The sequence below is a fragment of the Amphiura filiformis genome, chromosome 11, assembly GCF_039555335.1.
Source record: "Amphiura filiformis chromosome 11, Afil_fr2py, whole genome shotgun sequence".
Lineage (NCBI taxonomy): Eukaryota > Metazoa > Echinodermata > Ophiuroidea > Amphilepidida > Amphiuridae > Amphiura > Amphiura filiformis.
In genome coordinates this window covers 42,866,056-43,005,410 of record NC_092638.1, presented here as the reverse complement: position 1 = coordinate 43,005,410, position 139,355 = coordinate 42,866,056, and the positions used below count along the sequence as shown (strand labels likewise).

Sequence of the window (139,355 nt, the reverse complement as noted above, 5' to 3'; positions counted from 1 at the left end):
AAAAGCAGTCAATATTTGTATAATATTTAATGATTTTCAACCTGTTTTCTTATACACATCATAAAGGGGCATTTTGTGATCTACAACCTTACCTCCCTCCACTTGGCTCCAAAAACATTAAAATTTTATACCACCAGAAACCAGCAGATTCTGTCTTTGTCAAAGAAATTATTCAATTTGTATTTGGTCGACAGCAAGTAATTATAACACAATGACTTATGGAAATGTGAAATACATGTAATATGCATAGCTCGCAAATGCAAAATGAACTGAAATTTTGGAAATAAGGTTTTGTTGTTGCTATACATCGATTCATACTGATGAAAGAAAATGTTGAAGTCATGAAATGCACTTTTAACTGTCGTGTTAAGCAGTAAAATCTGGTAACGTATCATGTAATATATACCAAGTAATGTGCTTCCTTTGAGAAAAACTTAATTTGGGACAAAGAGTTATGATGGGGACAAAGAGTTATGATATTAAGGGGGTACTACAACCCTGGCCAATTTTGTGCCTATTTTTGCATTTTTCTCAAAAAATTATAGCACATTGGTGACAGGTAAGATATGTATATTATAGGGGCAAAGACTACACATCCAATTTCTCACTGGATGTACTCTGGAGCTACTCCGGATTACCCCCAGGGCTACTCTGTAGCGGTGTACCGTAACGCGAGTCAAAAATCCGTGGACTACTCCTATCCGGTTTTCCACGGTGTACCTCCCGTAGAGACAGACTATAGCGGAGTACCTCTAGAGGTACTCCATAAAAAAATGTGTGATGATCTGTTGCCAGATTTAATGCTATTTTCTCAATTTAGCTTTATTGTATGCGTTTATTAGGATATATTAGGGATTTTTGTTCTTTCTTTCTTTCTTTTATTATTTTTCAAATATATGTTAATAATATAATAATAGAAAATAATAAACAAGTAAATAGGCCTACATAAATACATAAACAAGTTCAGAAATAAGCAAGTAAAATTAATGATGTAAATAATTGACTAAATAAATTTATCAATGAATAAACAAGTAAATAAATAGGTAATTAAATTAACAAGTAAAAACTACACAAATAAGAAAGTAAATAAGTAAACATGTGCATTATTTAGGCCTAAATAAAAAAAAATTAATAGTACTCGTAGGCCTAGGCCTATGTAAAATAATCAATAATAGAATGATAATAATTGTCATTAACTTGGTTGTTATTTAGCTTTTTAATTTGATTACCTGTTTGCTTACTTGTTTTTCATTTGTTTGAGTAGGCCTGCATTTTGTATGTTTTTAAGCATTTTTCTTTGCATATTATACTTGAATGATTGGTCATTTTATAGCTAATATTTATTTTAGGACCCCACTTTTATTCAGTTATTTTTTACGCTTTTATTAAATTTATTATTAATTTTATATTTATTATTTCTTTATATGTATTATATTTTACTTATTTACTATTTAATTGTTTAGTAAGTTATTTAAATATTTACTTTTTAATAAGTGACCAATCATTCAAGTATAATAAGCAAAGAAAAAATGTTTAAAAAACAAACAAAATATGGCCTACTCAAACAAACGAAAAAACACATATCAAATAGGTAAGTCAAAGTAAAAGATGAATAACAACCAAGTAAAAAAAATATGAAAACTGCGAATAACATCAATGATAAATGAAAGACTAGTAGGGCCTAACCAAAACATGTAAAATATCAAAACTGTATTGCAAGTAGGCATATTATAGGCCTAGGCCTACGACTTGCAACAGTAAAGTAATGTGGTGCAAAATGTTAGGAAAACGGCGTGAAAACAAGAAATTCAAGAAGTATAAATTATGAATAAATTTTAACTGTGGGGTGGGCCTAATAATAAACTTGGGTAATAAACAAACAACATGGGAAAGTAGAACCGCGAACCGCAGTATGCACACTTTCTTTAAAATACAGAAAAACAACGTCACGCAAACATCTCAAGTTTAGCAAAACTAAAAACATAACAAGAAACACAAAATTAAATAATGATTAAAAATGATTTTAAAAACAAATTGAGAAGAAGTTGTACTGTCGTTAAACAAAAGAACAAGTTTCTACAAAGGAAACAACCACTAAAGAGAAACAAAATATCTCCGTGACATCGACAACGGTGATTCTCGCTCCGTGTGGCTGAAAACGATTCATGACGCCCTATGCAAACGTGCAAACATGGTCAATCAATTAATCAAAACAACAAATATTTGCTTTGCTAAAAATAGCTAGGTACGCGCACTAGTACGCGGCCGATTACGCGTTCGGCGACGTTGTTTACCGCTGCCGGTCAATGACCCGTTTGGCTGCGGTTGTACAGCGGAGCTGACTTTGGTGTTACTCCAGGGTTGGCTCGTGGCTGACAGCTATCAGATGTACTTCAGAGTAGCTTCTTAAGAGTACCTTTGGAGTAGCTCCGATATGTAGCCGCGAAGGTAATCTGCCGCGGGGGTAAACCGTGAATGAGAATCTGGATGTGTACAACTACTGCACTGAAAATTCAGCAACTCAAGGCAAGTAGTTATTGATTTATTGATCAAATTTCGGTTTTCCCTCATTTTTGACTGTAACTCCACAATTGTTGTCTGTGCTGAAATAAAATTTCCAGTGCAGTAGTTGTAATCCTTGCCCCTATAATATACATATCTTACTTAATGCGCTATAATTTTTGAGAAAAATGCAAAAATAGGCACAAAATTGGGCAGGGGTGTAGTACCCCCTTAAAGAAGTTCAGAACTCTAAAGAACGCCAAAGCAAAGTAATTCTCTGTAAATGTATAAACCAGAGGGACTAAAAATGTATTTGTGCATCTTTCAAACAACAGCTGAGAGCAAAGTGATTCAAAGATATGTTGATGGATTTAGAGCATAATGAAATTAATTTAGCATCGGTTGTCATCTTTTGTTCATATCAGTGCTGAGGTTTTAGATGAAAGATAATGTTATAGCACATATTATATAATAGAGACCTACAAGTAATAATGAACATGATTTATTTTACACAGGTTTAAAGAGTGAACTCTAAAATGTAGATGTTCTGGGCCATGGTACAAAGAGTTGCTTTCCCAACTTTGTACTGTAGCTGTTATTTATGCACATTCGATTATGCTTTTTACATCCAAGAAAGTTCAAATGTATAATTATGTAATACATCTCAATACTATGATTAATTTCCACAAACTAAAAGCTAGTATTAGTAATACCGGTACTCAAATAAAATAAGTTCTGACTTAAATGGTGATCATGTCATTTTTGCTAGGATATATCTATTATGTAATTATGTACATATTAAATATGACTATTGTATATATTGTTTATCATATTATATGTATAAATTGTTCAGTAACAAACACAATGCCAAACAACTCGGTTAGATTACGCAAAAACACACATCTTTAATAATGTAGCTCTGTAATGTTTGAGATGAATCGTTTTGTTAATGCCAGCCAAATGTGCTGCATTAGCTTAGGAGCAGACAGTCTCAGAATGCCCTACCATTTATTTGGTCTACACTTGTTCTTTAAAAGACTCGCATTGAAAACATACAGTGGTTAAAGGGATTCACATCTGACACATCTAACATACCAAGTGAGTGATTTGAGGAGGACAAAGATATGGAAGTATTGGAACCATTAGACAGGTTTAATTTATAGCTTTTGTTGCTTGATGATGGTGTATTAAATAATTATGTTTCAATAGGCATATGTACGTATTTCTGGCAAATTCATGCAAAAGCATGACATTTTTTATATACGGTCCACAACTTATATTTAAGTTCCCCCCTAATACTTTTTAGAATAAGTCAAAAAATCGTTTACAAAATGTAAAAATGTAAAAAGATATGTATAGCCCTATTTCTTTTACATATGTGGACCAATTTATAGTGTCACACGTCATTGCGCTCAGTCACAATGTTTAATTATGTAAGAAAAGAGACTGTTTTAAAAGTGGCACCTGAGTCCATAGCAGTCAAGTTTTCTTTTTACAAACACATGAATAAACCTGGCCTACTGTGTTGTTTGAGCGCTGACTCCTATGGACTCAGATGCAACTTTTAACACTGTTTAAAACGGTCTCTTTTTTTTACATAAAGAACCATTGTGACTGAACGCAATGACGTGTAACGCTATAATTTGGTCCATATGTGTAAAACAAATACGGCTACCCATACCTTTTTACACGTTTGCATTTTGTCAAATATTTTTCGATTTATTAAAAAAAAGTTGTGGACCCTATAGATGCCAACGTCACAATTTTAATGGTTGAAGTAGATGTGGCCACTAATCAGGTCAATCACTTAAGATTGCAGTCCTCTTTTTGTCTCACTAAAACTTTGTTCAGAAAGAGACTATGGGGGTGTACTAGTATGTGCTAATTTGGTTTAAAGTTTTGTAAAATGGATGCTCTTAAAGTATAACTACTACTAGAATCAAACCTGGTAGCATTGATCATTGGGTAGGGGACTTACAGTGATCTGAAAGATGTTGAGGTCGTAGGTCATCTTGGGGTCAATCTGTATGATAAAGAATGTGCAACCAAAACCATTGCTGTTCTATCAATTAGATATATTATGATTTAGTAGTATTTACAATACTTGCAACAACATTACATCGTTATGTAAAACTACAAAAATAAACCATATTGTACTGCAAACTTAACTTGCTCAAGCCTCTTTACTCGTAGCCTATGTACATGCCAAATTTTACTGTGCCCTGGAGACCACCCTAGAACACAATATCTTTGAACACTTTGCTTCAAACACTGGTCTTGTTTTAACAAGATATAACCAGTATATAATGTGACATGACAGCAGTGTGCTCTTGGGGATCGGGGTAGGGTAGGGGGTTGAGTATTGGGTAAAAATAGTGCAAATTGAAATTTGGGCTGGTACATGTAAATGCAAAATTTTAGCTTAATTTTGGGCTAATTTTTTTTTGCCTTTCACACACAATTTATCACAGTAACAAAGGATCAATATTATGTCCACCGCAAATTGTTTGTCTTTGAGGACCCTGATACGCCAAAAAAAAAAAAAACATGTTAAAATACTTAAGACTTAAAAAAGTATTTTTTCAAAGACCATACTCAGGCCACATCCACAAAATACTTATTTGAAAAATAGTCCTCATGTGTGTATTTTGCTATTGACAATTTTTTCCATGGGGGCTATTTTGGGGAAATTGGGGTGAATCGCCCTTTGCCCCCGTGGGTATTTTGATCCCTGACCATACTGCATGACCGCTTTGCCGGGGGTCACTCCCATTGTGGCCTGTACACCATCCGCGATAATGAAAACGCGTAAAAGGGTCGTTTTTTAGGTTGGGTAGGCACGATACTGCGCGTATCGCGTTTAGGGTGTCAAAAACGTGAAAAATTGGAAAAAAGGGTAGCAAAATTGCAATTTCTAAATACGCGGAAATGAAATTTAGGGTATGAAATTTGATGTTAGGAATGAAATCCCTGTTTAGGGTGTCGTTTTAGCTAAGGGTTAAATCCTTGTTTAGGGTGCTTTTCAAAAGTTGATTATCGCGGATGGTGTACAGGCCACAATGGGAGTGACCCCGGGCCGCTTTGATATAACAAAATGTGTTTTCACAGAATGGTTCTGGATTATTTATGATGTATTTGCAGCATTCAACTGCCATGTATTAAGTTATTGATATTTGTCAATTTACGAGTAGCATTGTTGTTTTCAAGTAAAGACTAAATAGTGACCACAATTAATAATAATATTGAACTTATTGAAGATTTATATCATTACCATTATCAGCATGAATTTTGATTGAAATTAAGATTTGAGGAGAGTGAATTTCTTGTTGAAGGCTATATATGAGCTTGTGATGCATTGACATAGCATGGCACAGTAAAGACGGATTCATCCCTTACAATTGCAGCAATTCCAGTGTAAATTATGGTAAATATAAAGAGTGGTGTGATACCAATCAGGAAGTAACATATAAACCTCTCCCTTCTTGGAACGGATCTGAAGGATAATAGAAGACAACGTTATTAATATTTCATACATGGTTTAATTTCAAATCTGAAAATGTACATTTTAAAAGCTTGGTCACCACCTTTGTACAGTATTTTTATGAGAGCACATCAGACACAATTTCAAATGGGGTTACCTGAATGGGTGACTTCTTTTGAAGTCTGCACCCCCCCTGTGTGGGAGATTAAGGTCATGCCTTCCATGGGGTGTATGGGTTTCGACTGGAATAGCGGCTATTTTTAGGTCTGTAGAGAAACTTTGTGTATATCTTCAATACGAAAGATCAAAGATGGTTGGCTTTCCTCCCAGCTACATACACTTAAAGTACATATCATTAGATTTATAAAGTTTATTTTGAGGACTGTTAAATGTCAAAAATTCAAAAATGTAAATTTTAATAATTTGCCGAAAAATTTTGTACTATATCGTGAATAAAAAAAACAAAAATATTTGATATCAGAAGGACATTTATACTGGTATTCAGGATGCAAATTTGGTGTATGTGATGCGCTATCAGGTCTCACAAGAAACTGCAAATGTGGGTGACCCCTTAATACTGCTCATCTCACGGAGTGTTGTATTTAACAGGAAAACAAGTCATATCTTGGGGTTATTTTAATAATCACTGGCAAAAACATGGCGGGCTTCTTTAAATCTATGCGCAATGTCTGCTTTTGTTTTGGTGATTTTTTAAATCAGTGGATGCCAAGATCGAGAGAAAAGTTGATTTAAGGGATGGGGCCATTTTGTCTCAAATAGCTCCGAAATGGGAGAAATCTGCCATGTTTGCTGTGAATTTTTGCCTAGCAATATGTATCTCAGGTGCAAAATTTATGGTGCACATGAAAGAATGAAGTCTTTAGATTAATATTTCAGCATCCTTAATATTATTAGCTTATAGGAAATTCTTCAAATATGCCTGTACATATAACGATGCAAAACAGCCCACGCACTTTTTTATACGCGAACTGTTTTCGAGTAGTCCGTGTTGGACGATGACCCTATCTTTCTGCTGAGGTATTTACAGGACCTTAAAATAAGAATTATGATAGATATTTGTGACTTCGGAATGCGACGAAGGCATGTTCGAAGCTCGTCAACACACAAACTTCTACCTGATTTTACAGTCTCGTCGACCACTGTCTGGCGCATGTTATTTTGTTACTCTAATTTCAACAAAATTCCATTTTTTTAGGCAAAAAGACTTCTGGAGATACCATCCTGCATGTCCGTGTTCGATTTATGGTAATACAATTAACCAATTTTGAAATATCAATATTTTCAGATTCACGGAAGCCATATTTTGTACATTTTCGACAGTAACGAGTTAACGCCAATTTTGGTACAAGTTTGTCAGTTTTGCCGAAGTTATTTATCCGGTTAACTAACGAATATCAGGGTTCATAGGCGAGCTAATAGCGCTATGTTATTATATTACTTTTACTTACGATCTTCATAATGATTCCATTTGAAAACGAATATGACTCCTTATAGGTCTTCAACTTTGTCTTCACACGACTAGCCATATTTTATGGAGTGTTGCCAGGCAAGTCAAAAGCAAATTGGGACAAATCGGCACTAAATATGGCCCGTAACTACATCAACATATCACCCAAATGTCCATGTTATTTAGGGTACAATGTTAATGTAAATACATTGTAATATAAAATTTTAAAACATTGTTGAAAATGTTCTAACATGCGTATGCGCGATTCTTTCTCCCGTTTGAGTTTTAATGTATACCTAGTATAAGATATTGACAGTCAATTCATAAGAAGCCCAAAGTTAATACTAACACTGCAGCGCTGGCAATACGACCAATTCTGTAAAACGATATGACAAGAATCGTTCCGCTTGATTTATCAGGTCTATAAAGGTGACAAAGGAACAGGTCTCTAGTTTGATTCCACAACCATTCAAACCGATCTCATGTTTTATTGTATTATCATGTATTAAAATGAGGATGGCTATGTCATAAATGGATCGGAACAATATAACCGTATACTACCACCTGTGTTGAAGGACAGTTCTAAGATACAGGGTGTTCCAGAATGATCTATACCGTTTTTGAAAAATTAATCAACAGTGTATTTAATTTTAGTACCGGTACATGGAATACAATGACATAAATGTCACCTACTTATTGTGTTACTTTCATTTCAAAAACTTGATTCGTTTTGGCGTGATATTGATATTCTTAAAACTGGACAAAAATTGCACGTGTGTAACTTACAGCACAGGCTTCATAAGCACCAGACATTGACCTGCTTTTATTTATCACTATCGGCCAGACGTAGACCTACTTTGCAATATAGTGTAGAAATCATTCAGTTGTCAAAGGAGATACACCAAATTTGGCACAAATGTAGAGCTTGAAACACTGAATAATTCTTAATATTGATTTAAGTGACCTTTTTCATGTGTTTTCAATATTAGTCCCGATATTTGTGCTGAATTTAAAAAAAACATTTTACGATAAATTTTACGCCAAAAATGTAATTCTTATAGAGGGTATAACTTGTTTAAGAAAAACTTGCTGCAAATGTAATCTTCACCTTTTCCTAGTTGTGTGTTTGCCAATAGGGACATAAATACATGCTGTGGCACAAGGACGAATCTCCTCAATAATATTTTTATAATAGGCCCCTAAATCAATCTCTGCCGGCATTTCAAATGATGAAACTCATACACCGCAATCATTATTTTCGAAACTGCCGCCAAAGACGACACATGCAGTATTAGGTCAATCAAGCTTAACAAATCCTTTATACCATGCATGCTAGTAATCGATAGATCATAACAAAATTAGCTGCAAAACTTTTTACAAATAACTTTGTGCTGAACGGTTATTCATTATTTTCATAATAGATTGTATTGTCAAAACTTAAACTTCACCATTGTACGCAATATTCTGTAATTTATTTTAGAAACATTCGATCTTTAAAATCTTAAATTACCAAGAAAGCTAAATATATGTAATATTTAGAACTCAAAACAATACGACTGATAACAATGCTACCTACAAAATTCAACTTTCCCGGTATGGATCTTTCTGGGACACCCATGCAGCTTAAGATGACAGCGAGACAGGTTTCTCTAGATCGATTACACGGCCATTCATACCTATTACCTGTTTTACGGAACAAACCAAAAATCGATAACGTCTTATAAACGAAACCAGTTTCGTTTAAGGGGAGGGGTAAAATACTCGATTACGTTTGTACAAAAACATCGGTCTGAAGAATGTGTCATTATTATTATTATGTCAAAATTTCCAACATTTCATTATTACGTTTCTGGCATGGAGGCTAGGGAGGGGGTCGGCTGAGAAACGAAACTAGTTACGTTTATTGGACGTCATCGATCTTTTGGTTTGTTCCTTATTGTAACCTTATAGAAGCCATACTTTTATTTAAATGATAATGGCTCTGTCACGCCGTACTGATTACCCTCTGTACGGAATGTTACATCACAATCTTGATCGACTTGACAACAGGCACACCCCGGTACAAATAATTGTAAATGGTGGAAAGTCGTATTTATGACAAAATGATTAAAAAGTGATACTTTTAGGTATTATTCTGTTAGTTTCTGTTTGGCAAATCATAAATACTCACGTGTTTTGGTCAAAATGGCAATAATCTTTTTTCTACCCCTACCCACCTGAAATAGCTAAACACAACCCTTAAAGCTCCTTGATTGTGCTATTCCAATTGAAATCCATATACCCTCCATGGAAGACAGGGAGAGGAGTCACAGAGAATGGAGTCGCCCATTTGAAATTCACACTCCATGCGTGGAAGATTAAGGTTATATCTTCCATAGAGGGTGTATGGATTTTAACTGGAATAACCCATGGTAGGTCAACGTCAGCACTTCACGGATAGGGGTACATTAACATGATTGGATCCAACCCTCCCTCCCAGCAATTAAATAAATGTAAATGTCATTCTTAATCATAGTACTAGGAATTGTGCCGTATTCGGGCCAAACATTTTAAACACAGAGAAGAAAAGTTAATTCTATTTGTATTATTTTTGTTAGATTTTCATTAATATTTTCTTGATCGTTTTCAGTGTATTACAGCAAACTAACAGTGCACTTACCTGGATTCCCATGTATATTTAAAGGCTTGTTTTGGATATAATCTAAGATAAAATACTGGTGGGCCTAGAAGACTCATCAGTGATAAAAGAGTTCCTCCAACAAATGGAATGAGGACACCAAAATGAGGCACGGTTTCTGCTATGAAAACTACACCGAACAGAAGAGATCCCCTTATGACACATCGCTGCCAACAAAATCCTGAAAAGAAACACATCGGAAAATGATGTTGCGTATTAATATCGGAAAGACAACGGTTTCATAAAAAACATGATCACATAGGTCTATTTGTAATTACAACTCAATAAAAATCCCTTTAAAAGGGATGTACCGGCAAAAGGATGAATTACAATGAGTAACATAAGATTTCGTTTTAAAATATAAATATACAGTAAAAATAATTTTTAAGTGTAAAGATTATGGTTGTATTTTGAGCCAAATTCCATTTGTTGCTATTCTCTCAAAATCAGTCTTAACGTTGTTAGATACATTTGAAATAAGATGAAATAAATTCCAAATATTTGGCACCAAATGTGATCATTTGGTACCAAATGTGATGTGATCCCTTCTACATCCTTACGAATTTCGGAAGCTAATTCATTAGCGATTTTCCCAATAGTTTATGTTACACCCTGTTTTGTATTCTTCTTTCACACTATACTTACGTCAAAACTGTCTATGAGTATAATTGTGATTGCACAAATGAAATTTGTAAAAGCAAACAACATTCGCATCTTTTAGTATAGATTAATTCATAACAATCTGGTTTTGAAAATTTAAACACACAGAATATTAAACACTATATCAAGAATAATTTTTTGGGACTATATAAACAACAAATATATTATAGGCCTACACATACTGAAACCCAAAGCTATATTGTATTAATTTTGTTAGCATGGTTAAAGACTAGTGATATACGTAGGAACATAATTCGTTACATCTGCACTAGAGCTACATTTTTCTGATTTATGTCATCATTATTATACCAAAATATATGAAGTTAATCAACTTATCCAAAAGAAGCTTTATACTCTAATAAGGTCAATGTGCATGGTAAGAGGACCAGCGAATTTGCCAAATTTTCAATTTAGAAAGAAAGTTCCTAAAATATTATACTGATTTTACCTTAATATTGCAAAATCAACACAAAACATCTGTTGTCTTCACACACCAATTTTGGTATTTCTATTTGCCTTGACAACTCGATCATTTTTTGACAATATTTTCTGTTTTGTTCATACACTATCTATAGAAAGTTAGAAACAACAACAAACTTGAGCCAATTAATAAGTACCGGCCAGTTCTTGGCCGGTACAAAAAGCTTTTCTATACTAGTGTCTAAAATTTTATACTAAATAAAATACATGTTATAAACATGTACACACGTATTGCATATGTAGATCCTTGTCATTTGATTGGATGATTGTAGGTCACATGTCATTCAATAAATAAATAAACTATTTTACGGCATATAATACGTTACTACCGTGAAACTTTGTTATGTGCCGCCGTGCATTTCAAGTTCAGGTAGGCCATTTTTGTTATATGCACCCCACACATTTCTTATGTAATGTTCCGTTTATGTTTTATTGCACGGCTAAATCAAAATGACAAGATCGACTTAGATGTTCAATATAAAACAAATAATGAAACAAATCATTAGTGCAATGGAATATATGCATCATTGCGGGCTTGCTTCAGCAAGGACTTGTTATCTGGTCGATCACTTGTTAGCTTCAACAAAATGAGTTTCAACTTATGAAAATAATACCATGCACATTCATTCTTGTCATTGTTTTACGTACCTATAGGGATATCCAACAACTCTTCCATTTGCTGGTTCAATGGATTAGCGAATACAACAATAGCGACGATGAAGTGTGGCATCATGGCCATGCTGCACAACAGACGTATGAGACCATCAGGCAATACTTGCATTAGACTCTCTACCTGCAAGGATGTCATGGCATCACCGTACACGATGTAAGTCGGAATGGTTATCACGATGAAGGTTAAACCAACGGCTGTAAACAAAGTAGCGTTTTTAAGATTAATAAGATATTATGTGAGATTAGTATAAGCAGCAAGAGATGGACTATGCCCAGGGGAACATCATCAATTTTTGTCTTTTGAGGTAGTGCAAGGGTCTTTGGGAGTTGACGGCGTACCCCATACGGTTAAAGTGGTCTTTCAGAGCTGCGAACAGTCAAAATCAAGGGTCTTTCTTGAGTTTTTGGTTGAAAATCGCCTGACATGATGCAGTCATGTCTACAGTAGAATTCATCTCGACCTTTGCAGGACTTAACCCCATTAAAAGCTATTAAACCAAGATAACACTCATTGAAACAGCTCAACTGATTAAATCGGATCTTCTCTGGTTGTGCACAAGTGACTGTTTTCATGTGCGATATCGCAATAAAGCTGGTATTCATAGCTTCAGTTGGGTAACCGATTATAAAGGAAACGAAAGGAAACAATGTTATGTGTGGCTTTGTTCACGAAATGAGACAATGGCGTGCTTTTTGTAAACCAGCATTCTTGAAAATGAGCAACATAATGATTTTTGACTTAACACGGTTTGGAAATAATTTCTTCATATTTTTGGTGTTATCTGTCGTTTACATGTCCTTCCTAAAACACAAAAGTACGACCCTCTCCAAACACCTAAATTAGCTAAAAATTTAGGACATGTTACAAAACTATATTGTCTAGAATTTTAGAAGAGTACTTTTAATATTGGCCGGTTATTTTTCACACAGCGACGTTAACTAGGCAATGTACTATTACCTATAACATTAACTAAAACACCAAAGTACGAATATTTCCAAACATCTAAATTAGCTAAAATTTAGGACATGTTAAAAACTATATTTTCTAGAACTTTAGAAGAGTACTTTTAATATTGGCCGGTTATTTTTCACACAGCGACGTTAACTAGTCATATCCCCATACTGTTAACGTAGGGCTATTTGTAAAGGTCACGCGTCAATGGGAAAGAGCACTGTGTATTGTGTATAGGAAAACGGACAGTAACTGCAGTATGAAAAGAAAACCCCGAAATGTGAAGAATGGCTTATTTAGGGGTCTAGTATAGTATTAGAGCTAATATGATCAAAATCAAGGGTCTTGTTTTGGTAACATCAGGGGTCTTACGGAGCTGCAGCGTCCAAAAACATGGGTCTTTCCGAGGGAGCATACCCCAGGGGCTATTTTAGGGGGAAAAGACACTGCACGTTGGCTTGTTAGTTACTTGCCTGCCCAAGCAAGCTGTGTACGTGACAATAAAGGGGCTCGAGGGATGTGTTCCCCCTCCAGTTTCTGAATTTTTGTGAGAATCACTAAATTTGTTGATACATTTTTTGACATGAGGGAATGGCAGTCGCCTCGATTTCGTTTTGCAATCCATCACCCAAGTGGTGGGGAGGCTCATCCGTACTGATTTATCAATGCGTCTAAACCATTCCCTGGAAAACTTTCCTTTTATCTTGTTACGTTTATATTCCGTTTCCTTTGGTATCAATAAATTGATCCCCATTATGCAGTCTGCCATTATGTTTGATGTTCTGGTTCAATATGCATAACTTTAATTACTTTAATTCTTATTTTAAAAATACTAATGATTTTCTTTTGTGAGTATAATATTGTTATGTAATCAGCAGAGAGAATAAATTGGAACACCCTTGTGTTTATTATCGTTTATGTATGACATAAATAATAGGGATCCGAGCGTATACCCTTGAGGTACACCACAATTTACATTCTAAAATTTAAGCTTTAGGCTGCCATCACTAAATAGCTACATAAAATGTATAATCTTTGAAAGTGCATACTTATGACCCGATTCTTGTTGTCATTTTTTAAACCTATAGCTAGAACTCGATGAAAGTACGCACCTGGTTCACTAATGCCAAGTTAACGATTAAAAAATGTTAATCAGAAATCAGAATGCAAAAACGGATAAAAACGCTGCAAAATTGCATTAAATGCACACAGGTGCCTACAATTTCATAAAATTACAATAAACTGGCATCAGAAAATAAAGTAGATTTTCATTTAAACCTTTTTGCATAGAATTTTTTGACTCGATCATTCTTGCTTCAAGGAGGACCCAGCAAACACAAATCTTTTTTTAAAACGTGTATAAACGCGTTTTGGTTTTTGGTAAAACTTTTTTACAACATTTAAATATCATAAAGGTCCTGAAGACATTTAATTTATACGTTTTTATACCCTCTATATAACCCAATATTTAAACGTTTTATGTAACTTCAATAGTATAGGAATATTTTAAGCACGGATTTGTAATTCTCACTGCATGGAATTTTATTCTTACTGCACGAACGCGAACGTGCTAGAAGGCACGTTAAAATAGCCCCTGACCCGCATGGTCATTTGTGTTAAGTGTCCACCCCCGGAAAAAAATCATGAGTAGTATTTCATCGTTTCATGTTTTTAAAATATGTTAGCAGGCTTTCAATGTGTGTTCTCTTTCAAAAAAACAAAACAAAACAACAACAAAAAAACACCCGAGGAACTGGTGCAGGCAGGGCCGCCGACAAGGGGGTGGTTAAGGGGTGCGTTACCCCTGTCCCAGGGTCCTAGGGGCCCGTAAAAAACATATCTTAATGAGCTCATAATAGCAAAGAAAAGAGACCTCAGGGGGCCCGTTAAAAATGGGGCCCTGACGTTCGTTTTACCCCCGGGCCCGTAATGGCTCTCGGCGCCATTGGGTGCAGGTGGATTCAATCTGACCTCAAGAAAGTATTTGAAAAACAGAAACTGGGACACATCACAAAAAAGACGTTTGAAAAGCAGATTTTTGTGAAGCCGTTTATACATGTGTGTACAAAATTTCATTAAACTTACCTATGTTACTGGCAGCTAACGTAGGTGAAAACCTTTTCTGATTCGCCATATCGTGTTGAATTGTAGGATAAATATTATGCGATTCGGCGGCGAAAAAGAACGTTCCGATAAAACTGAACAAGGCGGTGGTTGACATTGTTCTCCCTGAAGGAGGCCCACTTCCTGCTCCCCGATGAACATCAATGGTTGTTTGACAGAATACTAGAATGGTGGCCAAAATGGTGGTAAGAGTACCCAATATACCACCTAACCTGAAAACACAATAGGAATGCGATGTCCTAATCAAATGCTATTAAAGATGTTAAAGGAGTGTTTCGTGATCCTATCATCCTCTGACATTTTTCAGTACATATCCACGAAAAAGCCTATTCCCAAAATTTCAGTTGATTCCGATTTTGCGTTTGCGAGTTATGCATGATTATGTATTACACTGCTCCATAGACAATGCGTTGTAATTTCGTTCTGGTGCACCAGAACGAAATTCACATTTCACGATATCTTTGCAAAACAAATTAATCTGCAAGAAATATTTTGTACATAAACATTATGTAGCCAGAGGTTTCCAGTGATATAAAAATCTCAACTTTTTTGGAGAAAAATGGGGGATGAGGCTGTGGATCACGAAATGCCCCTTTAAGGGTAAACTATATATTAGAGACATTGCGATTTTCCAAACGCAGCACGTAGCACGTACGTTTTCGCGTACGTTAATACGGTGTTGAATATTGCTAGTCTCGGTTCCAGACTGGATTGTGCTCACTGATTCGTCACGAAGGAGAACAAATGAGCTGAAATAGAGACTATAATATTTGATCAAATCTCAACAGCTTCTAACCTAGGTCGATAGAGGGCATAGTGATTGAAAAACAACAGTGAGCTGAGTCTTTGCTTAAATTCAAAACAGACCGCTTTTGATTTTGATTAAAATTTTGACCTACATGCTCATTAAACCTAATTGTTTTTCGTGCTCCCCAAATATTACAGTTGCCCCAAAACATATATTTTGGTAGATTAAAGATCACTACATACATACATCATGACTTTACTTTCAAAATGAGACTTTTTCGTACTGAAAATTGGGCGCGTTGCGTGGACTTAGACATGGGGTAAAATCAGCATATTTCACGTAGCATCTGCGTTTTTATTCTACGTTGGAATCCAAAATGGGATATCGCAATGTAATTTTTTAACGCAAAGTGTCACACACATTTCAATGGGCAATCTCTGCGTGTGAATATTGCGTTTAAATTTAGGCCATTTTTAACACATCGCTGTACCTTTATTATAATGATTTGTTACAACAAAAAGGATCATAATAATAATTAGACTTTCCTTCATATGTTTATTATCTTTGACTGTCTTTAATATATTGTGAAATGGACAAATTTTGTGCATCTTCAACGATGATCTACGTCGATTTTGCACGTGGAATATCTTCAATAAAAATTCCTTTAAAAGGGAAAGCCAGCCTCAATGTATAAGAGGTTTTGTAATTAGTTTTGGTCAATGTGAAAGGCATTTTTAGGATCACGGCTTACTACATCCATGTTACATGACAGTCCACCAAACCATCAACGGTGAGAAGATGTACACTGAAACTGCAGAAAACATTAACTCCTAATCTCCTGTCAACTTTTTAATTCATTATTGTTCATTATTATTAATTCATTATTGTTCTCTAAATTGTTCTGTTCTGGTTTTATTTGTCTTTTCAGCTTTTTACCCACGATATTTCAATTTCCAATTTTTAATACCATAACTTACGAACTCAATTTCTTCGCTTAGGAATGTCCGATTTTATTGGGGAAAACGGCGTTGTGGAGCAAAATAGCTCTTTATGTGAAAGCCTTCAAATTTATAAGCTGTCCAAAAGATGTCTGTTTTTGACATGATACGCCACATTTCTTAAAGACCCATTCAGTGATCCCAGTGCAAGAGTAGAAAAATTAAAATTGTTTATATATTGCTTAAAAGAGAAGGATAGGCCTAAGTCATTCAAATTGTCATTTGGTATTTTTGAAATGCCAAATTTGGCAAAAAATGAAGAAAACAGCAGTACTAACGAAGTTCAAGCCCCGCCATTCAAATACTTGTAGCTAATTTTAGATACTGTCAGTATCTAAAAATACAGATTCGTGTAAAATGTCTTATTTTGTCTTAAATAGGCCTACACGGTTTTTGGCTGAACCATTCGCAGACTTAGCACATCCATGTAATAACAAAGGTACGGTACCAAAATTTTGATGATTTTTACGATCGTCCGGATGAGCAAATCACTGAATGGGCCTTTAATATTAATAATAGATAAGCTGCCTTTAAAAATATTATTGACAATGTTGAGAGTAGGAATTACCTTGAAAAATGTCTCAAAAATACAACATGCCAGTTATATTCCGGTCTGAAACGATCAGACAATATTTTAAACATTAATAACATCATAAACCCAAATCGTGAAAAAATCACCCCGGGTAGATTTTTGGCTATTTCTCCATTTACGATCCTGCCCAAAAGTGTCTGCTTTCGATATACCACGTCACAAATACTACACTGCACTGACTGCAGGTTTTAGTTAAAAGGGCATTTCGTGATCCACAGCATCATCCCCTAACTTTTCTCAAAAAAGTTGAGATTTTTATATCACTGGAAACCTCTGGCTACATAATGTTTATGTACAAAATATTTCTTGCAGATTAATTCGTTAGCAAAGTAATCGTGAAATTTGAATTTCGTTCTGGTATACCAGAACAAAATTGCAACACATTGTGTACACATAACCATGCATAACTCGTAAAGGCAAAATCGGAATCAACTGAAATATTTTAGAATAAGCTTTTTTGTGGATATCTACTGAAAAATGTCATAAAAAAGGATGCTAGGATCACGAAATACTCCTTAAATTCGCCATATAACATAATATAAACTCACCTTACATGTACATTTTTTATTTTAAAATAATTTGATATTAATTCGCAATGTATAGTTTACTATATGATAGATGGTGGCAAGAACATTTATAAAGGACTGATTACTCACTGCAATCTTCACTCTTGTGTGTTTTGACTGTAAGTTTATGAATCAAATAAAAAAGATAGAAAGTAGCTTCACTTACGTTATGTGTCATTTTATTTATAACATAGAAGTTATTAAATTAATAAAGTAAGACAATTTATTTATCTATAAGTGCATGTCAAATGGGTACATTGTTCAATACTATAGGCCTACATGCATAAATTATGCCCATATTATAGCTAGGCCCTAAAAACTTTATTTTGCATCGGATTTTTCCCGTTGAAAAGGCAAAACTGATGTTCATGATAGCAACTATTTCATCAATAGCATTTTGAGTCATTTTTATCCATAAAACGACACAGGATAGGATAGATAATTACTTTGACATCAATATGGTCCATATGATGAAGATTTTGATTCTTAGATCTGTTATCAACATGATATCACGCTGTTCAGTGGTCAAGGACCCCGGGTCAAAGACACTGAAATGACATACTTTTCTTCTGCTGACCATATGATGCTGTATATTAACTATTATTGTTACATTTTAGGCCTATACCTAAAACTTTTCAAGTCATATTAATTCAAACATAACTTTGGTAATACTCACTCGTTTTCATTCGTTGAAACGGCAAAACATACTTACTTTTCCTTACACATCGAATTAAAATATTTAAAAAAAAATTCAACCACAAAAAGTTTTAACAAAAAGTCATTCCAATACCAATAAAAATTAATCTCTTGAGCAAACTGACCCCATCCCAGAAACAGGTACCAGCCCGATGGGCTGGCGAAAATAGCTAAATACGTGACCTCGCTTCGATACAGGAGAGTGGTTTTGAATAGATCAACGTACGTCCGATGTCTACGTTTGGAAATCCCAATGTCTCTATTATTTGGTCGAAGCAGCCAAAAACAAAATATTTTCAATATATAAATCAATATAGGCCTATTATTGACAAATAACACTTTGATGGTTTGCAAAAGTTCATTCTACAAAATAATCATATACTAAGTACTTTGAAAACTTGCTTACAAAAGTGTTGTTGTTTCAGCCCTCTTTACAACATAACTCAAGAACCACACACTGGACGTACAAAAGTAGGCCTATATCTGTGATATTTGAATTCTTCTACACACTCGCTATGAAATGATCAATGCAATTTTTGCCAAAACTCCATTCGCAAGATGCTATGAACTACCAAATCACAACAGTTTAAAATAGTTGCTAACCTTAAATACTAATGTAAATGTATCAAAGTGTATTATGTAATGCGGTTCAATGGGAACTCATACGGTTTTTATCAAAATAAATTTATAAATCTTACCAGAAATCATTAGGCGTTCCAAGTAACATAAAGGGCATGATTATGGCTGCCATAATAGGGGGTACTGAGCAAAAACTTGTCTCCAAATTTGAGAACAGTTGCTCCATGACTGTGACGAATAAATCAGAGACGACCAAAAGTATTGCCGCCATGTTGGAAATTGTGAATACCGTAATGATCACGATATACAGCCATCTGCAATGATTAAAATCAAATATAATAATAATAACAACAATAAAATATCATAATAAAAATATCATACTATTTATTTACTAATGTCAATTAAGTGAAAGAAAACAAACCTGACAAACATTTGCCTGTGTTCTGAGATCTTTGACGATAAGCATGTGAGTTCATTTACGCGGTATTAACTTGATGTGCAAAATTAGCAAAAGTTTTTCTGCAGCCAAGATATTACTGATTTTCTGCATATCACATTCACGCCATGGCTCCTTTGATTTTTTTTAATGAAAAGCAAAAATGCAATTGCTAATCACGAAAGTCGATTTTACCAGGGACCCTGATTTTACGCAATGCAAGCTTGATTTTCGCGAAAATGTCAAAAGTGGCCGAACTCGTTTTAGTCTGTACGATAGCGTTTGAGCCCGAACTACATGAACAATCACTGCACATAATATTATTGCCACGATCTCTTGCAATTGTATAATTTTTTTGTTACCGTCTGTATAAACAAAACACACTTACTTGATCCAATATCCGAATGCTTCATAAGCTATTGCTGCGTATGGGTATCTAACATGACTTTCTCTGTAAAAGGGATTTCTCTCTTTGGTCATCACCCAACACCTGCCGAGAAGGACCCCGCAGTAATGGCTCTGACAGAGTAGTACGATGAATAAGAAGAAGGCCGCATACCCTGTTGGTTTGAAAGACATGCTCGTTCAATGATAATTTGCAATATTTGTTTTATAGTAAAAAGTTACACAAAATAATTAAGCCTAACGGTAAAAAAAACTTAGATTTCGGTCAGTAGATAGCAGGGACTTAGTAGAATAGATCGTAGTAGACTTTCCTAAGTGTTTATGAATATTGGCTTGAGGCGAGGGGTCTGCATGCTGGGTAAGGCCTCGTATCCATAGGCTGTTCCCTTGTGACGTGTGCCCTTGTTCCGTGATCACTTTTTCCCATGTGACCTGCCACACAGACAACGAACCGTAGCGGCCACTAAGCAAAACAAAGGTTCGTTGTCTGTGTGGCAGGTCACATGGGAAAACAAGGGAACAGCCTATTACGAGGCCTAAGGCCCTGTATCCATAGGCTGTTCCCTTGTGGCGTGTGCCCTTGTTCCGTGTTCACTTGTTCCCATGTGACCTGCCATACAGACAACCAACCTTTCGGCCACTAAGGGGCTGTGCAATAATTATGAGCCCCCCCCCCCCCTCGGTAAAATTTCCGAACGGCTCGCCAAAAATCGCTTGACCCCCCTCTCGGCCTGCCAAAACGCTTGCCCCCCCCCTCGGCCCGCCAAAAATTCTTTGCCCCCCCTTGAACATGCCAAATTTTTGGGATCCCAAATTCCAAACCATAAATGGTCTAGATGTATGTTGCGAAGCCTTTTTAGAGCGTTTTATTAAAAAGGCGCCCCGTGAATGCGTGCCAAAATTGCTTGCCCCCCCTCTCGGCTTGCCAAAATTGCTTGCCCCCCCCCTTTCGGCTCGCCAAAATTTCTTGCCCCCCAATTTTACCCTCCCCAGGGCTCATAATTATTGCACAGCCCCTATAAGCAAAACAAAGGTTCGTTGTCTGTGTGGCAGGTCACATGGGAACAAGTGAACACGGAACAAGGGCACCGTCGCCACAAGGGAACAGCCTATGGATACAGGGCCTAACTTTGCTACCTGCGGAGCAGATTGCCTTTGGTTATATAGTACAGGGTACTACATGTAGACTGGTTCTATTTTGGAAAAATCACACCCCAGCCGTCAAGTTTGTGTAAAAGTTTGCAACCAGCTTATTTTCTGCCAAGCAGTATTTTGAGTTGAGACCGTGAACCTCAAACTGACCCACAAATTACCCCATAGGATCGTATAGGGGGCAAAAATTGCAATAGTAGAGCAATTTATAGACCATGTGGAACTAAATTGTTTTTAAAGAAGAGAGCGAGGCGAGAAACACAGCCTGGCGCCTCGAACCAAGGCTAGATAAGAAGCAAAGGTGATATTAAAGCAATAATGTGTGATTTGCATAAAGAATAGATTCTTATTTAAATGTTTGTTTTCACTGATCACATTATCCCCTTTTAATTTCGAACCAATCAAATGAGGTATAACGAAGAAAATTACGATTCATTCCAACGCCTACAATGCGTGTATTACGCTCGCCGATCGTATTACATGTAACTGCACGGAGCATCGCGCTCGACGTGTGTACATACAAGCTGACATCCACGGTACATGTTAGCAAGTACTCGATCGTTGAACTCTGAATAAAACCGGATCGACCCGGTTTTAATACAAAAATTTAAATTTGACTGTTATTAAAGCAGTCTTTTACGTGGTATTTAAGTATACCACTGGGCATTATAATTATGCAAAAGTAGAAATCCGAGTAAAATTGAGGGCGTCGCTGTGAAGCAAATCACACATTATGGCTTTAAGTAACAAATATGTAATTTCGTCCGCAACTGATAGCCCAGGACCACAATGCTAAAACGTAAAGGCCGCAGGCTCGACAGTGTTCTGCCGCTGACTTCCATAGTAAAGACCTACCTGCTTTAGCAAAGCAAGGGGGTAAAACAAAAATCCCGGTACCAACGGTAGCACCAAATAAGAGGAATCCTGTCTGCCAATCATTTAGTCCCTGAAACGAGCAGAAAATAAAATGACAATAATAAGTGTGGGCCTATTATTACGCCCGAAACTGTTTGTCACATTTGGGAGTCTTGCCAACCGAACTTGAGTATTGTTGAGGCGTGATTTTTGATGCCTTTTTATTATCTTGATGATAGTATAGTACGCTGTGTGTTGGGGTCAGTGTTATTTGGCTAATAATTACCCCCCTTAAATAACGGTCATCATTCCTAAACGGTTAATCGTATGCTAAATTATTTGTGGGATGCAGTCGAAGGAGAATTTATTTCTGCGCACATGACACCTCATTTGTTGCAATGGTCCCAATATTGATGTCGCAGCTTACATTTAATTAAAGTAACTCAAGATTTGAAAGTTGCAGCAAAATCTTTTTACCTCGTGTTCAAAATTATTGAAGGAATTCTGTTCAGCTCTCATTGGATTTTTCTTTTTGTTTCATGCATTTGAAGGGGATCAAAACATGTGATATTCAATAACAAATAATCAGTGATCATTATTCACGTAAAACATTGGGCGAAGTTTAAAATGTTTACCCCAGATGACCCTTGACCTCGGCTGACCTCGATATAATTTTTTTCATGCTCCCCTCATACGAAGGATTCCACCCACCAAGTTGAAGCCCAATAGGGCAAAGTTTAAATTTAGCCCCTAGATGACCTTTGACCTCAGTTGACATCAATTTTGTTTTGCACATATATTCCCCTCATATCAAGGATTCCACCCACCAAGTTTGAGCCCGATAGGACAGAGTTTGAAATCCATGACCTTTGACCTTTGACCACGGATGACCTCCATATAATGTTTTTCATGCTCCCCTCATACGAAGGATTCCACCCACCAAGTTTGAGCCCAATCGGACAAAGTTTGAAATTTGACCCCTCCGTAATTACCTTTGACCTCGAGTTTATTTCGGGCATATATTCCCCTCGTATCAAGGATCCCACCCACCAAGTTTGGGCCCGATCGGACAAAGTTTGAAATTTTGACCTTTGACCGTGACCTCCGATGACCTTCAAACCCACACGGTCAGCATGCTTTTCTTGGCACCTACCCATGTCCCAAATATCGCATCGATGCGTCGAAGCGTGGCGAAACGCATAGCCGGACAGACAGACACCGCTTATTATTTTTATTAGTACTAGTGCACCTGCAGTTGTAATGGCCCTGTAGCTATTAGGGCACCAGGTGCATGGTAGAGATACTGCTTGACCCCTGATGACCCTTTTTGACTTTATGACATGTTCCTGACATATGAATGATTCTTTTTACCATGTTTAAACCCGATTGGGCATACTCTAACATTTGACCCTTGAGTGACCTCGGTTTTATTTTGTTCATGCTCCCGTGATATAAAGAATAGGCCTACTTTTAGCCAGTTTGGACCTCCGTTGACCTCAATTTTGTTTCGCACATATATTCCCCTCATATCAAGGATTGCACCCACCAAGCATAGGGCCTTCACTTTGTCTCGTTTTTTGCAGGTTTACATGGTCCAATAATCACAAGATGACTGACATGTGGTAACAAAGGAAGCAGTCACTGCAATTGAATACATGAATACAAAAGCCACCTAAGTCCATGCGAAGTTATTTTGAAAGAAAAACCTGTGTATCATTTTAATTCCTTCAGTTAGATTTACCTGGTCAATATGGTAAGTTTTACGTGCAAATGAGTGGATTAACCTGTATTAGGTATGACGATTAGCATTTCAGGGACTTCGTGGGGTTCATTTTAAATTTTGGACTTAGGTGGTTTTTTGAATCATATACAAAGACAACAATGTTAGAATGAGATTACCACTAGTAAGATAATACAAAATAAAGCACACAGGTATGTATAATGTTGATAAGCATTCTGCCATGTAATATAAACCACACACTTTCCTTTATTAAACCCATTTTTTGTTCAAAAGTCATTCTCCAGCAATGAATGTGTTACAAGTGGACTTTTATACATACTGGATTTCAATCAATGTGTTACAAGACTCAAATCATGGAATTGGGTGATTCTTTCATACATGCTATTTTTCACATGCCCAATAGACACAGAGGATGAATTTGAGTTGTTCTTTCATGCATATAACAGGCCTATGTATAGCAACAATTTCCCATGCTTAACTCAATTTGGCCAAAGTATGGACTTAGGTGGCTTTTGTATTCATATATTCAATTGAATACCTGAGTGGAAGAGGGCCCAACTCCATCAAAACTGTTTTTGAGATATTAAGAAAAAACTTAATATTTGGAAAAGTTTTATAGACAGAATGTTTTCATCTTCAGGGGACCTTTAATAAATGATGATACAATATTACATACATTCGAAATTATATATGATGTTTCCATGGAAACGGTACAGGTCTTAATACGAGCTGGAGTTGGGCCCTTCTTCTACTAATATACTGCAAGTGCCAGTTCTGCAAGCAGATGTGTTATAAATAGCTACAGAAATTTGGTAATTATTCATTAATTGCACAAGTAGAAGCATGTAATATGTTAGCAAAAAAGTTTATTGTAATGAAAAGCAGATTTCATGGATGAACAAAATTCCACTTCAACCCAATATTAGTAGAAGAAGGGCCCAACTCCATGGAGTTGGGCCTTTCTTCCATGAAAACCATGATTAAGTGTATGTGGAAGACTATTTTAGAGAGTGGATTTTGGCTCATCTTTCACATACAAGGAAGAACAGTCTGCTGGCAATAAAATGCTGGGTCTAACTCATTTTTGTAAAAAATTGGAGTTGGGTCCTTCTTCCACTCAGGTATTCAATTTGATTATGTCCCATATGATTGGCCATTCAAGACACTCCTGTGAATATACTATAGCGGCCTTTTCAAAATATAATACCTGTTTGCTTGACTGCATTGACAATACCCGGGAACAATACACACAGTATATGCATTGGACAAACTTTTTTACAATAAGCATGATAAGTGATGATGTGACCGCCAGATTTATACATCGTTCGTCTCGCACACTGCCTCATTTCAAATATATAGTTTTAGTTTTGGTTTTGGTTTTGGTCACGTGGTTTCCTATTGTCCTGCCTAACCACTTGAATCATAAGATATCGAACTCATTGTTTCTACCTTTTGTTTAAAACCGAACATTTGGTTTCAGTTTCTTATAAGTGGTGTGGATCGTAAAGTTATTTGATTTGAAGTTACCTACTCTAAGTATACAAAAGAAATGTTTAAATTTCGCAGTGCAATATTCACGAGCAGAGAAGTCGAACAAAGCAGTCTACATTTGAAAGCATTGATTTAGTTTGAAAGCATTGACTTGAGACTACGAATTAGCCTAAGCTGATTTCACTGTGAAAATATATAGACCATCGAAATATTTCCACAGACATTACAATAGGCACTTGACAGATTATGACTTCAGTGTTATAAACACTATTATACACAACTCTATTTATGTGCATGTCGCATGACGGAAGATCAATATCATAGAAAGCTGGTTTAAACTAACTTTTATTCAATTTATTTATTGGAGAATAGAGAGAGAGATAGAAGAGATCGCCAGGAAAAGAGGGTATGTGTGTGTGAGGGGGAGGGGGTAAGGGTAAGGGAGAAAGAGAAACAGGGGGGAGAGAGCATTGGAAGTGGGAAGGGAAGGAGGGGGAGAGGGGGACTCAAGAGTGGAGTGGAATAATAGGGAAGAGTCGATATCGAGTGTGGGGAGGGGGAAGGGAGGAGGTTATATATAGGTGGCGGAGGGAACATAGGTAAGAGGTATGGGTTGTGCTTTCCGGGAATAATCTAATTCATAATCAAATCATCTACATCATCATGCATCGTTTATATTTCAGACAAATAAACAAAACACCCCACCCCCACCCCTCAATATATGCACATGATGTCTATGCATAACTTATCAAACGAATCTCGGAACTAGGGTGTAATTTTATGGTGTCATGGAAGTGTGCCACATACGGCAGAGAGCATCAAAAGTCGTCCGCGTTGATAGATATCGATAATGAAAATGTTAGCACAATAGGCTATTATATACGTATGGTTATAGGCCATTATACTTTTGATTATATATACCCTCTTGTGTCCTCCCAGCACAATAGTGTTATGATTGCATACCAGTTCATCTCCACATTTTAATCCCTTGATTTTTGGTTTCTGAACAATAGAGAAACCAAAACTATATATTTGAAATGAGGGAGTGACAACATTTGATTGAATGGAATGTAGGCTACTGCGTCGTGATTACGGTGAAGGACACTGGTTCAAATCCTTTGTTTGCGGAGTCAATCGATAAAAGCATGCAGGGCCTCTACACCCTTATCCCTTACATAACCTATGTCTTGAATACGCTGGCAAAGTTATGTAATAATCGGATTAATACTATATAACAGTAGGTAAAAACAAGTTTGGAATAATTCGCGCTACAAAGTCCCATTCAGTGATCCCAGCGAAAGTGAAAAAAAAAAATCAAATTGGTACGTTTATAAATTTTTTTAATGAAAAACAAATGGCACATTTCGATTTGGATTTGGAAGATACCTTCTCTTAAATAACAGTATTGCGAACCACCAGCATCCATAATTCGATGTAGAGCAGGGATCGATACAAAGGGATGGGCATCCTAGTATTACGTAACAAACCGGAAGATGTAGCCTAAGTCTAGACAATAGGCGGATTAGCGGCCATTTTGTCTTCTTCATGATTTTATTCACGTGTCCTTATACTTTAGTACACAAGTATATAAGTTAACAGGTTTACAATTTTAAAATTATATTTTGTGTATACAATATATTCTGTAGTAAATCAATCAAATGACGGTGATTGTTCAGGTATTATATGCTTGATAGAATTAAATTGTCTGACCAGCTACCGTGTTGCGAAGGTGGAGGAGACTAAAGCTGTATTGACGAACACGCATGCGTTAAAAATGATGTAGCCTTAGTCGAACAATAGCGTGACGTAGTTTCCGGCATTGTTCCTATGCACTTTCACCCTCCTGTGTAGAGAGTCTTTCCTATTCAGAGGAAATATTGCAATTACACACCTTATTGCCTTTAACAATGAGCGTGTTTATAGTGGGAGCAGATGTGCGGTACATTGCGGTACAATTTCTACCCGGTTAGAGATTATCCGGATACTTGCCCACTATCTGTCTGTTCAATTAGCTTAGATTCTTGTATTTTTAAGATATTTGAAAAAATCAAACATTGTGGTCAAAGTCATCAAAGAAAAGTGTTAGCACAGCCTTAGACCCAACGTGATTTACACTTTTCAAATTCCAAAGTTCAATTTAAACCCCCATTTCTTTTCAATTTTGCCTCATTTTAGACAGTTTCTTGGGTCCACCAAAAGGGTTCGCGACCTTTTCACAAATCGAGTGGGACGGTCCATTCTCAACTTAGGGCATAGACCCTATCCAATTTAGCAACAACAAAAAATCTGTCCACCAATCTGTCCTGTCATTTCAATTGTTATACCGTTCCGGTTATTGAATAGGGTCTATAGGTGATGATGGTCCACCGGTTTTTGCAAGAAAATAGTTGAAGCTCCATGCGCGATTGCGTTTATGCATACCATTATTCCGAGCATTATTTTTTTCCTAAACAATGACATTAAAATTATTCATTTCGTTCTTATTTCAACTGGTTTCATCGATACAATGCCAAATTAAGTTTTGCTTAATACCATCATTCTTTCCAGGCTTGATTCTTTCCCAAGAATTTCAGCATTCGCTTTACATTTTCAGATATTAAAGTGACTTTACAAGAATTGTTTTCTGTAACCTAAGTCATTGTTTTAAATAATATTTTCTTGTACAAAATTTCTTTTGTTTCCAATAACAAAGAACAAATTGAAAATATATGTGTAGTTCTATAATAAAATAAATAAATAAATAAATAAATAAATAAATAAATAAATAAATAAATAAATAAATAAATAAATAAATAAATAAATAAATAAATAAATTCTGAAAACCTTAGTTCATCTTCATATTTTTATAATAACGTAATGTTTCAACACGAAATACTGGCAAATAGGCCTATAGCTATTTTACTGGACAATACTTCCTGATGCGGATGGTCGAATCTCAGCGCATCTAATTATTATGACAATCATCCCCATTGCACTAAATGGATTGATTCAAAAAAGTTTATGGTACCTGACGTTCTTCGGCTTGTTATAAAAATATCGCGGGAAAAGACCAAAATTGAAAAGAAATGGGGTTTCAAATTGAACTTTGGAATTTGAAAAGTATAGATCACGTTGGGTCTAAGGCTGTGCTAACACTTTTCTTTGATGACTTTGACCACAATTTTTTATTTTTTCAAATATCTTAACAATACAGGAATCTAAGCTAATTGAACAGACAGTAGCAGTATATGTATGTACGGTACATCGATATCCTTCTCAACCGAAGGATATTGTGGCGAGATATTCCCACTATAAACACACCAGTATAAATTGTGTGCGGTATTACCGGAAGTAGGAGCTTCTTCATGATGCGTAGGATGCGCGCAGGACATTCGGAACGATTCTCACCCCAAGAGTTATCAAAACAGAAGCTACATGTTCACCGCCATGATCATATTGTTGAATGAGCTGTTTATAGCTCGCGCCACAATATTTACACATTCCCCGTGTGACCTCGGGGTCATTGCAAATGTACGATAATGTTAGTTGGTATATAATTTGTGCGGTAACTGTGTCCCACTATAAAAAGCAAGAGTATCGGTACATATACAAGGATTATCGTGTACGGTATACTAAAAATGCGGTATATTCACTATAAACACGCTCAATAACCAATGACACTAGCACATATCAGAGAAGATGTAAGAAAAGGAGGGAGAACAGAATTATATCCTTGAGATAATCCCGTAGGTAATCCTGTTGCACCTATTCATAGTCCTTTATTCTCAAGTGGTGGGTTAACCAACAATTAACAATGAGAGGACATTCCTGAACCTCGTTCAGTTGGGGATGAATTGAAGTGATGCCAGCAATGAGCGTGTTTATATAGTGAATATACCGCATTTTGAGTATACCGTACACGATAATCCTTGTATATGTACCGATACCCTTGCTGTTTATAGTGGGACACAGAGCGTGTTTATAGTGGGAGCAGATGTGCGGTACATTGCGGTATAATTTCTATCCGGTCAGAAATTATCCCAGTATAAACACTAGCAGTATATGTATGTACGGTACATCGATGATCCTTCTCAACCGAAGGATATTGTCGCGAGATATTTGCACTATAAACACACCAGTATAAATTGTGTGCGGTATTACCGGAAGTAGGAGCTTCTTCATGATGCGTAGGATGCGCGCAGGACATTCGGAACGATTCTCACCCCCAAGAGTTATCAAAACAGAAGCTACATGTTCACCGCCATGATCATATTGTTGAATGGGTTGTTTATAGATCGCGCCACAATATTTACACATTCCCCGTGTGACCTCGGGGTCATTGCAAATGTACGATAATGTTAGTTGGTATTTGTGCGGTAACTGTGTCTCACTATAAACAGCAAGGGTATCGGTACATATACAAGGATTATCGTATACGGCATACTCAAAATGCGGTATATTCACTATAAACACGCTCACAGTTACCGCACTTCATCTTACGTAACAGTAGTGTTCTAAAAAAAAAACCGGAAGCTTGTCGTTTGGCGCTCTAGCTGAAATACAGCAAGAAAATGTAAGATAGTAAATGTAAACCTGTATTTTAGCTAGAGTATCTCGAGCTACCTGACGCCGGCAACTAGACTAAACTGGCCTCAAAAAGAAACTTATAATTTTTCACAAGGTCATATCTTGAAATCCTGTCCATCAAATTGAACCAAAATTACACACAGATTTACTTCAATACTCGACTCTTAACACATGTCAGTAACCAAGCAGTTATCCAACTGACACAACAGCAACATGCACTGACATGGGACAGCTTCCTGGACCACATTCACAGCCCAGCCCTGTTTCATGAAAAAAGTGTTTGAAAAGCAGAAAGCAGCACCGTTTTATCATCTGTGCAAGGATCTTGTGTGCATTCTCACAGATTTTTTGTCCTGGGTGCCAAATGTTGGGCTGTGAAAGTTGAAGGAAGTCCAGGAAGCTGTTCCATGACAGTGCATTTTGCTGTTGTGTCAGTTGGACAACTGCTTGGTTACTGACATGTGTTTTGAGTAGATTATTAAGGTAATCCGGTGTGTAATTTTGGTTCATTTTGATTGACAGCATTTTAAGATATGACCTTGTGATTCACAAGTTGTACAAAATTATAAGTTTCTTTTTGAGCTCAGTTACTGTACTATGAAGTTGAAGCCCAATTCAAATACATGTAGCTAATTTATATACTGTCAGTACCGGTATATAAATTACAGACTCACGTAATTTTGTCTTAGACACACGGCTTTCGGATGAACCACTGCAATAGCAAGCTATGTTAGCACATCTATGACAATGACGAAAGGTACAAAATCAGCCATAGGCCTTTAGATAGCAGAAGACACCAAATTGGTGTTTTATGACCTTTGACATTCTTTTGTGGCGAGTGACATGGTCTTTCAATTCACGCCGAGTTGCACTGTACCATTAACATTATGGACAAAAATAATGCATTTACGTGAATCTGTAATTTATATACCGACAGTATATATAAATTAGCGACATGTATTTAAATGGGGCTTCAACTAATCGTCGATACTGCCGTTTTCTTGGGTTTTTGCCAATTTTTTTCATTAATTTTTTTTATAAAAGTAACAATTTGATTTTGTTTTCACTTTCGCTGGGATCACTGAATGGGGCTTTGCAACGCGATAGATTCAAAACTTGTATTCACCTACTAGTGTTATAGCATTAATCCGATTATTACACAACTTCGTCAGCGTATTCAATACATCCAATGCAAATAATCACCTAGATGGCTTCAACACATTAGTTAGGTTTGCATTCTCCATAGACTTGTACATAAGTCATTATACATGCGAAATCAAAAATGTGTACAACTCTATGGAGTAGGCTAACCTAACTAATGTGTTGAATCCATCGAGACCCCAAGCCAATATCTCTCAGAAATGTTGCCCAAGGACATATTTTCAACATACCTGAAGTTGATGGTGGATCAAATTGTCTGACATTGGTTTTCAGGGGGGCCAAAATGTACAAAAAATGTACAATTGTGGTTTTGCATGGGAAATATCTCAGCTAAAAGTATTCTAATAGGCTCAATATTGGATAAGAGTAATGTCCTACCAAAGGGCTCTGACTAGCAAAAAAATGGACAGTAAAATTATTTTTACTTTTGGAGTTCTGACCCCCCCAAAGTTGGTCTTGGATGGACGAAGTTGCATTTTGAGGGCCCTATATCTTTTAAAGTAAAGGAGTTACAAGTTTTCTGATGCCAGATTTGAATTCTACACAAATAAGTTTCCCAGGATACATACTTTTCAAAGTTGTAAAGGGTTCCCTTTATACATTTATGGACCTCCAAACGTTGTCTTTCGCGTTACGACACATTTTTTATGCTGAAACCCCTAAATTTCAAATTGATGCCACGGGAAAACGAAATAGAGTACGAAGCTCAAATTGTCGGGATTTTACTTTCTCATTAATATCTACCACCACACAGAAAAAGAAAAAAATTGAAGAGGTGCTGCGGTGCACATCCCTGGAGTTGACATGGAATGGGTCTATTGTTATAATGTTTGATGAAATCGTGTTTAACTATTTGCTTAAGAAAGGCACAATACAGATACAGCAGACAGATTTACTACATGTGGTACATGTATATACATAGGGAATGTGTGTGTGTATTACCTAATTATAATAGGGGCGTATCCAAACATGAATTGACGCCCCTTTCAAATGTCGAGACAAACTGCATGCCTTATGTTTGAGCCAGATAGGACAAAGTTTGAAATCTTTGACCTTTGACCTCGGATGACTTCCATATAATGTTTTTCATGCTCCCCTCATACGAAGGATTCCACCCACCAAGTTTGAGCCCGTTCGGACAAAGTTTGAAATTTGACCCCTCCGTAATGACCTTTGACCTCGGCTGACATCAATGTTATTCCGGGCATATATTCCCCTCGTATCAAGGATCCCACCCACCTAGTTTGAGCCCGATCGGACAAAGTTTGAAATTTGACTCCCCTCCGTAATGACCTTTGACCTCGGTCGACCTCAATTTTATTTTGGGCATATATTCCCCTCGTATCAAGGATCCCACCCACCAAGTTTGGGCCCGATCGGACAAAGTTTGAAATTTTGACCTTTGACCTTGACCTCTGATGACCTTCTAAACTACCCGGTAAACAGCACCCGCCCGGTACGCATATGTCTGCAATATCGGAACGATGCGTCGAAGCGCGGCGAAACGCATAGTCGGACAGATAGACACACAACGGCTATTATTTTAGTAGTATACCGTAGATATATTTGTGAATATTCTGAATCATCCAGGTAGATAGATAAATTAAAGATTAAATATCAATACTTCAGCGTCAGCCCATTAGGCCTGACGATGCGTCTCGGATGAGACGTGATACTGTAGCCAACTTCAAAAATAGTAAGTCCAGATGACCAGTTTGATATTTAATCTTTAATTTATACCGTAGATAGATCTTATCACTTTGAACCGACTGTGTCACATCTACGTAACCCGGTTCACTTCTTCGCCCATGAATACAAGGCATTGGGACTTTCTGCAACTTTCAAATCGGACCAATCGGGCCAAAAGTCAAAAATCATTTTGTAATGTATCTCAAATTGTTCTTCTCATCTCTAGTTGTTCCACGGTACGGTGCTTAGTTAAGTCAAATGCCAAAATTTCCATATACACAGATGTCAAATTTTAAAAATGATCCGATTTCATCGAAATTGGTTTGAAATTACAATTTTGGTGCAATTTTTAATGTCATGTCCCCTTTTACATTACAAATTGCACCACAATTGTGATTTGAAACCAATTTCGATGAAATCGGATGTATTTGAAATTTTTGGCATTGACCTATCAGACGTTATTATAACCTTATGCAGCCAAAGTCCATTAAAAATTTTAACACTCTTACCTTTTGATTTTTGAAGTCGGCCACTTTATCGCCCGGATCTGTAGGTGATGTAAGCGGTATTTCTTCATCGCTTAGTGATATAAACTCACTTCTTCCAAGTACTTCACCATTATCAAATAAAGGTGGATCAGATTCGTCACTGACAAAGGAGGAAACGGATGCAGCAATGCCAGACATCTCAAAACAATTTTATGTGTGTTGTGTACATGTCCTATATATTAACACATATTGACACATAGATATAGGCAACACTGTATGTCCGATGTAAAAATATATGTATTATTTCGATCCACAAAATATAGTCGATAAATGCCTAAACATGAATTATTATTGATTCGCACCTAAAATATTCGATATGATATTATCGGGAATGTCGATTCAGACTGGCCTAATACCACCCGTATAAAGGGCCAGAGCTTAATGGTCCAGCCCAATGTACACTGCACTGCCACATACACAACATTATTTATTTATTTATTTACTTATTTATTTATTTATTTATTTATTTATTTATTTATTTGGTCGAATCCAACGAAAAGTGTACACGGCATGTTCAGGGCCATAACTTAAAAGTATTAATCAATTGGCATTCGTTTTTGTATTGTGTTTATTCGCCTTGATCATACGCTTCGCGCCATATATAATAAGACCCCCTTCTGTGAAAAACTTAGACACAGAGACCCCAAAACATGCTATTTTTACCCATTTTTTCAAAATATTTCTTACAGTATTTTTAAAAACATCTAAATCAGTTATGAAAAGAAGTCATTGGATTGAATCTAAATTGATTTCCTGAAAGGTGTGTATTCAAAGATTGCTTGTTCAAGTTTTCACATATTTGTACATAATTATGAATTTTTTGTGATAATTTTTTGAGTGGTATTTTTTTACATTACCTACGAATACAATTTTTCATAGCACTAGATATATCTTTAAAAAATGGAAATCACTAATAAATGCGCAATTGATACAAGCTTTGATATGTCCAATACTGAAATGCATTGCATTCGGACATCTGTATTATTGTGTTAAGCTGCCAGAAATTCTAGATGGCACAAAGGTAGGTTTGGTAAAAAATATGCATTACCTCCGAATACATGTTAAAAGCTGTGTCATTTCCACAAAGTGAGAGAATAGTAAACAATAGTTAAGCAATAGGTGCAGGGTAATACACTCTTTATTTCTACCAAGTTTCAATAGCCTGCGTTTAAATATTTCTGAGATGTCAACAATAAAAAGCAAGTATTCGTAGGTAAATTTCGGTAACCGAATGTTACCTACGAATACAATTTGACATCATGACATTATTGTGAAACACCGCCATTCATGCCAATGCCCATATTGGTACATAACGAAAGCCTGTATGTTTGCTATCAAATCATATGTCAATGAAAGTTGCGAATTCACATACATGCCCACCATGCAAAACTGAATACGGCTTAATTGTTGAAAAATATGTACTGAAATAGATGACGGTCTGCTCATTGAAAGAAAAGTCAGATTCAAAGAAGATTAGAAGGGGATAAATACTTGGATTTGTCAACTGTCATGTGTGCTTCATTTTAAATGTTCACCGACCTTCTGGTTTTTGAGTAATTTGTGTCCAAATTGATATATTCGAAGGTAACTTTTGACGTTTTCGCTAAGGTTACCTACGAAAACCATGGAAAAAAACGACTGTTCTCATTGTCTCATGATCTAGACAACACAGTGATGGACCCTGGTATAAAGCTAATCGTAGTTGCCCTCAAACGAAAGGCCACAAGACGTAACTGACTCCAAGATGGACTTCACAAGTCTGCAATAACGGTTTAAGCGATTTGTGTGCAATAAGCAAATTAAAGTCACTTTAGTGCCTTTGTTTCTTACTTCAATCCTCTTTCAACCGCTGTGAACCGACATTATTAATACATGATAGGGTCTAAAGTATCAATAAACGCACATAAAGAAAATAATACATTCAAAGTGCTTTATAAAATGAAGTTTTGATTGCGATATCCACCGAAAGTCTAATTCTTACCTACAAATACTGAAATGTTACTTACGAATACAGCATAATACATGACATGTGTAATGAAGTGTCCCTACCAATGGAAATTAATTGTCAAAAACTCTAAGCGGTACCCCAGGACACTATTATTACCCATATACGGATTCATTCAACAATTATTTATTATGTAAAATTGCTGATTAACTACTTGTATATCAAAATGAAGTGGTCAAAATCTTGCTAAAAGCATCAAAAAAATTTGATCTAAGGTAATAGCATTTATTCATTTGGACGTACCATCTGAAAGAGATCTAAAACTACCATTTTATTAATGCATTACCATAATAGCACAATTTAAACCTCTAAACTCAATATAGATATTGTTAAATCGCTCATGTTACCTACGAATACCCGGGTTTCTTCACCTTTTCATTGTATAAAGCGTTAGGTGTATGCGTATAATTCCTATTATTCTTGAAAACATATATCCTACTCGTTCTTATACAATGTGTAAATTGATTCATACTCATTTGATAAATAAAATACAGAAACTGACCTAAACTTCATTTTCAAAATAAACTAGCATAAATTGACTAAGATCATATTGATCGTGTTATAAAAATAAAAACAAATATTTTCTGGTTGAGCTAGCATTTTCCTGACACCCTGTGGTCTACATTACACGAAAAAAGCGTTAATTGGAATATTCCATTTGTTAGGTTGATTAGTATTGCGATAGTGAAAGCATCCTAGTGGTATTCGTAGGTAACATTGGGTTTTGATATCACATTTACTATCACACGTCCTGGATTTATTTTTCAAGATTAGTAATGGCACTTTTGGTTCCTATTAGGCCAATATGTCATTAATCAATGGACAAAAGGAAAAAATTGTGGAGACATTTTTATTTTGGACTTTTATTTTTGGCCCGTGGACACTTTTGGTTGGATTCGACCATTTATTTATTTATTTATTTATTTATTTATTTATTTATTTATTTATTTATTTATTTATTTATTTATTTATTTATTTATTTACTTTTTTCTGGAGGCAAACTTATCACCAAAATCATGAAAAATGTGAAAAAACAAATCTGATGATTTTTTGCAAACATTTTTTGAAAATATACTGTTTTTGTCAAAATTCAGCCAAAATCAATCAAATTTGGCCCAAAACGATTGCTGATTTTAAACAAATTTAAAAAAATCTCTAAACGCAAAATAGCGTGTATTGATTGGTTTAGGTCGTTGCGCTGGCTCGGCTGTATAGGCATGGTTCTGTTCAGAACCTTATGTGATTGTATGTGTGTTTTTTTGTGGTATTTTCTGGTTTTTTTGCTGAACCATGAAATGGTCTCAGCCTATATTAGTCCAACTTACTTCCTTACTTATTCAGCAACCTTGTGGTCTAAAATGAACATATCTCCAGATGCCAAGAAGGTATGACCTCACTTCTCCGTAGTCCACTTGCCCATTGTGCATATACTCTGGCTATTACATTTAAGCTGATTTGGAGGTATGTGAGATTGCATTTATGGCCAATTGGACGTGGCAAATGGACGCGCGTCCGTTTTTTAATTTAATAAATATGTATAGTACTGAATGACTAATTTTATTCAATTAATAGGTATAGGCCGTAAACGGCTTGAGATAAAGACTATCACGTCCATTTCCCACGTCCATTAGGGCATTTTTGCCGCGTCCATTTGCCACGTCCATTTGGCCATTTTCCAGGTCCATTTGGCCTTTATTGCAGACTGGACGCGCGTCCGTTTTCCACGTCTGTTTCGTGCTTTTTGCTCTGTTACATACCAGTGATTTGTATTAATTTGTGCACAGTTAATAGATTTTCACATCATGATGCAGTCATGTCTACAGTAGAATTCATCTCGACCTTTGCAGGACTTAACCCCATTAAAAGCTATTAAGATAAGGATAATGAACTGAGTGCAATGCATTCGTCAAGATAATCGCACGCGCCGTGGAGTTATTGCATTTAGCTCGAGAGCCGATAGGCTCGAAAGCTTAATGCAATAACTCCATGGCAAGTGCAATTATCTTGACGAATGCATTTGCACGAGTACATTATCCGTCATACACTTTGAGTGTAGGCCTATTAAAACAATAGGCAATATTAATTGCTGCATTCATTATATTAGTTTTAATATTAGGAAAATATCTTACATTTTAAAAACACCGTCAGGACATTGACCAGCTACGTAGCATTTAACTGGTAAAGAAAATCAATCCCTGTAATCAATGGTATCGATTGCGCCATACGTCATACTTAGGTAACTTATTCACGCATGGTTTAATTGACTTGACTTTATGTTGTGATCATTTAATATCGTGGTTTCGAACACAGAGAGCACTGAACCAGTTGAAAACGATCGATTTAGATGTGAGACTAGTACTACGGTGAATATCAACTGGACTTTATAGCTCTATAATTTGAACTACTTATATTAAAACACACGACATTGGGATTTAACAATTTGTTCAGTATTATCATAGGCCTTCAAACACATGTGTTTGAAGGCCTATGGTATTATAAAAGCATGATCATGATATTATGCGCTAGTGTGTGTTTCCCGGGCCCGGCTATGTTATTTTAGATATAGGCCTACATGTATTTCATTTGTAAAATGCTGAATATTTTGCAATGGTGTCATCTTGTATAAATTATGATCCACCTGTTTTTGGCCCTTTTTAATTAATAGAAGCTCGATTATTCTCATTTGATGTTTGATTTATTTGAGGTCATTAATCATAATTTATGACAATGATATTTGCAAGGGTGCAACTCTACTAGTCTTATTACAAGACTGCCCTATCCCAACCCTAAACCCTAATCCTAAACTCCGTAAACGAGGACTGGACTCAAATCTAGCGAGTTGCACCTTATTCGGTAATTGTACACATGATGCAGTCATGTCTACAGTAGAATTCATCTCGACCTTTGCAGGACTTAACCCCATTAAAAGCTATTAAACCAAGATAACACTCATTGAAACAGCTCAACTGATTAAATCGGATCTTCTCTGGTTGTGCACAAGTGACTGTTTTCATGTGCGATATCGCAATAAAGCTGGTATTCATAGCTTCAGTTGGGTAACCGATTATAAAGGAAACGAAAGGAAACAATGTTATGTGTGGCTTTGTTCACGAAATCAGACAATGTCGTGCTTTTTGTAAACCAGCATTCTTGAAAATGAGCAACATAATGATTTTTGACTTAACACGGTTTAGAAATCATTTCTTCATATTTTTGGTGTTATCTGTCGTTTACATGTCCGTCCTAAAACACAAAAGTACGACCCTCTCCAAACACCTAAATTAGCTAAAAATTTAGGACATGTTACAAAACTTTATTTTCTAGAACCTATTTAGAATAATTTAAATGTAGCTTTTACCGGTTTTTTGTGGCATCCTTCAGAAGTGAGCGGTCCGATACCAATATTTTCGGTCAAATCTCCATTCAAATAACACGGGGAGTTGGCTAGCTATGCCTTGCCCTCACTCATATTTTACAAAAGTACGACCATTTCTGAACATCTAACCTAGCTGTAATTTTAGGTCATGTTAGAGAAATATATTTGCTAGAAGTTTTGGAGAATAAATAAAATATTGGCTGGTTATTTTTCACACAGTGATGTTAACTAGGCAAGTGTCCATTCTCCCAACATACATCATTTGTAGGGGTCACGCGTCAATGGTGAGAGCACTGTGTATTGTGTATAGGAAAACGGACAGTAACTGCAGTATGACTATTATAGAACACCGTTTGTAACTATACCATTTTAACACCACAGAATGTATATTCGTACTTTTTTGTTGGTATATATATCGAACAGACAATTATATAGTTATGTGATCTCTGTGTCTAAAGCGCCACCTAACTCTACTTTATGGTTATGTGAAAGTAGTATTTCTAGTATTTGAGCGTGCACGTATTATCTAGAATCTATTGTTTAGCGTGCAGGTTTTAGATAATGCATTGTTTAGCGTGCAGGTTTATATAATTTGGGCTGTGAAGGTAGTTCGCGAAAATAATGCACGGGAGAAGAATACATAACGATGAATAGAAACGGGCACTAGAAGTGTATACCAAGATAACACTCATTGAAACAGCTCAACTGATTAAATCGGATCTTCTCTGGTTGTGCACAAGTGACTGTTTTCATGTGCGATATCGCAATAAAGCTGGTATTCATAGCTTCAGTTGGGTAACCGATTATAAAGGAAACGAAAGGAAACAATGTTATGTGTGGCTTTGTTCACGAAATCAGACAATGTCGTGCTTTTGTAAACCAGCATTCTTGAAAATGAGCAACATAATGATTTTTGACTTAACACGGTTTAGAAATAATTTCTTCATATTTTTGGTGTTATCTGTCGTTTACATGTCCTTCCTAAAACACAAAAGTACGACCCTCTCCAAACACCTAAATTAGCTAAAAATTTAGGACATGTTACAAAACTTTATTTTCTAGAACCTATTTAGAATAATTTAAATGTAGCTTTTACCGGTTTTTTTGTGGCATCCTTCAGAAGTGAGCGGTCCGATACCAATATTTTCGGTCAAATCTCCATTCAAATAACACGGGGAGTTGGCTAGCTATGCCTTGCCCTCACTCATATTTTACAAAAGTGCGACCATTTCTGAACATCTAACCTAGCTGTAATTTTAGGTCATGTTAGAGAAATATATTTGCTAGAAGTTTTGGAGAATAAATAAAATATTGGCTGGTTATTTTTCACAGTGATGTTAACTAGGCAAGTGTCCATTCTCCCAACATACATCATTTGTAGGGGTCACGCGTCAATGGTGAGAGCACTGTGTATTGTGTATAGGAAAACGGACAGTAACTGCAGTATGTCTGATTTTCAGTCACCGTACTCCCTCTGTTTGTTAGCTGTGGACTACTTACTTTGGATTGCGGTTAACATGCTTAACTCGGTTGTCTGTGGATGAGATTGGCCGTGATGTAATACATCTTTAAATGGATCTGGCTTGTGATTGGTCGCCAAGCTCTCGTTATGGTTTTAATCCTCTGGGTACGTGCCATTACCATTAAACTACATCGTACATAACTATTTGTGGAACTCGCGAACGCCAAACTCTCACTAGGTGCATGAGCGAGTCTTGTACTACCGGGTTTTGTGCTTGCGTTTAAATTGGATTGATAAACAAGTATGATTGACAGTGTGTGTTAGGGACAAAGTCCCCGATCAAAGTCATGTTAAAAATGCAAAGTACATAGTCGATTTTTTACTGGTACATTCTAAAATCCAAATTATTCAGTATTGAAGTGAGCCATTATAATGATTATGCCATTGTAATATGTTGCATTCAATAATATAAGCCTACGTATACTTTACTTTTACTGTCACTTGTATAATTATATAAACGTTTTCATAACCATTTACTAGTATGGCTTAGTATTTTGATGTAATAAATATCAGTATAATTTCAAGTTCAAGTGAATGCGTTCATCATGATTAATAACATAATAATTTTTAATTATCAAAAATCGACTATGGCATAGTCTATATGACCTCCCGAGTGGTGGCACATGAAAGAGAAAAACGTAAAGAATATAATAACAATATTTCCCCACCACCGAGTGACACTCATATTAAGACCCGGGTCAATATTCATAGGTCCTTTTCGTATCTCCACATACCAAGAAGATGTGAACCCCTGAATGGTGTCAAATGAAAGAAAAGAAAGTCAAGAATAAAATAAGAAAAATACCCCCGGGAGTAACACTCCTCATAAGACCCGGGTCAATATTAATATTAAGGGACCTTTTCATATCTCAAAATGCCAAAAAGGTATGACCCATAGAGTGGTGTAACATAAATTAAACGTCGGTTCCTGAGCTGCGCTTCATTCAAAGTCTTGGATTTTGACAAAACACTGCATGGTGTTGATATTAAAACAGAATATACTGAGGACGTTCTCTTCATCAAATGTTACTATGACTTTAAAGTTAACAACTATTTTTAACTGTTGCGATTTGGTAGTTCACAGCATCTTGCGAATGGTAGTGAGCTTTGGCAAACAATTGCATTGATTATTTCATAGTGAGTGTGTAGAAGAATTCAAATATCACAGGTATACTTTTGTATGTCCTGTGGTTCTTGAGTTATGTTGTAAAGAGGGCTGAAACAACAACACTTTTGAAAAACGTACATAACTCATTCACGACAATAAATCAAGCAAGTTTTCAAAGGATATGATTTGTAGAATGAACTTTTGCAAAACATCAAAGTGTTATTTGTCAATAATATATTGATTTAGATGAGGAAAATCCTTTTTTTTTTGCCGCTTAGACTAACAATACTTCGTCTACCCTTAAGGTGGTACTACACCCCTGGCCAATTTTGTGCCTATTTTTGCATTTTTCTCAAAAAAGTATACCGCATTGGTGACAAGTAAGATACGGTATATTATAAAAGTGCTCTATTTAACAGTTTCGTAGGACAAATGTTTCAAATGGACAATTCATATCAAAATGTTCAGAAGAGTCTGGAAAATCTATAGGTAAAAAACAATAAAAATCCTTAAATAGCGTGACCGTTGCCATGGAAACGGATTCTCCCGACATTTTGATATATGATTCGTCCATTTAAAACATCTGTCCAACGACACGGGAATATCAGGGGGCTGGCCCCTATACTGTATCGTGTTCATTTTAATCAAATTAGCCGCACAAAACCACTTTGCGCGCCGCCTTGGAATTAGATAAGAGGTTTATGTGCTTACGATCAAATGGGGGGGGGGACTCAAGCACACCTCTGGGCTGTGTAAACAATGCGCTTACATATTACTTTAAATATTGATACTCCCCTACTGTGTATAAATCGTTAATATGCTGTCGGTCATTTACCAATTTAATGGTGGAACCATTTTCGAAACAATGGTAGTACTTTTATGAATAGCCTATAAGCAAATCAATTCGGCATCAAAGGAACAATGCGTTACGTAATCTTATCTCTCCATATTCATATTTCCTGGGAAATATGCACTCATCACCTCGCATACCTGTGCATGTGTGCAATCATAGATACAATACCGCTCTTTTCAAAGACACTAATCGTACAGGTGGAAGGTACATGGACTCAGCATACCGTATTAATCTATGGTATGATGCAGAGGTACAGCGTACGTCTAGTGCACAATGCATTCAAAAATAGTTTTGACCCATCGCTATGGTAATTAATCCTGTTACATAAAATTGTCATAAAATTTTTATTATATCGCGAATTTCAAAATATCGAATTTGATATCAGATGTGTCTGATGTGCTTTCATGTCCCACAAAAAATACTGTCCAAACGCTTATGCCATAGCCTTTAAGGCACCATCAAAATTGCAGAACAAAAAGTCCCTAATAAAAACAGCAAGTTATTTAAAACGCGTTTTCCAGACAAAACAAAGTATGATTCCATAGAGGATCACTCAATCATCCACTGGGTAGGCAAATGCACCCGCTTGGCCGCTTCCAAGTCTTCCGGGTCTTCCTGGATCTGGTGAACAGTAACGAAGTTAGATGCTGCGCCTTCAAGTACCTATTGAAGATACACGTATAAAGGAAGGTTATGTATGTTTATTTTGCTACCTTTTTCAATGCTCTAACAGATGTCTTAGTGTTTTGTATACCATAAATACATAATGAAAAAATGAAACTTAAAGAATTAAGCATTAAAAACAGGAGGGGGAGCTGGACCCCCTGTCAGAATTAAGAACGAAATCTGACTTAAGAACGGGCAGGAGTCCAAGGAGTTCATCCAGTACATCTACTAATCCCATCGTGGTAGATTTGCCAGATCAGGGTGAGATCAAGAGATCTCCCCTGCCACCGGTCATCATGTAACCCGGTGCAATCTGTACATGCTCGAGCCCCCGGCGACTAACCCGGGACACCCACCCTGGAGCAGCTGCTCCTGGTGAGGAGGGGGGAGCTGGACCCCTGTCAGAATTAAGACCAAGATCTGACTTAAGAGCTTCTTTAGAACGGGCAGGAGTCCAAGGAGTTCATCCAACACATCTACCTTGTGGTAGACTTGCCAACCCGCACCCGACCAGCGTGGCAAGTATTGGTCGAAAACCTCCCAAATTATGACAGTACAACGAAAGCCAAGGCCCTCAGTCCCCAGCAGCTCCGGACAGTCAAAAGTAGGCAACGGTTTGACCGGTGAAGGAGCAGAGGGTGCTAAGAATCTCTGGAAGAAAAATAAAAGTTGCCAGCAGAAATTAAATATCTGCACCTACAACACAAGAACTTTAGTAGGAGAAGACAAACTTATTGATCTTGAGAACGAACTCGAACATATCAATTGGGACATAGTTGGATTAAGTGAAATTAAGAGAAGAGGAGAAGAACTAGTGGAACTACGAAGTAGGTCAATGTTCTATTATAAAGGCAGGGATAATGACAGCAACAGTGGAGTGGGCTTCTTGGTGAACAAGAACATCAAGGACAAAACCATCAGCTACAGGAATTCAGGGGATAGAATAGCTCAGATTATCATCCAACTTACAGAAAGATACAGACTTCAGATAATTCAGGTGTATGCACCAACAACCAACCATGATGAGGAAGAAGTGATTGAATTATATGAGGAAGTATACAAACTCATTGAAGAGGAAAAGACACACTTTAAAATTGTTATGGGAGACTTTAACGCTCAAGTTGGGAAAAAAGATGATGAAAAAGAAACATCAGTTGGAAACTTTGGATACAAGAAGAGAAATGAACGAGGGGATCTTTTAGTGGATTTCGCAGAGGCAAATAAACTAAAATAGGAAATACTTTCTTCAAAAAAGAAAGAAAGCCGCAAGTGGACCTGGAAAAGCCCAAATGGTCTTCACAAGAATGAAATCGACTATATTCTGTGTGGCAGACAACAAACTTTGCTAGATATCTCAGTACTCAATAAATTTTCGACAGGAAGTGATCACAGATTGGTTAGATGTATAGCAACCTTCAATATCCGTAAAGAAAGGAGGAAACTCATTACCAAGAAAAAGGCAATTGATTTAAACAAATTACAGGAGGAGAAATACATCTTCGAAGTAGAACTGAAAAACAGATTTGAAGGATTGGAAGTAGAAGAAAGTGTTGGAAACATGTACGAAGACATTAGTGATGCAGTAGCTACAAAGGCTCATGAGGTGACTGGTTCCAAAAGAAAAGGGAATACAGACAAGCTTAGTCAAGAAACCAAAGATCTACTAAGCAGAAGAAGGGACATGGCAGCACAAGAAAAACACAATACACCAGAATATAGAGAACTATGCAAATCAGCAAGAAAGAAGATGAAAACTGACATTCGCAATTTCAATACAGAGCACGTCAGAAGAGAAATAGAAAATAACAGGAGTGTAAAAAAGGCCAAAAGAAGCTTAGTCATAGGGAAAAATCAAATCATTCAAATGAAGGAAGAAGATGGTACCATCATCAATGACAGAGATAGAATAATCAAAAGAGCAGAAGAATTTTACCAAGACTTATATGACAGCAAAACCCCAGTACCTGATGTAAATCTGGTCCCAGAACATGAAGAGGAAGATATCCTTGATGTGGGAGCAGATGAGGTGGAAGCAGCTTTGAAGTCAATGAATAATGGAAAATCTCCAGGGCCAGATGATATCGTGGCAGAAATGCTAAAGTGTGGAGGAGACACAGTCATCCAAGCATTGGCAAACTCTTTACGAAATGTCTAAGAACCAAGAACCCTTTCATCAGAAGGGGAGTTCGTCAAGGAGATACCATGTCACCCAAGCTGTTTGTGGCAACCCTAGAAGAAATCTTCAAAAGATTGAACTGGGCTAATAAAGGCATCAATGTAAATGGAAAGAAATTAAACCATCTAAGGTTTGCAGATGACATTGTAATCATATCTGGAGATGCAGCCGAGTTGGAAGAAATGTTAACTGATTTGAGCAATGAGAGTAGGAAAGTGGGGCTAAAAATGAACATGTCAAAAACAAAGGTCATGTTCAACATGTATGCAGATAATAAGGAAATCAAAATTGGAAATGAAACACTGGAACATGTATCCAAATACACTTACCTAGGACAAGAGATTTGGCCAGATGGGAATCAGCCGCAGGAAATAAAGAGAAAAACGCAAGCAGGATGGGCAGCTTTCAGCAGACACAAAGATATACTAACAGACAAACACATGCCAAATTGTCTGAAAAGGAAACTTTTCAATCAATGCATCTTACCTGCCATAACATTATGGAAGTGAAACTTGGACATTAAACAAAGATATGGAAAGGAAACTTCAGACTACACAACGAAGTATGGAAAGGATGATGCTGGGGTATACAAGGAGAGACCGGAAAAGGAACAGCTGGACTAGGGAACAAACAAGAGTAAAAGATGTGTTAACAACAGTAAAAAGAATTAAATGGAGGTGGGCTGGACATCTGAGTAGGATAACAGATATTTCGCGGTTAATGGTGCTTTGTAGCCTGCGGGGCAAACTAGTTGGATATCCATATTTCGGGGTGAGTGGTTTTTGAAGCTCCGAGGGCAAACTAGTTGGATATCCATATTTCGCGGTTAGCGGTTCTTTGTAGCCCTGCGGAGCAAACTAGTTGGATATCCATATTTCGCGGTTAGCGGTTCTTTGTAGCCCTGCGGGGTAAACTAGTGGGATATCCATATTTCGCGGTTTGTGGTTCTAGTGGTTTTAACGACCCGTAACCACCCCAGTCAGCTGCATACCGCATCCAGCTATTTTAATTATCAAAATACTAGTTTTTTAATGCTATGGGGTAACAGAATTATTAAAAAATTAATAGCTGAACCCAATAGTTCAGCCAAGGACTGGAAACGACATATTGATGACTTTATATAGAGTGTATTCAATAAACCCAAGGCGGAACGAGAGTTGCTAAGTAACCGCTATCCGAACCATAAACACACATGCATGATCAGACAACGAGTATTCAATTTCCTCATAGCATCCCACGTTGTACACACGTCAGTCGAATTTGGCGGTGTTGGTTTGTTAGCCCTCCAAGTTATAACATCGTTCACTTTGTGTTGAACATTGTATGTGGGCCTCGCTGTAATAACATAAAGATCAGTATGATCAGTGTGGTATCACAGAGCAGACCTAGGGAAGGTTTTCTCATTTTTTCAAAATATTTGTTTTAAACAAAAATATACACCATTCTGTGCAATTTTTAGCTTAATAGAGTGACAAAATGGCTTTTTTCACATGTTTTTTTTCAATATTTCGAAAAAAGAGACGAATTTCAAAAAAAAAAAAAACCTTCCCTAAGTTCAAGTCTCTGCTTCATAAAAAACTAACCGATTTTGTTGTTGTCCAAACTGATTTTTTGTGATTTTTTCAAAAACGAATGATTTTGGTAAAAATCTGACGTCACCATAGGATTGCTTGACTCATTTCCTTTCCAAAAATGTATAGTTTTATTTACTTTGGATGTAAACTTCAGAAATAATGATGTTCTAAAAGGTCCATGTTCGCTCCCATTACACTGCCCTTAATAGGCGGGAATTATTCGGGTTTTTTTACTGCGCAAGTCAATAAAGTTCCAAATTACGCAGCGCGTAAATTCACAAAAGCATGTGTCATTCATGCAATATTCAAAGCGCAGTTCGCGTACGTGCTGCGCCCAGCTGTGTGTGTATGCCATTCTACATGTATATCAATCCACAATGTTATGAGTCCCGCCTATTATGAGCTGGTCAGAGTATAACACAACATACATGAAGTAAGAAACAGGTTTCGATGGTGTACGTAGGTCTATTTTGTGTTTTTATTTTATTCTTGCAAACAAACAATCTGATCAACTGAAGTTGTGAGCTTTCGCTCCTGGATATCTACTGACAAATGTCATAAAAAGTGGATGCTATAGGATTGTGAAATACTCCTTTAACATATTATGTCACATTTAGTGATGTAGGCCTATGCACTTGAATGTTACCCATGAAAATAAAAGGTAAAGTTTAAGTTGTACATGTTAACGATCTAAATAATACAATTTAAATATTACACCACTTTATCACCAATGCATCATTTTTACAAAAAAAAATAATTTAAGCCCTTAGCTCCAATGTGCTCTGTTCTATTTCAGATGCCATTTTACCCAAAATGGTTTAAACTTGATAAATTTGTGTTTGTGGGATATTTCAATCTGTTGGCGTTGAAGATGCTGCTGGATATAAATTTGTATCTGCGGAATATTCCAATTTCTGTTGGTCTTGATTCTTGAAGATGATGCTGTGGAAGGCTGTTGTGTAGAGTGTAAATGAGATGACTACTGTGTATATAGTGTGGATGAGATGACCACTGTGAACTTCTGGCAAATCCAGAACAATCAGAACACCTTATCTCTCATTGCAAATTTAAGAAGTTCATGGACATTTGGTAACTTGGTATAATTGACCATGCAGGCTGACCTAGGTAGCTGACTTTGTCCATAAAACAAAATCTGTTCATGGACAGTTTGTAACTTAACTTCAACTTCCAGACCACTACACTATCAATCTGTCAACACTCATAATATTGAAACTGATTATCATTCCCAGGTAACAAAACCCTCCACTATGGGCTACAGAACACAGTCTTATAAATAATTTCATGTGGAATGAGGCTAATATCCTATCCCCACCTCAAACTAGAAATCTCACTGTTGCATATATTTATGAACTATGTCATGAGGAGTGAGGTTATTTTAGGAGCTGGCAGTAGTCTGCATTAGTGCATTTCTATTAATGAGATACCATGCATTATTCTACAAAATATTTTTAGTGATTACAAAGCAAGAGCATTTGCAAAAGAAGCTCGACTTGGAGCTACTTAGGTTCCAGGGTCAAATTTTATTTCAAGGTCTAAACTGAATGTATATATTCACTCAGGTGTACCTGAGCGAAAAAAGGAGGAAAAGCGGGTACATACCAAACTTGTTCAGATAAGGGCCTATATGGAAAATGGGCGATTTTAACTTCCTTCTTCAAGAAAGTTGCCTCTGGAATGGACACTTTAGAATATGATCACTTTGATGTAAAAATATATTTTTTTATAAGTTAAGCTTTCTTCCGTGGATTTGCAAATGATTGCAAGTACCTACATTTAGACACAATGCACGCGTCTCACAACTCCCTGTCCTCTGCTATTCCAGCATCTATCTTTCCTGAACGACCTTCTGGTATTCTTCTTGCAATTCCTGAGCCAGGGGATGCTGTCCTGTCCTTTGCAAACCGTCTAGAAGGTCTCTTGGCCAGTCTTCTTGGTCTCGTTGTAACAGTGAAACGGTATTGGTAAATCAAGCCAACAAATAATATTATTTGGGTAATTGTCTTTTCATTTTCCTATCCCCAAATCGCGTGTATCCCTTTAAATTGGATTTCTTGTAATTGTCAGTCAATCAATTAACTCCGTCAGCCAATTAGCGCGCCGTACGTATTCAATCAATTATCTCCGTATCCAATCAATTATCTCCGTATCCAATCAGAGCGCGCTATGGCTGGGCTCTGTCAGGCTTCCCTCGTGATATCTTTCTTTTACTCGTTGGATCCGTTCGATAGGCAAGTTCTTGAGATTCGCTGTTAAAAATTCTGATATTTCACATAAATCGCGGTTTGGGGGGAATTTAAGTGATATTAGACTGTCAGGAATATGTTATAGATCCTTCACATGAGTTATTTTGGTTGTGGTCTTGTTGTAAAATGTGTAATTTGATGAATCATGATGCAGTCATGGTCCATGGCAAAGGCGATTCGACCTTTGTGGCATTAAACCCAGTTAACAGGAAATTAATCCAGTAAATCGATTCAGTAAAGCAAATAAGCTCATGCATTCGATCACTAACGGCAACCAGCTTCGGTCGATTACCTCAGCTGCAGCGTGTAAAACTCTAATTTGCATAGAGGCTGTACGTGAAATTATTGATTGGCTCCAAACAAAGGATTTGAACCGGTGCACGTAATCATGGCGCAGTGCAGTCCATTCAATCAAATGTTGTCATCAACCTATTTGATCGCAGTGCATTGTTATGTGTGTGAGACGAACTGTCGCGGTTGATTGCAATCAAACAAACGATGTCTTATGTATTACTTTGTTCCGTGATGAAAATCGTGATGTTTTATTTAATCACTCTCGAAAAATGTATTTCTTTTGTAAGCCTATTACTTTGTTTTGTGATGAAAATCGTGATGTTTTATTTCATCACGCTTTAAAACAAACGATTTCTCACGTATTACTTTGTTTCGTGATGACAATTTTGATGTTTTATTTCATCACTCACGAAAAATTGATTTCTTATGTATTACTTTGTTTCGGGATGAAAATCGTGATGTTTTATTTCATCATCACGCTCCAAAACAAACGATTTCTTATGCATTATATTTGTTTTGTGATGAAAATCGTGATGTTTTATTTCATTAAAACGGTAGGCCCTATGTTGAAAAATGTAGAAAGTGATGATGATGATGTCGATGATGATGATGATGATGATGATGATGATGATGATGATGATGATGATGATGATGTCTCCAAAAGTGTCCCGATTTGTTTTTCTTGCCCTAAATCGTGCGTATCTATTAATAAGGCACTTCAATAATCAATAATCAGTCCCGTGACGGCCTCCACTAACTAGCTACTAACTTGGGTTTATGGGCGCTGATATTTCATGTTCACTGTCACTTATTTATCAGAAAAGTGCGACCCTTTGTCAATCACCTACAGTACCCAATGTCGGCATACTATATAAGAAACTCATCATGAAGGTTTGCCAGAGAATAATTAAAATGTAGCTTTTACCGTTTTTTTGTGGCATCCTTCAGAAGTGAGCGGTCCGATACCAATATTTTCGGTCAAATCTCCATTCAATTAACACGGGGAGTTGGCTAGCTATGCCTTGCCCTCACTCATATTTTACAAAAGTGCGACCATTTCTGAACATCTAACCTAGCTGTAATTTTAGGTCATGTTAGAGAAATATATTTGCTAGAAGTTTTGGAGAATAAATTAAATATTGGCTGGTTATTTTTCACACAGTGATGTTAACTAGTCAAGTGCCCATTCTTCCAACATACATCATTTGTAGGGGTCACGCGTCAATGGTGAGAGCACTGTGTATTGTGTATAGGAAAACGGACAGTAACTGCAGTATGTATCTTTGTTTAGATTTTTGTCAGAATTGCTTGTTGCAGTTCGCACATGGTTTTTATGTGTGAGTTCGTGGTTTCTCAAAATTCTAAATATTTCGTCTTCCATTTTTCTCTTTAAAGTCATCCTGTGCACGTAATATTGTCAAATTTTTGGGCTCATACGGATCAGCAAATATTCCTGACCAGTTGATATCATTGTTGCATTTGGGGCGCTCAGACTGGCCAAGGGGAAGGTATTTTTAAATATTTTGGCGATATAAAATTATGAAAATAGTCGCATGTTTTGAGTCAAAATCACTGCGCGCTGAGTGCATGAGTGCGCGTATGCATGTACCATCTAATTAACCTGGGGATGTTTATTTTATATTATTGGAGCGTGATGGCACAAATGTTTATGTTGACATTTAATTGCTGAGATTATTTTCTTCGGGTGATCCTTCCCTTTCGCCATCTTATTAATTGCAATGCGCTGTATTTATTTATGTCATGTCGCCTTGCTCAAGTTTTTCTCAGATATTTATGTAAATTTTTTGAGATTATATACAGGCAGTTTGGTCATGTTCGAACGTCCTGCATCTTGAATCTTTTAAATAAATGCATGCATGTCATATGTAAACAAAGAATATTGACGTTCTCTAAAACATGTAAAAACAATATAAATTTAGGATTATTATTATCGGTCACACCCATACCAAATATTCTAATTGTCATGTAGCCACTTTTATATACTTTCTGCTTTGGAGAAAGATACTTAAAATGTCATAGGATTTTATTTATGCATTGGTGAAAGTATACTAAATTGTGATTTGTTTATTGATTTTTTTTTATGCATTGCGTATAACTTGAATTGCTATGGTTCATTTATGTGAATGTTTAGCGTTCACGGGAAGACGTGGTAAGTGATGGGCAGTGTTGATTATTTATTTATTTTATTGTATTTTATTGATTTCAACGGACTTGTGCACGTGTTTGCTCTTAGTGGGATATACTTAGGCCTACAGGCCTGAGTGGAGTATCGACTAATATGGAGAAGTAGGGATTAACGCCGGCCCTGTGAGTTACCCGGGGTTAATCCTGAGTGGATTATCAACTAAGATGGAGAAGTAGGGATTAACGCCGGCCCTGTGAGTTACCCGGGGTTAATCCTGAGTGGATTATCAACTAAGATGGAGAAGTAGGGATTAACGCCGGCCCTGTGAGTTACCCGGGGTTAATCCTGAGTGGATTATCAACTAAGATGGAGAAGTAGGGATTAACGCCGGCCCTGTGAGTTACCCGGGGTTAATCCTGAGTGGATTATCAACTAAGATGGAGAAGTAGGGATTAACGCCGGCCCTGTGAGTTACCCGGGGTTAATCCTGAGTGGATTATCGACTAAGATGGAGAAGTAGGGATTAACGCCGGCCCTGTGAGTTACCCGGGGTTAATCCTGAGTGGATTATCAACTAAGATGGAGAAGTAGGGATTAACGCCGGCCCTGTGAGTTACCCGGGGTTAATCCTGAGTGGATTATCGACTAAGATGGAGAAGTAGGGATTAACGCCGGCCCTGTGAGTTACCCGGGTTAATCCTGAGTGATTATCAACTAAGATGGAGAAGTAGGGATTAACGCCGGCCCTGTGAGTTACCCGGGGTTAATCCTGAGTGGATTATCAACTAAGATGGAGAAGTAGGGATTAACGCCGGCCCTGTGAGCTACCCGGGGTTAATCCTGAGTGGATTATCAACTAAGATGGAGAGTAGGGATTAACGCCGGCCCTGTGAGTTACCCGGGTTAATCCGGAGTGAGTATCAACTAAGATGGAGAAGTAGGGATTAACGCCGGCCCTGTGAGTTACCCGGGGTTAATCCTGAGTGGATTATCAACTAAGATGGAGAAGTAGGGATTAACGCCGGCCCTGTGAGTTACCCGGGGTTAATCCGGAGTGGAGTATCAACTAAGATGGAGAAGTAGGGATTAACGCCGGCCCTGTGAGTTACCCGGGGTTAATCCTGAGTGGATTATCAACTAAGATGGAGAAGTAGGGATTAACGCCGGCCCTGTGAGTTACCCGGGGTTAATCCTGAGTGGAGTATCAACTAAATGGAGTAGTATTCCTTAGAGTTACGTCAACTAAGTCTGAGGAGTACTGTGGTATTTGGGAGGAGGTTATTTTGGTGAGTTATATATTTTATGAGTAAGGGAGGAGGCTATTTTGGTGAGTTCTATATTTTATGGGTGAGGGAGGAGGCTATTTTGGTGAGTTATATATTTTATAAGTGAGGGAGGAGACAAATTGTGAGCCAAATTATTACATTGGAGGAGACGAGTTTTACATTGTAGAAGAGGAGGAGAGGATATTTTATATGGAAGGGGCATGGACAAATTTTGATGTACAAAATTTACCCCCCTTGTATTTTTTGTGTTTATTTTTGTAGTGCAGTAAGTTGAGATACATTATTTTTACGTGGTACATATTTTATTATGTTATGTGATATGCACGGTCCGTTGGAATCATATTGTTTTATTATGTATTATGAAATGGTGATGATACATAAAGATGCATGCCTCTGGTGTGACATTTTTTATGTATTATCGAAAATCTGGTCAGCACCTAGAGGGGAGCCATGCTGACCAGATTTTCATTGCGCAAAAAGTAGTTGTGTTTTATAGGATTTTCGATAGATTTTATGATGATACTTTGCTAATACATGCTTGCATGTGTTCGTAAGTGTCATCTCTATTAGCATGCGCTGAGCGGAGCTATGCTGCCCAAATTTTCATTTTGTGCCAAATAACTTAGTTTTTTTCGTATGTCTGTAATGTGTAATCATATGTAACGCTTTTAACGTTCTTATAACTTTCTTTTACTCGTTGGATCCGTTCGATAGGTGAGGGAGGGTGCTAGTTGAGTAGTATGACCGAAGCCATTGTAGGAGTGGGATGCTTTGTATAGGGGTGTGACTGAATCCTGTATGTTGTAGTCTGGAGTTATGTAAATAAAATATTGTTGAAGATAAAGAAGACAAATTGGAACGACCCACGTGAAGAGTTATTTAGATGCACTCCTGTTTGTAAAAATATCGAAGGTGGGGTTCTGCCCCCACGACTTGCCCCGTCTCAATACAAAATTTTCCGTGTTCCCATTTTGGTGACTGGTGTCAACCCGGCCACCTGACTTTCAAAATCAAATTCCAGTCCAACCAGGTATTCATTTAACACTCATTGAGACATTCACTCATCTTGGCAATCGGCCGTCCCGCCACAACAGAAAGAGCAGAAGCGTATTGGCATTCTTGATGCGTTGTTGGACGTCTGTAGCACCTGTTCCTTCAAAGATTAGGCAGTCTTTTGGAGGTAGGTATAGAAGACTGGAAGTCAGCATGTTAGGATCCATGTCGGTTTCGATCAGATCCCATCGACGCCTCAACACGAGTCGCCATTGCAGTAGGTATTCAGAGATATCTGAAGTAGAAAATCAACATTAAATATTTTAACACTTTGTCCAATTTAGTCCAAACCTAATAAATCATAAGGTGTATAGTCTTGCAATATATTATAATGAGGAGGCTCGTCTTACTTACTCATTTCAATTACACACTTCTCACAATTGGTTTCAGACTGCATGGAAAATATGAAAAAAAAAACAATATAAGGAATTTTGTTTTCCTTTAACAAATAACATGTAAGAAACTTTAAATATTTTAAGAATACTAGAAGAGAAGACATTTGGATATCATATCTTTATATTATCATGATTATTCCAATACCTTGCTTGTATTCGCCTCCAGCACCTCTTCAATGGCCTTGACAGAATCCATTTTGGCTACAAGACTGAGTCGAGTTAAGACATATTGGAGCATTCCAATCGTCATCTTCCTTTTCTTGTCCTTTCTCCACCTCTTGATAATGTTAACAGTTGGTGATTCTTCTCGTCCTTTGCTGTTCTCTGCAATTTGATCCACGTCGTACGTTTGGATACCCAATGCTTTGCCTACATATATGTAGTCTTCCATCCGATCGTCTAGTCTGTCCAGTCTCCCGAAGCATCTTTCCACGATGTCAACTGGAAGCCACTCGTATGGTCATTCTGAGCCAAATTCCTGCAAGAACATCTTATCGTAACCTTGGAACAGGATCATAGATACCTCTTCTGGTCTACTATCACACACAACAATGCCATTTTTCTTTTCTGCTTTAATCAGACTTTCTCTACTGTAGGTCGCTACATTCTCCAGATTCTTGTTTGCTTTCAGCGAACGTCGACTGATATATTTGACTTTCACATTTGTGCCCGGGGATCTTTCAAACAGCTCCTGTTGAATCAAATCTACGACGTCCTGCAGGCAACGATAGCAAGCTTCTTTTTGAATCTTTGTTGGGGACTGTAACTGCTATGTTGATAGCCCGTTTATACTTTGTCAATTGGACCACAACTCTGATGAAGGATATGACAAATTCAAGTGCAGATCGAGATACAGTCGCTGATTCTCTGTGGTTGTCAATGAGCTTCTTTTGTACACACGGGAAGAAGTTGGGATTAAAGATGTCGATACTTTTAGCGCACTCAATACTCATTCCTTTCACGTCATAAGCCTCTTCTGCATCCCAACCAATCTCCGGCACATCGACTGGTAGTTTTCCTGGTAGCAAAAACTTGTTGTCTGCTGTCTCGTGAGCAAGATCCATATGATCTAGTAGGCCCAGCAGCTGTGGAACATTTATCTTCTTGGGAAGGAACTCTGCATATTTTTTCCCTCCGGCTGTGGAGTGAATCCAGCTCAAGATCTGCTAGAGATGTGCTTACAAACACGCTTCTGGATGTTCTCCATCTGGTTCCCTTGACTTTGAGTAAGGCCAGCATGCCAAAGAGGGGCAGAATATTCCAAATACTGGTCTCATGTATCCCTTATTATACTGTGAGTAGCTCACTCAGAACCCTGCTTCTTTCAATTTGCGCATCATAAACATTTTGCGGTTTGCTTTGGTGCACATGCTATCGACAGGGCTATCCCATTTTAAGTCATTTTGGATCATGGCATTTGGCACCCAGTAATTTGACTTTATCAACAACTGCAAGTTGGTGGTTTCTACTTCATCTACTGCTGATGAGTAGTTCATCAATGCCCCATCTACTGCTGATATCAAGTAGTTCATTAATGCCCCATCTACTGCTAGTAGCAAGTAGTTCATCAATGCTCCATCTACTGCTGATATCAAGTAGTTCATTAATGCCCCATCTACTGCTGGTAGCAAGTAGTTCATCAATGCCAAATCTACTGCTGATAGCAAGTAGTTCATCAATGCCCCATCTACTGCTGATATCAAGTAGTTCATCAATGCCCCATCTAGGCATACTGCTGCTTGCAAGTAGTTCAAGTGGCTACGGCTTTTGACATTAATTAACATGTAGGCATACGAAAAAAAAAAAATAATAATCGCAATTATGAGAGTGACGGGCGTATGATACGTTTTGAAATCGCAAGCTCTCTTTTGTAACATGATTGGCTTGCCATAGACTTCCAGTACCTAAGGTTATAAGGAATGTCAGCCCGTTGCAACTATGTTTTCAAGAAAGAGGCTGACATAAAAGGTGTTATAATGCATGTATTCCAGCCGTTCAAGGTATCTATGAATAATTAAGCAGGTGACGTATTTAAGGATGTAGTGTTTCGCTTGTTTCGACGAATATAATTATTAACCATGACTGTAGAATACCATAAAAATACAATAATAATAAATGATAAAATAATAATTAATAATAATAATAATAATAATGATAACACTAATAATAATAATAATAATAATAATAATAATTGTTCCAAACCTCCAAATGGTTTTGTTACCATTAACGCGTCGGGAAGTTGCTATTAGGCCGAATGATTAAAATGAAACAGTATAATCATCCGAAAGTTAGGCCTAATTCAAAAGTTAGGCCGAATCAAACTCAAATTATTTATTTTCAAAATATATACCTTAAAACCACCTTTGTCTCAGCCATTAATTTGTTAGTTCCGTCTTAGAGATGTGATATTTTCCGCCTTAGATGAAACTGGAAGTTTTGTTACCATTAGCGCGTCGGGAAGTTGCCACGACCTGTGCGTAATCCGCGTATAGCAACGCAGCAACGGACCGTAAATAAGCGGGCCACCATTGGTTGATCTACCGAATAAATCCAAATAATTATTTGTATTTATTAATTTATCTATCTATCTATGCATTTACCATTCATCTGGAAATGCTAGAACTTACTTATTTATCTATTTATTAATTTATAATTTATCTATAGTCTCTGAGATGATACCAATGAATCGATCATGCATAAATAATAAATATAAATAAATAAATAAATAAATAATAATAAAAATAATAAATAATAAAATAAATAAATTTCGGATTTATATAGCGCCTTTTTCCAGCTAGATCTTGAAGGATTCAAAGCGCTGTAATTTCGCTGCCATGGTGAATCATCACAATCAGATCGCATCATCTAGGCCAGTTGCAGCCGAACCTCAGGCGCAGACCTATCCGCACTTAGATTGTAACATCCACCAATTATCTGCGCAGCTCCCCAAATTCCATTGGGTGAAGGAAGTTTTTTTGATAACCAAACAACTAATCACCGATTTTTTGATAGAAGGAGGAAACCGGAGATCCCGGAGAAAACCTGCGAGAGCGAGCATGGAATCGGGATAAACCAAGTGCACATGAGTCCTTGAGCCGCGCCGGGGCTTGAACCCGGGACCTCAGTGGTGCAAAGCGAGGGAACTACCGCTGCGCTAACTCGCCCTCCCTAAGTATCGATTATCGGCAAGTTCCTCTTCAAAGTATCGATCAGTTCCTCTTCAAAGTATCGATTATCGGCAAGTTCCTCTTTAATAGTATAGATAATAATAATAATAATAATAATAATAATAATAATAATAATAATAACAATAATAATATTAATAATATTAATTAAAGGAAGGTGACGTGATATATTTGGAAAATCAAATTCTTTACAACTTATGTATAACATAAATTGTCATCCCTTTCAAGCACTCATGCAAATAGACTTCTCCGTAGTCCACTTGCCCATTTTGCATACTCTGGCTATTACATTTAAGCATAAAACTCAGATTTATATTGATTTGTGTGCAACTGATAGATTTTCACATCTGTATCTGATCTTTTCAGTCACCGCACTCCCTCTCTTTGTTAGCTTCCCAAGTGGACTACTGGCTTTGCCTTGCGGTTAAGATTTTTAAAACGGGACTCTATGGAGAGTTAAGCCAATTTCTGGTCTAACTAAAATTGGCCATGATGTAATGCATCTTTAAATGGATCTGCCTTTGTGATTGGTCGCCCATATCTCGCTATGGTTTAAATCTTCCGGGCCTGCGCCATTACCATTACCGTACACAATTATCTGTGGTATTTGCGGCGCTTTTGTGTTGACGCGAAAGTTAATCTCTCATCAAACATCTAGCGCGTCTTGTACTATACCATGCTTAGTACTTGTGGTTAATGGACTGATAAACAAGTATGCTTGACAGTGTGTTTTTAGAGAGCAAAGTCCCGGGGTAATGTTCTGCTTAAAATTCAAAGTCCATAGTCGGATTTTCAGGGTTTGCTATCAATAAACTGGTAGATTCCAAAATCAGAATTGTTCAGTATTAAAGTGAGCCATTATAATTATTGCATTCAATTACTTTTATTGTCACTATTAATCATCTGATATTTTTAACTCTTTATGACCATTTTACTATTGAATACTTTAAGTTTAATAAACATCAGTATAATTTTGAGTTCAACGAAATGGGTTCATCATGACTAATAATAACATATTTCTAATAAAATTCGACTATGGCATAGTCTATCATGCAAACAGAACATGTAAATGTTTTTTTTGTAAATGTGACTAATTCTTAATGGATTGCCAGCATTGACTGCGTGATATTGGTAATCTACCGTGTTTTTATCATGATAATCATCATGATCATGTAATATATTGATTTCAAGTGAAAGGCCCTATTTTTCTCATAAACATATTGAAATTAGAAGTTCCAACTCAGTATATTTCCAAAGATATTATCAAAAAACGGCCAAATTAGTCTCAAATGTGGTATACCATATTTGAGACTAATTCAGCAGTTTTTTGATGATTTCTTCGGTAATATACCAATATGGAACGCCAAATTTCAATATGTCATGAGAAAAATATGAGCTTTCATCTGATACCAAAATCAGCATTTTGATGAGGTTAAGTGGGGGACGAGATTGTCAATCAGGTTACCCACCTTTAATAATAAAAGCTAATAAATTATAATAATAATAAATAATTTGATACTGTGCCTCTCCCATCCCATGGTGGGGACATGACATGTCACAATGCCCCGGGATAGGGCTATGATTGGATAATTGCTTGAGTTCGAGGCGTAGATGCTGGCTGCCCTGATTTTTATGATATTTATGCCTTTTTAGCTTATTTTTGTCCCGATTTTTATCCCCACCAAAGTTGGCACCCGGAAGTTGCTTCATAGTGCCCCTCCCCTATAGCTGTCTACGGCACCACCACCATTGGAGTGATTGAATAATTGATTGATTGCTTGATTGAATAATCGTTCAATGATTTATTTATTTTATACTTGTCATGAAAGTGATGAAACAATTGAAACATAATTATAGACCTAACTTTGTACAACTATTAGCAAAAAAAAAAAAAAAAAAAAAATAAACATGTTTCACGTCCCCTCCCGCTTCCTTTTTTGAGGTTTCTTCAATTATTTTTTTATTTTTTGAAATTCAGTTATAACTTTTCAACAAAATATGTCTAGGAAGTAAAGATGCTTTCTATAGCCTTGCTAATATATACAAGAAACAATTTTATAAGGTTTTGTGATAGTTAGAGGGGGCCTACCTCTCAGAACATCAAAATAAAAAGAGGCCTCCTTTTTCCAGGCATTATTGTGTACGCTAAAACAGTTCTAATTATGGTTATTTACACCGATTTTGCGATAAAAAATAAAAAGCCCCCTCCTCCTCCTTTTTTTTCAAAAATAAGGACGTGAAACATGCTTTTTATTTTACTTGGCCTAAATGAATAACAAAGTAAAATGAAGAAGACGAAAAAAATAATAATAAGAATTCTTTTGTTCATTCTTGTTTTTTAATGATTAATGATAACAGTAGTAGTAATAATAGGCCTAAATAACAATAGTTGCAATAATAAATAGGAATTGCCCGAATTGACACTTGACACTCAAACATGTCGAAACAGTCAAAACCTGAGACCATAATACCAAGGGGGTGACACTAAATTCACGGTTGTTCTATTAGCAACGCAAAATCTATGAAAAATTCAGCTGGTTTACTAGCTAGAAATTATCGATCCGTTATAGCTCGTTATGAATAATTCATGTTCGACCCCTTGGATCATGTTAATTGAGTTTGGCAAATAACAACGTTGTTAGTTTTGCGAACTTTGCCTGGTCAATGAGAGTATAGCGCGCCCCAATACATCTGGGCGCAAAACAGGCGAAAACGATCCAGTTTAATGAAATGGCGGACGGTATTCCCATCAGGCACCAGTGATATGTTTTTTCAAAGAAAGTCTACTAATTTGATATGAAATGACATTTTGCAATAGCAAAGTCAAAATTAGGACTTGCTGTCAATAATATGAAGGAAACATGTGACAGAGGCAAGGTGGGAAATACAAGTAGTATTTAAGTTATGAATAACCTTTGATACCCGACCTGACCTTCCATCATGGCGCCTTATTCGTTTTTATGTATTTCTATTATGCTCTCAAGTAAAATAAAATACCAATCTGCTCTGAGCAGACAATGTTACTTGGCTCCCAGCATGAATTATTGATTTTATACGGAAGTAAAGAAATGCACAGTGTATGTGCATGATGTGCAAGCATACTCCAAATATTTACGGTAAATCTGAATAGTGGTCACATGTTAACATATCATGTGTTCGGGAAATCACGTGGCAACATTTTAAGATTTCAGGCTTGTTTAGGGTGTAAGGTATAATCGGTGGTGGGGGGGGGGATAACATTTTTGTTTCTGTTATAGGGGGTCACAATTTTAATGGCACTGATTTCTGGAAATTTGAGACCCCCATTCTGAAAATGATAGCCCCCTTATCATATCATAATTTTATCCCTTAACAAGATTTATCCCAAAATAGTACATGCTTTTGACATTCAAGACAACACAAAAAATAAACAAAATATCATATGCTTAAACTTGTCTTTATTGAGAAACTCATTATTTTTTTAGTACAACCATATTTGGTATTAAATATTTACATTCAATATATCACCTTTGACTTCTGTTAACTATGTGCACCATCAAAATCCAAAAAACTTTTTGCTGGAAAATGGAACTTACAATGGAGGTCTTTAATTTCAAACTTGTTCGGACTTGGGATCTCAATGGTGCAGCCCGTTATGATGCTTTGAAGTTTGCACGAGGGTGCTTTTCATCAAAACATTGGATTTGCTGTTTTTGTGCCATCAAGGTCCCAATTTGTATTCTTTGTTTTATTGATGTAACCATTTTGGTACTTTAAAAAAAAGCAAAATGCAGGTTGGGATATGATAGCACACAATTTATGCACCTCCAAAGTTTATCATTTGTAAATAAGGCTCCAGAGAGGCTGAAATTTCAAGAATTTTTTAAAGCTGAATGAGAGCCCTGTGCACGCTCATATTGTACATGTGAGTTGTGAATAATATGTACCAACATAATTTTTTAGAGAAAATTCTATTTGTTTTTGTATCACAGATCCGTACATAATAAGGGAGACTAGCTCTTAAGGCCCCCAGTGCACCGTAATATACATCCCCTTTTTTCATTCCGAAACAATAAGCTCCATGATCCAGCTATGGTGCAAGAAGTCGAGAACCGCTCTAACTTGTTTTGCAAAATCCTTTTAACAAATTAAGCTTAGTACTAACCATCCAGCACGATTAATGCAATATGCACACGACCTAAAAATGATAGATCACACAAAATAACATATATTGGTTTCTGTTGTGTGTTGTCAACAAATTCCAACATAATTAACTGGATGCATAGATGCAGTGAAAGTTATCTGGTCCAATAACCTCATTGTTTTTGACAACCCAACAAATTTGGAGTTAACATGTAAAATTATGTGATCAACCAATGTGCGAGTTTTGAAGTTCAGACCAGAGTGCACAGTGGTCAGTAGGTGAAATAGTTGACATCGGCATATTGCTCCTACTAACAGACAGTCAGTGCCATTGTTTTATATAAGTTCATAATTGTTGTTAAATATTTGCAAGATACATGTACCAGCACTACCAGGAGTCCAGGATGATACTGGTGACTTCAAAGATGATCATTTAAATGTTAAAGTAGACAAGGTGAACCTGAAATGAACAATAAAAAACAAAACAATGTTTTAAGAATAGAATTGATTGTGTAAAACAGGAGGTGTTAGAAACATTAAATCCAAAAACAAAACAAAAAGTGACTCAACATTGAGATATGGTGGCTTGATCCGCAAGTTGCTTTCTTGATTAGATAGAAATAGCTCAACATCAAGCCAATAACCCACTTAACTCACTTCATCCCGGTTCATTTCTGTTCATCCCGGTTAATTACAGTTCATTATGAACTGGGATGAATCAAAATGAACTAGATGCAGTGGCATTCCGTGACCGCTCCTACCCGGGGGCTGGAGGTAGGTGAAATCCCCCCTTCAACATCCTGAAAAGATTGACCCCATTTCTAAACTAAGACGAACCAAGAAGAATATCCCGGTTTATCACAGTTCATTTCGGATCATCCGTTCATTTTCCGTTCATCCTGGATCATTTAAGGTTCATCTCAGTTCATCATGGTTCATCCAGGTTCTTCCCACTCTCATTTATTTTTACACCATCTATTTATTTTCGATTCATCTATATTCAGCTGATCCAGTTCATTTTGGTTCAATGCAGTTCATTTTAGTTTATCGCTGTTTATTTTCAGTTCATAATGGTTCGACTCAATTCATCTCGGTTCACTTCAGTTCATTTTTGGTTCATCTGTCACCATCGATTCATCATGAAATGTGAATGAGCCTGAGCATGAATGAACTGGATGAACCGTTACCGCTTGGGTTCTGATGGGACCAGACGCAAACAAAAAACAATATATCACCTGTCTGCTTGTTGGTGTTATATAAATTACTGTGGTTCCTCAATTCACTTCTACTTTCAGACCATCTTCATCACTCCATTTCTCCTTTGGAGTGCCATTGTAGACCAGAGTAAGTATAGTCTGAATAAAGAGATTGAGAGAGATTTGTCTGGATTATCATCATCATCATCATTCATCATCATCATCAAATATTACGTGTAAATATTTCACATGTCCAAAACCAAAGCATCTTGTTTTTGCTTCAATCATCTCTTTATTTTGAGTACGGTACCACAACATTTTTCAATGCAAGGCCAAAAAGAAAAACAAGTTTGTTTCCCTTAGCGCTGCAGGGTTCGATTTAACGTGTGTGGAGCAAAATGCTCCCCATTTTGGACAACCTGCTACACACATTTCAGCTTGTATAGAAATTTTTTACAATGTAAACATATGGTAATATTATAAGAACATCGCCTAAATAAGGTTTCACTCAAAATTGCTACGCAAATTTTTCAAAGTAAGTCGAACCCTGGCGCTGCATGCGTATTTCTCTTTGGATGGCTTATTTTGCGCATTAGAAAAAAAAACCTGCAAAAATTGAATTAAAAACACTTCTGGAGTAAACGTTTACACATTACACAAACGAGCGGAGTGAAAAACTACTGGAGAAATAATCACACATTTACACGACAAACAGGCAGAGTGAAAAATAAAATGGTGTTGCTGTATACATGCAAAACCAAGCCCAATTTAATTTTTGCAGCAAAAAAGTTTTGTTTTGTTTTTCATTTCTAGACATGGATTGGAAAAAATACCACATTTGGCATTAGACTATTTAGACCTGCTACAGGAAACAAACATTTTTTTGGCCTGATTCACTTACTTGTTACTGAAGAAGAATATCTTGTAGAACAATTGGTATGGCCAATGTCAGCAATTGACCACTAGCAATAACCAGATAACAAAAGAGTTGACTGCACTGCAGGGATGCACCTGTTTGATAAAAGAGATGATAGATCAAAATAATTATGATGCTGCTGATAATAATAACCAGGCCTCAAAATAAGCCAGAATTTCTGAGGGCCATTTGGGCACTTGATCTTAAATGTTTTACGAATATTTTGCATATATTTCAGTTCCTCATAGGCCACAGTGTTAACAAGGGAATGACACTCTTATTCACATGTTCATTTACAACACAAACCTATATTGAATCCCGGATTAATTAAGTAAAAAGCACAGGCATGCACTCTACGTATTATGCGTAGTGCATTAAGAAAATAGGTGACTTTTTAAAAAGATGTCATTTGAGAAAAAGGTTACTTTTTATTTTAAAAGATGCCATTTCAGAAAAAGGCGACTTTTTAAAACACATTTCAGAAAAAGGCAGCTGTTTTAAAAAGACAATTCATAAAAAGGGACCTTTTAAAAAACATCATTTCAGAAAAAGGCAACTTTCTTAAAAAGACATTTTAGGGAAAAGGCAACTTTTAAAAAAGATGTCATTTCAGAAAAAAAAAAAAAACTTTAAAAAAAACCTCATTTCAGAAAAAGGCGACTTTTTAAAAAAAGGCGTCATTTCAGAAAAAAATGCGATTTTTTTTAAAAAAGAAGTTATTTCAGAAAGATTTTTTTTTGAAAAGATATTTCAGAACTAGGCGACTTTATATTAAAAAAAGACGCCCATTTAAAACAATGCGACTTTTTAAAGCAAAAAAAAAAAAGCGACTTTTTTGAAGACATCATTTCAGAAAAAAAGCGACTTTTTGACGTCATATCAGAAAAAAGCAACCTTTTTTAAGATGTCATTTCAGAAAAAATGTCTCTTTTAAAGACGTCATTTCAGGAAATAAAAGCAACTTTTTTTAAAGACATATTAGAAAGGTGACTTTTTATAAAGATGCCATTTCAGAAAAATGTGACTTTTTAAAGACGTTATTTTAGGGAAAAGGCGACTTTAAAAACATGTCAGAAAAAAGAAACTTTTTAAAAAAGACGTTATTCAGGGAAAGTGCAACTTTTTTAAATAGCTGTCATTTCAGAAAAAAAGAAACTTTAAAAAAAAGAGGTCATTTCAGGGAAAAAGGTGACTTTTTAAAAGCCGTCAATTTCAGAAAAAAAACTTTTTAAAATAGAGGTCATTTCAGGGAAAAAGGTGACTTTTATTATTTTTAAAGAAACCATTTCAGAAAAAGGCGCTTAAAAAAAAAAATAGACGTCATTTTAGAAAAATGCGACTTTTAAAGACTTCATTTCAGGGAAAAGGCGACTTTTTTAAAAAGCTGTCATTTCATTTCAGAAAAAATTTTTTTACAAAGACGTCATTTCAGAAAAAAGGCGACTTTTTTAAAGGCGAGTTTTTATAAAGACATCATTTTAGAAAAAGGCGACTTTATTTTAAGACAAAAAAGTACTTATTAAGAAAGATGGCTTTTTATAAAAACGAGACTTCCTTTTCAGCGGAACCCCAAAAGTCCGAAACCCTGTCAGTCCGAAACCTCACTAAACAAAAACGAATTGAAAGATGGCATTTAGAAAAAAAGGTTCCTTTTTTGTAAAGACAAATTTTTAGAAAAAGGCTACTTTTCATTTAAAAAAATGATGCCGCGCCCCATCAGTCTAAAACCCCACATCGTTTTTGAAAAACTTTTTTTATGAAGACTTAAGTTTTAGAAAAGGGCTACTTTTCATTAAAAAAGACATCATTTTCAATTAAAACACAACTTTTTTACTAACAGTGTTGGGGACCTAATTAACTAATTTGATAATTTGGTCTAGATTGCAAGTGCAGCAAGCAAGAATTTTGCATATTTTAACATATGGCCTAGCCTAATATGGATTTTTTATTTACAAATAGGCCTATGGCCTAGATCTAAAATTGCCTTGCACCAGGCATAGGCCTTCAAACACATGAAGGTCTAGGCCTATGCCTGCACTTGACTGAGCTTTTTCACTGAAAAAGAACACTGATCGAAACAGTTAAAATAATAAATAGGCCAAGCTGATCCAAATAAATTGCATTTCGGCTACACACAAGGCATGTGTCAAAACATAAATTGATTGGGAACTGTTTCGCTAGTATGAGCACGTCACCCACAAGTACTTGGGCTTGGCCAGATTTGGTGAAATAATTACTGGGCTAGTCAAATTTGGCTATAGCTAAAATAATATTTTCTCGACCATGAGAGCTCAATAGGCACGCAATGACAATTACGTCGGCGTACAACGCCTACCACACGCTTTGGGTAGCGCTGCATTTCCTGTGTGTGCACAATCAATCGCGCTATTGTGTCATTCCACTAAACTTGCCACATTACGCAGTGTACGCAGTACATTCATACTCGCATGATCGAGAAACTATTATTTTATTTAGGCTTAGCTATAGGCTAGCATTTGGCACGCGAGCCCGATGCGTGGCACGCAAGTAGTTGCCTAGTACTAGCCGACATTGTCTTGCCCAGTGCAAGCGCTGACTTCTTCTAGCCCAGTACTACTGGTACAATACAAGTACTGGGCGAGCGGTAGAAGTACTGGTAGAAGTTAGCTGTGTATACATCATAATGATACCATCATTGATCACCATGCATGATGCCTGTACCCGATACCGTCATGATGTTTTTTAACGTCTTTGACTTTATTTTGCTCAAATTCTGACGATTAAATCCCCTGTAATGGGACCTAGATCCCTTCAGTAGCATTCTTACCTTCTTCCTTTTCAGTCCGGGTGTTGTATTCGGCCGGAATTGTATATTTTGGCCCGAAACTGCTCTACGCTGCCATTTCACTGTCTTCACCTTCACTCGCGTGTCAAAGGTCGTGTCAATCGTGTGCCAAAAATAGTCTCATTCGTAGATTGAAACGCTAAACACTCTTCGTAACTTGACTCGCAACTCTTCGTGGGTAAGAAGGGTTTAGTGAAATGGATTTTACAACGATTCGTAGCTACGTTTGATTTTAAGTTACGAACAGTTCGTAACTTTTAAAATATGCAAAATGAAGCTTCAGTAACTTTTAGTTTAGTGAAATAACTTTAGTTTAGTGAAATAGACCCTGCTTACCAGTTAATTAGGTTAACACTTTTAATTAAAAAATGATTTTAAGTTGAAACACTTTTTTAATGAAAAGGCAGCGTAGAGCGGTTTATACAAACTTAAGTCTTCAAAAAAAGTTTTTCAAAAAATGATGGGGGTTTTAGACTGATGGGGCGGCGGTATCATTTTTTTTAATGAAAAGTAGCCTTTTTCAAAATTTTGTCTTTACAAAAAGGAACCTTTTTTCTAAATGCCATCTTTTAATTCGTTGAAAATTTTTGTTTAGTGAGGTTTCGACTGGTTTCGACTTTTTGGGGTTCCGCTGAAAAGGAAGTCTCGTTTTTATAAAAAAAATTAGTAGCCTTTTTCTTAAAAGCCATCTTTCTTAATAAGTACTTTCTTTCGACTTCAAATGTCTTTTTAAAAAGTCGCCTTTTTAAAATGATCTTTCTTAATAAAACTTTCTTGTCTTAAAAAAGTCGCCATTTTTCTGAAATGATGTCTTTAAAAAAGTTGCCTTTTTCTGAAATGACGTCTTTGTAAAAAAAATTTTTCTGAAATGACGGCTTTTTAAAAAAGTCGCCTTTTCCCTGAAATGAAGTCTTTAAAAAGTCGCATTTTTCTAAAATGACGTCTACTTTTTTTTTTAAATCGCCTTTTTCTGAAATGTCTTTTTTTTTAAAAAAAAGTCACCTTTTTCCCTGAAATGACCTCTTTTTTTTTTTTAAGTTTCTTTTTTCTGAAATGACAGCTTTTTAAAAAAGTCGCCCTTTCCCTGAACAACGTCTTTTTTAAAAGTTTCTTTTTTCTGACATGTTTTTAAAGTTGCCTTTTCCCTAAAATAACGTCTTTAAAAAGTCACATTTTTCTGAAATGGCATCTTTATAAAAAGTCACCTTTCTAAAATGTCTTTAAAAAAAGTTGCTTTTTTTCCTGAAATGATGTCTTTAAAAGAGTCACATTTTTTCTGAAATGACATCTTTTAAAAAAGGTTGCTTTTTTCTGATATGACGTCAAAAAGTCGCTTTTTTCTGAAATGATGTCTTCAAAAAAGTCGCCTGTTTTTTTTTTTGCTTTAAAAAGTCGCATTGTTTTAAATGGGCGTCTTTTTTTAATATAAAGTCGCTTAGTATCTTTTCAAAAAAAATCTCTTTCTGAAATAACTTCTTTTTAAAAAAAGTCGCATTTTTTTCTGAAATGACGCCTTTTCCTAAAATTTTTTTAAGAAAGTTGCCTTTTTCTGAAATGATGTCTTTTTAAAAAGGTCCCTTTTTTATGAATTGTCTTTTTAAAACAGCTGCCTTTTTCTGAAATGTCTTTTAAAAAGTTGCCTTTTTCTGAAATGGCATCTTTTAAAATAAAAAGTAACCTTTTTCTCAAATGACATCTTTTTAAAAAGTCACCTATTTTCTGAATGCACTACGCATAATAATATGTAGAGTGCGTGCCTGTGCTTTTTACTTAATTAATCCGGGATTCAATATAGGTTTGTGTTGTAAATGAACACGTGAATAAGAGTGTCATTCCCTTGTTAACACTGTGGCCTATAGGAACTGAAATATATGCAAAATATTCGTAAAACATTTAAGATCAAGGGCCCAAATGGCCCTCAGAAATTCTGGCTTATTTTGAGGCCTGGTTATTATTATCAGCAGCATCATAATTATTTTGATCTATCATCTCTTTTATCAAACAGGGGCATCCCTGCAGTGCAGTCAACTCTTTTGTTATTGCTAGTGGTCAATTGCTGACATTGGCCATACCAATTGTTCTACAAGATATTCTTCTTCAGTAACAAGTAAGTGAATCAGGCCAAAGCAGGTCTAAATAGTATAATGCCAAATGTGGTATTTTTCCAATCCATGTCTAGAAATGAAAACAAAACAAAACTTTTTTGCTGCAAAAATTAAATTGGGCTTGGTTTTGCATGTATACAGCAACACCATTTTATTTTTCACTCTGCCTGTTTGTCGTGTAAATGTGTGATTATTTCTCCAGTAGTTTTTCACTCCGCTCGTTTGTGTAATGTGTAAACGTTTACTCCAGAAGTGTTTTTAATTCAATTTTTGCAGGTTTTTTTTTCTAATGCGCAAAATAAGCCATCCAAAGAGAAATACGCATGCAGCGCCAGGGTTCGACTTACTTTGAAAAATTTGCGTAGCAATTTTGAGTGAAAACCTTATTTAGGCGATGTTCTTATAATATTAGCATATGTTTACATTGTAAAAAATGTCTATACAAGCTGAAATGTGTGTAGCAGGTTGTCCAAAATGGGAAGCATTTTGCTCCACACACGTTAAGGGATCTAGAATGAGCGTTTATGGCGTTTCTACAGTATTTTTTGTGGGACATGAGAGCACATCAGACCTATCGAATTGCATTCTGAATACGAAGAATGTCTTTCTAATATCAAATAATTTTCATTTTATGAAATTCACGATATAATACAAATTTTATGAAAAATTATTAAAATTTGATATTTTTCACATTTTGGAGATATAACAGTCCTCAAAGTAAATTTTATAAATTTAATGATATAGTCTTAAAGTGTATGTAGCTGGGAGGAAAAAGCCGACGATCAATTTAAAATTTTGACCTTTCATATTGAAGATATGGATTTTTTCCAAAAAATACCTAATTTTTTTTGGTGTTTTGGGAAAAAAAATCCATATCTTCAATACGAAAGGTCCAAATTTTCAATTGATCGTCGGCTTTTCATCCCACCTACATACACTTTAGGTAGAAATCATCAGATTTATAAAGTTTACTTCGAGTACTGTTAAATATCAAAAATATCAATTTTAATGATTTGCCATAAAATGTGTATTGCATTGCGAATTTCAAAAATCAAAATTATTTGATATCAGAAGGCCATTCTTCGTATTCAGAATGCAATTCGATATGTCTGATGTGCTCTAATGTCCCACAATAAATACTGTCCAAACGTTCATACCCCAGCCCTTAAATCGAACCCTGCAGCGTAAGGGAAACAAACTTGTTTTTCTTTTTGGCCTTGCATTGAAAAATGTTATGGTACCGTACTCAAAATAAAGAGATGATTGAAGCAAAAACAAGATGCTTTGGTTTGACATGTGAAATATTTACACGTAATATTTGATGATGATGATGAATGATGATGATGATGATAATCCAGACAAATCTCTCTCAATCTCTTTATTCAGACTTACTCTGGTCTACAATGGCACTCCAATGGAGAAATGGAGTGATGAAGATGGTCTGAAAGTAGAAGTGAATTGAGGAACCACAGTAATTTATATAACACCAACAAGCAGACAGGTGATATATTATTGTTTTTTGTTTGCGCCTGGTCCCATCAGAACCCAAGCGGTAACGGTTGATCCAGTTCATTCATGCTCAGGCTCATTCACATTTCATGATGAATCGATGGTGACAGATGAACCAAAAATGAACTGAAGTGAACTGAGATGAATTGAGTCGAACCATTATGAACTGAAAATAAACTGCGATAAACTAAAATGAACTGCATTGAACCAAAATGAACTGGATCAGCTGAATATAGATGAATCGAAAATAAATGGATGGCGTAAAAATAAATGAGAGTGGGAAGAACCTGGATGAACCATGATGAACTGAGATGAACCTTAAATGATCCAGGATGAACCGAAAATGAACGGATGATCCAAAATGAACTGTGATAAACCGGGATATTCTTCTTGGTTCGTTTTAGTTTAGAAATGGGGTTAATCTTTTCAGGATGTTGAAGGGGGGATTTAACCTACCTCCAGCCCCCCCCGGGTAGGAGCGGTCACGGAATGCCACTGCATCTAGTTCATTTTGATTCATCCCAGTTCATTTTGGTTCATCCCGTCAGTTCATAATGAACTGTAATTAACCGGGATGAACAAAAATGAACCGGGATGAAGTGAGTTAAGTGGGTTATTGGCTTGATGTTGAGCTATTTCTATCTAATCAAGAAAGCAACTTGCGGATCAAGCCACCATATCTCAATGTTGAGTCACTTTTTGTTTTGTTTTTGGATTTAATGTTTCAAACACCTCCTGTTTTACACAATCAATTCTATTCTTAAAACATTGTTTTGTTTTTTATTGTTCATTTCAGGTTCACCTTGTCTACTTTAACATCTTTGAAGTCACCAGTATCATCCTGGACTCCTGGTAGTACTGGTACATGTATCTTGCAAATATTTAACAACAATTATGAACTTATATAAAACAATGGCACTGACCGTCTGTTAGTAGGAGCAATATGTCGATGTCAACTATTTCACCTACTGACCGCTGTGCACTCTGGTCTGAACTTCAAAACTCGCACATTGGTTGATCACATAATTTTAAATGTAACTCCAAATTTGTTGGGTTGTCAAAAACAATGAGGTTATTGGACCAGATAACTTTCACTGCATCTATGCATCCAGTTAATTATGTTGGAATTTGTTGACAACATACATGTTATTTTGTGTGATCTATCATTTTTAGGTCGTGTGCATATTGCATTAATCGTGCTGGATGGTTAGTACTAAGCTTAATTTGTTAAAAGGATTTTGCAAAACAAGTTAGAGCGGTTCTCGACTTCTTGCACCATAGCTGGATCATGGAGCTTATTGTTTCGGAATGAAAAAAGGGGACGTATATTATGGTGCACTGGGGGACTTAAGAGCTAGTCTCCCTTATTATGTACGGATCTGTGATACAAAAACAAATAGAATTTTCTCTAAAAAATTATGTTGGTACATATTATTCACAACTCACATGTACAATATGAGCGTGCACAGGGCTCTCATTCAGCGTTAAAAAATTCTTGAAATTTCAGCCTCTCTGGAGCCTTATTTACAAATGATAAACTTTGGAGGTGCATAAATTGTGTGCTATCATATCACAACCTGCATTTTGCTTTTTTTTAAAGTACCAAAATGGTTACATCAATAAAACACAGAATACAAATTGGGACCTTGATGGCACAAAAACAGCAAATCCAATGTTTTGATGAAAAGCACCCTCGTGCAAACTTCAAAGCATCATAACGGACTGCACCATTGAGATCCCAAGTCCGAACAAGTTTGAAATTAAAGACCTCCATTGTAAGTTCCATTTTCCAGCAAAAAGTTTTTTGGATTTTGATGGTGCACATAGTTAACAGAAGTCAAAGGTGATATATATTGAATGTAAAATAAAAGCAATATTTAATACCAAATATGGTTGTACTAAAAAAAATAATGAGTTTCTCAATAAAGACAAGTTTTAGCATATGATATTTTGTTTATTTTTTGTGTTGTCTTGAATGTCAAAACCATGTACTATTTTGGGATAAAACTTGTTAAGGGATAAAATTATGATATGATAAGGGGGCTATCATTTTCGGAAGGGGGGTCTTAAATTTCCAGAAATCAGTGCCATTAAAATTGTGACCCCTATTTCGGCAACAAAATGTTATCCCCCCCACCACCGATTATACCTTACACCCTAAACAGGCTAAAATTGTATTGAAATTAGTCTTTTTGAATAAAATAAACACACTATCTGTGGTCATCGTGAGACTCCCTACATTTTGGTCAACCAAAATTTTATGACTCCCTATTTTTCTTTCCAAAATTTATGACCCGCGTATATTTGGGACCCCTACCCTTCTGAAGAAAATGATAGCCCCCTAAAGCAACAAGAGAATGAATGTTGATACTCTTCGTGACATCAGGAATAAGAGGAATAGTTTATAGGGCCTGACCCCGGGGCCTGACTGTAGTGAAACCATCATACGTTGGAATTGAGAGAAGGAAACTTTTTAATGATTGGACGAAAGTTTAGATGTTTGCGAATAGTCAAGAGAGGGTGCTTTGAATGTCTTCTTTTCTCAAGCGGTATTGGACACGCGTCATGTGCCTCAATGAGCCTAGACCCCATTTTTGAGTTTACACCCAATGACCGCTTTTTTCCCAAATCTGCCACCAGTACCCAATGACCCCCTTTTTTTCATCAGCTTTACACCAGTACACCAAATCTGCAATTTTTTAAAACATTGTGTAGCCATTTAGCTGCAAAATTGCTTTGAAAATTTACTTTTTCACGGTCCATGACACCTAATTTTTAGCGTTTCACATCTGAATTACCCTCCCCACTGAATGACCCCCTTTTCCGACAAAAATCGCTACCGATACACATCTAGTTTTGTACTCCGGTAGGCACAGGTAGGCTACGTCACTTTCATATTCGCGTGAGCTCTCATGGTCGACCCCGGATTAAACCACGCTACTTTATTTAAAGGGGCATTTCGTGATCCACAGCCTCATCCCCCACTTTTCTCAAAAAAGTTGAGATTTTTATATCACTGGAAACCTCTGGCTACATAATGTTTATGTAAAAATATTTCTTGCAGATTAATTCGTTTTGCAAAGATATCGTGAAATTTGAATTTCGTTCTGGTGCACCAGAACGAAATTACAACGCATTGTCTTTGGAGCAGTGTAATACACATAATCATGCATATTTGCAAACGCAAAATCGGAATCAACTGAAATTTTGGGAATAGGCTTTTTTCGTGGATATGTAGGCCTACTGAAAAATGTCATAAAAAGGGGATGCTATGATCACGAAATTCGCCTTTAAGATGAAACCGAGTGTGCCAGGTAAATTTTGCAATCATTGTAGGCCTATCTGGCTGGGATCAGTAATTGTATAGGCCTATGGCCATCCAATTGGAAAATTTGATTTCTAGAGTCATTATTATACATGTTATAGGCCTAGCCTATATATCAAAGCTACAAAATACTCCATCTTCCCCGACAGATATTTTAAGAATAAAAACTTTTACCCGTTGTGTATCCTTTTTAATGCACGGCAAACCGTTGATCAGATAGGCCTACTGCCAATAGGCCTATAGACCATTATGATGGTGTGAACCACTGGTATAAACCGATCCCGAACCATACAATTTCAAGGCAATAAACACTTGAAGGCGCGTGGATCTAGCCTATATCATGACCTCTTATCATGTGCTTATTATGTTTATTAAAACACGTAGGCCCGTTATATCGGCCCGTGTAAAGCGGTAGCGTTAGGCCACATGTCACAGGGGAAGTTGCCCAAAGGTGTCAAAATTCTCCAAAAATGTCTGAAATTTTGCAACATATTTTAATGTTACGTAAAGTTCCCCAAAAATGCGTGAGGTTGCATGACCTATTTGTGCTGCACTGGAAAATTTTTGACAATTTCATGGAATCCGCGCTCACTTTACGCAGCTTGCGCGGGAGTTGAAGCAATTTTGAGTAATTTTGAAAACTTTTGAGCATCTTTTCAGCAACTTTAAGCAATTTTGAGAAAATGTAAAGCAATTTTGTGAAATTTTGAATAACTTTACGCGATTTTGAGAAACTTAAAAAGCAACTTTGTGCAACTTACCACAATTTCGAGGAAGTTTTAAGCAAGTTTGTGAAACTTTGAACAATTTATACTATTTTGACAATTCTGGACCAATTTGGGCAACTTCCCCTGTGACATAGGGCCTAGCGTTTATACATTTTGTTGTCTTTAAATATAAAATCAAGCGGATTTGTCACGATCACGGAAAACTCTTTCCTTTTCAATTCAATGCACTCGTTTGTGACACATAGGCCTACGTTATAATTGCGGCCGAAATTGTATGTTTTATATTGGATTTTGAAACATAAATTTTTGAGAAAAATCGGCTTTTTTACTAGATGTAGGCCTATTAAATGAAGCAATCCCGTACCAGTGGTACCATAAAATCTCAAGGCGATAAACACTTGAAGGCGTATGACTTCTTAATATGTTCAACACGTAGGCCCGTTACATCATGCCGGCCCGTGTAAAGCGGTAGCATTTGTTGTCTTAATAAAATCAAGCGGATTTGTCACGATCACGGAAAACAAAACTCTTTCCTTTTCAATGCACTCGCGTTTATGGCACATTTTCAGTGATGTACCGGTATATTTGCGGCCGAAATTGTATGTTTTATATGCCTATTTGGCGCGAAATTATACTTACCGTACTTACCATGCTGAGTTTACGAAGCTTCGTAGGACTTACGTCTAGTATAGGGTCTTCGTAACTTTTCTTAACTTACGAAGAGTATTTAAGAAGAGTCACCCTTCGTAAAAGTTTAGTGAAATGGAAGTTACGAAGCGTCGTAACTTTACGTCGGATTTTGCAAGTTACGAACGATTTCGGGACTTACGAAGTGAGTTACGAAGGGTTAGGAGCTTAGTGAAATGGACCCCAGGAGTTCATCTATGATAATACCTCAAAACACTACTCCGCGTCCTTAGTTGGTAAAAACGTCATACCTGCTTAATTATTCATAGCTACCTGGAACGGCTGGAATACATGGATGATGGATTACCGATGATTACGAAATCCATAACATGATAATGGCCTCTTCGTCGAGCAAAAACGAGGAAAATGTTACTGAGATTGAGGAGAAGATCACTTTCGAAGCATTGGTAAGTTTGCCCTTAACTAATTTCATTATGTTTTTGGCTTAAGAATTGCTGTACTAGCAATACCATTGCTTGCCAGTTCATGAGTTGCAACCACAATTCAATAAACGTGATTCGTGGTTGCAAAATTCAGCAGTCATGCTCAGACTCAGTGCAGAGTTAGTTCACCACGTAAACTTATGGCTCAAAATTCGGACAGATAGTATCAGTTTGTGAATGAGGACATCGTATAAGTTCCTTGTACTAGTGCAGAGTACTTGAGTATTCTGAGCAAGGCCCAATACTTGCATTTGTGCAGCCAAGTTGGTCACTTCTCGCTCACTGTTCAAAATGTGACATGTACACCAATTACAGTCCCCGAAATGGTCTACTCATTTCCGAAACATTTAGTGATAGTTAAAAATGTGATCGATCCCCATGCAACCTTAGTATGCAGTGCCAGACATAGACTGTAAGGTACTAATTTCGAGGAGCATAACAAACACCAAATTGGTGTCATAACAAACACCAAATTGGTGTCGTATACAAGCGGTTAAAGACAGCTTTGCGTCCTATTGTTATTGCATTGGATTATAGATACATCAAGTCAATCGATTGTTAATGGTTCTAGCATTCACAGCAACACCGTTATAATCGATACCGGTACCCAGGAAGTCCCGGATATACAGTGCATGAGTGCACAGCTTTGCGGCCGAAGACGTGACCTGACAAGGCCAGGGTCACGGCTATAATAAAATTGTAGGCCTATATTCTTTTCACTTTAACATGTTTAAGGCCTACTTATTTGTAAATCCGTATTTTACTTTGTTATAAAAATTTTGCAGGCTTATGATTATCCTGATATTATTATATTCATTCATTTATTTACTAATTTATTATTTTTATAAATATATTTATTTATTCCTATGTAGGGGCCTAGGCCTATTTATTTAGGCCTATTCCTATTTATTTATTATTTTACTAATTTGTTTTCTTATTTTATTTATTTATTTATTTGTTGTTTGTTTTATCCGGGGATGTGTGGTGTCATATAAAGTTTAAATTGAAATATAATAAATAAAACATTAAATGCAAATTAGATTGTATTTATTTATCTTTTTATGTCTATTTATTTATTTATTTGTATTCCCGATTTACTTATTTAATATTTTAATATTCATCTATTCACAACATTATACTCTATTTAAACTCTATTTATTTATTTTTTAGAAATTGATATGTAACAATAGGCCTATATTAAGGCCAATTCATAACCTCATTAATAAACGCGATGCGTGCGATCCAATCATATTTTATTATTTGCGAAAACGCTTGAACGCAAAATCGAGGTCATTAATATCTCACAATTGACCGCAAAATGCGTAATTGTTCCAATGTCGCACACAATTGACTTCTCGTGCGCCGTGTTATGCGTCCCAACAAACTGCTTGCGAGCGCTGGCTGCCGTATTTGGATTGCGCGCTACCATATTTGCACAGATTCTGATCGCACTTTTGTTATTGGTCGTTTTAGCCTGATCGATTTTGGGAAAGGGAAGATGTAAAAATTGTTTATTTTTACAAACTTTTGAGAACATTTTGTGTTATTTTGTAAAGTTAAGAGATCAAAGTGACGGTTATGAATGAGGTTAATAACTTTGCATCGGTAATATATGGGCATTGTGAAAAATCTAAACATTTTGCTTTGGACCTCGAATATCCCTCGGGCTACGCCCTCGGGATATTCCTCGTTCCAAAGGCAAAATGTTTTGATTTTTCACAATGCCTCCAAATAACCGATCATGAGTTATTAACCTCTAAGTAAAAAAAATAAAATGTAGGCCCCCCCTATATGTGTTCCTGGTCTATTCAAGTAGTATCAATAGGCCTAAGTGTTATATTAATTATTATGAAATATTATAGAAAAAGTTTTTATCTGTAACTTGTATATAAGATTTTAATCATAGGCCTAAGTTCAACACCCGGTTCAACAAGTGAACATGGTTAACAAAACATTTTCTCTGACTTTTTATTTTATCATAAGTTCTAATTTAGTTTTTGGGCTGGAATTTGGAGGGAAAGTGTGTCTTTTTTGTATATAAAAACATGCTATTAATTGTGAGGGAATTTAGCTCGCTTCCCGGGAAAGTTAATATTTTTTCATCCATGCTGTAGGCCACGTGCCTAAATATCACGCGATACTTGCATGCAACTGCCTACTAATACTTTTAAATTTTTGCTCCAGAAAGATTTGTTTTCACAACTAGTGAGAAAACTTTTAATCATACAGTAGTTGTTTGTTTATTTATGTTATATTTTTGTTATGTTTAGTAAGTTGAAAGCTTGTTTTAAGCTTATAATTTAGGACAACATCTTCAGTTCAATGCTTCATAGATTATGATTAGATTACCCTGCCCAACCCGGTCTGGTAAAGGATATTCTGTACAACAGTCGGCTCATTCATACATAGCTACATTTACATAGGCCACACAGAAGTTATTTGGTATGCGAAGTGGTTATTGTGAATGCAGAGAATCGATGATCGATCGACATGTGTCATGTCAACTCTGAACAATTGCACATCATAGCTCTTTGGACTTGATAAGAAGTGTTGTGGTCGTGAGGTAATCTTCTATAATCCAATGCAATAACAATAGGACGCAAAGCTGTCTGCAACCGCTTGTGTGTCGTATGACCTGACATGCATGCATTCTTTTGTCGAGAGTTGACATGGTCTAGTCTTTCAATTTGTGCCGAGTGTCCTTGGCAGACTTGACTATGGCTATGCTTCAGTGCCACAGTGGTCATGAAAGGATTCAATAGATAACCTCTGCCCCACTAATCCCCAGCTATTGTCTGAAATTGCTCCTCGGAAAATATATTATAACAACTCAGTCCCTCAAATGATAGTCATATAACGACCAAAAGATAAATGACTGACTATCATTGAGGACTGAGTTCCGCAGTCTAAGTATGCTTGGCGAGGTCACGTCACACTTCCGTGTGGCGTGCCCAGAACTCAAATAATTCTCGGAAGCGACAGACAAATTGCAGGAAAGCGTGCCAATTTAAGCTTCCTGTAATATCTATTGCACATAACATACGAAGTCACAAACTTCAATATGTGACACGATCTGGTCCATGGGGGCCAAAGGCGGCAAATTTGAAACTGAGATAAAGGTAAAAATATGGAGTAAAAAACAATCAAATACATAAGAAAATAGACATCAAAACTTCATAACTTTAGAACCAAGTATGCTAGACCTTTGGTGTTTTCAGTAAATGATAGCCTATTGTATGTATAATAATAATGTAATAATTACAGTATGGTAACTCAATTGTCAAAAATGCCTCCTTTGGCCCCCGTGGACCAGATCGTGTCACATATGCACTTCAAATACAGCAGACCAGCTGTTAATTATTACCGATCCTGTAGAGTAACTTATATAATCGTCAATTTCATGGAATCCTGTTGATCAGAATTGCAAATGTCATTTTTATCTGTCAAATGACTTTTTTTCTTGACTTTTACAACCCTTCTCGCCCCGTCTCCGTTCCGCAAATAAAACCCTCCTTGTTCAACCTAAATCATCTCGGTCATGGGGTGATCGCGCCTTCTCTGTGGCAGCCCCTCGCATATGGAACAGTCTTCCCAATTTTATTCGCAGTTGCTCGTCAATCGAGTCATTCAAATCCTCACTCAAGAAACATTTTTTCGAACTTGCTTATGAGCTGGATTAATTTGTAGTTTACTATGTTATTTTTTACTTCATGATCTTGAAATGTACTATTGTTGATTGCATTTGTTCCTTGTTTCCATTTTTCCTGCTGGTATATTTTGTTTTTGCTCTGTATGCACCACGAGCGTTTATTGCGGATCTGCGCGCTTTACAAGTGTACATATTATTATTATTATTAAATGAGCTGTTGATGTGCTCAGAGATTTTATGATGCTTGATAAATCACAGGTGTGAAACTGACTTTATACCACTCGCTCGCTTTCGCAGAAAAGCGAAGCGGCTACCTCGTGGCACTGGGGCATGACGTCATCATGGACGTGTGTAAAATTTCCGACGGGCGCCTCATTTATTTATAACCAGTTTTGTGATTGGTTGCAAAAACCATTCATTGCAATCGGAAGCAAATCAATGAACGCGACGGCCTTTTACGGTATAAATTAGTATGACCAGCCAGTAAAGTACGTCTAACCTGATTGGTTTACAAAACTACTTTGATAATTGCTAAGCCAGTCAGCGTGCTCGATGCTTAACAACCTCGACGGTTTTCGAGAGGCAAATTCACGTGGTGATCCAGCGTTCGAGTATAAATTCAGCATGACAATTGCTCTCGCAGGTGCAATAACAATACATGGACACAATCACTGACATTTACACAATGAAATAATGAATTATTTATGACATGCATGGGCTGGATTTTACGATCCAGGTAAGGTTTTCGGCCTGTCCCTGCGTGAATATCCTTAGTTTTCAGCATCAAAGATACTTGCGATGACCAGTTTTTTGCGGACACTTTGATAACAGGTAACTTTTATAAGTCATAGGGTAGAAACGATATAGTTGTACAATTGTACAAAATATACATTTTGTTATAGGCCTAAAATGTTTACGAAAATATATTGGTCCACACGTTGTGCATGTATTCAGTTGTTCGACGTATAAACCCTTAGGCTAGTTAGGCTAGTTGTTTAGACGAATTTGTAGAAGTCTCTGTGTCTGAAAATCCCAGGTCAAACATCAAAAATGTTGCATTTCTCAGTCCCGGTGATGAATACTATATCCGCATCGCTGTTTAGCCAGCAGCCATTCAAACATGAATATCAATATGCATATCTCTGAGACTCTGACCCCTGTAAGGTCAACCATGTTGCGTTAATTCCAACCACTCTGATCCACCGATTGTGACCACGTGGTCGGGTTCATGAATATTTGATGAGCAGCTTGATACTGACGGCAGTACGCATGCGTGATATGAATCTGAGATGACCAGGAGCTACCATTTTGGTCAACTGAACTCGACTTGTGCGTTCTACTCGCTAGACATGCTAGATACAGCGGTTTAAAAATTTCTTTTTGGTTGACATAAATCGAACAAAATTTTCAATAACGGGTAATTGTAGGATTTCAATTGTTTAATTATGAAGTTACCGTATTCATTCCAATAAGCGCCCATGCCCCAATAAGCGCCCACCCAGGGTATATTCAATTTGCTAAAGGGTACCATTAATGTTGAAGTGACAGATAGATGTTGATATAGTGAAATAGGACTACACATCCGGTGTAACACTGTTGGCAGGGCACCCTTTTTAAAGGGTGCCACTTGGAAATTTGGAAAATCCTTAAAAGGGTGGGGGCTTAAACTTTTTAAGTAAAAGGGTGGATTGATATAAAGGGTGGGAGTAAAATAAAAAGGGTTGGAGTGCCAGCTTACACTATATTTTCATTGAATGATAAAATCATCCTAGAATAAGTGCCAAACTACTGCCAGCAAACTATATCGCAAGATAAAATTCCATTTGATGCATGTTTACATCCACTAGGCTATCGTGTGATGATAGGTGCAGAATTCGGCGTACTTGATTTACTTCGAACCAAACTGCCTGTGACTTCATCAATGTATACAAATAGGGGAAAAAAGCAAAAAGTGGTTGGGGTCAGGAATTTTCAGTATAAAGGGTGCCTCAGCAAAAAGCATGGGGGTCAGGAATTTTCAATATAAAGGGTGCCTCAATAAAAAGGGTGGGGGTAAAATAAAAAGGGTGGGGGTCAAACCCCACTGCCAAGTATGTGTAAACTTGCAATACATTTTATCTGCATCAGAAAAGCTACTAGAACGTCTCAGGACCCTTTTATAACATACATAAATTCATCTCTAATAATCGCCCCTCACAAAAAATTAGGTAAACAAGGTAAAAAAATAAGCGCCCACCCAAAATGACTTTGTTAAGCGCCCTGGGCGCTTATTGGAATGAATACGGTACATGTAGTTTTGAGGAATGACAAAGTTGTTTTTGGAATTTTAGATGTTTGTTTCAACTGATGATGTAGGATCGCAAGGTGAGTGAATTCGTGAAGAGATTTCCTTGTTTGAGTGATAGTAGGATACGGAACGCGCATTGAAGTGTGTGACTAACTTCATTTGCGCAAACGTGTGGCTTCTAGTATATTTTTTTTTTTAATTCTTAATTTCTTTAATTTTTTTAAGGTGCTTTTTTTTTGCATTTTTTTTTCAGGAAATTACGATTTTTCGTGTTTTTTGGAAAACCGTGGTGCATTTTTTGGCTTCCCACTTAATATTATTGTACTGTTTTGAACTTTTACTATGAGCAAGTAATGAAGTATGCATGACATTTTCATTGGGGCCTTCAAAATCAATGTTAAAATCAAGGGCCCCAATTAATTGTCCTTGAAAATATTGGTGTTTATTTCTGCATTTTGAATGATATCAAAGTTGAGAAAATAATGACTTAGACAAAGTTACGGTACCTCGCTTGTTTTCTGAAAATATGTGACAGGAAACTCATCAAGTATGGAGCGTTTTTCAGTTTCTTAAGTTTTTACTTTGCAAGAATTGATTCTTGGATTCTCAATGAAATTTTAACTTTGCTTTCATTTTTGATCATCAACTTTTATTCATTCATGTGCATTGTACACATAACAGGAAAGCAAGAAGCCAAACAATTGTATACAAATTTACAATTCACTGAATGTTACTTTCACTAATACAGTAAAGTATCCATTATCATTTTATCACAGGGTGTAACTGAGGCATTGTGTGAGGCATGTAAGCAGTTAAAATGGAAAGAGCCAACCAAAATACAGCGAGAGGCGATTCCACTTGCATTACAAAGTAAGTCACAATTCTTGATGGAACATGCAGTGATTTGAACCAAGATATTTGTTTCAATTAGAAATAAATCACTTATAATACTGATACTTACGTATGTTGCAATGACTACCAAGGATTTTAAGGGCAGTACTTCCAAGCAATGCATCCCCTGGTTTTTGAAGGAATATGCTGCTGTGAATTGAAAGTGGACCCATGGCTATACCAATTCTCCAAGAAGAATGAACCCATGGCTATAGCAAATTTAACAAGTTTTTACAAGGTTTCCCAAAATCTTTGTCAAGTTTTGAAAATTGAGAACATTTTGAAAAATCACTCATCCCTATACCAAAACTGGTCTTGAAAAATGGGTCATGAAATTACGACCTTATGTATGCAGCAAATCACTATATATGGTCACTCATTTGTACTGAGTCCCCACCCATAACAATTTTTCATGCTTGTGTATCATATTTATTTCACTTATTTTATCAACAGACAGAGATGTAATTGGGCTAGCTGAGACTGGTTCTGGTAAAACCGGTGCCTTCACATTGCCTATTCTACAAGCCTTGCTGGATAATCCACAGAGATTATTTGCCTTGGTACTGACACCAACAAGGGAATTAGCATTCCAAATATCAGAGCAGGTGGAAGCCTTAGGCTCCACTATCGGTGTGACATGTGGTAAGTTGATAGGAACTGCTAAACCTCACAATGCCCAATGCTTGCTTGAGAACTGAAGACTTGGGTACAATTACCGAATAGGGTGCAACTTGCTAGACTTCGAGTCCAGTCCTCGTTTACAGAGTTTAGGTTTAGGGTTTAGGGTTGGGGTAGGGCAGTATTGTAATAAGACTAGTAGAGTTGCACCCTATTCGGCAATCGCTCCAAGACTTGACTGTCTGTGAGATATATGTATGGCGTATTCCATATCAAAGCACATTATATCAAAAGTGGAGCTCAAAAATACCACCATGACTATTAACATAACATGTCATGTTGCAACAAATATAACAAATTAAAAGTTGTTGGTGTTCATTGTATATAGGAAACATGTTTAACAGATAAATCTACCAGACAAACTAGTACAGTTAGCACAATAAATATGGTAGTAGTTCAATTTGAAATATCAGTGACATCAAATGATGCAGTAATAACCAAGTTATGAAAAAAAACCTATAGATTCAAAAGTTGTAACCCTATATTATACACATGCATGTTATATGCATGACAATAACCTTATTCAATCATGCTGAGTGCCGCAAACAGTGGGGCTTTTTATGGTAAACTTTGACGGAATAGTGAAAATGGCAACTTGTACCTTCCATCGGTTTTAGTTTCATAACTTAGTTATATATGTACCATTTGCTGTCACATCTCAAATTAAAGAAAACATCCTTGCGGTCATTATGGTTACCTTGATTTTCATGTAATGGACTGAACTGCTAGTTTATTTATTGTGCTAACTGTATATTGCAATAAATTCACATTTAATTCCCAGAATTTCTGATGTGCAGATAATAATGCGCTCATTAACTCATTTGATGATGATGATGATGCAGCTTTGGTTTCAATTGCAAAGGCTTTTAGGAATTACTGAAATGGTCTTATTGTTTCACATGGTTTTGGAGCAGCTAATTCTACATTATGTAGTATTTCTGTTGTTTATAAGAAAACCAATGAGGCCATGGAGGGGAAAAACCCTGTTCTACAGGTGGACAGACTTGCCGAGTTGGGTTGGTCAGGAGTTAGTTTTTTTTTTCTGCTAGAGGCTACATGACCTAAAAAATTGTATTGTAAATATATTTTGACAACTTTATGATTTTTTCCCCATAGCTGTTTTTCAATATGCATGTCATAATTAGCTACATGTATTAATCGCCAAAACGCAAAAATCTGTTTCGCTTTGGCATGTAGAACAAGGTTTTTTTTTTTTTGCTGCCTAAGTTGAGCAATGTGGTCAAGGCACAATGCCTTCAAATACTCTTTGGAATATAACATTGTATACTTTGTTTTCTGTTGCCATACAGCTGTGGTAGTTGGAGGTATAGACATGATGACTCAAGCCCTGCAATTAGCTAAGAAGCCTCATTTCATAGTTGGTGAGTATTGAATGTATACTCCAAGGTTTAGATTAATGTCATCCTCATCCTTGTACGTCCTCACCATGCAAGCAATTTAACAGAAGAATGTGTAATTCACCATGTTTGGATGTCAATTGGTAATATGAGAATAGTGTACATTGGAATTGTTTGTCATTGATTGAGTGACAGCTTTTTTTTAATGGAAACTTATAGCATTTACTGTAAGGACAGGGGAAATGCGCAATGCGCAAAAAAAGCTGATAATTACACATTTTGGGCACAATCGCACATTTTAGGTCCGACCACAAATTTTATGATTTGCCCAAAATTAACCATTTTTCAAGTACTCATTTTCCAAACACCTGAGTTTTCACTATAATCAAAGAATTCATAATGATCTGCAACACAGTGCATGTTAAAAAAAAGTATAGAAAATAGGCTGTCACAAAAATTTGCAAAAAAAAATTTAGAAGAAAAACAGTCAAATTTTTTAATATTGCATATTTGGGGAGAAAAATCATCATTTTGGTAAAAAATTAGCAAATTACAGACTATCAAAAGCTGGCATGCGATTTTACTCTCAAAAATAGCGCAATTTCCTATGCTTAACTTACTGCTTTTATTATCAAAAGTATCAGATATCTGATGATAAACCTCATTGCCACACTTAACGAGAATACCTCCAGATTATATATAAAGAGTACAGACTCAAAATTGCACCTGGCGTAATGCTATATAGTAAATCTGCCATCTTGGTATGTCCCTCTTAAAGGGCATATTGTGTACATCCGGCATAATATTGGCAAGAGCCCAAAATGGAATGACAATTTACAAAGGTTTACGCTTGCAGCGATGAGCACTCATTTTTTACACAGAGAATGACCAAATAATCAAAGTTTGCAAGGTGCATAGTGAAATAATCCAGTAAACTATTTTGCCTCCATGAGCGACACGTAAACATGTCTGACTCAACTTTTTTTTTTTAACGGTTTAGACAAATAACCGTTAATTTACACCCCTAGACTCAGACCTACGTACGCGGGCATTCAAAGAGAGGACGTGTGTGTAAAAGCGTGTGTATAGGTATAAAAGTGTGTCTGTCCCAGCATTCAAAGCGAGGACAAGAGTGAGTTTCACACATTCAAAGTGAGGACATTTTTCACAGCGAGGACATCTCCGAATAGCACATACAAAGAGAGGAATTCACCCATACCTCCCTATACCCCCTACAGAAAGAGTGTCATCCTGTGCACCTGTTCACAAAGTGAGGACTGGGATTTTGTCCTCGCTATGCCAAAATGTTCTCACTTTGAATGTGGGAAACTATATCTTGTCCTCGCTTTGAATGACTTGATGAACACAACACTCTTTGAATATAATCTCTTTGATATAAATTCACACTTTGATTTACAAAGATAAAAATGATGCAGCATACCTCATCATAAAACCCAATGAAAATAAATGTTTATCTTTAGTAGGCCTGTGTTCCTCCCACCATACTGTGTTGCCATGAATTTTAGGCCTAATTAGAAGGGGCAGCTTACATATAAAGTGTATAACAATTTAAGGGAACACTTTGAAATACTGTAGATTTGTATTCATTTATTTATTGTTTCATTATTTTTAGCAACACCTGGTCGACTCTTAGATCATCTAGAAAACACCAAAGGTTTCAACTTGCGGGCTCTTAAGTACCTGGTAAGTCCAAAATTGAAATCAAATAACCAGATTATTAGGTTACAGCATATACTGGAAACCTACTAATTACAAATTTAAGGCACTTACTGGAATGCCAGTTCTGAGTTTGTAGAATTCTGTTGTTCATTGCACTGGGTGATACTGATTACACTACATGATTCCTGGTGGCAGGTTAACAACATTGCACTGGAACTCTGTAGTCACTACTGCCGTCATTCCAGAGTAACCTACAAAATGTGTAGCCTATGTTGGCCGACTGTGTCACTTCATCGGAAACAAGGCAATAGGGTACCATTCTGCAGTGTCAAAAGTGGCCCAAGCCCATTAAAGTACCGAAAGACCGCTACACGTTAGTATCATCTGTTTTTATCAAGAACTTTAAATAAATATTAGCAACATTAAGACTCATGTCTCTTTAATTGTGTCACATACAGCATATCTAGCATCAGTTTTGCCTTGCTCATAAGTGTGTCCTCCTTTCTGTTTGTGTAGGTAATGGATGAAGCTGACAGAATTCTCAACATGGATTTTGAACCAGAAATTAATAAAATTCTGAAAGTGATTCCCAGGGAGAGGCGGACATATCTGTATTCAGCTACAATGACCAAAAAGGTAGGAATATTCATTGATGTTTATATCTTTCCAAATGTGCTGATTTTAAATGTTGTAGATGTTTGCAATCATTGCTCGAAATAAGCCAAAATCTTTTAAGGCCATTCAGGTCTTTTGGGTTTGAAATATACCAGCCTTCATCGATTTTCACGGGCCCAAACTCCAATTACAAAATGTTAATTTTACATCACTGATCCACATTTCTGACACTTTGCTTCAGACTCACAAATCAGCAACATGTAATACCATGGATTAATGTTGAAGTCAGTATTACTTGAGGCTGTCTTAATGACTTTGGTGACAAAATTGTAGACCTGGCTTATTTTGAGCACTGTTTACAATCAGCATATAGTGAGCTCAACTTCTGGGCTATATTTGCCTGTTGTTGAATTTGTGTATCTGAATTATAAGAGTACAGAGTCATTGTATATTCGAAATACATCTTGTTTACAAGACTCAGTAAGATTATAGATCCATTACTACCTACCTCTAGCCTCTGAGTACCTGCATCTATATAGCTCTCTCATGGGCTTGGCCTACTGCCAATCCTTCAACAGGTGTTGCTTAGACTGAGCTACATGGTTGTGATGATACAGTGACTACGTTTGTGCGTAAAGTATAGAGAGAGAAAATAGAATATGTGTTCTTCATTAGGCTCAGTAAATTTACATGCTTGGATTTTGTTTCATATTGTCAAGGAAATATGGTCAGTCAGTGTCAGTGTCATAGAACTTCTGCCTTCATGACAGGTAGAGATCAGGAAGGGCTGCAGAAATTTTTATTGCCTTCAAAGCACCAATCTAACAATGAAATTTAATGATTTGTGTTTCAAAATGAACTATTCTAATGTACCAGACAGTAGATGTGTTGTTTTCAATGACATTTCAATGAATTGTTGACTGTTATTTAGGTTGCCAAACTACAGCGTGCCTCATTACAAGACCCTGTCAAAGTAGAGGTGTCAACCAAGTATCAGACAGTAGACAAGTTACAGCAGTCTTATCTCTTCATACCAGCAAAATACAAGGTAAGTCAGTTTGAGGAAGAGGAAATATATCATCAAACATTCACACAAACAAACAAAAGAGAATACATAATATGCTTTGCTTGAGAGAGACCATGTAATCACTATTAATATGCTACAAATATGAAGGCATGTATGGTGCTTATGTGTGTGGGGATATGGGAGGTAGGGTGTGTGTGCCGTACTATGTGCATTTGTTAATCATGTGAAACAGGTACATATAGATGTGGCTACACTTTGCCGATTGAGTGTTTGGCACGTGAGGGGTCTTGGGGTCAAAACCTGGTCATCTCTCCTTATACCCGCATGCAGAGCATGCAGGGTATCTTCCCATCCTGTGGTTTCTTCTCCTCCTCCTCCTCCTTTTCCTCCTCCATCAAACACATCATTCTGTCAAGGCTAGCGCTAAAACTACAAAGGCCCTGGAGCCCATATGTGGTACATTTATGGGCCCTACCCCGTAGAAGTTCCTTTTGCCCATCTTGGCCCCAGAGGTCAAAGGTCACGGGCCCCAGGGGCCCAAATGTGAAAATACAAAGCACGCCATTTCTCATCAAATGAAGCAGCCTCAGGGCCCTGAGTTGGTACACTGATAGCCCTAGGTGTACTCTATATTTACAAATATACAAGAGCCCCATATGTTATATATTGTGGGTCCCAAGGGCCCAAATGTTAAAATATGGTGCAACAGATTGACAAGCCTAGCTCTAAAAGTACAAGATCACTAGGGCTCATATGTGGCATATGTATGGGCCCTAAGTTGTAGATGTGCCTTTTGCCCATTTTGGCCTCAGATGTACAAGGCTGGGGGCCCCAGGGGCCCAAATGTTAAAACAAAGGGCCGGCTGTTTCTCAGCAAATGATATAGCTACATGGTTCAGATTTGGTACACAGATAGGTCTTTAGTATTATATTGTCATATGTATATATAATCCCCCATATGTCACATAATATGGGCCCCAGGGCCCCAAACGCTAAAACATAGGGCCGGCCGTTACTCAGTAAATAAAGCAGCTACAATGCCCAGCTGAGTCTACTGATAGCACTTGAGAATTATACTTCAACATATGTACATGAGCCCCATAAGTCATATATATTGGGCCCCAGGGCCCCAAATGTTAAAACAAAGGGCCGGCCGTTTCTCATCATATAAAGCAGCTTTATGGCTCAGAGTTTGTACACAGATTGCACCTGAGAACTACATTGTTATATGTACATCTGAGCCCCATATATCACATAATATTGGCCCCAGGGCCCCAAACGCTAAAACATAGGGCCGGCCGTTATTCAGCAAATAAAGTAGCTACAGTGGCCAGCTTGAGTCTACTGATAGCGCTAGAAAGTTATACTTCAACATAATTATGTACATGGGCCTCATAAGTCAAATATTATGGGCCCCAAATGTTAAAACAAAGGGCGGGCCGTTTCTCATCAAAGAAAGCAGCTTCCGGGCTCAGAATGTGTACACAGATAGCACCTGAGAATTATATTGTTACTAACACCCACACCCCATCCACCCCACACACGTGGGACTAAACAGACAGATCGTATTATATCATAATTGGAAATACCAGCGTGAAGCGTTAAGGCTGTTCCAGTTAAATTACATACCTATTGGCTGTTCCATTTAATTTACATACTCCCTCTGAAATGGCCCAAAAAAAGGCTGTTCCGTTTAATTTACATACTCCCACTGAAATGGCTGTTCCATTTAATTTACATACTCCCTCTGGAATAGTTCCCCTGAATCATATTGCATAGCCTCACTGTGAGTAAGAGAGACTGACAACAGCAACCTATGGAGAGTAAGAGAGCGACTCCCCTGGGAGGGACTTTTTACAATTTCTTTATTTTAAGTGCTACGACAGTGCAACCTACATTCAATCAAAGCTTGTGACTTGGACTTTCATTCTTTACACATACAATTTCTTTATTTTAAGTCCTCAGCAAATAAGGACTGTAAGTTTGAGTACACCGATAACATGCGGGTATAGCCGTATTTGTGTACAAATATATAGCCTTCTAGTTTTTCATTCCTTTCCTTTTATAGCCAAAAATCACTTCTAGCATTAGGGTTATGAGGATGAACACCATCTACAGAGGGTGTTAAACACATTAGACTTGAGGGGTGACGTATAATTAATATGATACTGTGCTACAAGTCTAACCAGCAAACTGCAAATGTACTAAAAATAATATAAAGCAAGTATCCGCAACTGAATGCAGCATTCCAAGCGGCGCTAACGGCTTATAAGGGGAAAAAGATGTTTTATACCTTCATTATGTCCAAGGAGAACCATCCTAAGCCATATAAAAGGCTAAAATCCAAGAGCTTCCATTGGCACTGGACTCCACCAGAGGCCATAAAGTGAGCCCATGAACCCAACCTGTTAGTCAATCCCACCACTCTCATGGATATAGTGGCACTTAAGAATTCCCTATATGTGTACATCCATATCAAAACGATGCACTTGTCGTGTGCTACATGTGTCTCATTTCACATTATAGCTCGGAATAAATACCAGGCTCATCTCCGAAGTGGAGGTCACTTCAAATAATCCCCAAGTCACATAGTTATGGAATGTTGTCTGTATTCCTAAGCCATGTGACTTAAAATGATTTGAAGCTACCACCACTTCGGAGACGAGTCTGGTATTTATTCCGAGGTATTATGTGAAATGAGACACTTGTAGCAGCTGACAAGTGCATCGTTTTGATATGGATGTACACATATTTTAAAGTGGCTCTTAATTTGAGGACCCCTGTTATAAAGGGTCCATGGTAAGGTGAGTTGAACTCAAATATGTGCAGGGTTGGTGATTTTTTTTTGATTTAAATTGGATTTTTTAATTTATATCAATTTTTTTGATTTTTTTTTATTGATTCCAAGAACTGCTATACCCCATGATAAAGTCAAAAGAGACCAATAATGGAATGCTAGACTTATGCACAATCCTATCAGGTATTTACAAAAAATCAAAACGTGTTTTAAGATGTGAAAATTTCAAAGAAAAAATTTGGTAAAATCATGAGGGAAAAAAGCTGTTGAATTCTGCACCTTAAAAAATGATTTTTTTTAAAGCAATAGATTAAATGACGTCATAAAGGTATTTAATTGTATCCCAAAGGAAGTAAAACATATAGAAATTAAGGAGGCTGTGTACTCTCAGACATGCATGTAGTAAAAGTGCAATAACTTTGTAATTATTTGCGCAAGACATATAAAAGTATACATTTTTATGAAGGCAAGACATCAATAAATCTTAATATAAATACAGATTTGGGGTAAAAACGACAATTATCAAAAAAAAAAAAAAAAAGTGAGTTTTTGGCAATATTTATTAGGTACATCATAACAAAAAACACTCTTTCCAAAATATTTTATTTTGTTTTAGCTCAATCTGGAGACTCCATTCCAAAAACGTTTTTTTTATTTGTTTGATATTGGCCTTATTTTTTGAGATATTGACCATATAAGGCATCAAATTGAACTTTATTAAATTCACAAACGCCTATTTGCACAAAATGATGCCTAAAATCGGAAATAGACCAAAATATAAAAAAATTAGAAAACCGTTTCTTGAGTCGATCATGCTTTTTACGATGATCATATTTGCTTACCTATAGATGCTGTATTTATTGAGTTATCGTGTACCTAAATCGTCATTTTACCGAGAAAATGAACATTGAAATAATGGCGTTGAAGTTTAAAGTGGTCACATTTTGCACTTTCATCGAATCTACAGGAGAATCGGCAGTTTTATTTTTCTACCTTACATTACATAAACATCGGGTAAATCCACGGCCGCTTGAGAAGTTTGAGCGAAATCCATTCATAACTTGATATTTAAATCGGGGGAAAGAACTTGAAAAAACCCACATTTTATCAGCTAAAACGGAGCCATTTGACCACTAGGTTTTTGTGCTTCCGTGGTGTTTCCATAAGATGCGCCAGCGCATGCAGATAAGCGTCGGCGTATGCGTAAGCGTATTTGTGCGTTAACAAATTGCGCGATCATAGCGCGATCGTTGTTCTTGTGGCGTGTACCCTGCTGGTACAACAAAGATTTTCTTTCCTTTTCAATTTCAAACACGAGTGGAATAGTGAAATAAAATCCTTAAAATATTGCAGTTGGAGTTTACAAATCTGGATTTTCATTCCTTGTATTTGAAGAACTTTGTTTCAAAACCCCTTACATCCACTTGAGCAATTTTGAGAACACATCAAAATATCATCAAAAAAATCACTGATATAAGGGGGTTTTCAACAAAAGCAGTTTATGGCGGGATGCTCATCATACCCAAGCATCCCGCCAAAAACTGCTTTTGTTGAAAACCCCCATATATAAGTAGTTTTTTTGATGATTTATTGATGTTATCTCAAAATTGCTCAAGTGATGTAAGGGGTTTAAACAAAACTCTTCATTATAAAAAACATAACAAAGTACAAACATATCAAAAAAACTCAATTTTGTGAAAGAAACAATGTCTAGAGTACACAGCTGCCTTAATTTAAATTTATCAAAAATGGTAAAAACTGAAAAAGTTGATTTAAATCAGTGATTTAAAAAAAAATCATTTGATTTAAATCGTGCCAACCCTGAATGTGTGTATCCTCAGTTGTATCGCTGTCCATACCTGTTGGTGTTTACACAAAGAATTGTGTGTAAAAGCTTAGCAGGAATAAACAGGATGACCAGCTTCATTAATCTTGTGTCCGTATTAAAAGTATTTTTTGTATTTATAAGTGTTTTTCTAAAAGACCAAGGATATTTTTAATGATGATCTTGCATTATGTTCCTGTAGGACTGCTACCTTGTATCTGTTCTGAGCAGAGTTAGCTGGCAATTCCTTCATGGTATTCTGTAGTACATGTAACAACACACAGAGGGTTGCATTGTTGTTGAGAAATCTGGGATTGACAGCATACCACTCCATGGCCAGATGACACAGGTATGGATATCACTTGTTTTGACATGATCTGATCCCACCAAGCCAATGGTAGCAAGTGCGAAATTGAGATAAAAGCAAAAATGGGGAGAAAAAAACCCCAATAAAATACATGAGAACTATTGGCATAGTAGAAGTTCATCATTTTGCTGAGGATTTTAGGAATTCAGTAACAGGACACTTGTCGTACATGTTGATTTTGATAATAACTCAATTTTCAAAATGGCCAGATTTAGACTGGTTGGATTAGATTGTGTCACATATATCACCATACAACATGTGTAAAAATATATCAACTTTTCATAAAACAACTATATTCAAAGAGTTAATGGTCTTTGACCTAAGTGATGGCCACATTGTCATATATCATAGACAATTTTTGAGAAAAAAAATGTTCTCAATCATGATGAACACATTCATATATAGATGTTTATCACAAGTAAAGTATTCAATAAATAGTCATAAAATGATTTGTTTTAATATTTTTGGTTACAATGAAAGTACAGTATATGTATGTTATTGAATGCAACATATCTCGACATAATTCTGATTTTGGATCTACCAGAACTGCGAAACCTGGAGTAAAATATGGACTATGTACATTCAATTGGATTTTGAGCAGGCACTTTGCATCGCAACTTTGCACTGGATCATCAATATTATCAATGACTCATGCTGGCAGTCATACACAGCATATATTTGTGTTCATTCCAATCTAACTGCAATGGGAACCACAAGGCCCAAGGAAGAGTTTAATTTTCGCACCAACACAAAGCGCTGCAAATTCCACAGATAGTTGTGTAAGCTCTAGTCAGTGGTAATGGCAGGTGCCCGTTGGATTAAATCATCACAAGATCTGGACGACCAATCACAATCCAGATCCAAGTAAAGATGCATTACATCATAGCTAATTTTAGTAGTCCAGTTCTGGGATTTTCCTCCATGGATGCCTGTGTTGACAATTTTATAAAATCAAATGTAAGTAGTCCAATTGGGGAATTAAGAGGGAACTCGTATGGCCACTGAAAAGATCAGATGTGGAAAATCTCCAATTACCTCATTGTTGATGAGATTTTGGGATTGTATAATTTATATCCTATTTTACTCATTACCATTCTGAAATTTGATGTTCCATTGAAATCGCAAAAAAAAACTTCTATTTGTGGTATAACCATGGCAGTTAGCAACCTGGACAACCGATTCTTTTGTTATGCAAGGCTCACTCAGTCATTTAATGAGGCAATACAAACGATCAAATTTGGTGTTGAAATGAGCTAAATTTTGAGTTGCACCTTTTCAATGTAAAATTAATTTTCTCGGCCAAATGAAAAGCAATCATTTTCATTTTTTCAGTAAATGTCAGGTCAAATTGTAGTGCTTGATACTGTATTTTTTTTTTTCAAATCCTAGTGTTAACTTAGGCGTGAAATTCAGTCATTTCCTGTAAGATTTTCGATTTTGATAGGCTTAAACTCTGCCTGCGAGCCTTTTTTTGGATCAACTTTTTAGATTTTCAAAGTAATATAGTTAGCTAATGATGGATTTTCCCAACTTTCTAACGCACATCACCGCTGACGATATATCATAGTTTTGTCAGAATTTCCGTTTTGATTTCACCATTTTTACTGCGGCTGAAATTTTTTTAAATCAACGCGTGAAATCTAAAGCTCATACTAGCATTGTGGATCGATATCCCTGGGTTTAATAGGAATCCCGGCATGGCTACAGTGTTGCCAGAACTTCAATATAACAACGCGAAATTCCCAGGCCTAATAGCGCTCCTACTGATCATGTTTATAGCGATGAGGATCTTTCATCACGTGAGTGATTAATTATTTGATTTCATCATCACCGTGATCATCGGACCAATGTGTTGAAATTTGCTTCTCCTCAAAACAACTTTGCCCAACAATCTTACATGCAATTGGGCAATATTTTAAACAAAACTTTCTTTTACAAAACATAATATTACGCTGTATGTTTTATGATCAAGCAAACTGTTTGGAACACACTTCCAAATAACCTTAATAACGCCCCAGACTTTCGTTATTTAAACGCCAGCTTAAAACCAATCTTTATAAATTGATTGTTTATATGTTTGTTTGTAAATTTAGTGCTTTAAGCGATTTGAGTTCCTCATCAGAGATTGTGCCTTATAAGAACCATTCATTATCATTGTTAACTTAAACAGGTTTTTGTTTTTAAACAAAAACCTGTTCAAGCAATTATTTAAAATTGCTTGCCTAAAAACAGAATAACTTGGATGTTAATACTTGGCGTAGTGTTTCAATTGTCATGAAGCTGACTTGGTATGGTGCCTTTTGTTTGTGTTTGTTTGAAACTGCTTTTGGAAACCCACCGAAAGTCATAGGCCCTAATGAAGCAGCCAAAACAATACCAGGTTAAACATGGAAGTTTATAAAAACCTATTAAATAGGAAAAAAAAACATTTGTGGCAACAATAAGCCTTGCATTGAAAGTCATGGTTAAAGTGTGTTGAGTACCACCCCAAAGTTTCCCTACATACACCACCACTACCCACCTCACACACCTCTGCACCCACCCCACCCCATAGGCCTACATGTACATGATATTACATAATAATATATAGCATATTAGCTATACATTTAGGTATAGCGCTTAATTATGACAAATATGGTTAGGCCTATAGGCCTACATGTCAAATTAAAAACAAACCCGAACACAAGTCTGAAGGGTGTAATGAAAATGGCAACCCGCGATGGGGGGCGGGGGTAGGTCATACAAAATTCACCTGGAGAATGGGATAGGAGGGACAGAAGATTATAATCCCCTATAATAACACGCTAATTTTTCTAGGTTTGGAACGTGGATTTTCCCATGGACCTCAAGTGTGCGTCTCTTAATACGGACTAACCTAGGTAAACAAACAAACAGACAGACAAAATGGTTTTCATAATCATGGAATCCATATAAATTGAAATTGCAGGGAGCAAATTTTTAAAATTCACCTCATTTACCAGAAAACCCAATTGGGGATTTGAACTACCAAATCGCTGATCGGGCAATCTTTGCTTTTCAATGGAAAATTGCCCTGGATGACAACAATGAAAATATCGACTGGTTGCTCACGAGATAAAAGTACTGAGTTTGACATTTTCGAGCATGAAGGGAAAAGGGTAAAATAAAAGCGGAAATTCTGACAAAACTATAATATATAGACCCACACGATGTGCCTTACAGAGGTGGGAAATATCTTTCTTTAGCAAACTATATTAGTTTGAGACGCTAAAAATCAATTCCGTAAAAAGCTCGCGGGCGAACACAAGGCCTATAAAAATCAAAAATATCACACTAAAAGACACAATTTGATGTTTAATTTTAACACCAGGATTTTTAAAAAAAAATGTATATCCAAGCACCAAATTTTTAACTGACATTACTGAAGAAAAAAAAATATTGCTTTATATTTGACTGAGAAAATGAATTTCATAGCAAAAAGGTGTATCTCTGAATTGTGCTGATTTTAACATGTATCGATCGACTTTTAGCGCGACTAAGCATTTCTAAAGAATCGGTTGTCCAGGTTGCTGACTGATGGTATAACCTTACAAGTTTTTAATGCCCTTTTCCATTTTGGGTATGTCCAGCGAATTTCACTTTGATGAAATCGGGCCATGCACAAAAATTCTGTAAGCTTACTACTAGATACTAACATCTTACCGATACTGCTTTATGATTAAATGTTGGTGTTATTCCTGCTACTTGCATGCTTTGTATAATATTGTTATGAATTCGGCAGAGTGACGAATCGCGCATTTTGAGCATATTGAGTTTTTGTATGCTTATGATTATGTTTCAGGTTACCTTTTATTTCCACCAAAAATTAATAGTAAATCTTACTGACCGACGTAGTTATTGAAATTTTGATTTGGACGAGTCGCGCTTAAATGCGATAAATGAATTTGGCAGAGAGACGAATCGTATACTTAGCTGTACAAATCAGGTTTATCTATAGTATAGTATAGCGGGAAACCCCGAATTTTCTATATTACATGTCCTATACTGATATATTTGATACCAACGTATAGCTGTAAGTATCTTCTATCCAGTGATACCAAAATAAGTACAAACATTCCCCACATGATATTGCTGTGGTTTAATAATCTGAGTGCGCCCGTGAAATTGGAAAATCATACATAAAATATAGGCCAATATTGTTCTTTCTGCTTTAAAATCATCGAGTTTTTGCTAAATATTACAGGGATGACTATTTATAACTTTTATAGCAAGTTAAGTCTTAGGACAACCAGTAATTTCTACACAAAAGCCCCAAATCAAGAATGTGTGCTATGGTTTACACGTAGTTGAATGCGTATTTGACCTCTCTCTGCGCAGTGGTAGAGACATCGTGGATAAAGCATAAAGCCGAATAGCTGTTAAAACACGTTTTGAGGGATATATCAATTGTTTCAGAACATGCAAGTATTGCAAATAATTTGTGTACATTCACTTCTATAATACATTTCAAATGAGTGCTCACGAATGTTCTAAATTTTTAGAAGGACCAATGGTATAGTACCAAGATTTTCAAATGCTGTTTACTCAGCACAGCAATTTTGGGTATTCGGCACTCTGCCGTGTTCATAACGATATGTAAGTGAATATATTGACATAAAATCACTATTTCTTCTCAAAAGAAAGTGTAAAATGAAGTTGAATACGGCATATTTGCTTGTTTTGCTGTTTACAATGATCGGGAACACAATGCAATGCGCATATACATTGTACCAACGTATTGGCTTGCTAATTGTGCTAATTAGTCATATTTACACTGAAAAGATGCATAAAGGGGACAATATTTGACATTGTATGTTTAAGTTCGAACAAATTCCATGTCCTAAACCATTTGTTTATAAAACACATGTACATGTATGTACATTATTTGAAAGTATTTTGTTACCAAATAATTTCCATTTTGAAACATTGTTTAACCTTTTCTTTTTAATTTTATTTCCTTCAGAATAAACGACTTGGAACATTGAATAAATTCAAAGCCAAGAACAGATCCATCTTAATAGCAACAGATGTGGCTAGCAGGTAAGCTATCTATGTATCAAAACTACCAATGGACACTTACATGTAACCATACTAAACAGGGGGAATATTAAAAAGTCTTGATTGCACCATGCATACCTGCCAAGTGTCTGTTTTTTGCCAGAAAGTCTAAAAATGTATAAAAAAAAGTCTGGATTTCCTGATTTGTTTCAAGAGAAACAACAAAAAACCAAAACAGTTATCCACTGCCTGGATACATACTTGGCCTATAGATGGCACTATTGAAGTCATATTCTCATTGTATGGAGGGGTCAGGGGTGTACTAAGTTCACACAGTGCCATAGGTTTCTATGTATATCATGGAAAAGGTAATATGTAAAGGTGAAAGGTCATACAGTACATTCACCTATGGAATATGTTGTATGCCTTTTGGACTAGGTCATACAGTACATGCTCCTAGGGAATATGTTGTATGCCCTTTTGGACTTCATTTCTGCAGGTGCTTTTCTGAGAAGCCCTTCATGTGGCAAAGATCTGTTCAATTTGTTCACAATTAATTTTTTAATCCTTATGCCATATGCTTTCACATGATGCAACTCTTGTAATGATTGGCCTCACAGAAACAGTTACAGTAAATCAAAGATCCACTTTTCTCTTGAGTTAGTAATAGACTGTTAATGCATTGTAAACTGAAATAGCGCTCCAGAAGGCATTTAAATGTGTACAAATATGGCTTGCTTGCAGAGCAATTCATAAAACCCTAAAATCCAGAAGCTTCCAGTGATTCCGCGGACCTGCCTGCTAAGGGCTTCACCCCAAGGTGCTCACTAAGGACTGTTGATATATCAATTATAATCAATAAATCGACTATCCAACAATATTGATAATGCCAATATCACTCTCTGAAGAGAATTGATATATCGAAGTTGCTGATGATGAAAAAAGTGCTTGAGGAGGGCTAAATACTTATTATTTATTAACATACCTGAGGTATTCCATGAGGGGCGTACATGCAATTCTTGTTAACACTATCGATATATGTGTTTATTTTCATTAATTCCAGAGGTCTAGATATCCCACATGTTGACGTGGTCATTAATTTTGACATCCCAACTCATTCCAAGGACTATATACATAGAGTGGGCAGAACAGCGAGGGCTGGAAGGGCAGGAAAAGCTATCACATTTGTCACACAGTAAGTTGATCAGACTTAACACATCCTATGTGCAACACATAGTATTCTGAGTTGCAGGGAATCACACTCCCTGAGCAATTCACAATATTGTGAGTTGCATGTAGGACAACGATATTGGATATGTGGGTACGGAAAATCATACAATTACATGATAAACATGTGAAATGATTATTGCTCATGAGCAGTTTAGAAATCCACCTTCCTTGCACATCCAAGATGGCCGCCTTGGGCTTGTGCCAGGTCACATTATTGTGTTGTGCGCACATAGTGGGATTCACAAAACTATTTGGCGATAGGAAGTGTTCACATTAAGCTCTGTGCAGAAGATTGTTTTACATTTCATTGCAACTAGACATTACAATTGTTATAAGCTTTGGCCAACAAATGACTTGAATTTCCTTGAGTTTGTGATTGGCTAAGAGGCACACATAAATGGCTATTCATATCGGGTGATTCAGCCTATCAGTAACAAGTTACCAAGCAAAGAAAATTGTGTTGCTCAAAAAGTTACATTCTTTTCATCATTTTATTATTTCTATAGGTAACAATCCATGATTGGTTGCACTATGGGAAAAAAACAGCACTATTTTATGAGTGAACCGCTTATTCAAATTTGTTCTTTTTTAATTATAATTCAGATATGATGTTGAGTTATATCAGAGAATAGAACAGCTGATTGGAAAGAAACTTCCATTATATAAGACAGAAGAGGAAGAGGTGATGATGTTGATGGAAAGAGTTACAGAGGCACAGAGATTTGCTAAAATGGTAGGTCGATTTAGGCTCATACACTTTATCTGGTGTAGAAGTTGACTTGGAGAATGCAGACTGAGTATATACTTTGGTCGGCTTATAATTAATTGGCGAAAAAAATGAGACTCAAAACATTGAATATTGATATAGAATGTTGGGCACAGCACCTGTGCTACTTGCGGGTTGCGTAATGTGTAACTGGCGCCTGTTTATACAACTGTTTATACAAATTTACACTAGCACAAGTTGGGACTTTATTGAAATGCGCAATAACAAAAACCAAATAATTTTTGCCAATTTTAAGCAGAACAAAGTATAATCACCTCCGTAATGCTATAAAGATCTTCATGACCCTCATTTTAAAATGCAAGCTGCACCCCAACACATGAACACAGACAATTGGACACTATTGTGATACCATGCAGATACCATGCAAATAAAAAGCAATGTTATTACAATAAAATATTGTAGTATCAAGCAATGGAAAGGAATCAAAACTGGTAATTTTTTTATTTCTTTTTTAGGAAATGCGTGACTATGAAGACAAGAGGAAAGGAAAAGGTCGTCGACCTACAGAAGACTCAGAAGAATCACTTGGTGTGAGGAAAAAACTGAAGATGAAACACAAAGAGAAAACATAGTCTTATTTTTTATTATATTTTGAACTATTTATGTCTGTTAAGGATTGCAAACAAGGGAGCTGGTCAGGTCAAAGGCCCATTAGTTAGGAAGAACTAGTAATGGATGCCAAAATTAAAGTCCATTCCTGTTGACCTTTACCCCTGTCATGCTCTATTCCAGGGTACCGCACACTCTCATATCTGTGCATATATTACACTATTTATCAGAAGAGTTCCTTCACACTTCTAGTAGCGTTTGTAATGGGTAAATATGGAATTGGTTCCTGATTGGCTAATTGAATCAAGTCATGACATATTGGCACCTAATCCGTTAAACAAGCCGTATAGCATCATATGACCCTGATGTGAGTTGGATATTTTCATGTGGTAAACAGTGTGCATGTAAGCAAGTAAACATCTCAAAAAAAGTAACTAACCCCCCTTAAATAATGGCCATTATTCAAAAAGGGGCTATTGTATTACAAATCTGTAAAATGCGTTGGAAGCAGAATTTATTTCTGCGCATTTTGACACCTCATTTGTTACGATAGCCCAGAAAGCAATAAAACACCGGTCAATTTAATGTAGTGAGGTCCAGATTTGAAAGTTGCACTTACATACAAATTATACAATACAAAAACACTCAGATATCATTACACAGATTTCCTTTCATTACACTGAATACAAAATCAATACAATTTACTGCAACTTTCAAATCTTGGGTTATATTGATTTAAATGTACGCTGTGACGTCAATATTTAGTCAATTGCTGCAAATGAGGTGTCAAAATGTGCAGAAATAAATTCTACTTCTAACACATTTTACAGATTTGTAATACAATCACCCGCTTTTGAATAATGGTCATTATTTAAGGGGGGATAGTTCCTTTTTTTGATATGTTTACAAAGGTACATTTGATTTAGTTTGAAACTTGACCAAATTGAATAGATTTTGATATGATATATATTCACATTTAAAATTCTTCAGCTAGAAAACATGTTTAGTCTGGCAATATACTTTTCTGTCATGATATCTTAAAAAGCTGTCACATTTTCATTAAACACATAAAATAATACTGACTCCTTTTATGTCCCGTTGAATCCTAATCCTAAACCTGAACTTAAATTAGCAAACCCTTATTATACTATGTTTGTTGGTATCCCATAGTTTATTCTTATACAGGGTGAGTCAAAAAAAGTGCAATAGAGAAAATAATCCATTTTTACTTAAGAACCGAGTTGAACTTTTTAGGTTTGAAAACATTTTATATATGGTATATCCATCAGTGACCTTGTGTGAAAAAAATTAAGGAATTAGCATTTACCGTTTTGTTTTAATGACACATTTTATAGCGCTACCCAATTTTAATGTTTGTCCAAGAGACATCTAAAATTTGAATATCAGCCCACTCTGTGTAAGGTAGATTTGGACCAACTGCCATTTTCTTAACCTCACTGGCATTAAAATAAAATGGAGCACCCAAAGTGTTATTGCCCTTGGTCTCGTTTAAGGAGAAGAAACATTATTTGTTGTTATTTTCATTTTACCTTTACTTTAAAGATGTTTATTCTCTATCAAAAACATTTTTTTTTTCAAATGTCAAAATGAAATGCGCGCAAATTGAAATGGAAAGGATTACAAAATATCCAGTAAGTTGGACGTATTGGGATTAAAAACTGGAGTTGGAGTCGAGTGAGGTATGAAGGACTTAAAGTAATGTTAGGAAGTTTGTTTGAACAGAAAAAAAGAAATTAAAATAACGCAAAAATCAACCTTATTTAAGTTAAAGTCAGTTTCAGATATCGTTCCTTCACCGCGCACTGTGTGTTCTCATTCAAAATACATGGTACCTCCTGGACAAATAACGAAATTGGGTATCGCAACAAAAGGACTCATCAAAATTAAACAGTAGTTGCGATTCACTTCATATTTTCACAGAAGGTGGCTATTTAGTGTAGCATTTATAGAATCTTTCAATATTGGGAAAATTCGATTTGGTTCTTACATAAATATCGATTCTTTGCTCTATTGCAGTTTTTTTGACTCACCCTGTATTTTGGGTTTCATATATTTTGAACTCCATGTCTGTAAATGACCCATGGGTCACAGAATTGGTGTTAACCTGCATCAATTTGTACATAATTTAAGTGTAAACTAATTATACTTGAAATGGCAACTTTTGGTTGGGGTCATCAACTTGCAAGCTCAGTTGTGCTTATTTTCAGCTAATTTGTATCATTGTGTTAAATTATTGGCTTGATATATGTAATGTAAATGTGTATTTTGCATTGGTTTCCGTGCATGCATGCCAATTTCCATATGCCCTTTCTTGAGCAGACTGTGGTCCTGAGGAAGGCACAAAAGAACATGAGACGAAGACATATAGTATTGACATTACTGTTTTGACCTTTTATTGCACTTGAGCTTGTAATTCATATAATTTTAATAACAGGCTAACTTCTCTGTTACAAACCTTTCACACAAGCAACATGATCAGCACATACGAAGCGAAGTATTACATGAGGTGACTTAATTGAATGACATGTTGATACAATTCCTGACCTGATTGAATCATCATACCAGGACCCACTTTCAAATTAACACACAAGCTATGATGCAAAACAAGATGTTGGTTGGTGCAAAGCACTAAGATATGCATTGCAACAATTGCATCCACTTAGTACCTGATTAGTTATGAGCAGAAGTAATTTCCATAATTATACACAGTCTGTCAAAGGGAAATCACCAAATATAGTAACTTCAACATTTGTGGCACACATCTGGATCGTTTATTGAATATTCTAGTGCCACATTTCCACATAATTCCATTGAATATGGAAAGTGATTGCATTTTTCAGACTTGTTGATGTTACACAAAGTAATGTTAATTGTCTATCTTCAACAATTGTTTTTCATTTTGCCGATATTTCTTAGTTTGTTTACTATTTTTAAATGTGTATAAAAGTGGCATAATGCCACTTTGGAAAACACAAAATTTCACTTTGTAACCATACACAAATGTAATTAATTATTAATTAATTACCAGCTAATTTTGGCTGCCAAGACTTAGCAAAATGAAAGAGAACATCATTAGAAACATATCATCAGCCTGTTACGATAATTGTCCAAGTCATTTTTGGTAATTTTGTGAAAGTAAACATTTAAACATAATTATTCAATAATCTTTGAACAATAACAAATGTGACACGATCTGGTCCATGGGGGCCAAAGGGGGCATTTTTGAAAATTGAGTTACTGTAATTATTACATTGTACATGCAATATGCTATCATTTACTGAAAACACCAAAGGTCGAGCATACTTGGTCTTAAAGTTATGAAGTTTTTTGATGCCTATTTTCTTATGTATTTTGTTTTTTTACTCTATATTTTTACCTTTATGTCAGTTTCAAATTTGCCGCTTTTCCCCCATGGACCAGATCGTGTCACAAATGATGAGACAAATGAAAGGGAATAATCAGAAATAAAACGGGTGATTACCAAACTGATGTATGCTAGAACCATATTTTGTACTTTGTTCTCAAATTACAAAAAATGATTTGGGCAATTATCATAGCAGGGTGACAAAATGTGCCAATTAAAAAAAATTACTAAAAATCACTGTGCACCACTATGGAATGAAGCTGACTTAATTGTGTTTATTCTAAAATCACCTGTGAAAAGCTTCTAAGTATATATCTTGTACATCATGTGTTAACACTACAGTTGAAGTCAATTGTATACGTACATTGAACATAGTAAGCTAGTGAATACAATATACTTTGAAATGTAAATCACATTTGTTTCTGTCTGTTTTGTTTGTCTGTAAAAAGAAATGTAATCTCACCATGTCACAAGTTCACAAAGTTCTGGGCAAAAGAGGATGATAAGCATCACCAACACAGTGACTTAGGTGACAAATTGGGGTACTTGAAGATCACTTGCTGCACCTCGGAAAATAATGCTGCCACTAACTATGGATAGATACTTTTGCAAGTGTTGAGCCGTTACAGTAATTTTGATGTATTTTCCTTTTATGTGGCCAAATTATGTAGGGATTTGAGTCTCAAGTTCCTAATTGCAATAACAGTGTGCTTTGTGACCATAAGTACTGTAAGTTTTATCAAGTCTCTTCCGCCTAATCGTGGGATTTATATTCTAAGTTAGGGTAAAACCACCCAAATACCCTGTATATATTTGAGGTTTGTTAAAAAATGGGCAACTTGAGTCATTCAGTCTGGCGAGCCAATTTGCAGTACCTTGGTACTGTACAGTTTTGGCAATACTCTGCACACTAGGAGGATTACAGTTACATTGAGTATTATGGTACATAGATGATGATTAGTAAACAGAGTAGGATGGATCTGATCATTCCTTGAAATGAGCTTCTTCAGGGGTTCTTAAGGTTATTAATTATTTTAAACTGTTGTGAATTGGTAGTTCACAGCATCTTACGAATGGTAGTGCGCTTTGGCAAAAACTGCATTGCTCAATTCATAGCGAGCGTATAGAAGAATTAAAATATCACAGATATACTTTTATAGGTGCTGCGGTTCTTGAGTTACGTTGTGAAGAGGGCTGAAACAACAACACTTTTGTAAAACGTACATAACTAATTAACAACAATAAATTAAGCAAGTTTGCAAAATATACGATTTGTAGAATGAACTTTTGCAAAACATCAAGGTGTTAATTTTCATTAATATTATTGATCTAGATAATGAAAATCGATTTTTTTGGTTGCTTCGAACAACAATACCTCATCTATCCTTAATTTGTTCAAAGTACCAAACACATTTCAAACAAATGCTTGAAAACCAAATACACCCAAGTGTATTATGTTTTCCTTCCAAATGTCGGTTACTCCTTGTAAGTCCATGGAAAAATCCATGGTCCAGACCAAAAGTATCACATGTGTAACTACTTGTATTTGTTTTTCTGCATGTGGATGCTCTCCCTTTTTACCCTCTTGTGTAGACATCTTGTTTCCATATTATTTATAGTTAGTGATTGAGCACATTTGCTTCATTGTATCTTGTTGCAACTGGGTCATGTTAATAACATGATGGTGCACCTGTCTAAAGCTATCATAATATATAGGTTAGATAAATACAAAATACTTGCATCACTCCAGGCAATATGTTATAGCATAGTGTTCATATACATAGTAACATAGTTTTCTTGTTTGATAGAGATCTAGTTTAGTCGCCTGTACGAACGTTCATGGAGACATTAGCCAGTCCAAATAGCTCATTTTCTATAAAAAAAAAGCATAGCACTTGCTTTTTTTCCAAATGTGTCTGAGACATACATTTTTTTTTGCCTAACAGCACAATTAGCATAAAATCAATACACTAGGGACACTGCCAAATCGGACAAAAAGGCGGGCCTTTTAAATTATAGCAAAGACACATGTTTAAAATGTCGGAGAACAGCAAAAATACATGGTGCATATGGCTAGTTTTGGGTAAGAATAAACACTAGATCCTGGGTTTGCCTTTGGTAAAATATGAGACTTTATAGTGCCATTAAACTTGGGTGGAAATGGGACGTCTGTGAACTTCAACAACTTTAGGACTTGAAGAGAAGCAACATTATTTTTAAAAATGGCGAAAAAAAAAAAAGGCATTATAAATGATATTAATTATCTCTAATATGAAACAGTTAGAAATATAATGACTGGTCACGTGTGAGAGCTGAGTACAATTATAACCGATGCATATCAAACAACAATCTGCGCATGCGTAGTTGGGGTGACCGATACAACATGTAATGCTGGAAATGCATGAAAATCACAAAATATTACAAAATGCTATTAAATTTTAATTTAACAATTCATGTGAATTTTTATGACTGATCTCAACCTCAAATGAACAGACAAATTTAAAAAAATAAATTTCTCATTCAAACGATGACCTCATTCTTGGTACCACTCACCTCACCTCACCTAGGCTGTTTCATCCTCTGTAGTATTAACAAAATGAAGCACTCTTCAAGAATCTTCCATTTCTGTCTGTCTTGTGCATCCCTTGCCCAAGTGGTGCCTCTACAGGGTGTAACAATAAAATTTGTACAATTTTGAAAATAGAATGACACAAGTATGCGGCCTATTTTTTGGTTTGATATTAATATGTCTATCAAAATAATTTCTTTAGCCACCAGAAAAGCTTTGTTCCAATAAAATCGTAGGTATACAAGTGAAGTTATAGCCAATTATGTAACCTAGTCTTAAAATCATTGGGCCACTTTTGTCTAAGTGTTACAAAAGTGACTGAATAGAGTTGAACCACGGACCAGTTGGACGGTGCTCTTATGATAGGTCATTTAAACAATGGGGTATTCGAAGTGGTAGAAATGATTATACATAACAGAATATCTCCTTGGGTTTTTGAAAGTCACAACCAGGCACTGACATAACAACCTCATTTACTAGAAATCGTGGCTGCAGCTCAACACCTTCAACCCCAATTCACGTTGGAAGAGCGTAATTTTATGGTTGTGACATTCGGTAGCACATGGAGTCAAGCAGAAACCATATGATTGTTTATAGCTCATTTTCCAAACTCACGTCTTCCTTCAAGGCATACAATAACATATAACTATAAGAAGTATGTAAAATTTGTTTACAGAAATGCTGGCAATAGTGGTCGCCCCATAACAGCTACATGTAGAAACCCAGCTGAACTTAATTTCAATTTTTTGTTGTTTTGTATTTATGGGTGCAAAAATTATGAGGATATGAGAAATTACTTTATTTATAAGATAATTTGAAAGAAATTTCATGAAATATCATATTATTATTAAATTCATGTTAATTATATGAAGAAACACCACTTATAATTCTTTTGTGTCAGTTCTTTGATGTTCAATGCACGATAAGCACAATCTACGCGTTTCAAACTTGATTTACGCTAACATGTGAAAAGTGGCCCAACACGTTTTCTGGACGATTTATTTAATCGGACATAACTTTTGAACCCAACCTAGTAAAGAAACCAACTAAACGTCTTCTTTTAGCCAAGATATTACTGATTCCATTGCATATAACATTTGTGCCGTAACTTTTTTAGTTTTTTCAGGAGAAGTCAAAATGCAATTGTACAAATTTTATTGTTACACCCTGTATATGCTGTTAAGTCGTCTCGCCATCTTCGTCTTTGCCTTCCTCTTCTACGCTTTCCTGTTCTTGGTTGCCACTCGGTGACTCTTTTTGTTCACTTGTTGTCGTTTTTCTTGCCACATGTCCCGCCCATCTCCATTTTGCTTCACCAATTCTTTCCATGATGTCTTTGACTCCAGTTTTACTTCTTATGTCACTGTTTCTGATTCTGTCATGTAAAATTATGTTTAGCATGCGTATTTCCATGGCTCGTTGTGTTGTGGCGAGTTTTTGGTCCAGATCTTTAGTTGGCGACCAGGTTTCAGCGCCGTAAGTCATGGTGGGTAACACACATTGATCATACATACGCCTCCTCAATGTCATTGGTAGCTTTTTATCACAAAGGATGTCTTTGTACCTGCCAAAACAACACCAGCCAGCCTTGATTCTCAGTAAGACTTCCTCTCTTGTGTTGTCCTCCATTTTGACTGTCTTGCCCAGATACTTGTAACTATCTACTTTCTCTATCGGTTCATTGTCAATTCAATGGACTCTCTAGTGTCAAAGTTGGTCATGTATTTCGTTTTCCCTTTGTGTATTTTAGTCCAATTTTCTTGCTCTAAGTGTTCAAACTATTTAGCTGAACTTCCAAGTCTTTAACTGATGGTGATGTAAGGGCTATATCATCTGCAAACCTCAGGGCGGTTAACCATTCTGCATCGATGTTAATACCTCTTTCTTCTAAATCTAGTTGTTTGAAAATTTGTTCCATGGCAGCTGTGAATATTTTTAGAGAGATTGTGACCCCTTGCCGTACTCCCCTCTGTATGTGGATATGCTTGGAGATATCCTTATCTATGTGGATTGTAGCTGTGGTGTTTGTGTAAATGTCTTCTAAAATCTTAACATACCCTTCGTTAACTCCAATCCTTCTTAAGGCTGCAAATAAGTCACTATGTTCCACTGAATCAAAAGCTTTCTCATAATCTATATAGCCTATACAAAGCTTCAGCTCATACTCAGTTGTTTTCTCAATCACTTGGTTCAAAGCATGCAGATGATCAGTTGTTGAAAAGCTTTCTCTGAAGCCTGCCTGCTCTCTAGGTTGATTTTCATCCAAGATTATCTTAATTCTATTCTGAATGATTCGTGTGAAAATTTTATATGCATGTGATAGCAGACTTATTGGTCGGTAGTTTTTGATATCCTCTTTATCTCCTTTCTTATGTAGAAGAATAATCTTGGCTTCCTTCCAGGCCTCTGGTATCTTATTTTCTGTCAATATTTGGTTGTAAAGTCTTGTTAATTGAGTGATGCTTTCCGCACCCCCTATCTTATACACGTCACTGGATATATCATCAGCATTGATCAGTACCAGGTACTTTGTTGTCTTTCATTTGTTGTACTGCTGTCTCAACTTCTTTAACAGTTACATTTGGTATGTCTGTTTGATCTGGAGACTAGAAGTTTGGTTTACTTTGGTTAGAACATTGTAGAATGAGAGCTATAGGTCTTGGTAAACTCTGCACAGATGTTGAGTATTTCATCTTTACTAGATGTAGGAATACCATTTTTGTCTTTCATCTGGCTGATTCTAGTATTCTTACTGTTCATTTTGGAGATCTGTTTTGGTCCTTTGCCACTTTCTAGGATGTACTCAATTTGTTCTCTTCGTTTTCTTCTACTTCCCTGAAGCCTCTTTCGAACTTCCTTGCACTCTACTTTCTGAGTAGTAGTTTTGTCTATGATTTCTCTGAGTATCTTTCTTTTAATATCTAGCTCCTCAATCTCAACATCTTCTTTGGTTTTTTGTTTCTTTGTTCTTTCTTGTGGTGCTATCTCCTCAGCAGCCTCTGTCACTATGCTGGATATACGTGTAGATCTCGTGTCTATATCCATATCATTCCATATCCAGTGCTGTGAATCGATTCTTGAGTGTTAGTTGAAATTCTTCCCTCCTTTCTTTCAGCCGCATTATATTAAGTTTGCTCTTTTTAGAATTCTTGATTTGAGTCTTGCCAGTTTCTTGTTCAATAGTATCTTAGCTCTAATCATCCTGTGATCGCTGCCAATGTCCACATTCGTGACCACTTCACAATTCTGTAGTATGCCTCTCTGGCTACTTAGTACAAAAACAATCTGATTCCTGATCTTTCCTCCTGGGCTTTCCCATGTCCAGTATCTGTTTTCTTTCTTTTTGAAGAAAGTGTTGGCAATAACCAGGTTTTTTTGTTGTGTAGCATATTCAAGTAGCATCTCTCCTCTTGTTTCTTTTGCCAATTCCAAACCTTCCCATGATTGATTCTTCTCCAGATTGACGTCTACTTATCTTGGCGTTGAAATCTCCCATTACTATGGCGTCGGTCGGTCTACTTTCTTCCATCGCCTTATTCACACCCTCCTACATTTCTTCTACTACTTCATCCTCATATTCGCTGGTAGGTGCATACACTTGCACTATACATAGGTGATTGTTTGCTGTCAGTTGGACATTAAGTGAAACAACTCTATTTGAGTAGTATTTTATTTCTCTGATATAGTCTTTGAATTTTGGATGGATCATGAATCCAATTCCTTTCGCATTCCTGTTGTTCTCAGTTTTTCCATGATTATAAATCAGTACCACTACTTTTTGTATAAATGTAACAATGGTAGAATAACAGTTATATTTTAATCACCGTTTCAAATATTTTCTAGGGAGACTCCCGTTTTAATGTTTGGGGATTAGTCAACAGAACTGGCAAAAAGCTTAAATTTCCACGTTTGCTATTGTTGGCAATATTAAAATGTTTATAGAAAGAAAAACCTTGTTCTTGTCAAAAATAACACATATTTGACCGCACGTTATTATAAATAAACTAAATCATTTCCAGTCCGACAGAGATAGTTTTAGGAGCTGGAAGTTTGTACTCAAATTCCCGAGAAAATCTAGAATAACAATACCTCATTTCAGCCTCTTTTAATGTTTCCCTTAAAAATAAATAAATAAATAAATGTCGGTGTTTTATATAGCGCCTTTTCCGGATCTTAGAGGGATCAAAGCGCTGTAATTTCGCTGCCATGGTGGGTCATCACAATCAGATCGCATCAACTAGGCTGGTTGCAGCCGAACTTGGCGCAAACCTATCCACACTTAGATTGTAACATCCACCAATTACGGTATCTATGCAGCTCCCCAAATTCCATTGGGTGAAGGAAGTTTTTGATAGCCAAACAACTAATCACCGATTTTTTTAAAGCAGGAGGAAACCGGAGATCCCGGAGAAAACCTACGAGAGCGAGCATGGAATCGGGATAAACCAAGTGCACATGAGTCCATGGGCAGCGCCGAGCTTGAACCCGGGACCTCAGTGGTGCAAAGCGAGGGAACTACCGCTGCGCTAACTCGCCCCCATTAAAGCCATAATGTACGATCTTATAATATGAAATTGGTTAATATTTTTCAAACTTGATTTTTTTTGGGCATATTTGTAATGTTTACACATGTCCCAACTTACACCTAAATGGAATCAGCCAAATGTGTTGTTTGTATGTTAACAGAGCAAAGTTCGACTTAATGTCATAATTCAAAGAATATGACACTATGTCCTCCTATAGAACTGCATGTTAAACGGCCAAAATAACCAACAGGGTTTCTTTCACTTTACCTTGTTATTTCAGCTCAAAATGGACAGAACCCCTTCCCGATAATTATTACTAGCATTATTTCAGCATTTTGAGTATATAATAACAAATTTAAAATGTGAAGGAAATCGTACATTACGGCTTTAACAAAAATGACTTGTTTTCAGCGAGTGACTGTAGACCATTGATTTTATGCTTATGCTGTTATATAATTTTTACATGTGTTGTTTATGTGATCATAGAGAAAAGCCATGAAAATAATTCATATATGGGGTGGGTCACAAGTCAACTATCATTACATGCTTCCAGAGTCCAGACCCTCGTATAAAGCTGCTTCCATTAGCCTGTCATGCAACGTGGACACAAGTATCCAGAGGTATCATGACTTAGGTGAAGTTTCCTCAGATGTACATTGAAATATGGGGTCAATGTCATCTAGAGGTCATTTGGAGAATATTGTTTAAATTTTTTGTTAAAAAATGTTCCATTTCCAGAGTTTTACACATCCGTCCTGTCCATGGACATTAGTGTCCATGAATATATAGCTACTATGTAAGCTATGTTACAGGTCAAAGGTCATTTGAGGTCACTTTCCAAAATTGCTGAAAATGTTTCTTCTATAAAATGCAATGAATTTTGATGTAACGGCATCTGGAGCTACCTACGGGCCATTTGGTGTTATTGTTAACAATTGTGGGTCATTTCTATATGAATTTTCTTAGGTCAAACATATATAGGCCTATGTAGTCCTATAGCTAAAATTGAGTAGGTGAAAAAAGGTAACTCTTGTGATCCACCGATCTCCTTTTTTGTGTTTGCAGTCCTGGCAACGCTGTCAATTCAATGTGACTGAACATTTTAAAACCAAGGTTTTATTTAACACCAAGAAATCTGCAATATTGTATTAAGACGATTATTTGGTTAGGGGTTAGACCCTCCCATGCACATCATGTCATCATCCCTATATCTTCGTGTCAAAAAATGCCGTGATAGTAGGGTGAATCCACTAGTTCTTCAACAGGTACGCATGGCGATTTTGTTCGAGCGACTCAGGCTAAGCACATCACCTGAACGATATGAGATGCCACAGCGTTTCAATTCATTAGCTGAAATGACACGTTTTTACGATCTGTTCATTACCTTCTTTGACGTTGCCAACCCAAGAAGATTCGATTTGTTGCCAGTTTTGTTTTCAATACACTTACTGGTAGTTCAATCCACTAAGATACGATTATCATATTCTTTCAACACAAATATTTAAATGCAATTCCACCGAAAGGTTTTTAAAAAAAAAAAAAATAATGTGATGTATTCAACTGTTTGAGAATATAATCATATCAAAAGAATATACCCCATCGGTCTATTTTCATTATAACTAGGAATAAAATCAATCCATCTCAGTATGAAACATAGGAATGTGATTTTATTGTCCCTGAGTTTACAGACCATTGAAAGACTCGACCTCTGCTCGACCTTCAACAATACAGTGACAATACACCAGCGAAGTGGTTACATAACTCCCTGGTAACTGGATCACGCACCTTTTGGAATTGGTAGTACATAGTGTTGTGACTATGTGTTGTGATCGTTTTGATCGTGGTGCAGAACTCAAAGCGTGATCCAATTTACATAGGGATAATCGGATTACACGTAACACTTCGCTGGCGAATATGAGCTAATAAGTTTAACCTGTATATATTCATAGCTGCATCGCTATCCTTTGCGATTGGTTTATAGCCAATGATTGGTTTTTAACCAACATGACCAATCGCTCCCCGAGCGCGGAGTACAAGTATAAGCTTTTATTCTAATAGATGCTACTCTCAGCGGCCGGCGGGCAGTTTATATGTGCTTTGATGGTTATACAAAATAATTCTTTACCTGGCGCGGACGATGTGCCTCCCTCGGGTCGAAACCATTCTGTTTCAGGAACTTTGAAAACCACTCTACTTAAGCCTACTGTGGCTAGTTAGCTCTAGTTTGCAGACCACGAGTTGCGTGTTTTACTCAATGCAATGGCCCGGTACAATGGTTAAAACCGAAAAGCTTCTTTGTGAAGTGGTCCCACTTCCTTGCATGCTTAAAGGAAGATTTCGTGATCCTAGCATCCTCTTTTTATGACATTTTTCAGTAGATATCCACGAAAAAGCTTATTTCCAAAATTTCAGTTGATTCCGATTTTGCGTTTGCGAGTTATGCATGATTATGTGTATTACACTGCTCCATAGACAATGTGTTGTAATTTCGTTCTGGTGCACCAGAACGAAATTCAAATTTGGCGATATTTTTGCTAAACGAATTAATCTGCAAGAAATATTTGGTACATAAACATTATGTAGCCAGAGGTATCCAGTGGTGTAAAAATCTAAACTTTTTTTTTGAAAAGTGGGGGGATGAGGCTGTGGATCACGAAATGCCCCTTTAATATTATGAACAAAATAGTACGTCCTTTTTGAACCAATGAAAGTTACTTGTGGATGTCTCTACATACATAGGATGACTGGATGATAATAGCAGCAACATCTTTGCAATATTATCACCCTGGGGTGTAGGTATCAAGTTCAACAAATTACACTCTACATGACTACATCCCTCTCATTAGTGTTCGAACCCTACTGTTACAGGAATCCTAGGCGCATGCTGTTACCATCGGAATAATCTCCCTAGCTTGATGTTTAACAAGAACTCTCTTTAAAAAAAAGACATGCCATAATTATATGAAGATCATGTTTCATAATAATTTTGCAATGATATTAAAGTGCCTGGAATGCTAGTAAGTTGTTTTGTGTGTGGAATAATTAACCGGGTGGGAAGTAGCAGTGATTTCTAGTATATGGTAAATATCACCAAGGACATTCTGGGAAATGTCTCAAGAATTTTATGTTCAAAACTGAATTTAATTTCAAAATAGGCTACATTTAATTCAGAAATGTAACAGAAAGCTCAATGGACATTACATCCACCAACTTTCACAACAATCCATCCAGCAATCTGTTCAATTGACCTCAGATGACCATGAAATGACCTTAGAAAAGTTTTGTTGCTTGATGGTGATTACATCCACCAAGTTTCATGACAATCCAACAACTTATACTCAGTTGATCACAGCCATGACCTTGAACATTTTTCTCAATTTAATTGTAATCACATCCACTACAATCCGATAATCAATACTCAATTGGCCTCAGATGACCTTGATTTTCGGCACTGAAAAGCTTTAAATTATTGCAGCCTCATACATTTTTGTCAAAATCTGCCTTCAAATTTGATGCAGGTTACCACCTTCAAAATGAGTTTTTTTTAAAATAAATATCGTAGGAAGAAAATTCATAGTGCCCTTTAAAGGTAAAGGTCCAAGGAGTCTTATTTTAGTAATTAATTGATCTCGTACGCTGGTGTGTTATGTGTTGTTTGTACTTTTTCCCTGACTTGTGTAGCTCAGTGGTAGAGCATTGGACGCAGAAGATCAGGGGTTCAAGTCCCCGCACAGGCAATTATGTCTCGGGGTATGTCCGGAGTTTTTTCTCTGGCTTAAGGGATCTAAAATGAGCGTTTATTGCGTTTCGATAGTATTTTTGTGGCACATGAGAGTACCTCAGACCTATCGAATTGTATTCTGAATACGAAGCATGTCTTTCTGATATCAAATAATTTTCATTTTTTGAAAATCACAATATAATACAAATTTTATGACAAATTATAAAAATTTAATATTTTTCGAATTTTTGATATATAACAGTCCTCGAAGTAAATTATATAAATCTAATGATATATTCTTAAAGTGTATGTAGCAGGGGAGGAAAAGCCGACGGTCAATTGAAAATTTTGACCTTTCATATTGAAGATATGGATATTTTTCCCCAAAAGACCTAATTTTTTTTTGTGTTTTGGGAAAAAAATCCATATCTTCAATACGAAAGGTCAAAATTTTCAATTGATCGTCGGCTTTTCAACCCACCTACATACACTTTAAGTATAAATCATAGATTTATAAAGTTTACTTCAAGTACTGTTAAATATCAAAAATATCAATTTTTAATGATTTGCCATAAAATGTGTATTAAATTGCGAATTTCACAAATTCAAAATTATTTGATATCAGAATGACATTCTTCGTATTCAGAATGCAATTCGATATGTCTGATGTGCTCTAATGTCCCAAAATAAATACTGTCCAAACGTTCATACCCCAGCCCTTAACTGCCTATGAATGTTATGTTTAAGTTGCAATGCAGGTTTAAATGTACTAGTGTGAGATACATGGTTCTTCTTTCCCCTGCATATTGATATATTTAAGTTAAGCGTCATGAATTTGATCTCGTGCAAAAGTTTGTAATGTTTGAATGTTTCTGTGTTCCAGTGTACCTTTGTTCACTCTTTTTACACTTGATATTTTGAACGTAGCTGTAATCTTGTATTGAATTCTGACGTCTCAGAGCAGAGGTGCTTCTGAAATATTAGGTCATACTGCAGTTACTGTCCGTTTTCCTATACACAATACACAGTGCTCTCACCATTGACGCGCGACCTTTACAAATAGTGTATCTTAGAAGTATATTGCATTTGCCTAGTTAACATCACTGTGTGAAAAATAACCGGCCAATATTTAAACTATTCTCCAAACTTCTAGCAAATATATTTCTCTAACATGACCTAAAATTACAGCTAGGTTAGATGTTCAGAAATAGTCGCACTTTCGTAGAATATGAGTGAGGGCAAAGCATAGCTAGCTCATAGCTAGCCAACTCCCCGTGTTAAATGAATGGAGATTTGACCGAAAATATTGAGCTATATTGGTAACGGACCGCTCCGTTCTGAAGGATGCCACAAAAAACGGTACAAGCTACATTTAAACTATTCTATGAAATTCTAGAAAATATAGTTTTGTAACATGTCCTAAATTTTTAGCTAATTTAGGTGTTTGGAAATAGTCGCACTTTTGTGTTTTAGGAAGGATATGTAAACGACAGATAACACCAAAAATATGAAGAAATTATTTCCAAACCGTGTTAAGTCAACAATCATTATGTTGCTCATTTTCAAGAATGCTGGTTAACAAAAAGCAGGCCATTGTCTCATTTCGTGAACAAAGGTCCACATACCATTGTTTCCTTGCGTTTCCTTGATAATCAGTTACCCAACTGAAGCTGTATTATAGCACCTCATAGCGATACCGCACATATAAAACAGACACATGTGCACAACCAGAGAAGATCCGATTTAATCAGTTGAGCTGTTTCAATGAGTGTTATCTTGGTTTAATAGCTTTTAATGGGGTTTAAGTCCTGCAAAGGTCGAGATGAATTCTACTGTAGACATGACTGCATCATGTTGTTTTTGCTAATCTTTGTACTACCAATTTCAAACAGAGAGATACAAAACTTATAATACTGACATTTTATAACCGTTTGTTTTTCTGTTTTATCAACAAGCAGGCTTACAACGTCCTATGGTCGATACAAAATATTTCAAAAATTATGATAAAAACTTTTTTGTTTTGTTGTTGCGTTATCAGTTGTAGTCAACAGAAAATGCAAACGATTGGTTCGGGTCGAAAGGTAAAGAATTTTTCTACAGGTTTGTACAAAACACTAGTAACGCGTCACAGTGGCGTTGCCAGGGGCAAGGGGCTGGTTGCTCCCTGTGGAATATCTCCCCTCCCCCTCTTTCCCCCTATGGGTTGCTGATTGCCGATTTTATTCAGATTCGCGTCGATATTACGTTTCCATACTTCCGTGTAGAGGTTATTGTAGCGTATGGTGTTTGAAATGTGCATCTAACTCCATAATCGCTACAGGCGTTAATGTGTTCTCCGTATGTGTGCTAAATTGGATGTTGGCTCGTATCTACCCACACACCCGGCCCACGTACGTGAAAATATGATAGCAGTTTCACTCGACTTCGTGGAACCATAATGATGTTGTACAAGAGTTCGGCCAATACCAGGAACACGAATTAATACGTAAGTAAAAGCTAGTAATCTCGAGTGATTTGTTCATAAATTTTGCGATTCTGGAAGGGGACTATAATATCGTATGCATCAATAGTTTGGGCTTGTTTGCTACATGATGCATATCGTAACAGTTTTACAGATACCATGATACCTAAGATATTATGGTACCAAGAGTTTTACTATACAGTGCGCCGGTGCGGTAAAGTTGTCAACAGGGTTTTTAAATATGTCCTTAAGACGTAAAAGATTGTTGAAATAGGCCTTGTCTTTCGAGGTCCAAAATAGTACCATTAAGGACTGATTTTGTGATTAACACTTGGCTTCCCAGATAAATACTTGGCTTCCCAAGATCGTTATGAAGATGTTGGTTTTAAGGGAAGTTTAATTATATCCCACCGAACAGTTTATGTTCCCATGGTGATGACAGGCCTTTTCAACCTCGCATGCTTTAATTTCATCGAGATCTACATTTTTATTTATTTTTAAATCTCCAAGGACTTTGGTGTGTTTGATACTAATTCGACATTTAAATTTAAATCTTAAATTTTCAATCTAAATAATATTGCTCGATCCTAATCAAAGACATAATTAATTAAAACGCTAGTATGCGTCTGACGTCACTGTCAATCAAATCCCCACGAAAGTTGATTCATCTGGTGCCTTCATCGGAGAAAAGGAATAGCAGAAAATGGCGAAAAAATACGGTACTTTTACTTGTTGATATGGTGCCTTCAGGAAAGAAAGTTTCTGGTGTTTTTTTTCAGAAACATATGCAAATGTATAATAAAATATGATATATTTTGGTTTTATTCATATGTTATTGCTATTTCCACCCAGATATCCTTCACGAAGACTTGTATGCCACCCACCCAGTAACCCAGCAAACACAAAACGTTTTCGACATCATTCGGAAAAGGTTATAAAGGTTGTCAGAAAACGTTTAAATGTCGGGTTATATAAAGGGTATATTAAGAGTATAAAACGTTTTCATAACCTTAAAAACATTTTTGATAATCTACTGCTCAGCAAACAAAATGTTTTACAGAAAACGTTTAAATGTCGGGTTATATAAATGGTATAAAAACGTTTTAATAACATTCCAAAAACATTCTTGAAAACTTGATACAAAACTTTCTAAACAGAATGTTATTTTTAGTTGAAAAAATATTTTGCGAAAAATGTTTGCCCAAAATATTTTCAATAACGTTTTAAAAACGTTTTCATGACCTTTATATAACCCGACATTTAAATGTTATTAAAAGGTTTTGAAAAAACATTTTAAGAACATTTCTGTGTTTGCTGGGTTCAAATATTTCAACATAATGTTATTTAAGTATTGACACAATATTTGGCAAAAATGTTTGCAAAAATAGTTTACAATAACATTTTTTGAAAACATTTCAAAATATTGTTGTAGTGTGTTTTCATACAAAACGTTTTAAAACGTTATCATGACCTTTATATAACCCGACATTTTAATGTTATTAAAACGTTTTACCTAAACAAAAGCCAAAATATAACTTATTTAAAACGTTTTTAAAACGTTTTTGTGTTTGCTGGGAACCCGCCACAGGATAATAAAGACCACAAACATAAAAAGGTAAGAATTTTCGTAGTGAATACGGGCAATAGTTCCTAAAGCAAAGTTACTCATCCGAACAAACTTGCCCCATTGTTATAAATTTTGTACAAATTCTTCGAGTCATAAGTGACAAGAATTAAGTCAGTACTCAGCAAACATAAAAATGTTTTTAAACGTGTTATAAACGCATTTTAGTTTAGGTCGCAACTTTTAATAATATTTAAATATAGGGTTTTATAATAAAGGTCGTGAAAAACTTTTTGGTGTTTTATTTGGAAAAAAGAAACACCACAACAATTTAAATATGTTGACAAAATGTTATTATAATTTTTAGACTTGTGTATGTTCATAATTAATTTCAATTTTTGTTTAAAATAAGTTTTGACTAACATTTTTGTAAAATCTTTTGTCAACACTAAATAAAAGTATTTAAGAATGTATTACATCACATTTTCCAAAATGGTTTCTGAATGTTATTAAAACGTTTTGTACCCCTTATAAAACCCGAAATTTAAAGGCCCATATAAAAATAACAGATGTGGAAATAAGAGTATAAACTGACTAGTAGATGCCAATTGTAGTCCTACTAATTCATAGCATATCTGATGGCCTTGGGGAAAGTTAGCCCATATTTGCAAGAATATCCATGCCTTCAAGGTAAAATAAACCTACTCATGTTTCGGTCTGGATCTTACCCAGGGAAAGATGACGTAAAAAAAACCAAATCGGTAATGTGCAGCAACCCTTATTCTGGAAAGCCTGTATTGTTAGGACAAGTCTGTACTGTAAACAACATTTTCTAATCTAGCATACCAAACTGATTTTCTCAGCACTATGTACACCCTTGGTCAAGGGCAACCGATCTACTTTCGCCCCCGGGCACCCTGACGCAATGTTACGCCACTGTGCATCGATATCAAGAAGTTGGTAATGTAAAGCAACTTTTATTCTGAAAAACTTTCACCAGACTGGCAATGCATCACATCAGACTGTTTCCTTTTATGGGCGTGATGAGTTGGTTAAAGATGTTCCTGAGTGCGACTGCGTAGGCCCCTCGTCCTTGTTTACAGTGTCATATCCTTTTCTGCTGATCCAAATGGCTTCTTTGTCTAATCACCTTCACGATCAATGACTATAGAGTCCTCCCAATTGATGGATTGATTTGTAGAGGCCACATGATCAGTGATTGCAGATTTGCGATTTGCACGCATAAATGGTCTGGATTCAAATTGTTTCACTTTCTTGTGCTCATTAAGTTGAATACCAAAGAGACGACCAGTTTGACCAATGTAGGAACTTTAGCAGTCACCGAAGGGGATCTCGTAAATGGGCTCCGCTTTTTGTTGAGGTAGAAGAGTGTCCTTTGGGTGAACCACCCAAGCAACTCTTTTTCTGACAAGCTTGGCTTGCATTGTTATCAAGAGGACAGTAGTGTAACGCAACTCTTATTCTGAAAAGCTTGCATTGTTATATATCATTAATGGAAAGCAATCTTTATTCTGGAAAGCTTGTATTGTTATATAATTCTGGAAAGTTTGCATTGCTATAAATGAATCATAATGAAAAGTAATCTTTATTCTGGAAAGCTTACATTTTTATAGATGTACAGTTTTTAACTTTTGCCATAAAATTTGTATTATATCTCAAATTTCAAAAAACTAAATTATTTGATATCAGAAGGACATTCATCGTATTTAGAATACAATTTGATGTGTATAACGTGCTCTCAAGTCCCACAAAAATACTGTACAAACATTGCTATCCGATAATAATAGCAATAATGACAAAAATGAAATTCATTTAGGCCGATAAATATGGACGTTATAAGATGTTTGAAGAGTTATATATTTCTATAATGATAGCAGTGTATCTTTACGTGTTGTCCTGTAGTGATTCAGATGTATAAATGCATGGTAACCTACAAACAATATGAGGTCTTATTTTTCTTGACACAAATATTAATCTAATTTCAACAGCTGTTAACGCTACAGATGCACCTGAGATAACGAGATATGCGACGCCGTCTCTCATTAAATTAGGCAGGGAGCCGTATGTGACACAGCCAACAATTCTAGAGGTAAGCACTAAAGCAGGGGGTGGAATTCAATTTTTATTCCAAACTAGGTCTTGACAATCTTGAACCTCAACCGTTCGCATTAAGGGTATATGATGTATTGTTGGTCGAAGCAGCAACAAAAAAATGTAGTTCACAGCATCTTGCGAATGGTAGTGAGCTTTAGCAAAAATTGCATTGCTCAATTCATAGCAGGCGCGTAGAAGAATTCAAATATCACACATTCACAGATATACTTTTGTAGGTCCTGTGGTTCTTGAGTTATGTTGTAAAGAGGGCTGAAACAACAACACTTTTGTAAAACGTACATAACTCATTAACAACAATAAATTAAGCAAGTTTTCAAAGTATACGATTTGTAGAATGAACTTTTGCAAAACACCAAAGTGTTATTTTTCAATAACATATTGATTCAGATAATGAAAACCAATTTTTTTTGGCTGCTTCGACCAACAATACCTCGTATATCCTCGTATAACCTTTATAGCCTATTAGTAGGGATGACCATGAAAATTTTAAGTTTCTCCTGTATTGTAGAATCATATCTTATATTAAAGAGCTCATTAAATGGAGCATTTCAGTCTTTGAATGACCTCAATAGGATAAATGGGTTATAGAAAGTAGAAAGAGAAGGGGCAACACCGTGAACAGAGGTGAAGGACAGTATCACTTGTCTCACATTTTCGATGAGTTTCTACAACAGTTATCAAGAAAATCCCCAGATGGCAAATGAACTGACTAAACTAAGACCTGCGCTGGAGTTACATCCAAGGTCGGTTGCCAGTAATAACCACGCATCATCAAATGTTGACAAAGGCATCATACAATTTTTGCTGAAACGTACACAAGTAAGTGCATTTTCTGAATCCGATAGAACGAACCCTGTTTACTGAGTTTACTCCACCGATCCTGATCCACTTGACTCACTCAATGTTGTGTCCTCAAAGTCATCTGACCATTGCATTAGAATTAAAACAATGACTTTTTAGGATCATTTGACATATATTCCCAGCAAACACAAAAACGTTTTAAAAACATTTTAAATAAGTTATATTTTGGCTTTTGGTTTAGGTAAAAACGTTTTAATAACATTAAAATGTCGGGTTACATAAAGGTCATGATAACGTTTTAAAACGTTTTGTATGAAAACACACTACAATAACATTTTTAAATGTTTTCAAAAATGTTATTGTAAACTATTTTTGCAAACATTTTTGCCAAATATTGTGTCAATACTTTATGTTAAAATATTTGAACCCAGCAAACACAGAAATGTTCTTAAAAAATTTGTTTCAAAACATTTTAAGAACATTTAAATGTCGGGTTATATAAAGGTCATGAAAACATTTTTAAAACGTTATTGAAAATATTTTGGGCAAACATTTTTCGCAAAATATTTTTTCAATCCCAAAATAACATTCTGTTTAGAATGTTTTGTATCAAGTTTTCAAGAATGTTTTTGGAATGTTATTAAAACGTTTTTATACCCTTTATATAACCCGACATTTAAACGTTTTCTGTAAAACATTTTTGTTTGCTGAGCAGTAGATTATCAAAAATGTTTTTAAGGTTATGAAAACGTTTTATACTCTTAATATACCCTTTCTATAACCCGACATTTAAACGTTTTCTGACAACCTTTTATAACCTTTTGCGAATGATGTCGAAAACGTTTTGTGTTTGCTGGGTTGATTGTTTTGATATTGATTTGGTGACAATATAAAATGTGCAAAAGTAAAATAAAACCTAGCACTTATTTGGAACTCGGAATTAAGAAGTGAATATTAAGCTGCGCCTGCGGCGCAAAAAACCAACAATTTCACGTAGGCACCAGTTACTTCTAAGATTATTCTTCCTTGTCTTGGGGTCCAGGTGACTTGTGCTCCTTAGTTACTAAACAAACCGTCTGTCGACACACACGGGAGAAATGTTTCTGATTGGTCAATGAAAACACCTTGTTGTTAGCGCTTGTGCTTTCGTATTGGCATCAAAATTGCATTACTGACAGCCTGGATACTTTATTTACTGCTGGTATGCAACCGCAATTGTATATTTTTCTTTATAAAAACTGTATTGCTTACAGCCTGGATACTTTACTAACCACCGGAATGTAAATGCAATTGTAATTTGTTTTTAAAAAGGCGACTAGTATTTCCTTTCTCATCATATATTTTAGAAGCTTTTAAAATATCTTTTTGTTCAATAATTGAACTTGAAGATCATGGGGCGTTCTGTGAGTATGTTTTTCATTCTGGGTGTCATTTCAGCCAATCAATCAACCAATTGGAGATATCTCTCCCATGTGTGTCCCCAGAGGCAGGTGCAGGGGTTTGTTTTAAAAGAGCACAAGCCGGTTGGGCTTGTGAGATTAAATTCTTACTGGCTCATACAGTTTACATTTTGTAGTATTATAGGGGTACCTTGGACTACGCAAGGCGTGGACTACCCAAGGTATAGACCACTTGGCATGTGACGTCATTGCCCGGCAGTATGCGCGCGCATTATGACAATTTACATTGTTCTTTGCCCTGCAGTGTGCGTACGCATCGTAGTCTGCTAAGGGCATTCTGTTTAGAATGTTTTGTATCAAGTTTTCAAGAATGTTTTTGGAATGTTATTAAAACGTTTTTATACCCTTTATATAACCCGACATTTAAACGTTTTCTGTAAAACATTTTTGTTTGCTGAGCAGTAGATTATCAAAAATGTTTTTTAAGGTTATGAAAACGTTTTATACTCTTAATATACCCTTTCTATAACCCGACATTTAAACGTTTTCTGACAACCTTTTATAACCTTTTGCGAATGATGTCGAAAACGTTTTGTGTTTGCTGGGTTGATTGTTTTGATATTGATTTGGTGACAATATAAAATGTGCAAAAGTAAAATAAAACCTAGCACTTATTTGGAACTCGGAATTAAGAAGTGAATATTAAGCTGCGCCTGCGGCGCAAAAAACCAACAATTTCACGTAGGCACCAGTTACTTCTAAGATTATTCTTCCTTGTCTTGGGGTCCAGGTGACTTGTGCTCCTTAGTTACTAAACAACCCGTCTGTCGACACACACGGGAGAAATGTTTCTGATTGGTCAATGAAAAACACCTTGTTGTTAGCGCTTGTGCTTTCGTATTGGCATCAAAATTGCATTACTGACAGCCTGGATACTTTATTTACTGCTGGTATGCAACCGCAATTGTATATTTTTTTTTAAAAAAACTGTATTGCTTACAGCCTGGATACTTTACTAACCACCGGAATGTAAATGCAATTGTAATTTGTTTTTAAAAAGGCGACTAGTATTTCCTTTCTCATCATATATTTTAGAAGCTTTTAAAATATCTTTTTGTTCAATAATTGAACTTGAAGATCATGGGGCGTTCTGTGAGTATGTTTTTCATTCTGGGTGTCATTTCAGCCAATCAATCAACCAATTGGAGATATCTCTCCCATGTGTGTCCCCAGAGGCAGGTGCAGGGGTTTGTTTTAAAAGAGCACAAGCCGGTTGGGCTTGTGAGATTAAATTCTTACTGGCTCATACAGTTTACATTTTGTAGTATTATAGGGGTACCTTGGACTACCCAAGGCGTGGACTACCCAAGGTATAGACCACTTGGCATGTGACGTCATTGCCCGGCAGTATGCGCGCGCATTATGACAATTTACATTGTTCTTTGCCCTGCAGTGTGCGTACGCATCGTAGTCTGCTAAGGGCATTCTGTTTAGAATGTTTTGTATCAAGTTTTCAAGAATGTTTTTGGAATGTTATTAAAACGTTTTTATACCCTTTATATAACCCGACATTTAAACGTTTTCTGTAAAACATTTTTTTTTTTTTTTCAGTAGATTATCAAAAATGTTTTTTAAGGTTATGAAAACGTTTTATACTCTTAATATACCCTTTCTATAACCCGACATTTAAACGTTTTCTGACAACCTTTTATAACCTTTTGCGAATGATGTCGAAAACGTTTTGTGTTTGCTGGGTTGATTGTTTTGATATTGATTTGGTGACAATATAAAATGTGCAAAAGTAAAATAAAACCTAGCACTTATTTGGAACTCGGAATTAAGAAGTGAATATTAAGCTGCGCCTGCGGCGCAAAAAACCAACAATTTCACGTAGGCACCAGTTACTTCTAAGATTATTCTTCCTTGTCTTGGGGTCCAGGTGACTTGTGCTCCTTAGTTACTAAACAACCCGTCTGTCGACACACACGGGAGAAATGTTTCTGATTGGTCAATGAAAAACACCTTGTTGTTAGCGCTTGTGCTTTCGTATTGGCATCAAAATTGCATTACTGACAGCCTGGATACTTTATTTACTGCTGGTATGCAACCGCAATTGTATATTTTTCTTTATAAAGACTGTATTGCTTACAGCCTGGATACTTTACTAACCACCGGAATGTAAATGCAATTGTAATTTGTTTTTAAAAAAGGCGACTAGTATTTCCTTTCTCATCATATATTTTAGAAGCTTTTAAAATATCTTTTGTTCAATAATTGAACTTGAAGATCATGGGGCGTTCTGTGAGTATGTTTTTCATTCTGGGTGTCATTTCAGCCAATCAATCAACCAATTGGAGATATCTCTCCCATGTGTGTCCCCAGAGGCAGGTGCAGGGGCTTGTTTTAAAAGAGCACAAGCCGGTTGGGCTTGTGAGATTACATTCTTACTGGCTCATACAGTTTACATTTGTAGTATTATAGGGGTACCTTGGACTACCCAAGGCGTGGACTACCCAAGGTATAGACCACTTGGCATGTGACGTCATTGCCCGGCAGTATGCGCGCGCATTATGACAATTTACATTGTTCTTTGCCCTGCAGTGTGCGTACGCATCGTAGTCTGCTAAGGGCATGTGTATTTTAAATCGCCCGCCACATTTCATACAATACAAGAAAGCCATTGAACAGTGTAGCGGCTCGTTCGAGCATATCGATAGACGAGTCCCTCGCCTTTGTTGATAAACAGTGATGTCAAGTGGTCTATAGGCCTGCCATTTCACTGTCACAGAATGCTTGTACGGAGTGAACTCCATATCTGAAGATCAGATGAAAGCTCTTCTTGAAAATCAGTAAGGAACTACTGGGCACATGATAGGTAAACTACTTCTGATTAGCAGTATTGTAGTGTACCCAATTTAAAGGGGGAATTTGTTTAAGTATGTATTGGGCTATTACAGTTTGGAACTCATACCCGCTTGAAGAGGAATTTTGAATTTCAACCAAATATAACACTAGTGGAAAAGATCTGGAAGATTGTGCAATTCCAAACAAAAGTTTTTAATGAGGGGCCATATTATATACAATCCAACCTTTGTTTCAAATCTCTTTATATTTCTCATCTTTTCCAAGGTCAGCAACAGTTCTGTGGCCACCAGAGCGGGTAGAAAAGAAGCCCTAACAACTATTCACAAGTCAGCCATAACGAATCATGTTGATGCCAAGAATCATGTCTTTGAATGGGGGAAGTTGATGGTATTCGCACGGAACAAGAACCATTTAAACGCTGGATTAAATGAGGTTATAGAAATTAGAAAGAGGAGGAGCATCACTATGAACAGAGATTAAGGACAGTATCACTTGTTTCACATTTTCGATGAGTTTCTACAACAGTTATCAAGCGAATCCCCAGATGGCAAATCAACTGACTGCACTAAGACCTGCGCTACAGATACATCTAAGGTCGGTTGCCAGTAACAATGACCCATCAAGTGCTGGCAAAGGCAACAGTTGTATACTGAAACGTACACGAGTACATTTTCTAGATCAGATACAACGAACCCTGTTTACCGAGATTATTTCACCAATCCTGATGAATATGTTCATCCTATTGCCTTATTTTATGTGTACCACTCTCCATTATAATAGGATACTTTTGATTGTTATTCTGTGGAAAATACTTTGTGCAACTAGTGGAATGTCAGCCCCTAGTCTACAGGGGACTCGAAGAAATACCTCGCATTCCCCGGGACAAATCCACGAGTCTCAGACATAAAAGGAATACACAATACAGGTGAGTCAGTTTGTTAAAAGTATTGCACTTACTTGAGTTGCGCTCGGTCTGTTGAGCTTTGGTTTCCAACAAAACTGGGTTTTACTTTTATAAATGAATATTCTCGATTCATTCTGCTCTTCCAACATTAGCTGCCGCTTTGTAAATATATATAGATATATAAGAGACCATTTTAAGGAATCAGGTAATTATCTGAAGAAAATCACATGCGCTGAAGTTGTCCTCAAAGTCACCTGATTTGGTATGGATTAGGTGAAAATGTAAATGTGCCAAAGTAAAATAAAAACTAGCACTTATTTGGAACTCGGAATTAAGAAGTGAATATTAAGCTGCGGCGCAAAAGACCAACAATTTCACATAGGCACCAGTTACTTCTAAGATTATTCTTCATTGTCTTGGGGTCAAGGTGACTTGTGCTCCTTAGTTACTAAACAAATCGTCTGTCGACACACACGGGAGAAATGTTTCTGATTGGTCAATGAAAAACACCTTGTTGTTGGCACATGTGCTTTCGTATTGGCATCAAAATTGCATTACTGACAGCCTGGATACTTTACTAACCGCTGGTATGCAACCGCAATTGTATATTTATCTTTACAAAACTGAGTAAGTTTTCCTCTCTCATCATATATTTTAGAAACTAAAAATCTTTCTGTTCTAAAATTGAACGTAGAAGATCATCGGGCGTTCTGTGATTTCGTTTCTACTGCAGGGTTTCATTTTGGCCAATCAATCAACCAATCGGAGATATCTCTCCCGTGTGTGTCCCGAGATGGTTTGTTTTAAAAGAGCACAAGCCGTTTGGCCCCACCAGACTACATTCTTTTTACCTCATACATACCCAAGGTGTGGACTACCCAAGGTATATGCCTACCATTTCAATGTCACAGAATGATTGAACGGAGTGAACTCCATATCTGAAGATCAGATGAAAGCTCTTCGTGAAAATCATTAAGGAACCGCTGGGCACATGTTGGTAAACTACATCTGATAGGCACTTCATGTTAAGTGTATGAAAGAGGATTTTGGTATAGCTTATCAGTATTGTAGTGTACCCAAGTTAAAGGGGAAATTTGTTTAAATATGTATTGGGCTATTTCATTATGAAAATCACATCCGGTTGAAGAAGAATTTGGAATTTCAATCATAAATATAACACTATCACCACAGTGGAAAAGGTCTGCAAGATTTTGCAATTCCAAACAAAAGTATTTAATGAGGGGCCAAATTGTGTAAAATCCAACAATGTTTTCAGCAATTTTAAGATGAAATTTAGCATCAAACAGGTAAACACGTCCATATGGGGCAATTAGAAATGAAATAGCAAAGTAATCTTTCACAGAAGGATGTGAATTTTAAATGGAATATCCCAATCGATACAAGATAGGTAGTCTTGCTGGGTTTGAGAAACATTATTTACCATGTTAATCGGCAATATCATCTTTTAGGTGACCAAGGACTACGTGAGTCTGGATTATCGATGGTAGCTGGCTTACACTAGCCGTAATAAGTAGCCTCAACAAGTGCTCTACTTAATTGCCTGCCAGTGACCGACCGATGAAACTTTAGGATTGCCACCTTTCCAAGCTAGAATGTTGGCCAAACCTGATGGATCATTTGGACTATTGTGGGACTATAATTGTCCAGGTGAGTTCAATTTTACTCATATGGTATTATATAATCGATAGGTGAGAATCAGAAAGCCTTAACTCACAATGTGTTACATTATCAAGGCTTTCTGGTTCTCAACCCTCAATATATATATATTTAAATATAACACCTCAACGACACCTTTGTTTCCAATCTTTATAGCTCTCATCTTTTCGCGTAGTTAAGATCCTGACATGAGTCACATGAGAGCAGAAACAATATTTTAACTTCAACAATTGAGCCAGAGAAGGATGGAGATTCAAACATTGCAGATTGTGTCCTATCTAGTCCTAGTGTATAGTACAGGTGATCCGATATAGTGCGACCAATATATTAGCTTGGTAGTCTAAGTATTAAAGATAAGTACCAGGAAGGTGATGTTGTCATTATGATGTGACGTGTGTGCGGATGTACTTCAAACGGATTCAATACTTCTTAATAAAGAGTCAAAATTCTTTCCATTTTTTCGTTCATTTTTTGCGAATTGGTACCAACCCACAAGAGTTTATTAATAGCAATGTTAGAGGAAGACAGGTACATTCATTCATTCATTCAAGTGAAGTAATAGTAGTAGAATATCTCACATAGTATTTGAAAGCCACAAATTATCACTATGTCACGACGTCGTGTCAACTATCCTACCAAGGGATATTATACACAATGTTATATAATCATCTTCTCCTTTTCCTCTCAATGTCTCTTGGACCAAAATTCTCAAAAAATTACTTTTATTTATATATATAATTTATATAAGCTGTAGACAGTTGTTTCTCCGTTTGTGTGTGTTCGTGTTTGATACTCAGCCAGTAAGTACCGCACACGTTGATGGTTTAAGAGGTTATAAAAGCTTAGGCAACTTTCCTATATTCTAACACAACAGGCATTTTAAGAAATTTACGCTTCCCTAAAATAAACTGCAATCAAAGAAATAAAAATATGCATTTTCAGTTATGATTTTTTAATGGAATGAGGTATAACATAATCTAACGACTACTTTTTAAGTAAGCTTATGATTTAAGCATTCTTTAAAGGAAACAAAGTTGAAATGTTATGCTTGGAACTTAAAATAATATGATGGCAACTACAATAAACTACACTCTACAGCAGAAGTGGATGCTTTACTTAGTTTTAATCATTTCTGTTTTGTTAAGGCTTTTTTGAAGTATTCTTCTTTCCCAATCATGATCACACATTTTGTCATACATGCACAGTTTCTATTAATAAATACACTAAAATTTGAAATGAAAAATAAAAAATCATATGTCCATGTTTCAAAATAGTGTGCAGTGATTGTTCTAAGCAACGCAATGCATTTTCCCAATTGATGTGGCGTTTGTTAATAAGCAATTCAATAAAATTCCTTGACAACACGATTTACAAATGTTAGATATGTGATTCTATAAAAATCAAGTCTCAGATTGAAAGAAAGTGCGAGTATGCCATTACAATGGTCTTTTCAACATTAGGTAAGCTTAGGCCGCCAACACCACTCGCATCTTTCCTCATTCATTCAACTCTGGAGCTAAAAAAGCGACAGTGATTTTTTGTGCTGAACGAAAAGGACGACACTGCGTGATCTACTTGCAAATAATGTATGCAAGCCTGCACCCAAGTTTAGGCCTAAGCTCCGAATCTCTTTCAGCCGTAGCCCTAACAAGGAAGGACAGGGTTGTTTCCCTACAGTTTCCCTACAGGATCTTTTCCTAGAAGAAACAGGCATCTACGCCCTATGTACAAGCACCTTGGGAAATGCATGGTTTGCTAAAGTACAATTTGCCCTATTAATGGTGTATCTTAACATCTTAGGTTTTGCAATAAATTACTGTATAGTCTAGAAACATTCTACATACATTAAAGAATATAAATAACAGACAATATAATATTAGAAATAATTTAAGTTTCTATTGCATTATTCCATGAAGCAATTTCTTTTGTAAAAGTTCATAAACAAGTTTTTAGGTTTGTTTGATGCTGTGTATAACATTCTAAAATTTTGGCATTATTGCTTTATTACACTCATTTTACTGTATGTAAATAACATCAGTAAAAGGGTTGCTTTACTTCCCTTGGTGATTTCGTTAATTTTTTTAATTTTTAAAGTTACAGTCATATCAGTTAGCAAGTTGCGATTATCACCATTTTAATATTCTTCTTTCATCATAATGTTTTGTTTAAATAGTAATTTGAAGATCATTTTCAAGATCGTCGTCTTTAGAGTCGCCGTTTGTATGGCCTATGCTATTTCTACGGCTATGAGTACCATTGGATGATATGGAGCCGTTGCGTGTCCGGCTACGCCCTGAAGAATATGAAGAGTAGATCGACGATGATCTGACGAATGGACTGGTACTAGCCTGAAAAGAAACACCACAGAGATTAAATATTAGCAAAAGGTATTATTAAAGGAGTAGTATGAAAGTAAAAGATATACAGGGCATTTCAAGAACATACTTAGTCCAACCATATCCAAAGGCATAACAATGAATTGGAAATATAGAGTTCCTATAACTTTTAGCCAAAATGTCTACCAATGTTAGCTATTATATTTTGATGCAACAACATTATCCTCTCCAACTGAAACTTGGTTAGAACAACGGCATAACAGCACTCTTTCTTAAATCAATAGAGTGGACGGGTGCGAAGCACGGTACAAACACTTATATAGTCTGTTCCACTTGGTTACACGAACCGTCGCTATCTATAATCTGCAATGAAATAGGCAGTAGCTGTATGTAGAGATGTCATCGCCACCCCTCCATCCCCACCTTTCAGATGGCAGTGACATCATCATTCCTTTGTTCACATACAAGTATAGAAGTAAAATTAACTGCATCCAGAATAATTCTTGATGGAAAAAATTACAAGAAATCTGTACTTCCAATTCATTGATAAACCTTTGGATAAGGTTGGATTAAGTATGTTCTTGATATGGCTTGAATAAATCTTTCTTAACGTACTCCTTTAAGAGTTTCGTATCATATTCACTCATAAACTTGCAGTTTTGCTCATATTTGACCAATTTGAATCAGGCATGACATTGAAGTGGGTTCAGCATATGCAAAGGAATTCAATTTTTTTTCATACATTGACAGGTGAAAGCCTCGTGATATCAAATGTAGACTCAGGAGTACCGCGGTAAATGGCTGGTACCTTTCGTGCATTACGAGTTTACGACCTCAATTGAGATGAGGTCATCAAGGTGAGAGGTCATATGAATACGAAGGCATGTCATGTACATGCGGTGGATGAGTGAAAAGTCCATTGAATGAGAAAGAAACCGAATTGAGCGAAGTTGTTTTGAGCAGATTAAGCTGTCATAGGTCACCGTTTTGATAATGCGCATATCGTTACTGCTCACGTTCAACTGCGCAGTAACCGCCGATTAACGATGTGCGCATCGGTGATTCGCACAGGCTTTCGGGATACTAAAATGGTCTATTAAATAAAAAGTGTAGGACGAATTAGTTTGATAGTAGCCTATTGGAACCAAATTGGAAATCAGACAAATATTCAAATATTTTGGCTGAGCAATGCTACAGTAATGAATGCATATGTTAATTGTCAAACCAAACGTGCAACTTATATCACATTCAAGATGCAACCAATTATGTGAGTTGTCCCTGTTACCATGGAAACAGACAGGAAAGTCAGTTTTTAAGTTGTAAAATCGTGAGCGTTGGTAAGTAGTCGCATTTAGTATTATCAGCTTTCGTCTCTGTTTCTTTTGTGTATAATATAATTTCATCTCACACTACTACAATCGTGATTAGTATATGCAATGTTAAACAAAAAAAAGAGTGATTTAAATTTACTACCTTCAAATTCAAATATATTTGATTAGTAATTGCCACAACATCAAGTGCTAGTGATGCATATCATAGTCTCACCAATTAAGTCAAACCAAACACCATTTCGAGGAAAAAAGTATCACATAATGGTTTTTTCCTGAGATTTTGCTTACCATCGACTTAATAATGGTTACTAATCGGAATCTGAATCTTGAGACTTGAGACTAGAATACCTAGTCCCAGCTTCAGACTAAAAGGAAAAAAAGTGCAAAGTGAAATTGTCATGATAGTGCACATATTTGAATGCTTGAAATTGAAATACAAAGAAATGTGCAAATCAGGTCTTTATAATATAAAAACAAGTGAGTTACAGGGGTGTTAAAAATAAAAAATGGGCTATTCCAGTTGAAATCCTAACACATATGGAAGACATAACCTAAATCTCCCACACAGGGTTTCTATTTCAAATGGAGTCACCCAATCAGGTAGCTCCATTTGAAATTCACACTCCCTATGTGGTAGGTTAAGGTCATGTGATCCGTTGGGTGTATGGATTTCAACTTGAATATCCCATTAAGACCTGTAATGTGCACAAATCAATAGACAGTGTAGATATAATTAGGCAAGATCTCAAATTTCAAAATTCCATAATGGACACAATTTGATCCAAATCGTTTTCACGTGGGAAGGATATAAATATGTGTCGTGCAATAATCACGTCGTGCAGGGTAAGTTACAACGTGCAGATTGAACAACACCGCAGTCGATCAGTTAAGGACTTGATTTTTTACCGTTTTGTTTTGCTATGAGTTGTCAAGTTTATTCGTGAGTCGTTTGCTTAATAGAAATGCTGGATCCTGATCCTCTCTAAATACCATGAAAAATGGTAATAGAGAACATGGATGGAAAATAGGAGAGAAGAGAGAAAAGGAGTTAACAGTTGCATTGAATATCATTAAGCGTTTTGGCGATGAGCTGCGGTATTCAGTATATACACTGCGGTATTTGGGATATACAATATCCCGGCTTATGTGGTGGTACATTATTTATCAATTATTCGGTATATATCCAGTATTAATTTGTACATGTGTATTTTTCTACATATACACTGGTTAGCATCTTTTGTTCTATAGGCCATGGTCCAAAATTGGCCAGCAAGATAAGGAATTGACCGAGAAAATTGTAGACGAATAAAGATAAAAATAACATAAAAATATTTTGAATTTGGTCACTTGGTCAAAATACTCAAAATACTCTTGAAATGCCCAAGTAAAAATCTTTAGAGGACCCACTCATGGTCAGAATACACTAAACGTCTTAAGGGCTTGGATAGCGACGTTTTCACATATTTTTTGTGAGACCTGAGAGCACATCAGACATATCGAATCGCATCTTGAATACGAGGAATGCCCTTCTAATATCAAATAATTTTGATTTTTTGAAATTTGCGATATAATACACATTTGATGGCAAATGATTAAAAATTGACATATTTGAAATTGAACAGTCCTCGAAATAAACGTTATAAATCTAATGATATGTACTTAAAGTGTATGTAGCTGGGATGAAAAGCCGACGATCGACGATCTGTTTTCCCCAAAACACCTACTTTTTTGGTGTTTTGGGGGACAAAATCTATATCTTCAATACGAAAGGTCAAAACTTTCAATTGGTCGTCGGCTTTTAATCCCAGTTACACACACTTTAAGTTCATATCATTAGATTTATACAATTTACTTCGAGGACTGTTAAATTTCACAAAAATATCAATTTTTAATCATTTGCCATAAATGTGCATTATATCACGAATTTAAAAAAATCTAAATTGTTTGATATCAGAAGTACATTGCTCGTATTCAAAATGCAATTCGATATATCTGATGTGCTCTCAGGTCCCACAAAAATACGTGAAAACATCGCTATCAGAATCATAATGGTAATATACCGAATACGCCACTCACTTGTAAACGCTTGGACGTGAATAACGAGTATAATGGTACAGACACAAAATGTCAACGGCGATAACGGTCTACAAATTACGATATATTACGAATAAATATAACATGATAGCAAGAAGCAAGAGGGCTTTATGGTATTTGTTGCATAGTAAACTTATTTTCAAAATGTAAAACTTGGTCATTGCATTATTACATACACAACATTTTATGTGTATGTATTTTTTTTATTACCTCGAAACGAAATTAATGAGGACGACGAGTTCTTAGAATAAAGGGTGAAATTGTGAAGATTGGGAGTTTCTTTGGCAACAAAAAACATATTTGAAGAAAATTTGAAATTTGCAAATGTATGGCATTGAAAAATTTGTGCAACATTTTTTAAACAAAAATTGGCTAAAAACTAAATCAGTGAGAATGTTATATTCTTAGAATAGAGGTCGAAGAAAATGTTTTTGTTTGGCTTGCAACAAACGCACATATCTGAAGAAAATTTTAAATTGGCAAGTGTAATAGCATCCACTTTTTTTCACTGATATTATCATTTTTGAAAATAAGGTTTTGAAAATAGTAAGCTATCGTTTAGTGATTTGAATTGGCAAAAAATGAGGCTATCAAACTTTACAAATGCAATGTGAAGCAAGTTGTAAATAATACGTATTGAAACTATTCTACTGCCAAATATTGCAATGAGATTATACCCAAGCACGGCACATCTCGCTTTCTTGCTTTCATGTCCCCCCAATCAAGACAATACATTTAACACATAACTTCAGGGAGCCATAGATTATCATGGACGCTATTTTGTGTTTGCCAATGCCGCGTTTCACGCTTATATAGCCTATGTTTCAAGAAGAATGCGATTGATCGTGCAATGCAGCGACGCGTAATGAAGAAAGGGGCGTAGTCTGTTTCTTAAAACACAAGATGAAGCTAAAATGGCAAGACCTGATGAGAATATGTTACTCCATTGTAGTCGATAAGAATTGGACCATGAGGGAACGTCCAGTTCGATATATCAATCTTTGAATATGATGAGTAAAAAGGGTCATGCTGATATTTCTGATGTGAAAATCAGAAGATGCTGTTAGTGTAACTCTGTACCTTTTGGTACCTTGTGGTACTCGAAAACCCAATCATTTGCAACATCATTTGATCCATTCATTCCAATAGCCAAAATGTGAAATTTGAGTACAATTGCAAAACTAGAAAAGGTAAGTAAAGTTCTGCTCTTTGTGGTGTTCATCCTCTTTTGACATTTTGTCCATGTCCAAATTTCATAAGTATTGACCGTTGATTAAGTGAATCAAATGACATAATTATGTGTTTTGCATATCTAATCAAATCACTTAATTATGCGTGTTGCATATTCATCATGCTCTTCAAATTCAGGTCTTATATTTCCTGTTTTTGGAAACATATATCCTTTGACCTGAATCAGCAAAGAAATTGGTTTGAAAATGGTGATAAAATCTAATTTGATACGTGGAAAACACAAAATCAAGAATTTGACCATAAAGCTAGAAGATAAAATATTTAGATAAGCTCTAGTCACCAAAATTACGATTATAACTTGAGCTGATTAAATATTGCCACTTGATTTTGTCAATAAAATCATGGAATGACAGAAAATATGCAGAAAATGTACTTTTTCCTATACTTTTTGAACAGAATAATTTGAGCAAAATGTCTCGAAATTGTAAAAAAAAATCATATTTTTTAATTTAAATAGTGTTGCAACAGATTAAAAATTATATTTTCAAATCCAATTTCTTTACAATTTTGACACAGATATATGATGATTACACATCATATATATGCCAGGAAACTTTGTAACAGTTTCCATCATCCTTGGTTACTTTTCGATGATAAAGATAACCTCGAACGTAATTATATGTACGACTGGGATCTTGTTTTCGGACGTAATAATTAGTGTAATGTTACTATGAATGGCGAAACCGTAATTTGCTTGTAAATCGAGTCACTTCGCAGCGAATAGCGATAACGAGGTCTACTGATGTTTTTGTCTCTTGTTCATCTCCCGATGATCTCTCAATGATTTCATGACGATTTGGCAGAAGTCTTTTGGTGTTTTTTTTCCTTTGAGTAAGACGAATCCCTCTTCATCCCTTCAGTCAACAATTAGAATAATGGTTTACAATATCCTCGTATTTTGCTACAATCGGTTGTGTATTGTAGATTATCTGGTAACTATTTTTCTTAGATTGAAAAAATTCCTATGCTTTTTATCCTCTCTTCCTTTGGTGAATTAGATGTAGTTGCATAGGTTGTCAATATACCTGCAGATTCCAAGATGCCCTTTGATGACTGGTGCTGAATTTGAGTAGACTCTGTGTTGACGCGTTGTGTAAATTAGGAAGATAATTCAGTTGGATGTTTTTGCCTTTGTGCGATGCTCTGAGGGGAAATGCATTCTTCTGTAAAGTGTGAACTTTGAATTTCCAGATGCTACTTGATGATAATTCATGCAGCACATTGTCGAAAGCGTCGCATACTAGTATCTGGTAGTAGTCTTTGCGTGAAATGTTCTTGTGTAGTAGATTACAAGCAGTCAGAGCTCGACAGCTTTGTTTTCAATCCATCGTGAAAGCCTCTCTCACCACTGCTTTTCTCAGATTTCTTGTATTTGACGTTTGATGTATTCGTATTAGTTCACTCAGCCAGATCGGAGCTTAACGTTTGATGTATTCGTATTAGTTCACACCGCCAGATGGGAGTTAACGTTTGATGTATTCGTATTAGTTCACACCGCCAGATGGGAGCTTAACGTTTGATGTATTCGTATTAGTTCACACCGCCAGATGGGAGCTTAACGTTTGATGTATTCGTATTAGTTCACTCAGCCAGATCGGAGCTTAACGTTTGATGTATTCGTATTAGTTCACACCGCCAGATGGGAGCTTAACGTTTGATGTATTCGTGTTGGTTCACACCGCCAGATCGGAGCTTAACGTTTGATGTATTATTGTTACCTCTACAGTGTTGAATGGTTCTGAATGTTATACGCCTGTACTATCGGAAACACTGAGGTTTTGTTGTCCAACGGTTTACTATGGAGAACTGTGATCGAAACAAGCTGGTGGTGTGGTGTCAGTTTGAAAGTATTGTAGATTTTCTAGTTCTCAGAATTTTCTTCTATATGAATGATCAGAATTGCCGTGGATTTCATTGGCGTTATTTGTGATCTATATACACCATCTTGAACCATCCAGATGTCGTAGCAGATGTTACTTCCCATGTGGTAAATCAGTTGAGAGTTGCGTGATAACAGCAGAAGTCGGTCAACTTGACTATGACAAGAGGTTTTGTTTTCCTTTCTCATTTTCTTTCCTTTTATTGTTCTGTTTGATGTTCTCTTCTTTTTTTCATTTTGTTTTTGTTTTTTATCAGTTTTCTCTGTTCTTCCTCTTGAGCCGTTTCTTTTGCTTCCATCCTCTCGTTTTATTTTTATTTTTCCTTCCCTTTCTGTTTTTATTCCTACATTGTGTATGTTCATTTGCTGTGGGAACCGTCAAGCTTCCTTTGAAAATTACGATGTAGTTTTTCCTGAAGAAGTCGTACAATCCTTACGTCTTTTGCAAATCTTTCCATCACTATTTTTGCAGATCGTGATTATTGCTTGTACTTTCTTCATCATAATGCTTTTTAAGTCTCATTTGCTGTTTCGTGATAATCCGATATACCTGCTTGATGATATTTGTATAGATGGAAATGCTGTTGGAGCATTGTACCTCATCTCTTTCACTCATCTCTTTCGTCGTATTTCGAGTCGTAAATATGTCTTTCTTGTATTTACCCTCTTCGAACTCTTTTTTTTTTCTTGTATCTGTTCCCCTGCTTAATGTCGTATCACCCTTTTTTTTGCTTTTCGCTGTTTCTATTTTTCCATTTTATCATCTCTTGAATTAATTTGTTTACGATCGTCTGATCAACCTCCTTTTCATGTCACTTCTAGCTTAGTCGCATATGTTTCCTATTGGTTGTGCTCTTTATACGTAATATTCTTTTGTTTCTCGTTATTAGTGTTGAATTCATCTCTCCTTTGTATCGCCACAACAATCTCTTTTCCTGTAGTCTATGAGAGCTGCATTTCTATATTCCAATATTGTTTGGTATTTGCCGGTCAGATGTTAGATGGGCGTTGTATATCCTCTTCTTCTTTGAGCGTTTGGTGTGATCGTATCTTGGCTTCTATCTTCATTATCAGCAATATCACCGTGTTATTTTATTGGCGAACGTTTTCTTTAGCATTAAGTATGTAGATCGTTCGTATTGGTAATTTGTCTCTGATGAGGGTTTTACTGGGGGCTCCATCTGCTTCTCTTTATCCAGTTTTATTCTTTATATATTCTCTTGATTCTCGTTATTGATGTTCAATTCATCTCCCATCTTCTAAGGTCACAACGCTCTCTTTTCTTGTAGTCTTTGGTATTTGCTGGTCAGAGGTTAGGTGGGCGTTGTATATCCTCTTCTTCTTTGAGCGTTTGGTGTGGTTGTATCTTGGATACGTTGGCTTCTGTCTTCATTAATTCGTCATCAGTAATATCACCTTGTTGTATTGGCCGTTGAACGTTTTCTTTTCCAGTAAGTAAGTGACTCGTTGGCAGTAATACTTTGTCTGTTGTGTACTTGTGTTTTACGTCCGAAAACATTTGTTTAAGTCGCCAATGGGTTTCTAACCCAAATGATTTTTAAAGGCACTTTCGGTGATTCCGGGATAGTATAAAAAACATTTGAAATATGTATGAATAGAATAAATTAAGAAAACAGCAGTGGTTAATTGCGTGTAATTGAAAGTGTCCGTACGGACTGAGGCCTCCAACACTGGCTGAAGAGTATATGATAGGATGCCTATACTCTTAACAAAAATAGCACAAATCTTGATTTTTGATGATTTTTTGTATAGATTTCCTAATTTAACGAATCACTGATAGTACCTTTAGCCATAGTTAAACTCGCAGGGCAGATTGAGATTAAGACCGTTTCATTTCAAAACAAACTTTCTATGTTTCTTGATAATCAAAAATCGACATGAAACTTTCATGTTTCATTATTCAGCTGGTAATTGGTGGCAAATTAATTGTACAATGCGTGATCATCATTCAGTTTTAAAGCATTTTTTTTAAAGAATTTGTTTTTGAAACTCACGTCTTATATTTCTCATTGCCCTGGTTGTACTCATGCGTGTGGAATGTTTGATTAATGAAAATTGATTGCACCACCTCCCGAAACACATGCAAAATGTCATCAAATAGCCAAAACAGATCAAACAGAAGTTCACAAAACGACTAGATGTAACGGTAAAAGTGAACAAATATGATTTTTCAAATTTATACCAGTTTAAATTTTGATCAATTAATCAGTTATTAGCTGGCAATTGTATTTTTTTACCCTAATGCAGAATCCACAGTCAAGCGTGCCTCAGTAATGCCATCTGGCTTTGTTATTTGGATATGTGAAAATATTGGGTAAAATATTTGAAAGTACAAGAATAGCCATTCGAATTAGCAAGATATAAAAAATATAACATTTGAAGGAATGTTTCTGAGCAGTAAGTAGTTATGGAACAATTAATTTTCAGGCAGTTAAGCCAAGAGTGAAAAATAGAGAGAAAAAAGCATGTCATGAGGTTAATTAACCGGTAGTAGAACGTAGCTAGTATTAAAAAGTATAAAAAGCACAGAATGCCACAGAAGCATAGTTGGCTGTGGAAAAGGGAATTGCCTGGGACCAAGACTAAATTCAGCCAGCATTTAATTGTGTATGTGTCAATAGAAAGAGAGAAACTTGGCCCAGGTCCAGCATGCATATGGACAAAACACAGACAGAAAGATG

At 36.2% G+C, this 139,355-nt stretch overlaps 5 protein-coding genes and 2 long non-coding RNA genes across 7 annotated transcripts; 4 read left to right on the top strand and 3 right to left on the bottom strand.

The window, feature by feature from the left end:
- Positions 1-5,584: 5,584 nt before the first annotated feature.
- Positions 5,585-33,474, bottom strand: LOC140163700 (uncharacterized). The gene is made up of 8 exons (XM_072187016.1): positions 33,201-33,474; positions 22,044-22,134; positions 20,020-20,191; positions 19,315-19,509; positions 14,978-15,228; positions 11,917-12,135; positions 10,111-10,309; positions 5,585-5,995 (listed from the first exon to the last, which is right to left on the bottom strand). The coding sequence occupies exons 1-8, from the start codon at positions 33,375-33,377 to the stop codon at positions 5,836-5,838; spliced, it is 1,464 nt and encodes a 487-aa protein (XP_072043117.1). The 5' UTR covers positions 33,378-33,474; the 3' UTR covers positions 5,585-5,835.
- A 9,842-nt stretch (positions 33,475-43,316) lies between these two features.
- On the top strand, positions 43,317-44,003 carry LOC140163699 (craniofacial development protein 2-like). Its single transcript, XM_072187015.1, has one exon. It carries the CDS (start codon positions 43,317-43,319, stop codon positions 44,001-44,003), a length of 687 nt encoding a protein of 228 aa, XP_072043116.1.
- A 324-nt stretch (positions 44,004-44,327) lies between these two features.
- Positions 44,328-44,924, top strand: LOC140163698 (uncharacterized). The gene has a single exon (XM_072187014.1). The coding sequence runs from the start codon at positions 44,328-44,330 to the stop codon at positions 44,922-44,924; it is 597 nt and encodes a 198-aa protein (XP_072043115.1).
- An 8,646-nt stretch (positions 44,925-53,570) lies between these two features.
- On the bottom strand, positions 53,571-55,068 carry LOC140163697 (uncharacterized). The gene is made up of 3 exons (XM_072187013.1): positions 54,103-55,068; positions 53,917-53,953; positions 53,571-53,797 (listed from the first exon to the last, which is right to left on the bottom strand). The coding sequence occupies exons 1-3, from the start codon at positions 54,346-54,348 to the stop codon at positions 53,571-53,573; spliced, it is 510 nt and encodes a 169-aa protein (XP_072043114.1). The 5' UTR covers positions 54,349-55,068.
- A 5,983-nt stretch (positions 55,069-61,051) lies between these two features.
- LOC140164871 (uncharacterized) lies at positions 61,052-66,256 on the bottom strand. The gene is made up of 4 exons (XR_011860596.1): positions 66,183-66,256; positions 63,362-63,471; positions 62,500-62,619; positions 61,052-61,724 (listed from the first exon to the last, which is right to left on the bottom strand). It is a non-coding gene; the product is annotated as an uncharacterized lncRNA (long non-coding RNA).
- Positions 66,257-67,954: 1,698 nt separating this feature from the next.
- Positions 67,955-71,760, top strand: LOC140164870 (uncharacterized). The gene is made up of 3 exons (XR_011860595.1): positions 67,955-68,307; positions 69,692-69,806; positions 70,611-71,760. It is a non-coding gene; the product is annotated as an uncharacterized lncRNA (long non-coding RNA).
- Positions 71,761-74,804: 3,044 nt separating this feature from the next.
- LOC140164869 (probable ATP-dependent RNA helicase DDX47) lies at positions 74,805-103,548 on the top strand. The gene is given in 14 exon segments (XM_072188248.1): positions 74,805-74,961; positions 81,710-81,803; positions 82,278-82,466; positions 83,813-83,884; positions 85,494-85,564; positions 86,057-86,176; positions 87,087-87,203; positions 92,007-92,033; positions 92,035-92,119; positions 92,122-92,153; positions 97,153-97,229; positions 98,251-98,382; positions 99,021-99,150; positions 99,660-103,548. Coding segments are annotated over 14 exon segments (1,341 nt in total). The 5' UTR covers positions 74,805-74,883; the 3' UTR covers positions 99,777-103,548.
- The last annotated feature ends 35,807 nt before the right edge of the window (positions 103,549-139,355 follow it).

What these genes read in the sequence shown, in the direction of transcription:
- LOC140163700 (XM_072187016.1), bottom strand. Translation starts at nt 33,377, where the DNA reads ATGTCTGGCATTGCTGCATCCGTTTCCTCCTTTGTCAGTGACGAATCT. An exon ending in CCCTTGCTTTGCTAAAGCAG is followed by an intron (nt 20,192 to 22,043) that starts GTAGGTCTTTAC and finishes TCAAACCAACAG; the next exon opens with GGTATGCGGCCTTCTTCTTA. An exon ending in GTTAGCTGCCAGTAACATAG is followed by an intron (nt 12,136 to 14,977) that starts GTAAGTTTAATG and finishes CTTTGTTTACAG; the next exon opens with CCGTTGGTTTAACCTTCATC.
- LOC140163699 (XM_072187015.1), top strand. Translation starts at nt 43,317, where the DNA reads ATGACAGTACAACGAAAGCCAAGGCCCTCAGTCCCCAGCAGCTCCGGA.
- LOC140163698 (XM_072187014.1), top strand. Translation starts at nt 44,328, where the DNA reads ATGTACGAAGACATTAGTGATGCAGTAGCTACAAAGGCTCATGAGGTG.
- LOC140163697 (XM_072187013.1), bottom strand. Translation starts at nt 54,348, where the DNA reads ATGGAAGACTACATATATGTAGGCAAAGCATTGGGTATCCAAACGTAC. An exon ending in TGGAGGCGAATACAAGCAAG is followed by an intron (nt 53,954 to 54,102) that starts GTATTGGAATAA and finishes TTTTCCATGCAG; the next exon opens with TCTGAAACCAATTGTGAGAA. An exon ending in GAAGTGTGTAATTGAAATGA is followed by an intron (nt 53,798 to 53,916) that starts GTAAGTAAGACG and finishes TTTCTACTTCAG; the next exon opens with ATATCTCTGAATACCTACTG.